The sequence below is a fragment of the Camelus dromedarius genome, chromosome 6, assembly GCF_036321535.1.
Source record: "Camelus dromedarius isolate mCamDro1 chromosome 6, mCamDro1.pat, whole genome shotgun sequence".
Lineage (NCBI taxonomy): Eukaryota > Metazoa > Chordata > Mammalia > Artiodactyla > Camelidae > Camelus > Camelus dromedarius.
In genome coordinates this window covers 7,680,294-7,824,472 of record NC_087441.1, presented here as the reverse complement: position 1 = coordinate 7,824,472, position 144,179 = coordinate 7,680,294, and the positions used below count along the sequence as shown (strand labels likewise).

The window sequence follows — 144,179 nt, the reverse complement described above, 5'->3', positions numbered from 1 at the left end:
GAGCTGGAGGAGGGTCTTTAGTTCTCACAGTAGGTACTGCCATCAGCACGAACACTGCTCCCCGACGCTGGCTCATTCTATCATGACTTTAGATAGAAGCAAAAGAGTGGAGAATTCCCAAGGGCTGGGGGTGCGATTGATGCAGGAAAATGGACGTGGGGTGTGAGGAGGGCTGTATCCCAGGTCTCGATTGAGCCCCTGGAATGTGCCCTGCCAAGTGTGGGTCCTTGGGTTCACACAGGAAAGAATTCAAGTGCAAGCCATTGTTGAATAAAGGTAGATTTATTTAGAGAGATACACACTGCATAGAGTGTAAGGCAAGAGAAAGGCAAAGAAAGAGGTGTGGGAATTGGGTGCTCAGGTTAAAGTAAAAGTCAATACACACTCCATAGACAGAGTGCAGGCCAACTCCCAAGAGGAGAGAACGAAAAAAGGCCACTAGGCATTGTGTTGCCAGTTTTTATGGTCTCAGTATCTTCACATGCCTACAGGGGGGGATCAATCCAACTGCCCTGGGGAAGGGGCTGGGATTCCCAGGGATTGGGCCACCACCCATTCTTTGGCCTTTGACAGTTAGCCTTGGGGCTGTCATGGCGCCTGCGGGCATCTTATTTGATCACGCTGTTACAATGAGCACATAATGAAGCTCAAGGTCTATTAGAAGTCAAACCTCTTAATCCTCAAGGCCAACTGGGAGTTGAATCTTCCACCATTTTGGGGTTCAATTGCTGTCATTCCTTGAGTGGCTGTGCCTTGCCCTCTTCCCTCCTGTCTCAAGATCTCTGAGACCAGTGAGAAGGAGAGCAATGCAGATGGGAAGGAGCCCCAGGAAACCTGTCTCTCCTTCCTGAGCACAAGGTGTGATGGGTGGACTCCAACAGTATGTACCAGGTCACCACATTTGGTTAGATCTCTGCTTAGGTTCTTATCTACTTTCCTCTCACTATTTGGCAGATAATGCTGAGAATCCTGGATGCTGGGGCTGGAAAAGATAGTTTAGTATACACCACCTCCTCATTTGTAAGTGAGGAAACTCCCCTAGCAGTGTTCCTTGTTCTTCATTCCTTTGCACTTGTTCTCTCAAACAAGGCTTAATGATGCTGGGTCATTAGAAAGCTAAGTGATAAATACACACTGTGTATTTATGTTTTAATGAAGTTGCAGAATGGTGTTAAGAACTGGTAATGACTTAATAATGTGTTTTTCCTTCTAGGGTCATTTACATTTTATAACAGAAAGTTCTTAAACACCCTTAAAAAAAAAACCCAAACAAACAAAAACCTATACCCAAAAGACAAAACAAGACAAAAACAGATGAAGGCATGCATGTTCCCAGGTGGACTGTATCAGATTAGAGCAGAAGAGGGTAGATGGGCTATCTGCAGAGGGAGTAGGAGCCTCTCAAATTTCACCTTCCAAACCCAGGTTGCTGCCTCCTTGGCCTTCTATGAATGCAGTTGACCCTGTACATACAAATTCTTCTCACATAGACCAAGCTGATGGATAGAAAGGGGCAGATGGGAGATAACAGTGATGAAGGCAAGAGGATGCCAAAAAACACAAGACATGAGTGATGATAATTCCTCACCCCTCTCTCCTAGTATTGGGATTTGAAATTATTTCACAAGCAGTGTAAGGAATGTAATGTCAGCTGCATGCCAGAGATTTAGATTGGTGATTTGGGGTCAGAATCCCTGGGAATCATCAAAAGACCAGCCTTCTATTCCCAGTGCTGACGATGATGAACTGGGACCTACCTCCCCGCAGCAGGTTGATTGTGTTCTCCAGTCCTCTGGCCTGATTTGCTTTCCAAACAGTGTACAAATGTCAGCACTGCAGAGGCCCAGCCAAAGGGTCAGAGAGGCTGAAATCTAGCTCGTGGTTGGTTGAGCCATGGGTCCTAAGTCATGACCAGGTCTACACAGTGGTGGCGAAGGTACGGAGCAACTGGAACTCTCAGACATGGCGACGGGAACACAAAACGGTCCTCTCTGGGAAACATTTTGGCAGATTTGTGTACCTTTAAACATATACTTTACAAATAATCCAACAACCCTCTCTTGGGTATTTAATCTAGAAAAGTGAAAATGTATGTTTACACAAAAACTTGTAACAAATGTTTATAGCAACACTAATTACACTTATTAAAAGTGGAAACAACCCCATTTTTTTTTTTTAAGTGACTAAACAGTGGTACATGCAGCAACATGGTTGAATCTCACAGGCATTATGCTGCGTGACAGAAGTCAGACTCAGAAGGCTACCCACCATACAATTCCATTTGTATAACATTTGGAAAAGGCAAACTATAGCCACAAAGAATAGATGAAAGGTTTCCAGAGGTTACAAGTAGGAGAAGGAAATGACTACAAAGGGACAGCACAGGAGATGTGGTGTGACGGGACTGTTCCGGGTCCTGACCATGGTGGTGGTCACACTCTCCGTGGGTCTTGCTCCCGTATGATGGTAGCGCTGTTTGGGGACAGGGAATGGGACACACTGACAGAAAGATTTTACTTTTTTATTCAGGTTTAACATACAGACAATAAAGTGCATAAAGAACACTCATCTTAAGTGCACAACTCAAAAAAATTTTACATTTGTGGGCACCTACATGACTATATCCCAGCTCCAGATATAAAATATTTCCAGCACCCTGGAAATTTTCCTTACGTTCTTTCCCAGTCAATATCCACTTTCCTTGCACCCCTACCGTTCCCCACACATGAAAGTAAACACCGTTTTGACTTCTGGCTCCTTTTGTTCAAAATGCTGTCTGTGAGATTCACCCATATTGTTAGTTAATATTTTGAAAATACTTTATCAACTTCTTATTTTACCAAAAATGGAATCCTCTTATGCACAGTTTATAACTGATATATTTTCATTTACTATATTTGACAACAGTTTCCCTTGTTATTTGCATTCTTTTACTATAGATTTTTAAACATCTGGATAATGTTCTATATTATGTATGTGCCATAATTTATTTGACCAGCCCTCAATTGTTCAACATGAGATAAGTTCCTTTTTAAAAAATAAGACAATAATTCGATAAACATTCTTGCAATTAAATCTTTGTGCACACCCTTAATTATTCCTTTAGAATAAAAACTCTCAGAAGTAGAACCACTAGGTCAAAGGTCATACACATTTTAAATGTTTTTTCGTCCAAAAAGTTTATAGTAATTTTATTTCAACAGCAGCAGTGAATGACAGTATCTCTGCTTCCTCAAATCTCTGCCATTACTTGGGCGTTATATTTTGAGTATTTGCTAATGTAATAGGTGAAAAGTATCTTTAAAAAAAAACAGTAAGAATTTTTTTGAACTGTTTCTTGTTTTTAGCTGCATTTCTTCAATTACAAACATGACTGATTCCTTTTTTTTTTAAATATGTTTCATCACTCCTTCTGTCTCCTGACGTTTGTGTCGGGCAGGGTTCAGTTGGAGATAACAGAAACCACTCTTCCTACTTTAAGGAGAAAGAGCGTTGACAAAGCAAATTAGCTTCTGACAAAATCACTGGAAGAGCTGGAGAAGCAAGACCTACGTGGGGTTTCCAAGAAGGGTTCTGAGAACAACACCGGAGCTGGCGCCTCCGGCGTGCTGCTGCTCTTGCCCCCGTCAGCCTCACTCCAGACTTTGGGCTACTGCTGCCCCAGCTGATGAGCTTGAGCCCTGCGACGTCTGCTAGAGCTTCACCAGCAAAAGCCACTGCCCTGTGCCCGGCTCCCAAGACACACCATGTTATCAGCTAGACTGGAACCCCTGCTAATTCTACCACCAGAACAAACAACAACAAAATCAAAACAACCCAAATACAAAATACCTAGAAATGCCAGGTTAAGGTAACAAATATCCTTTCAAATACTTAATTGAGGTCAGAAGAAGATCAAGGAAGTTCCCAGGGGTCACAAATGGAAAGGGAGCTGGAAATGGGAGTTGCTAAGCAAATGCCGAAGCTACTGCCATGCGGCGGGTATTTGCCAGTCTGGTAACCTGCACGCTTGGACGGCCGTGTGGGTGGCTTGGCAGACAATGCCCTGGGAGTGCATACAAACAGTGAGATGAAACAGAGAACTCCACATAGTTCCAAGACCCTCAAAGGGCTAAGACCCCTAGGAAAGAATAGACTGAGAAAAAAGAAAAAAAATCTGACTTTTAGCAAAGAGAAATAACAAGGAAATTTGTCTTTGCCCATGCTGAAAGTAGCTTCCAAGAATTTGTAACCACACATCTCCACTTGTACGTGTTTGGAATTTGAGGTTTGAATCAACATTGATTTTTTTACAGTGGAAAATTGGAAAGAAATGAAATGTCTATCATCAGGAGAATGGATAAAGAAAGTGTTATCTGTTCATTAAATAGCAATGAAAATGAATGAGCTGGAGCTACGGTGCTCAAATGGAGCAATCTCTCAGTGCTGAGTGGAAAACATGAATAGCAGAAGTGTACATACGGTAAACCCGCGCCAATCTTGGGCTGGGGCAAGTGGCACCCCTGTCCTGGGTCCTCCTGTCTAGGACCTGCACTTTGGAGCACCTTCCTTGATTGTTTACCACCTCCACCCCCCACCAGAGCCTGGGCCCAGCTCTCTGGGCAGGGCATTCTGAACTTGGACAGAGACCATGGATCTGTTCTTCCTCCCAATTTCCTGCGCACACGTAAGGTTGACCAGAAGCCCCGAGGCACTCTGGACTGTGACTTCTGGGACTGCAGGCAGATTGCTCCTGATGGCTGGTGCGCTTCTTAGAGCAAGGATGGCCTGCCAGCAGGGTGCTGACGCGCTATTTGGGCAACTCAAGGACCCTGCCCAAAATATTTGCCCAGGACCCTACACACCTTTGGGCAGCCCTGCAGTATCTCATTCAGATGAGGTTTTAAAATGTACAAAGTAATACCTAACTAGGGTTTGTAATACACACATGATCAGTAAAAGAGGAACACGGAGAGGAGGACACTCAATGCAAGATAGGAGTTGCTTCTTGAACGGAGAGAGAATTAGGGTTATACTGGGAACTGTTTGAAATGTTTTCTTTCTTAAGCTTGGTGGTGGAGAAAAAAGGTCTTGATTATATTACTTTTTATGTCTTTCTTTTCGTATGTTCGAAATATTTCATTAGAAAAAAAAAAGAAGAAAGGAAAGAAGCCACTCGAGCCCCCCTCTCCTTTGGGAGGAGCTGGTATGGGGGGGCGGGGGGGCTTCAGTGGTGACTGGAGGCAGTGGCACCATTGGAGGGATCAGCCATCCTAGTCTTGACCTTTTCTCCTGAGAAGATCCCCCCTCCTCTGCACTCTCCCTCCATCTCAGCGGCTTAGGGTGTAAACAGATTCTTGTGTGACTCACCAGTGCTTTTTGTTAGTTCTTTCACCAGCAAATACTTGTTAAACACTTAAATCTTGCAAATGGAAAGAAGATTCCACAGTACAGTTATGTATAAAAGTCATCCAGAATTCTGAAGCTTGGACAAGACTGGTGAAAAATAGTTCTACACTGAAGCTGAATATATTAAATTGAATCACAGGAAGCTTTTATTGCTTTGATAGGAATCTTAAACATTTAAATGTGAGAGTTTTCATTTGGTGATTGTTTCCAGTCTCCTGTGATACTGTTACGTGGATAGGGACAAAATCTCTAAAGATAAATAAACCACACAGGGAAATGGGCCCCTTGCTAAGTTCCCTTCTGGAAGTGATGCCTCCCCACACTGCAAACATTTTCTCCTCGGTGTGGTTTCAGTTCCAAGCCAAACCAGTTCTGCCACATGCTTTTGTACCTTTCCAGAGACTGATCTGAATCAGCTTGCCAGGGCTTTAAAATCCCTTTGCTTCTTTCATTACTTAAAAGCCTCTTTCTTTTGAAAGCCTTTGAGTGAGTCATCAAATTAACATCTAAAAAGACTTAGCAGTGATTGAGCCCAGGAAGGCTGGGGGCTTCTAAGCAACTACACCAAAACTGACCTTCTAAACAGCAGTTGGACTTGGGAGTGGGCTTTGCAGGTGGAAAAGGGGCAGTGTCTGGGAGGTGGAGGTAGGCTTAGGGGCAGTCGGACCCCTGGCCTGAGCCCCTAACTCCCGCCTCCCCCTTGGTTCCTTACTTCCCCTCATGTTCTCACAACCACTGATTAGAGAGCAGCCCTCCTCCTTTGTATTTAGTCCTTTCTCTGGCTCTGTTCTAAGCAGACATCAGCAAAGGTTTAACAAAAGAATGAGGGTAGCCTATTTTAGTTACTTTCACTTCTCTAAACGTTCGATGTCTTCCGTTAGGTGTAAGATGTTTTTGAATTTACTTTTTCGATTTGGTTTTACACATTCTATAAAATGTTAGGTGGTTGATATTTTCTTTTGTAATGAAAAAGAAAAGATTGATATTAGGATTCACACTCAAAATGTTTGACTAATCAGGACTTAGTTTAGCATTCAAGAACACTTCTGTGAGGTTTTCCATTTTAGATTTATTTTAAAAAATTTTAAAAATTTAATTATTTTTTAAATTTTATTTTTATTTTTAGATTTTTCTTTACCTTTTTTGTCTCCTGTATCTTTCCAGTTCTGTAGACTTCTTTGAGAAGAGGGCTACAAGGACTGAAGAAAGTCATTTTTCATGATCATGACTTCTGATTATTGAGTTTCTTCCATATTTAACTGTCAGGAAAAATTGAGCATACCTCTACCGTTAGAAATTCAGGTAATCCGGTGGGAGGGAAAAGAGGCAATCATGCTTCACCTTTCCCTGACCCTGTTTGTATCATGGTCTCTAGAGTGCTCATGCCAAAAATTGCAGCTTGTAATTTAGAAGTGGAGGAGTTGGAGAGAGATAAGCTAGTCTCTTGTGGGGGCTCTGGAAGGCAGGTAGCTAGCTATCTTTGTATGTGCATTTTGTCAAGAATGACTGCTTTCTAAAGACAAACACACTTTGGGTCAAGGGTCTGGGAGGCTGAATTTGTGAATGTGAAAGATGTTTCAAAGGCAAAAATGCACTGCTTACATGATGTGCTGAGTGTCTTCAGTGGGCAGGGGAGTCTTAGAAGCAATGCAGAGTGCTGGTTACTGCAGTTAGCAGCCCGCTTCTTCCACACCGGCCAGTAAAATGAACAACGCTGATTCTGGTTGTGCACTTAGCTCCATGTACAAAGGCACTGGGGCAAGCTCGCTTGCTGGGTGTACCTCTGGTGGCCTGGGTGCCCAGGAAAGGGGTCTGCTCCTATCTTAAGTCGTCCATGAGACTCAGACACATTAGAAAACTCACTCTAGGACTGTTTCATTCTGGTTAAGGGAATGAGATGGGAATTGGGAGGTTATCTAACAATCGTTTACTTTTATGTATTCTAATATTTGTCTGCAACGTGTGATACAGCTTCCTACCTTTAGTTGTGTTGTGAGATAAAGTGTGTGTGGGGCCTGCACCCTCAGTGGACAGCGCGGAGCTGAGATCCTGTCCCCATCACTTGCAGCCTGGCTCTCTTCTTTTTGCTGTTGGGATAAACCATTAATGCCATTGATCACTTCTAGTGCTGCCTTTCACCAACCGCACTCCCTGCTGTTTTGGGGATTTGCCTCCAAACACATTTTAGTCCTAGCTCCTTGAATTTCGGAAGAAGAGGCCAGCATTTTATAGATCTTGCCAGCCAGTGACAGTCCTTCTAGTGTCACTGGGAGAGAGCTGTCTATGAGGAGGGAGGTGGGACAAGGATTCTTTCCCTGATCAAACTCTAGCCAGGCTCTTCTGAGTTCCTTTTCCACTAGGTTGAGTCCTTGGGCAGGCCAGCCTTACATCATTCAGCCAGAACCCCGCCTTCCATATCTGATCACTCTTGATATCTGACCAAACGCCTCATCCCCCCCAACCCCCAGGCGACTGATATCTGATCACCTTGGCCTGCCTTCAGCAAGACTCCTGTTAGGTTGTTTTAGCCAGATGGATGGATTTTTTGCCAGGTTGGTGGCTCAGGGCCAAGACATATTTAATCGATTTAGAAAATAGAGACGCAAACACATGTTGGGAATCCATATGTGCCAGTGTGTGTGGGTTAACACCTCCTGTTTGGCACCCAGTTTGGAAGCCTGAGATCCTGGGTTTTACTGTGCAAAGATTTTCTCCTCCTGTTCAACTACCAGCAGTTATAGATTCCAGGGATTTGAGCTCCATATCACTTTCTCCACTTGAGGCAGAATTTAGGAAACGGCGCAGGTGCTTGGCTTCCCTGTACAAATTCGGTGCTGACTTACTTGCCTCTGAACCACTAAGTTTTTATTGCTCTGTTATTTATTTTAATACTTCCTCTTCCCGTCACTTCCCTTGCGTCTCTCCTTATGAACTTCGGTTGTTTAACATGGAATTTAGGGACTAAACTATTGTGCGTGCACCAGAAGTTGACACAACATTGTAAACTGACTATGCTTCAACAAAAATATATAATAAAAGAAACAACGTGGTATTTAGGGATGTTTTCATGCCAACTATTTTTTGTGATTTTGATTCTAGAACTTAGGAAGCAGGGGTGGTTTTGTTGTAAGGTTTTTATTCTTCTTAATTTCCTCTGCACGCTCGGAACCTTTCATGACAGAAATGAATTTGCTGTAACCTGTGTAAGTAGTAAATGCCAAACACCCGATTCTCAAAAAAGGCTGTTTATATGGAGAATAAACGAGGCCCAGAACACCGTGTCCGGTTGGTGAAATGAAATACACATTTCCCATCAGGAGACAGAGCCCTTAGTTTCAAAGGCTGAGTGGATGGTGCTTGAATGATAATTCCAGCTGTTTGAATTTAGGGCCCTGGAAAGAGTCACTGGAAAGGAATTTGCGGGCGTTGCCTCTTAGCGGTTGGTTTTGCTCTCCTCGGAGGTAGCAGTTAAACAAGGGCCAGGAATGCCCCACTTTGAGTGAATTCTGTGTTTCAGAGATTACCCTCATGTCCTTATGTTTAGTAACAGATCGCGCCAGGGATGCAATATTATACTGCACTGTGCCCTCAGCACTTGCTTTTGGCCTTCCTTTCTTGGTCACCCCATGGCGGCCTTGACCTTTCAGCTCAATTTTTAACTTTTTTGCCATAAAATACTGTCAGTGAGCCTAATGGAAAATTCCTCTACAGGGAAAATCATCTCCAATATGGGGCGGTTAACTATTCATTAAAGCTGGCACGTGCTCTCAGAGCGCCTTTCTTCAGTAACCCTGGTGGCAGATCAAGGTTGGCGCTGTGCACCTGGCGGAGGCCGCTTTCCCAGGCTTTCTCACTTCCCTTTGGGAAGGTCCTGGCCTCTTGCTCAATGTCTGTAGTGGGTGTCGTCCAAGTGAATCACTTCTTTCTCCTTCATGTTTATTTTTTATTGGGTGTTACCTCTTAGCGGTCCAAGTGCCAGACTGGCAGCTGAATACAGAGGTGATGGACTAAGGTCCCCACTCCCTCATGTGGACCACAGGGGTGACCCTGGGGCTCCAGGCAGGGGCACAGCAGCCACATGCCTTACCAAGATGCTACCTGGGGCTCTAACCGTGCAGAATGGATGGGAGGTGTGACATGACCCAGGGAATCAGAGAAGACGACCCCCTCCCCAGATAAAGGGTTTCAGGTTTGAGATTCCTCTTTCAGAAACCGATTCCTTTGGCTTGGCTTTCTCTCTTTGGAAGTTTTGTGGGTTTAAAATTTTTTTCTTTCTTCAGAAGTGCTAAGTATTCATTAACAAAAAAATTTTAAAAATTCATAGAGCCAATAAATCACTAAAATAATTAATAAAGTACCACACACATATGACTACTATTTATACTTGAGGTAGAAAAATGGATATATATATAGAGTTTTGTTTCACTTTTTTAATAAGTTACCCCTTTGTACAATATCCGCATTTTCACTAATTTAAATCAATTGATCCTGTAGCGAACACTTTTCCTTTTCAATAAACATGAATCTGTATCATCATTCTGTATGCCTGGCAAATTGTATTTATTTATTTATTTAAAATCTTTTTTTTTAAACTTTTTTTTATTGAGTTATATATTTATTTAAAATCTTTATATATTTTTTGTTGCCAGGGAGGTAATTAGGTCTATTTATTTAGTTTTTAATGGAGGTGCTGGGGATTGAACCCAGGACATTGTGCATGCTAGGCGTGCACTCTACTACTGAGCTATACCCTCCCCCACAAGTTATATTTAAATAAAGAAGTTGTCTAGAGAGCCCACAGCTTTCAGCTTGAGTGAATGTCTTTTTCTATAGCCTTATATAAGCTTTATAGGGTGTAGGTCTATAAATCCTTTTTCTGTCGACTTGCTTATTTCTTTTCGAATGTGCTAAGGATTCTTGGAGAGGCAGAACACCAAACCCATGTACTCCAAGGTCTGGTGACAGCTGATGGCCACTGGGCTCAAACCAGACCAAAGCCCCACTGCCCACCTTCCGTCATGGGGTTAGTACTGGCCCCCCGCCCCCAACCTCAACACTCCCTGGCTGGAAGGCCTGTTGTGCTCCTTTGCTTTGTCCCTTCACTTCCCTTTTAGTGCAGCCCTGATTTTAAGCACAGCTTCCTGTGTGAGAATGTCAGGTGGGGCACGGAGCCCATGCTTTGTGACTGTGCAGGGCCAGGCGGAGGACAGATGGGCTCCAGAGGACACAGTCCCTGCCTTCATGGCATCATTATCTGAGAAGTGGCCATAGAACAAAAACAGAATTTAGCAAAACAGACAGAACTTTGGTTCCTCCAACAGGGACTAAATCCCTGAGCCACAGCCCGGGGCAGTGATGACCTGTGATGGGGCCGGGAAAGCTTTTCTACTGGAGACTGAACAGTTGATCTATGTTAACCTTTTCTGTGGGGATTTTTTGGAGGAGAATTCTTGGCCATATTTTAGCTTTAATCAAGACAGTGCCTGGATTATAACTTGATGTGTGCAACTGATTCATCTCCACAGCACTGGGCTTCTGCAGGTAGGGTGGGAACGGCGAACGTTTTTGTAAGTTATTAGAGCTGCTGTCCTGCTGATCCTGTGGGGCTAGGAAGGAGTGAAGCCATTTGGATGTTTACTTAGGACGTCCTGGTCCATATTGCTAAAAGAATTCAACACTCCTCTCTCACCTAATAATTGTGTACAATTTCAGCAAATTCAAGGGATCCGGAAAAACACTACTAAACACGGCATCCACAGTACTTAGTAGGATGCACCAGGCTCTTTCCCATGTGCTTTTTGCCTATTGACTTACTTAATCCTCATAAAAATCCTGAGAAGAAGGTGCTGTCATTACACCCACACAGCTGCAGGGGACAGAGGCCTCTGAGCACACAGCTCCTAAGGGACAAAGCTAGGCCTGGCGCCCAGGCAGCTGGTCCAGCCACTCCCCTGCTTTTCTTTGTAGGGCCTGTTTGCAGTCATTCATTCACCTAAGCTTTGTGTTTTCAGAACTTGCAACCGCTCTGCACCACAAAAAATATTGGGTTGGTAAAAAAATAATGGCTTTCACCTCAGACTCAGAGTGAACCTTCTTATTCTGAATTTATCCATTTGTTTCAATAAATACACAGTGGGTATCTATTAAGTGCCAGGCACTGTTCTAGGCACTTGAAATATGTTGTATTCAAAAATGTATGGACAATACATAGAAGCAAACAGACTAAGATTCCTGCTCATGGAGCTTAGGTCCTGGAGGGTAATTCACCTGAGAGCTGAGAGGTGAGGGAACAGAGGAAACCCCATGGACTAGCAGGTACTAGGCCATCATATAAGAAACCAAGAGCTTTAGAGGGGCTCCTAGCCGGGGTGGACCCCTGAGTAATTGCCATGAAGAGGTTGTACTTCTGTCCCTCTGCCAAACTCTCTAATTTTTCACTGGATTCTCGCCGTCTGCTTTTCCTGCCTCCCAAGGGGCCCCTCTGTCTTCCTGAGTTACTCTGGCTCCTGGTCCCAGCACCGGGCACTGTCCTTCCATCCATTCATCCATCCAGTAAATTTCTTCTATCACTTTTCAATAACCTTTTACTGAGTTCCTACTTGGTGCCAGGTGCTGCCCTGGGTTCCAGAGACACACAGGTGAACAAGACGGTCTGTGAACCTCCGTGGGCGGGCAGCAGGACCCTCAGATGGTCACATTGTGCCTATGTGAAGCAGTCAGGAAAGTGTGATGACATATTCTGTAGGTGGATCTAAAGATAGAAATAAAACACCTGTTGACAAATGCCTTTAAAAAGAATGTCCCTGGAGAATTGTTTCTGGTTCTCCAAGTCTCTTCTGGTCAGATTGCAGCATGTCAGATCAGGAAGGGAATTTGCGAGGTCATCCAGTTCACCCCTGGTTGTTTTACAGAAACCTGAAGATGGTCTCAGACTGACAACCTTTCCTTAGATGTTTCAGAGACACAATCTATGTACTCGGCAGAGGGCTTCCTGTTGCCCAAATCAGCGTTTATAATCAGTGGGGTAGACCTCGTCTCTAACCAGCTCTTCTCCATTTCACCCCTATCACTTTAATGTAGGTAAAATGGTAGGAGCTCTGAAACACTCAGTTAGCCTTAAAATTTGTGGTTTTTTAGTGCTTAATTTTCTCTTTTTTTAAAAAATACTTGTCATCATTTTATTTATTTTTTTTTCAGAGGGGGAGGAGGGAGGCTATTAGGGTTTATTCAATTTATTTATTTATTTATTTTTGGAGGAGGTACTGGGGATTGAACCCAGGACTTCGTGCATGCTAAGTATGTGTTCTACCACTTGAACTATACCCTCATCCCTATAAAATTTGTTTCCAATTAGATTCTTGGTCCAAAGAAAGAAACAGAAGGGCAGGAGATGACTGGGTGTGCTCTGGAGGTCATCTGAAGTCTTTTCTCCTCCCTCCCCATCTCATTCTCTCTGTCTCCCTCCCCCAGGGCAGAGCGTGGCCAGGAGGTCTGGGCTGTGAAACTGCACATTACTTAGAAGCTGTATTATTGCCCAGGGAAAGCAGAACTTCTGCGGCTTGCCCACCAGACTTCTGATAAGTACATTCATCTTAGATCAGAGAGGTTAAAACAACTGGAGAGACTACCCTCTTCTAATTTTACTTTTCCTGTAGGAAACATGTGGGCATGGTTGGCTGTGACTGCTAGGGTAAGGACCAGTGCTAGAAAAAGCTTTAGAGCAGTTACGACTACTGTTTCATTGTGTTAGACCATTAAACAGCCGGGTCAAATTACCCATTTGAATTATGAACTGATCTTAGGTTCATTACGAGGGGCCCAGTAGTTACTGCATGATAGGTCAAGCAAAATCAGGTAAGGGCATTTTCATGTGATCTTTACCAGCTATTTCTTGATAAGAATCTCATAAAGCAAGATCTCACATCTCTGTCTCACACACACACACCCACTTTCTTTTCCCTTTAGGACATAAAGATGTTTTAGAAGAAATAACAATAGCTCAGCTTCACAGAGGACCAAAGAATCTCACACCTGAGCTTGGGGATCAGTGACGAACTCAAAGATGGCTCACGTGTTCCCAGAGAATGTTCCTCATGCAGAAACCTCCAGGCTGCTCAGTCCAGTTCTTGCTTTAGTGGAGGGAGTGTAGGATTATGCCACATTTGACATCAGCCCTAAGTATTGGCATGTTTCCCATCCCACATCCTAGGTGTGAGCATTCCTCCCACACCTTAGAGAAAATAAGCTGTAATTCCAATCTTGACTGGCTCATTTAACAGGAATAAGCAGTTCATGTCTCAAGTAAGGACTGGACAATGAGGCCATCAGCTGGTGTAGAGATAAACTGAGGTGGGGCCGTATGATGGAACAGTACTCACAAATAAAGGAGTGAACTTTTGCCTATGCAATAACATGGTGAATCCCAAAATAATTATGCTGTGTAAAAGAAGCCAGACCAAAAGTACATGTATACCATATGATTCAATTTCTTTAAAATTTTAGACAATGCAAATGTGTCTACAGTGACAGAAAGCCGATCAGTGGTTGCCTAAGGATGGGGGTATGTGTGGATTCACAAGAGCATGAGAAAGCTTTTGAGGATGGCGGATGTGGTGATGATCACGTGGGAATATGTATGTGTCCAAACTCATTATATTGTACACCTTAAATATGTGCTGTTTATTATATGTCAATGTACCTCGATAAAGATGTATAAACAAAAAAATCTAGAGTAATCAATAGTAATTTTTAATGATAGGAAATGACTATGAAAATCTTCTGTACCACGCAGATCCTCACTAGAAAAGTCTTTCAGAAGAGTTGCAGAAATTAAAGAGCAGTTAACACAATTTTCTTCTGTAAAAAGAGAGTGTTCCAAATTTGCTAATGCTTTCTGACATGGCAAGTTCCCGGTGGCTACTTTTGAAAATCAAAACAAAATATACTCAATGTTAAAATATTTCCTTTGTCCATGGAGCGTCATTTCTATGCTGTTTTGTTTTGTTTTGTTTTTTGTTTTGGAACTTTTTCTATCATTATGTGATTTTGTTACTGAGAATGATGTGTGTCACTTTAAAAATTCTTCATATTTTCCCACTTTAAAAGTTAGAAACAGAATTTTCTAACCTGCTTAAAATGTTCCAAGTCAAATTTCCAATCCTTCAAACCATTTATTAAAATTATAAAAATGGAACACCCTCTGATTAGTTTGCAAGAACAACTAACTGAGGGGTATCAAAGAGGATTTAAATTTGTTAGCTGAATTTCAGCAAAAAACTTTTGTGTTTTGGTGAATATGATGGATAAGTGAGTATTTAATTGAATAAACACAGTTAATAAGCACAGTTAATGATATCTTTCTTCAATCTGACTCTGCTCAAGAGATACCTTTTCCAGTTAATCAAGTAATGAAATAAAATGAGCTTAAAACCAGATCTTTAAATTAGTCTCATAAAGTATTAAACCAGTGCTTTAAAAAGGTATGCAAACATTTTAAATCATATTTTCTCTCTAAAAATATATTTTCTGAGGATAAAGCATTTTTTAGTACCATTAACAAATAAAATAAAACATTATTTCAGAAAATCCATTAACAGAGATACAAGATAAAAACTGTGGTGGCCTTTACTCTAAGGATGTTTTTGAACATGTTTTCATTCTTCAGACACTGTCCTCTGCTCCATGAGTGCTATCCTCTTCCCACAACGAGTGACTAGGATTCATGGGAACTGGCCTGGCTAAGTGCTTGGACAAAATTTTGTTCCAAAGTTAGTTATGGTTTTTAATATACAAATTTAATGTCTATCTTGGTTCTATTGGAGCAGTCTCAGGTCTAAAGAATCTTCAAAGCAGTCAGTAATCCACATGTTGGTGTTGTGTTAGAACATGTGGTTATGGTTTAGTTTAATAAAAATGACCTTCAAAAACAAAGTAACACTCATGATGACTGTAAATTATTAATCAAGTCAATGTGGGCTGGGGAGCACAGGTCCCAGAAGCAGCTGACCAGGCAAGTGTTACTACAGAGAATAGTACCCTAGCTGTCCTTGTGTCAAAAAAGCAGCTCTCAAAACCCTCTTCATGTGCTGATTCAAGGAGGCCAGAGTGATTGAGGGAATACTTTGCATCCAATAAGAACAAGAAGCCTAAACTTTATAAAAGTGAGAAACCAGAATAGAAACACTGTGATGTGTTTTAGACTGCTTCTCAACCTTGGCTGCACCTTCAGGTCACTTGGAGAGCTTGTTAAAAATACTCTGGGTCTCTAGTGCCAAAAAAAATCCCCAGGGTATTCCAGTTGCAGCCACAGCTGAGAACAACTGTTTTAGAACCAGAATCATCACAACATCTGCTGGACTTCTGCTTCTGGTTATTACAGAGATACTTGCGGTAGATTTGGTCTTCTCTTGAAAACAGCTATAAAAATGGACAGAATATATGAGTTAATGGAATAAGGCAGTACAGGACTGTGATCTTGAGATATGGGAAATTCACAAAATGAATCCCACATGACCCTGGCTTTTTGCCTGCTGCTGCACAAGGAGGTGGAACTCAAGTTGAACAGTGACCTTACCGAAATGAGGAGGCAAAGACTGGGCTTCTGGGCTGCTGAAGCAGCTGTTGTTTACAGAACAGGGCACCAATGAAGAAGGCTGCTGTGCAAGATACTGGGGACAGAAGTATCTCTGATTAAAGCAAAATAACATTATTTGTGGGGTGTACATATGTAAATGTAATATATATATGACAATAATAGCACAAAAAGATGGGGAAGGAAATTGAATTCTCCTCTGATAAGGTTTTTAGATTTCATATGAAGTGACAATATTAAGTCCAAGTGGACTGTTATAAGTATACATACTATAATCTCAGAATAACCACTAAATAAAGAGGTATAGCTAAAAAGACAAGAAAGGGATTAAAATGAAATACTAAAATATATCTGATTAACCCAAAAGAAGGCTGGAAAGGAGGAATGGAGGAACCAAAAAACCAAACCAAAACATAAGATGGATGGCACAACTAGGATACACATTGGAAGATGGTAGACTTAAACCCAGATGAATCAATAATTAGACTTACACCCAAGTATACAATAATTATGTTAAATATAAATGGATTAAAATGTCAGTTAAAATTTACAGATTGTCAGGTTGGAAAAAAAAGACTCAACAATATGTTGTATATAAGAGACAAACTTTAAATACATACAGACAAGTTCAAAGCAAAAGGACAGAAAAGTTATACTAGGCAATCAGTAAGTATAAAAGGCTGGTGTGATTATATTAATACCACACAAAGAAGACTTCAAGACAAGGAGTATCACCAAAGAAAAAGATGGAAATTTTATAATGATAAAGGATCAATTAATCAAAGCACACCTAAGAATCCTAAATGTATATATGACTAATGAAAAAGTTTCAAAATGCATGAAGCAAAAACTTACAAAACTAAAGAGAGAAATTAAAAAATCTCTAATTGGAGATTTCTAACACTCCTCTCTCAGTAAGTGATAGAACAAATAGATAATCAGTAAGCTATAGAAGATCAGACCAACACTATCAATCAGCTTGACCTGATACCTATTGAAACAACATCCAATAGCTGCACAATCACAGTTGTCAACATCAGCAGCTTCAGCAACAACAGAGAAGAAACAAACTACCATCAAATTCAGCTTTTCTGATAATAACAACTATCTAAGGTGGAGACGGGGCTCGACCCCAGACCCAATAAATTAGGATCACCTTGGGAGCTGTGCGATTAATAAGATAATTCTCACTATGGGGAAGTTTGGGAAGTGCTGGAATTCCTTTGAGGAGTGGCTCACCTCTGGTTGTCTTGGACAATAAGAGACAGTGTTTTCTCAATGTGACAAAATTTAAAACATTCTCTTAAAACAAATGATATTTGCTTTATTCTTTAATATATCAGAACTTGATGTGGCTGAATAGGCAGAATACTTGACCTGGCACAAATTTTATTTAGTAGGTGGGGATACAGTGGATGATAATTATTTAGACATCATTTATGAAAATCCAATACACTAAAGTTAACACACTTTTGACCAAATGTTCTAATCCTTGCTTCTTATCCAGTAAATGTAGCCAGGCATTTTAATAATGTGTAAACTCTTCCTTTTGTCAGAAGTGGAGAGAGATACATAACATTATAATTTTGTGACCCGCTGAACAACATAACAAGGGTTATATCTTCTTCTTGTTATTTATGTGAACCATAGAAGCCAAACTGTTATTACTAAGAAACAATTCCTTTAAAAATATAATCAGATTGTGCTAACACACAAACAATAAAATTATGATCAGCATAGGAGAATACATTTGAGCTAGATCTGGAGTACTCTTTCAACTCTCCAAAGGGAATCAGCAGAGAATTTCTATTTGAGAAGATAACGACAGAAGCAGAGAGAGAATCATTAAATGACTATAAACTATTATTACAACCGACCATTACATCACTCACCCCAGTAATTTCTGCATTCATTGCAATTCATGTCTTTTAGCTCCTTTGGAGTCATCTGCCTGTAATTGCTAAGGTTATTTGGGTTTCAAGTATTAGAAACCAACTCTTATCATTTTCAATGAAAAGGGAATTTATTGGGAAGAGGTCAGGAGATTTCAAAGGAATCTGATCAACTGTACTTCGAAAAGGGCACTGTCTTTAAGTGACTTATACTAGTGATTGCCACTCTCTTTTTCTCTCTGTTTCTTCAAAATTCCAGCTTTCAATGTGACAGAATGTGACATGTCTACTTTGGGTCACTTGTCTTCTTATGGACCAGTCAGCAAGGGAGGTGAGAGACAGAGCACAGGATCACACATTGACAACATGGTTGTTCAGGCTGCACCATCTCTGCTTCCTGCTCAAACTTCCAAGTAGGCTCATATGGCAGGAAGAGGGGCACATGAATAGAAACACTCAACTTTGACCAACTGTTCTTTCTTATTCTTTCCTGCCTTGACACCATGTAGGAATTTCACCCATAAATACATTAGCTTATGTCTTAAAGACAGTCTCCTATATAACTACAATGCAGTTATCAGATTCAAGAAATTTAATACAACTCAACATTCATTCTGATAAAAACTCTCAACAAAGTCAGTATAGAGGGAACGTACCTCAACACAATAAAGGCTATATATGACTAGCCCACAGCTAACATTATACACAATGGTGAAAAACTGACATCTTTCCCCCTAAGATCAGGAATGAAATAAGGATGCCCTCTCTTGCCACTTTTACTCAACATGGTATTGGATGTCCTAGCCACAGCAATTAGGCAAGAAAAAGAAATAAAATTCATCCAAATTGGAAATGAAGAGGTAAAACTGTCACTATTGGCAGATGACATATTATATTAAAAACCTTAGAGACTCCACAGAAAAATTGTTAGAGCTAATAAATGAATTTAGTAAAGTTGCAGGATACAAAATCAACATACAGAAATCAGCTGCATTTCTAGATGCTAATAACAAACTATCAGAAACAGAAATCAAGAAAACAATCTCACTTATAATTGTATCAAAAGGAATAAAACACTGAAGAATAAATTTAGCCAAGAAGGTGAAAGATGTGTACAATGAAAATCACAAGAGATTGATGAAAAAAACTGAAGAAGACACAAATAAATGGACAGATAAGTCATGTTCATGAGTTGAAAGAATTAATATTGTTAAAACATCCATACTACCTATCCAAAGCAATCTGTAAATTCAGTGCAAACCCTATCAAAATTCCAATGGCATTTTTCACAGAAATAGAACAAACCATCCTAATCTGTATGGAACCACAAAAGATCCCAAACAGCCAAAGCAATCTTGACAAAGAAGAATAAACATCATGCTCCTGATTTCAAACTATGTAATTTCAAAACTATAGCAATCAAAACAGTATGGTGCTGGCATAAAAACACAGAGATCAATGAAACAGAATAGAGAGCCCAGGAATAAACCCCTGCATATTTGGTTAATTATTTTATGACAAAGGAGCTAAGAACATACAATGGGAAAAGGACAGTCTCTTCAATAAATGATGGGGGGAAAGCTGGACGGCCACATGTAAAAGAATGAAATGGGATCACAATTTTACACCATGCACAAAAATTTACTCAAAGTGGATTAAAGAATTGAATATAAGACCTAATACTGTAAAACTAAAAGAGGGAGGCATTTATATAGGCAGTAAGCTTCTTGACATATGTCTTGGTGATAATTTTTTGGATTTGACACCAAAAGCAAAGGCAACAAAAGCAAAAATCAACAAGTGAGACTACATGAAACTAAAAAGTTTCTGCACAGCAAAGGAAACCAACAACGAAATAAAAAGGCAACCTACTGAATGGGAGAAAAAATTTGCAAATCATATAGCTGATAAGGGGTTTATATCCCAAATATAGAAAGAACTCATACAACTCAATAGTAAAACAAAAAACAATCCAATTAAAAAATGGGCAGAGGATCTGAATAGACATTTTTTTTGAAAGAAGACATACATATGGCCAATAGGTATATGAAGAGGTACTCAACGTCACTAATTATCAGGGAAATGCAAATCAAAACCATAATGAGATATCACCTCACACCCCTTACGTTGACTAGTATTTAAAAAAGACAGGAAATAACATTGGTGAGACTGTGGAGAAAAGGGAATCCTTGTGTACTGTCAGTGAGAATATAAATTGGTGCAGCCACTATGGAAAACAATAACGAGTTTCTTCAAAACATTAAAAAAAAAAAAAAAAAAAGAACTACCACGTGATCCAACAATTCCACTTCTGGGTATTTATCTTAAGAAAACAAAAACACTAACTTGAAAAGATACATGTTTATTGCAGCATTATTTACAATAGCCAAGGTATGGAACAATCTAAGTGTCCATCATGGATGAATGGATAAAGAAAATGTGGTACACACACACACACAGACACACACACAAAGTGGAATATTATTTAGCTGTAAAAAAGAACAAAATCTTGCCATGTGCAACAACATGGATAGAGCTTGAGGGCATTACGCTAAGTAAAATAAATCAGAGAAAGACAAATACCATATGATCTCTCTTATATGTGGAGTCTAAAAAAAAACAAAACCAAAAACCAAGCTCATAGATACAGAGAACAGATTAGTGGTTGCCAGGTGCAGGTGGAGAAGGGTGTTGGGCAAAATGAGTGAAGGGCATCAAAAGCTACAAACGTATACAGTTATAAAATAAATAAATACATTCATGAGGATGTAATGAACAACATGGTAACCATGGTTAATAATACTGTATTGCATATTTGAAGGTTGTTAGTAGAGAGTAGATCTAAAAAGTTGTCATCACAAGAAAAACAATTCTGTAAGTACGTGTGGTTGGACATTAACTAGAATTATTGTCTTGATCATTTCTCAATATATACAAATATTGAGTCATTAAGTTGTGAACCTGAAATTAATATAATGTCTGTCAATTATACATCAATAAAAAGAAACTTCATACTGATATGATACTTTTTTGTCTAAAAGACAATCTGTATTCAAATTTTCTTATTGATGCCCTTTGTTGAAATCTTTTATATTTTTTCCTTATCTCAGATCCATCTAGGGTCACATCTTGCATTTATAGTTGTCATATTTGTCTAGTTTTCATTAATCTGAAACATTTCCTTAGCCTTTCTTTGTTTTCATAACATTGACAATTTTGACAAGCATGAGTCAGTTTTCATAGTTTTCTCAATTTGGGTTAGATTGTTTGATTAGAATAAGGTTATGCTTATTTGTCAGAAGTACTGCATAACTAACCAATGTTGTGTTCTCCTTAGTGCATCACCATGGAGGCACAAAATATCAGAGAGCCCCACTTTTAATGATGTTTATCTTGATCACATGGTTAAAACAGAATTTGCCAGATTTCTCCTATGCTCTGGTTATTTCTGAATAAGTGCTAGATGTTATGTATAAAAATTTTAGAGACTGAATGATGTTATTTTCCCCCAGAGAATATTTGCTTTTGCTTTTGGCACTCGGCTGGGCTGGGGATAGATCACCTGATTTTTGTCAGAGATTGATATGATCCAGAGCTGAGCTCCAGTCTTTCTAGAGCTGGTCTACTTTTGGCTTATCCTTCTTAGGGTTCCTGACTAAAAACCTAGAGTGTTTGTAGGGGCCTTTCCTGCTGGGTAGACTCACAAGTTCAAGTTTAATCCCCCAGCCCTTCAAGTGATCAAAAACTCTGTTCAGCTTCTTAACCTGTCAGCTTGCTTTTATTTTCTGAAGGGTCAATCGCCCCAAGGAGAGAAGTGGTCCCAGATGTTGGGCTTACTTCTCTTGGCTTCCCACCTCTTTCTTATCTTAGCTCTGAAGGTGCTCATTGCCTTGGGAGATCTCTGATGCTATATTCTGTCCAGGTTTTCTAATTGTTCTTGGTAGGACTGCTGGTCCAAAAATAATCCAGTTTTGCCAGAAGTGGAGCTTTTACTATCATTTAAAAATGATTATTGATCTAACCTAAATTACATAGGCTGCGTGGGAAATCCAAGGTAAGTTTATCTTATGTAACAAATGCAATTAGAAAAGTAATAGAGAGTACAAAATGATGAAAAACTGGTCTACATATGGAAACTGAGCTTCTGAAACTTAAAATTTAAGTGAATTTCTCAGAGATAGCAAGCTCATTTTATTTGACTACTATTGTCTAATTAATAAATGTATATGAATCAATGATTTTGTCTGTATACTGGAATTGCACTTCACAAATGTGGACTGTTCTTTTACTTTTTTCATAAAGCAGAAAATCTGCAATTACTTTGTTATCAGTTAGGACTATTTTCTTCTTCTAAACTTTAATGGCATTAATTTAATTGTACATCAGGAGAGGAAAAAAAATACTCTTAGTTTTTTTGTGTTCTTTTAGGAGTACAGTGCCTCTACAGTATAAAATTCATAAAAGTTTAATTCAAATGTTGAGTAAAACTGTTGGATTTTCCAGGAAACTCCCCTTTTAAAATACTGTGTCCTATTGTGTGATAACCCAATGGAGAATGTGGTCATGGAAAGTACATAATCTTTTTTTTTTTTTTTTTTTTTTAGTTTTCCATCATCTGTTATTTTTAATTTATTTTTTAGTGTTTTTTTAAGTTAAAGTACAGTCAGTTACAATGTGTCCATTTCTGGGGTATAGCACTATGTCCCAGTCATGCATATATATACATATATTCTTTTTCATATTCTTCTGTCATCTATTATTATAGCTGATTATAGTCAATAACATTTCACATTAACAATTCAGAATGGGGGGAGGGTATCGCTCAGTGATAGAGCGCGTGTTTAACATGCATGAGGTCCCAGTTTCAATCCCCAGGACCTCCATTTAAAAAAAAAATCTAATTACTGTACCCCCACCCCTCAAACAATTTAGAACAACAAAATGTGATTTTCCATTAGGTACTCAAGAGTCCTCCAGCGCTCCGCTTACATCATTCCCCGGGAATGTACGTGGCCACAAATGGCAGGAGGAGGACAGGCAGTGGGGAGTGTTCAACTCTAAAGCATGGGCTGAAAACCTCACGTATATTTTTGCAATTTACTTTTGGTTTCAGTTAAGAATACAAGACCAGCAACTTTCTTCACCAACAATCTACTGACTATTTTTATTCAGTACCAGAAATAGCAAGAACTCAAACTTTTTTTTTTAATGCTACGTTTACAAAATTGCTATAAAACGAAGTTATGGATTACACTGTCTTGTTGGTAGATCAGTAAAACTGATTTTATTATTTTTAAATCTGTAGAAACTCAAGTATTTATCAGTGCTTGACTATGTAACTTCAGAATTTTTGGTCCCAAAGATTTAAATGGTAGCAGCAGGGGGCTCAGTTATCTGTGTTCAGTGTACTTCGTGCCCTAGGACCCTTTGGCTAGCATCCCTGGTGCTCTGCCTATGTTCTCTGTGATGGAGCAGGTAACTTACACGGGTTCTTTTGTTAACATTTCTCTGTAGATGAAATTGAATTCAACTGAATAAACCATCTGAGGCCTCTTTCCCAGAATCTCAGAGGCTATGAAAAGGGGTTCAGGGTTGAGTTAGCGTCAGCCTAACTGCCCTGCCTCCAGGCACTGCTGCGTTGACCTGATGAAGCCTCTCTGGTCTGAAAGAGTTAATGTGCTGACTTTAGTGCCCTGTTCCCAGGGTTCCAGGGAATGTTTGGTGCAGTCTTAAGTAAGTATCAGAATATTTCAGCAGGTGGTTTACAGTGTCTTTTAGCATTGGTTCTTCAGTCAGTGAACTCACCAAAGCTGATTGAAAGAACACAGGTGAAAAACGATGCCTCCTCACACTGGGCTCTGGGGAGGATCAGGTTGTGGGTAACGCCATCAACATCCACGATACTTCTAAACACCGTAATGAACCAGTTCCTACACCTGCTTATCTACCTAACAGTACAATGCCTCAGAGAACTAATCCCCCTTCCTAAGCGCAGTTATTTGTAAATGCTAGTTTTAGCTACTTAAACAGTGTAATTTGAATTTTACAAAAAGTCTTTCCATTTGTTTCCCTCTGGATGGACATACTTGAAGATTGCCACCAAGTTAAAATTCTCTCCATTATGACTTCAGTTCTCAGTGCTGGACATTGGCTAACTCCCCACCTGGGCTCCTGAGTCTGGTGTTCGTGGGCCCCCTGGCAAGCTCTGTCCCGCAGGAAAACAAATGGAAGTGGTCTTGGCACTGGAAAGGCAGGGACCCCGTCTGTCTTGTTCATTCTTGTATCTCGAAAACCTAGGAGCCTAATAAATATTTGCTGAAGGAATCAAAGAATGAATGAGTGAAGAAAAGGAATTTATTAGTGGTCTCTGGCAAATTTCAAACACATTATAGAAACATAAATGGTTTTTAAAAATTAAGACTTATGTTCTCCCCTTTGTTTGCCCAGGCAGCAATTTAAAATATATACTCAGTTTTCCTTAATTTGGAAGTTTTTCTGATAGAGATTCTGCTTTTAAAAGGACCATACTCTGTACTGAGTATGTCTTGGTACTTATGAAATAGTTTTAAGAGAACATGATACGAGGTTTTCAGTCAATAAGCTAAATGTCGGAATTGTCAGACCACTGCACACGCTTCCCACCCTATTAGGTTCATCACAGTTTATGTACATTATCACCTTAGAAACTCATAAACCACCTTTTGTTAAAATTACATTTTCAACTAAAGCAAGTTTTGGGACATAAAAGCATTACAAGAATTATATGTATATTACAATTCTCACACTAAAATACTGATCAATTAAAATAGATACTTTTTTCTCTTTTTTTCTTGAAGTATAGTTGATTTACACTGTATTAGTTTCTGGTGTACAACACAGTGATTCAGTTATACATATATATATATTTTTTCTATTTTTAGCATGGACTACTTCATTTTATTTTTTAACACCTTTATTGTGGTATATATTTTTTCATATTATTTTTCATTACAGGTTACTGCAAGCTACTAAATATAGTTCCCTGTGCTATACAATAGGACCTTGTTGTTTATCTGTTCTGTACACAGTAGTTTGTATCTGATAATCCCACACTCCCAATTTATCCCTCCCTCCCTCTTCTCCCCTGGTAACCGTAAGTTTGTTTTCTGTGTTTGTGAGCCTCTTTCTGTTTTGTAAATAAGTACACTTGTGTCAAAATAGATAAATCTTATTTAAACTTGAAACTTTAATACTTCATTGATTTCTTTTTATTGAAGTACATTCAGTTAAAATATGTCCATTTCTGGTGTACAGCACAATGTTCCAGTCATGCATATACATACATATATTCATCTTCATATTCTTGATTTTTATTACATATATGTAATACTATTTTAACATTGCAATAGTTGCTTTGGCCAATGGTACCTGAGAATAATTTCATGACTGAATTCTTAAAATCTAGATATCTCCTAAATTTTTGAATAAAAAGGAACAATAGATTGCTGTTTTTATATAATTTATTGTTTTTGCCATTCACCAAAGTAAATAAGATACAATTTGGCTGTAGTCTTTTTAATTGTAAGTAAGACAGATTTTTGGAGTTTTTCCCCAGTGGGCATGGACTCTTATCCATGCTTCTAACTGAACACTTTATGTTGCAGATGGGGTTAGTGATCACCAGATTCCCCTGGGTATCATGTTTATGGCCCATACTTCTGCCAGCCTCTGTTCTTTGGGGGTTGAGAGACTGACAGCGATGGATGGTTAGGGTCTGGTGGCAGCTCCTAATTCACTGGCTCCAAGTCTACTTTTTCTGTAACATTGGGAAGTATATTCTGGGTCAAATGAGAATAAAGAAACCACCATTTATAAAAGAACCCAGAGAAGAAACAATGCTTGGAGGTTTTCAACTTTTCCACTGTGTATATGGTGCACGTTCCACTAACTTGGGGAGTTTTAAAACAACACCCAGGCTCCAGCCCAGACCGGCTGAATCACAATTTATGTTCACTGAAAAAAGTGTTGTTTAAAAATGTATGTATAGGGAACTATATTGAATATCTTAATGTATAATGAAAAAGAATATGAAAAGGAATATATATATATGTATAGTTAAATCACTATCCTATACACCAGAAACTAACAAAACGTTGTAAATCGACTATACTTCAATTTAAAAAATATTAAAAGGACTTTAGGTGTATCTCATAATGATTATAATGGGGCTGATGGGGTTTGCTAATCAAGGAGGGGCAGAATTTTATTTGTTCGTTTCCAGGAAAAGCGAAAGTCACGGCAGCAACTTTATCTGATTGTTCACTATGTGTTCCTAGTCACAAAAAAAGAGCCTGAAACACAGTAGGTACTGAATAGATATTTGTTGAATAAATAAATGACACAGTATAAAGACTAACTCTGTTTTCTACCCGAGGTACAGCCGTGTACTCTGGGTTCTTCCTTCAAATGTGCAGCTGACGCCTCCCCAATCATTCTGCTAACAAACTGTCGTCTGTTTGACAGGCGATATTTGCCTTTACCACTGAATGCTATCTTTTTATGGTTTTTTTTTTTTTTTTTTTTTTGGTGAGAGGAAGGAGTAGATAGTGTTTTTCTGACTCACAAATGAAAACACAGTGTTTAAAAGGAAAGGGTTTTATGATCATCTATATTGAACAGATAAATCAACCACAAAATGGAAATCTTCACATTTTTGTTTATCCCTTCATCTTCTATCCAAAAAACGAAAACAGATGATTCAAAATGTTATGGTCAAAATATTCTTGATGCAAAGGGTGAAGAATGATCTTGGATAAAGATCTGTGAAATTACATATACACAATATATAAAAATATATAAAAATCACATTTAACTCAATGAGTTCTCTCATTGAAAAAATCCAGAGCCCTGACCAAACAATATGATTTTCTATGGGACTCATGTTTCAGGAACAGGAAGAACGACCCGGCTGAGGGAGGCTGGTGGAAATGTTAGCCTACATACCCTCAGTGGAAAGAGATGCATGATGACCTCTTTAAGAACTTACAGATCATTATTAAAGGAATGATTAATACCTTATACAGGAATAAAATTGAAGCAATTATAACACTGTAATCTCTAGATCTAAAATTATTGAATAATTTATATACGTATGCCATCTAAACATAGTTCACTTGTGACTTTGTGAGGAATTATTTTAGTAGTTACTGCACAAGAATGAAAAGTATTAGAACTAACAAATTTGTGTATTTATGAGTCCTTTGTATAGTTCATTCTTAAAGTGCTATAGATAGCTTTTATTTTATGTTAAATTTAAAAAATTTTTCCTAAATAGAAGAAGTGAGATTTTTTTTTAATAATCAGAAGTCCCTTCAGGGATATTCTGTTGCCTGTACTAATTGAAAAATGGGAACCTGAGCCTTTAGAAAACTTTAGATGATAACTTTTCATTAGACTTGGGGTCATATGGCTTGTTTACAAATACCTCTAGGAAAAAAATGGATGCATAGCAACTAAAAAAAAAAAAAGGAAGCAGCACATAATGCAGACATACAATCCAAACTAGTCTGTCTTGACTTCTGGGAAGACTACAACATTTCAGAGTCACGTAAACTGTTACTTCATTTATGTGGAACTAGCTCTATGATTAATGTAATCCTGTGTGCAAATGTGAATGCAGTCACTTTTTATTTTAAAGTGATGCAAACTTTCTGAGGTTCTGTATGGTCTAAGTATGACCAGAAAGGTAGCACCAGGGTTAATCAGAAAACCCAGATACATTTTTTTTTTTTAAAGCAGAATCAGGTCTCTCAAAAGTTAGCGAGTAAACAGAATTTCTGGCGACAAGCTTCCTATTTGCCGATTCACTTTGATGGTAATTGTGGGGCTGTCAGCGCCTAGCTGAATGGGAGGCAAGTGAGGGAGGGGCCTCTGGAGCCAGCCTGCTGAGTGCGAATCCTGGCCCTACCTCTGAATAGTTATGCGACCTTAGGACAAATTATTCAGCTTCAGTGGTCTTAGTTCCCCTATCAAGGGGGATAATGGCCGTGCTCACTACATCTGGGGCATCTGGGGGGCTGCAGCACTATACTGAATGCAGGGAGCTTAGCACAGCTCAAGTCTTACCTCCTTAGCTGTTACTCTCCACACTGACAAAGCCTCACGTGCTTTTGGCTTTTTTTTCCCTGGACGCTTGGCACCTCTAAAAGTTCTGTTACAAATGTCTCTGACTGCAGCAGTCTGGGGTCTTTTACATTTGATGCTGTGGCTGGAGTCCCATTGCACTGCTTGTCCATGTCCTGCAAAAACGGTTCCTTGGAGGGTGTTCAGGAGGCTTGAGGGAGATGACATTTATGCTGACTTTAAAAGTGGGCACTGGAGGGAAGGTCACAGATAAAAATGGTGGGGGATCCATCACTGGCTGGAGAAGGAAACAAGAGTGACCATGATGTTGTCATTCACAGTAACCAGGACTTTGGAAGAGACTTTGAACAGATTGTCTAGTCGAGGCCCTCAAAGGACAAATGAAGAAAGTGAAATGAGAGAACTGAGGGGCTTTCCCCTTCCACAGCCACTGGGCAGGGCCGAGGACAACAGCCCAGCGCTCCTGGCTGGGCCTCACACTGCTCATCTATTCAACAGATATCTGCTAAGCACCTACTGTGTGCAGGGCTGAGCTGACAACTCGGGGACAGCACGGGCACATCCACTGACTTGGTGCTTATGTCCAGTCCTTTTTACATTACAATGGGTCAAGTTCTTGCACAGTACTTGAACTTGGAAAAAGAAAAGGAGTCATATGAATCTGAACAAATATGAAAAAAAAAACCACAAGGGTTTCTAAGGTCACAAGTGCACAAAATTCTCCTGGGGTGGACCTGATGGTGGCAATCATTATGCCATCAAAAACAAGATGACAGGAGGCATGTCAATTATCAGCGCACTCCTGAGCGTAGGTTTGTTTTCTGTTGTCTGTTTTTGCTTGTTTTGCAAGTAATCACTGGAGTTTTAGGAATTGTGACAATTTACTCCTCTGGCTTTAAAGATCTCTCTTCCACAAAGAACGTTTATTGAATGTTTAGTTTCCTACCACTGCTGTAACAAATAACCACTTAGCGACTTTGGAATAACACGTTAATTAACTTACAGTTCTGGAGGTCAGAAGCCCGAAATTAGTTTCAGTCGGGTAAAACTGAGGTGTCAGCAGGGCTGGTTCCCTCTGGAGGCTCCACTTGGTTTTTCTAGCTTTTAGAGGCTGCCCACATTCCTTGGCTTGTGGCTGCACATCACTAACAACCTCTGTTTCCATTGTTACCTTACCGTCTCTGACTCTGATCCTCCTGCTTCCCTCTTATAAGGATCCTTGTGATTCCACTGGACTCACCTGGATAATCACCCCATCTCAAGATCCTTCACTTAATCACATCTACAAAGTCCCTGCTGCCAGGAAAGGTAACATCTTCACAGTTTCTAGGGATTAGAATGTGGACATCTTTGGGGAACCATTATTCAGGCTACCAGCACTTGGTTTTTAGGGGGAGGTGTGGCAGTAAAATTCTAACAGACAACTATTCCCTGAATGATGAAACGCGGTACTATGTTAAATAAATCATAGAAAGACCTGCTGAGAACTTTTTTCCAGAACTAATTAGTCACATTTTGATATTCATTTTAGAGAATCAAGTATTTTTAAGAACATTCTATTATGATTGAATATTATTCTTTGGTCCAAAAATGTGAAAAATTCAGGTATGATTTTCTTAGATGAAATTAGGTAATCCAGAGTCTGTACAAAATGTGATTTTTATAGGGTCAATTAATTTTAAATTTAAGATGCAAGCCTGCCTAAAGGAACTGTACAATGATTTTTTTAAAAGATAAATCCAACCTTCTATAGTATTGTGATATTTCTTCAGTTTTCCTCCAAGTTTTCTGATCATATCATCTGTTCGCTTCAGTGCCTCCTCTTCCTTCCTCCTGTCCATTGACTGCAATCTACAACTATCCACCTGTGAATTTCCCTCCTCTTTCAATCTCCAAGGTCTCATTCATTTTTCCACTTTCAGTAATCACCTTTGAGATGGTGCCCCCAAACCAATCCAGTTTTCCTGGCCCAAACTCTTCTTTGTCACTCCAGTCACTTATTTGCGTATCTCCAGGAGGATGCTTCCCCACAACTCAAACTGAAAAGGTTCCAAATCACAGACACCCTGCTCCTTCCCTGTAAACCAGCAGCTCCTTTGCATCCTGTTTCTATCACAAGCACCTCCACTGGCTTCTAGTCTTCCATTGTCTCTACTCAGAAGCAGTGTAGGTTTCCAAAGGCTGCTCCTATGTCTCTTGATAATAGAGTGGGAGCTTCATGAGGGCAGGGCTCTGGTCCATTTTGATCACTGCTGTAACCTCAGCGTCTAGAACAGGAGTGCTCTGTGCGTAGGAAGCAGGCAGTGTGTATATATTGCTCAAATGGCTGTCAGCTCCATCTGTTGGTGACATATTTTTGATTTGGCACACAGACTTTTAAAAAATCTATTTCAGGAGATAATAGCAGATATTTGTGGATTGTTTTTGAAACTACAAAACCATTTGACATTTACCTATTTTATTTTTTACAGAAATCTTGTGATGCGGCTGAGGGAGTATACTGTTAAATCTCCATTTTAGAAATATGAAAACTGAGACTCAGTGAGCAATTACTTAGTCCAGTTTCTTCATTTGAATTTGATTTCACCTCCTCTTCAATTCTTAATCTACAGACTTTGCTTCATCTGTAGTTTCTCAGTTTTTGTCTCTTACGACTGTCTCTAGCTTTCAGTTTCCACCCTCTCAATACATTATCATCTCTTGTCCGGACAAATGGAATTGTATCTTCCTGTTTCCAATCTCCCTGAAAACTTAAAGTTCTGCTAGAATTATCTTCAAAATACAAATCTGATGTTATTCCTTTCTTAAAAACTACTATTGCCCTCTCCTAATCCCCCAGAAGATTTTATCCTTGACGAGACAGAATAATACAGAAGCTAGAATGAAAGTTTCTACAATCCAGGTAGAAGAGTAAAGAAGAAATAATTTGGTATACACAACTTACAATTAGCCTTCATGAATTAGGTAGTATGGTTTCAATCTCTTGAAAGTACCATTGATATTTCGCCGCGTAATTCTTTAAAAGAGGCACACTTCAAATAGCATTCCCTTATATGTGTATAGCAGTATTAATGTAGCAACAGCAAATACATCTATCCGTAAGAGACAGTCAGTTTCGTCCTGGTGTGTCTGGCTAAAGGCAACAGTTCTTATCCAATAGTATTCTTATATTAAAAATTAACTCATCACATACACACACACGATGTGCTAGGATGGTCTTGGATGAGCCATTGGGTTGAGCCAGTCTACTAAGCAATATTGTCTAATTCCTAGACCTTGTGGAAATCAAACTCTAATGTTTTATTACTTTTATTACAGAGTCTGAGGTTAGGTTCTAGAGCAGCAGGCTAACAATAAGCAGTCACAGCCTTGCTTGACGTAACTACAGCAAAGCGATGCCAAGGTCTCGTGATGTTACTGCTGAAGCCAGCTTGGTGGCCTGTCCTGAGTTCATCGGGTTCAGCTGTCAAGGAACGCAAGCTTTATGGCAGAGCCTTTTATTTAGGTCTACTTTATATTTAAAAACTCCACTCTCATCTTCTGATAGATTTTAAAAAAACCGGATAACTGGATATAGTTCTTTGAAGATAAATATTGAGAACTCAGCTAAATTGATTCAGTTCAGCATTGTGCAAAATGCTATGGAATCCTGTCATTTTGGGAAACTTATAAACTTCTAAGGACTCTTCCTAAAACGAATTAGATTAGAAGATGAGAAGTCACTATGTGGTATTTTCTACTGATTCCAGTGGCTTCACTTGCAGTTCAGGTACCTATGGAAACCCTGTTGGCTGCCTAAGTATAAAATTTATGGAGGCAAGATGGAAACCTGGTCATATGTCTGCTTAGAAACTCAATGCTCTGTAAATGTGTGTGTTTGCATTCCCTTTGTGTTATGTTTAGAGAAAGAGAAATGATTGTGAGATAGAACAAAAGAATCTATGCAGGGTGGCAGTGTCTGAGACGTTGACCTCCAGGGCATCTAATAAATACATTTCACTCCCGCGCAGTGTAACTGGATTGTGGAGCAAGCCGACTGGAGAGGGGGCAGGCGGGACACAACTTTATTCTTCCCTCACTGGCTTGTTAATTCCACTCTGAGGACCTGTTTCTCCTTGCTTCTTGGATGAAATCTTAGGCAGATTCTAGGGCTTTTCTGGTCACTCTTAAGGTACTTAAGCCTCTAGTCTAATAATTGAGTGAGTCTAACACAGTGCAGTCATCAAAATCGACTCCAGTCCCCCTGGAAGCTCCTCCTCTCTGCGCTCGGCCACTTCAGGCTGGGTGGTCGGCAGTGGGGTGGCAGAGGGCTGGGGCGGTGTGAGGGGCTCTCCCTCATTTTTCCCCAGTCTCCCCAACTTGCTGGGATCTCCTGTTTCTCAGAGGCCAGGCCAGGGGAGGGAGGCTTCGCCAAGGCGGGCAGTGGTGCTCTGCCATTGGGGCCCTCTGGACGGTGGGGTTAAGATCTTGGCTTTTCCTCTCAAGAGAGCTTTGGGGAGCCCTCAAAGACCCTGTGAGGGAGGTGGTAGCGGTTCCTCTGAAGCCCACCACAGATTGGAGATGTGAGCTCCAACCTGAGTGGCCCGGGTTGGAGGTGCAGGTAGAGCGAGGCTGGGTGCTGGGCTGCAGCCGGCACTTTGGCCCACGAGAGGCTCAGGTCCCTGGGCTGTGGGTCAGTGGGGGTGGATGGGAACACGGGCAACCGGAGATCTTGCCCTAAGATGTCCTGAGGGGAGTCTGAATGCTCCTGTTCCAGCAGCTTGTCACTTATGACATGGTGTGTAAACCCGTTCTTTATTGCTTGGTGATACTTACCTTAAAGCTTGTTATAAACCCTTCAGTGGCAATTGACTCCAGCTCCAGGGATCGTAGGTCACACTCCTGAGTGGTCCCCTGGAAGCCCAGACCCTTCACAGCGCACCTGTCACCCCTGAAGGCGCCCCTCTCTGGAGTGCCTGACTCTCTGCAGCTCCTCTGTGGCTGCTCTGGACGCCTCCTGCCTGCTTCTCAGTGGCCTCAGCCTAATCCCGAGAGCGGAGTCCTGTTTACCATCCTGCTTCATGACTGTATTACAGAGAACAAAGAAACTCAACCAAGTAGCAGTTAATAAGTTTACCTTTAAAGCACCGAATACCTTAGTTTTATCCAACAAGGTAAATAACAGAAATGCAGCACTGATTAACTTAACTGCCAAAATTACTTTTCAAAGGAATTTTTTCAGGTGATGTTAGCATCTGAAATAGTGTATATTATTGATTTACCTTATAAAGAAAGTGATTGAATACCAGAAATTCAGAAAAAAACAAAATCATGGCTCAGGCATGAAAACTAAATTGACACAAAAATATTACTAGCTATCTGAAAAAGTAAACAAGGCGTTGGTCATCTGGGCAACCACTGTTCATACACTGAAATGTGACGTATGAGTTGAGGTGATTTATAAGAATGAGTACCTGCAAACCAAGCAGTCAGAAAAATACAGAAAACAATGACATGAAGTGAGCTTGATGTAATAGCTTTGTTAAAGTTTAAGCCGAGTGAATGTTCGCTAATCCTTCCTTGGTTCTGTTCATGCGGTGGACATTTGTTGATGCTCACAGCGTGGATACGGAAAATTCCAATGCAAAGCACATCTTGGTCCTCATAAGCTCACAGTCTAGTGGTAGAAACTGGCCGACGAACAGTGCTAACGCCATGTGATGGGGCCTAAATCTGAGGTAAGGTAACTGCCAGCAATGGAACACAGGCCCTGGGGCTGAGCAGGCCATGGTCAGTCTGCCAGGATGACAGGAATGTCACTGGAGGATGCCAGAGAGCAACGCTGCCGACTGGCGAGCCTCTTCCCATGGCATCACTGTGACCACTGCTGGGGAGAAGGCCCACTGACCAACTGATCCCTGTGACACACAGGGCACTGTCCAGGCAGCCATCCTCTGGCCCCAGGGTGAGTTTCTCAAGTGGCTTCCTTCTTGGTTGGGGGCAACTGAGCTAACAACGATACTAATCTGTTAGCATCTGTTAGCTATCATGGTCCAAGGGCCCATGAGACTTCCCACGCTACAGAGCTCCAGCAGATCTGCCTGCCTCCTTGGCCAGGGAGGTTCTAGATGGGAGCTTCTAGATGAGAGGGTCAGTCCTAACCCTGTTGGCTGGCCAAGGGTGTGTCTGCTGGCCTGATGGCCAACACATCGTGTTGAATATGGGTCAACACCAGTGGTGAGTCTGAACAATCAGTCTCCCACATACAGGACTGAGAAGAACGGTTGTTTATGACGTTCCAGTGAACACACTAGACAGGCTTGGCTTCATTAATTTGTGGGCTCAGTGCAAAGTAAACAGGTGGGGTCCCTATTCACAAAGTATTAAAAATTTCAAGATAGTGACCACAAAGCATTAAATCAAGCTCAGAGCCCCTAAAAGCAGTGGGACACAGGTGCCACAGCCATGATGCTCTGATCTTGTGACCTCTTTTCTTGGCTAGATCTGAATCTTTTGGCCTCTCGTCTGCTCTGCAATGCCTCTTTAGAGTATGTCAAGGACTGGCCTCTTAGTCCTCATGGCTGCAATGGTATGAGATGCTGATGGAACAAGGAATGTGGCAGCCTTTGGATTTAGGAAGGTGAGGGGTGAGGGTCAACTTGTCCAGGGCTCCTCCTCTGCAGAATTGGCCTTCCAGAGATGGAGTTGGCTTCCTGTGGAAGAGGACCACTGGGATCTGCAATCTGCTCCAAGGAAACTGGCTATAGCTGAGTGCTTAAGGCAGTGCAGTTCTGATAGAATACTGAGTGTCAGATCAGGGCTGGAAATCACAGCTCCACCACATTATAGAGCTGCAACTACAAGGCCTGGTTCCCAGACCCTGATCATGCTAGGGGAGGGCCTGGTACTTACCCTATTATGCAGCTGATCAGACGCAAGTAATCATGCAGGGCTGAGGTTTCTCTCCTGGAGTTTACTTACAGCTCTGCTCAAGCCCTGTTAGTCACCCCAGATTATGATGGGGAACGGGAAACGCTGCGCTATTACTACTCCTGTCTCTGTGTTCTCCTCCCATAAGTACTGTTCGGGCCTGGTACGTGTGCTGCCAGAACACTGGAAGTCCTAAGGGAGGCTTCATCAAGTCAGACACTTCAGCTGAGCATTTAAGGATAAGAAGTTTGCTAAGTGGGCAAATGGGTGTGTGTGTGTGTGTGCGCGCGCGCGCACGCGTTTCTGTGTGTTAGGAAACTGTTAGTAACTTCTCAGGAGAGTCACCACCCCAGGAACATCTGGGTTGGGTTTTACATACGAATAATATAAAATTTTATTGTGTTTAAGCCACTGAGATTTTTGGATTTACTTTCTAGGTATTTTTCCAGCTTTTAGTCTACACTGATGTACAGAAATTAGAAAAATCAATGGTGGGTAGTACCATTAATTCAATATAGTGAAGACAGAAAGGAGCCAATTCAGAAGGTGATGGTGAATTTGTTTAACTGTATCCTTTTTTTGGATGTGTGTGTATATATATGCATGTATATATACATATGTATTTACTGAAGTATAGTCAGTTTATAATGTGTCAATTTCTGGTGTACAGCATAATGCTTCGGCCATACATGAATATATATATATTCGTCTTCATATTCTTTTCCACCATAAGTTACTACCAGATATTGAATATAGTTCCCTGTGCTGTACAGTATAAACTTGTTGTTTATCTATTTTATATATATTAGTATCTGCAAATCTCGAACTCCCAATTTATCCCTTCCCACCCACTTCCCACTCCTGGTAACCATGACTTTGTTTTCTGTGTCTGAGTCTGTTTCTGTTGTGTAAATAAGTTTGTTTGTCTTTTTTTTAGATTCCACATATAAGTGACATGGCATTTTTCTTTCTCTTTCTGGCTTACTTCACTTAGAATGACAATCTCCAGGTCCATCCATGTTACTGCAAATGGCATTATTTTAATTAAACTTATAAGCTTTTTCACAGCAAAGGAAATCATAAGCAAAACAAAAAGAGAACCTATGGAATGGGAGAAAATATTTGCAAAAGATGAGACTAACACAGGGCTTAATTTCCAAAATATATACACAGCTCATACAACTTAATAGTAGTGAAAAAAAAACCAAACCCAATCCAAAAATGGGCAGAAGACCTAAATAAGAAGTTCTCCAATGAAGACATACAAATGGCCAATAGGCACATGAAAAAATGTTCAATATCGCTAATTATCAGAGAAATGCAAATGAAAACTACAATGAGGTATCACCTCACACCAGTCAGAATGGCCATCATTCAAAAGTCCACAAACAATAAATGCTGGAGAGGGTGTGGAGAAAAGGGAACCTTCCTACACTGCTGGTGGGAATGTAGGTTGGTGCAGCCATTACAGAAAACAGTATGGAGATTCCTCAAAAAACTAAAAGTAGACTTACTATGTGATCCAGCAATCCCACTCCTGGGCATATATCCAGAGACAATCTTAACTCAAAAAGATACATGCACCCCAATGTTCATAGAAGCACTATTTACAATAGCCAAGGCATGGAAACCACCTAAATGTCCATTGACAGATGACTGGGTAAAGAAGTTGTGGTATATTTATATAATGTTTAACTATATCTTGAATTTAAGAGCCAGGTGATAGCAAAATGGAACTTGTAAAGAAACAGTTCTCCATGAGTCTCCTGAGTTTCTGTGCATCTTGAGAGCAAGGCACAGACTGCCCTTTGTTTCAGACTATCTTTTCTAGGGTGTTTGTATAGCAAATGACTTTTGAAGAAAACTTGAATAACTCTTGAAGAAAAGGATAGTGTCTCCCTCTGGAGCAAAGAGCAGGGATGCCTTCTGCCCACTGGAAAAAATTTGAGTTCTCTAAGCTCAGGGTTCCTCTCCGTAAGGCCACGCACTGCCTGGGCAAGTTCCACCTGGCCCTGCTCACTGTGCCTTGTGGGAACTGGGGCTCCAGAACCAGCACAAAAATGCTGCTATTCTCGGCACTGCTATTGCTGGGAGCAAAACACATCACCCTGTGTCTCTGACTCAGGAGTCTGGTGTCTCTTACCGGCATCCATGAAACTCTGGCAGGCTAACTTTGATGACTTGAAGTAGATAAAATCTCCGATTACTCACTGTTCTGGACAGAGCTGTTGAGAGGTGGTTAGGGTATAGATTTGGAGCTTAGGACTGAGGCCTTATCAGAATATAGGTGCGGTGAAGTCATGGGTGCTGATGAGATTACCTAGGACCGGGGGAGTAGCAGTGCTAAGTGAGAGATGAGAAAGAAAGAAGAGAACCTTGAAGAACATTGACTACTATGAGGGAGAAAGAGAGAAGACCACAGGGAAGACCAAGACAGAGACACCTGAGAAATACCTTCACTTCAAATAGGAGGGTTAGGAATGTTAATTACTGTGAAAGTCAAAGAGATAAGCTAGTCTGGATCTGAAACTTGAGAAATCACTAGAGACAATAGGATGACCAATTCCAAGGGAGTGATGAAGACAACATCTAGGTTGCCATGGATTTGAAAACAGCAGGTAAGAATGGGAGGAAAAGGGCAGTTCATGTTTCAAGAAGTGGTGTGGCGGAAAGGAGGGAGCGTTATATTAGTGAGGTGTCTAGGGCTTTGAAAAGTGCTTCTTATATGACTACACACACACACACACACACACACACACACACACACACACACACACGTCTAGATCTTATCCTTGTACCCAAGCTTTTCTGGTCTGGCTCCAGTTTACTTCTCTAAACAAATTTCATACAGTTCCCACCATGAAATGTCAGGGTAAGTCTGATAGGTTTACTAACCCCATACTCTCTTCCCAAGTATTTTGCTTATTCCTATCTTAACGCCAATACAGACCCCAACTATTGTTCAGGGCCCTATTAAAACCTCTCCTTCTTCATTAAGGGTTTCCCTCTTACTCTGCAGTCCACATTGATCTCTCCTCCTGCTAACACGGCTGGCTCTCGTTGTCCATATCTGACTTCTGGCACTTCGTGAGGTATTTCCAGATGTGTCTCATACCCTGCAGTCCAAAGGGATGGTTCTTCCAGAGGCAGCACCATAAGGCAGTGGAGAGCCTGGGCTTGGGACCAGGCAGAACTGGAATCAGGTACTGGCTCTGCCGTGCATAAGCAGGGCAGCCATAGGCTAGTCACCTAAGTTCTTAAGGTCTCAATTTCCTCTAGTGTAAAATGGGATTCTCAGGGGGAGGGTATAGCTCAATTGATAGAGTGCCTACTTAGCATGCATGAGGTGCTGGGTTCAATCTCCAGTACCTCCGTTAAAAATAAATAAATAAATAAATAAATAAATAAATAAATAAATAAATAAATAAATAAATAAACTTAATTACCTCCCCCCCAAACAACAACAACAATAAACAAAAAAACCAAAAAAACTGAAGTTTAAAAAAAATTATTAAAAAAAAGAGAATTCTTATCTTACAGGATTATTGTGATAATTCAACTGGTACATGCAAAAAGCTTTGATACAGTGCCTAGCATATATTAAGTATGCAATTTTGTCCCCATAGGTACTCATAAATCTGCTGGGTAAACATGTAATTTTTTAATTATTGAGGATGATTTTTATGATTCTTGCTTTAGACAGCTATAAGACTTATACTGTATAAAGAATTTAAAAGTGGAAAAAGCAGAAAGAAGAAAATCACCTTTTGCATGTCTCCAGATATTTATTCTTTCTCATCCTCTTTATTATTTTTGGAGGATCCAACTTTCTCTCTGGTATCATTTCCCTTCACCCTGAAAAGCTTCCTTTAGCATTTCTTGAAATGTAGGTTTCTTGGTGATGCGTTCTCTTTGTCTTCTTTGATCTGGAAATGTCTTTATTTCATCTTCATTCATTTAAAAAATTTTTTGGGGGGAGGGGGGTAATTAAGTTTATTAATTAATTAATTTATTTAATGGTGGCACTGGGGATTGAACCCAGGACCTCGTGCATGCTAAGCAGGCACTCTGCCACTGAACTACACCCTCCCCATCACCTTCATTCCTGAATTTCAGGTTGATTGTTTCTTTCACACTTTAAAGATGTTGGTCCATTCTCTTCTGGCCTTAATTAATAGTTTCTGATCTGAACTCACTTGTTAATTAAACCATTCCCTCCCAGTATATAATGTGTCATTTTCCTCTTACAGCTTTCAAGATTTGTGATTTATTTTTGGCTTTCAACAGCTTAACTATGACACGCCCTGGTGTGAAAATTTCCCTATTTATTTTGCTTGATGTTCATTGACCATCTTATATTTTTCACTTTTTTCTCTGTTCTTCTCGCTGAATAATTTTTATTGACTTCTCTTGAAGTATGCTATTTACTTTGTTGTCTCCATTTGTCTGGTAAGTCTAGCCAGTAATTTAAAAATTTCAGAAATTATATTTTTCAGTTCTGGAATTTTACTTGGTTCTTTCTGTAATCATTTCTATCGTTCTCCTGATATTTCTTAGTTTTTACTTATTGAAAGCATATTTTATTTTACTTCACTGAAGAGGACAGCTACTTAAAAATCGCTGTCTGCCAGTCCCAGTATCTGGAACATCCTGGTGTTGGACTCAGTTGATTTTCTTTTACCTTGAGAATGTGTTCCATTCTCTTGCTTTTTTATATGACAAGTAGGTTTTGTTGTATCACAGTAATGATGAGTAGTAAACGGGAAATTCTAGATTCTGTTATTTTTCTCTCATGATTGTTAATTTTGTATAAGCAGGCAGTTATCTTGTCTGTGCTTGAATTGCAAAATCTATTTTTGGGGAGACAGCTCCAGTCCCAGTTCAGATATTCTGCCCTCAGATTAGCTGCTGAGTTTGGTTCACACACACATGGTTCAGGGCTCACTCAGAAATGTGAGCAGACATATTTGGTGAAACTATCTCTTGCTCCTTCCCTTCCAAGATTCCTCACTCTCTTTAGTGGCCACGATTCCCTCGTTGCACATTTCTCTGGCCAAAGAGACTGCTGTTTTCAGCTGGCACCTCCTCCAAAACCATGCACTCCTCATGGACTACATTTAGCCCCAGAATAGAAGCCATGAAAACAGGGAACTTACTTTGCACAGCTCCCTGTCTCTCCTCTTCTGAGCTTCTCCTTTCCACCAAATTCTGTCTGCTCTGTTCACTCTCCATCATTGAGGCAGTTGCTTTTTGTACTATGTCCAGGATTTATAGCTGTTTTCCACGGGCAGTCCTCCAGTCAGGTCTTACTCTGTCATTACTGGAGGTGGAAATTCCTACTTGTCTTTTAGCATAAAAGATGATTCATTTCAAGAAGGCAAAAATACAACATCCAATTCCACTGACCTTGATGGGAAGGTAAAAACCTAGTGCAATCTTTCTGGAAAGTAGTTAACATCAATATAAATTGAGAGTCTAAAATTCTTCAATGACTAACAGCAGGACATCATTAAACCAATAATTGCACTATAGGTACTGTTTGTAAAGAATACTGAATAATGTGTGAAATGCAAAAGAGATTAAATGATAAAAGCAGAAAATAAAACTATATTCAACACGATCCCAATTTGGTGTAATTATAAACAAACACATTCACATTAAAGAGGAAAACTGGAAGGAAATATTATAGGTAATAACCCTTATTAGCTTTTGGTGGTGAGATTATAGATGATCTTTTTTCTTTTTAATAATTTTAAATAACTTCTAAATAGTCTCAATGAAATAGAATAATGGAATAAACAACAATAAAATTATTTTTTAAAGTCTATAGATCATTGGACAACCTAGAAGAAATGCATAAATTTCTAGAAACATACAATCTTCCAAGACTGAGTCAGGAAGAAATAGATAACCTGAACAGACTGGTCACTAGTAGTGAAACTGAATTAGTAATAAAAAACAAAATGCCCAGCAAACAAAAGTCCAGGACTGGATGGATTCACAGGGGAATCCCACCAAACATATAAACAAGAGCTAAAACTGATCCTTCTCAAATTATGTCAAAAAACTGAAGAGAAGGGAACACTCTCAAATTTATTCAATGAGGTCACCAATACTCTGATATGAAAATCACAAAGATATTACAAAAAAGGAAAATTACAGGCAAATATCCGTGATGAATATAGACATAAAAATTCTCAACAAAATATTGGCAAATTGAATTCAGCAATATATAAAAAGGATCATATACCAAGATTAAGTGGGATTTAATTCCAGGATACAAGGATGGTTCAATGTCCGCAAATCAATCAATGTGATATAGCACATGAACACAAACCAAAGGATAAATACCACATGATCATCTCAATAGATGCAGAAAAAGCATTTGACAAAATTTAACACTCATTCATGATAAAAATTCTTATCAAAGTTGGTATAGAGGGAACATATATCAACATAATAAAGGCCATTTATGACAAACCCATAGTGAACATAATACTCAACAGTGAAAAGCTGAAAACTTTTCCTCTAAAATAAGAAACAAGACAAGGATGCCTACTTTTGCCACTTCTATTTGACAAAGTATTGGAAGTCTTAGCCACAGCAATCAGACAAGAAAAAGAAATAAATCATCCAAATTGGAAGGGAAGAAGTAAAATTATCATTATTTGCAGATGACATATTTTATATAGAAAACCCTAAAGTCTCCAAGTCTCCACAAAAAAACTATTAGAACTAATAAATGAATTCAGTAAAGTTACAGGACCCAAAATTAATATACAGAAATCTGTTGCATTTCTGTCCACTAATAATGAACTATCAGAAAGAGAAAGCAGTAAAACAATCCTGTTTAAAATAATATCAAAAAGAATAAAATACTTAAGGGTAAACTTAACCAAGGGGATGAAAGGCCTATACTCTGAAAACTATAAAACACTGATGAAGGAGATTGACAATGATACAAAGAAGTTAAAAGATATCCCATGTTCATACATTGTAAGAATTAATATTGTTAAAATGTCCCTACTACCTATCCAAAGCAATCTACAAATTTAATGCAATCCCTATCAAAATACTCTATTTCACAGAACTAGAACAAGTAATCCTAAAATTTATATGGAACCAGAAAAGATCCCAAATAGACAAAGCAATCTGGAGGAAAAAGAACAAAGCTGGAGGTATCACACTCCCTGACTTTATTCCACAAAGCTACAGTAATCAAAACAGTATGGTACTGGCACAAAACAGACACACAGATCAATGGAACAAAATAGAGAGCCCAGAAATAAACCCACAGTCTTATGGTCAATTAATCTATGACAAAAGAGGCAAGAATATGCAGTGGAGAAAAGACAGTCTCTTTAATAAGTGATGCTGGGAAAACTGGACAGCTACATGTGAAAGAATGAAATTACAACAATTATCTTACACCATATACAAAAATAAGCTCAAAGTGGGTTAAAAACCTATCTGTAAGACCTAAAGCCATAAAACTCCTAGAACAAAATACAGGCATAACACTCTAACGTAAATCATAGCAATGTTTTTCTGGATCGATCTCCTCAGGCAAAGGAAACAAAAACAAAAATAAATAAATGGGACCTAATTAAACTTAAAAGTTTTTGCACAACAAAGGAAACCACTGACAAAATGAAAAGACAACCTATGGAATGGGAAACAATACGAAAATATTTGCAAATGATATGACTGATAAGGAGTTAATATCCAAAATATATAAACAACTCATACAAATCAATATCAAAAAACAAACAACCCAATTAGAAAGTGGGCAGAAGACCTTAATAGACATTTTTTTCCAAAGAAGACATACAGATGGCCAACAGGCCCATGAAAAGATCCTCAGTATTACTAATTATAAGGGAAAAGCAAATCAAAACCACAATGAGCTATCAGCTCACACCTGTTAGAATGACTTTTGTCAAAAAGACTACAGAATACAAAAGTTGGCAAGGATGTGGAGAAGAGGGAACCCTAGAACACTGTTGATAGGAATGCAAACTGATGCAGTCATTACAGAAAACAGTACAGAGGTTCCTCAAGAAACTAAAAATAGAACAACCATAAGATCCAGCAATTCCACCCCTCGGTATATATCTGAAGAAAATGAAAGCACTAATTCAAAAAGATACATGCACACCAATGTTCATAGCAGCATTATTTACAATAGCTAAGATATGAAAGCAAATTAAGTGTCCATCAACAGATGACTGGATAAAGAAGATATGATATATATATTATGGAATATTATTCTGCCACAAAAAGAATGAAATTTTGCCATTTGCAACAACATTGATGGATTTGGAGGGTGTTAAGTCAGAGAAGGACAATACAGTGTGCTATCACTTCTACGTGGAATCTAAAAAAAAATAAAACAAATGAATGAAAATAAAACTGAAGCAGACTCACAGATATAGAGAAGAAACTAGTGGTTATCAGTGGGGAGAAGGATGAGTGGAAAGATGGGGTAGGGGATTAAGAGGTGCAAACTACTATGTATAAAATAAATAAGATACAAGGATATATTGTACAGCACAGGGAATATAGCCAATGTTTTATAATGACTTTAAATGGAGTATAATCTATACAAATACTGAATCATTATGCTGTGTACCTGAAACTAATATAATACTGTAAATCAACTATACTTCATTGAAAAAGTCTACAGGTCTTGAAAGTGGTACTAGAAAGATTTTCCACCCCTCCCTGCACTCCCAGTAAGAAGAATTTTTGCTAGCTTCATTTGTAGGACAGGAATTATTAGGAGTTATTAATGCATGTACCTTACTCAAGAGATGTGGGAGGAGTGGACAAATATTTCTACATTTTTGGATTCCACAGATTCATAACTTTTCAAAAACAAGTTTAAGAATGCACAAGTAGAGGGAAAAGTCCCAGGCAACCAACCACTCTGTTACCTGTATTTCAAGTTCTCACTTCACTCCCTTCCCAAATATAATCTCAGAATTAAAGAAAGGCCTTTAAATGGGGAAAGCTCACAGCATTGTTCTTATGTTTTGATGTTTGCCATGATTTTGTGGACTGAATTGAATTTTGAGATTCACAGGATTAGACAGCTTCTCAAATCTGTACTATGATTATATGGTCTTCAACTCATTTTTAGGGCCTGAAATCCATACACGATCAATGCCCTGTCATAAATCATTCATTAACTTTACTTGCTTGCTAAATTTTGGTGGCCATCAAAATTCTTTCAACTTGAAATGTAGGAATTTTCCTGGTGGACTCACAGTGAACTCACAGTAGAACAGGTTAGAGATCGTCATGTGGCAGGAAGGGTTGATTTGTAAAGAAATTAGTATTGTATCTCAATCACCTCAAATATGTCAAACTTTAAGTTTTTCTTTATTCTTTTGGAATTTTAATAATACTATTCTGACAGTTGGAATTTTCTAATGGATTTAAATATTTCCTAAATGACTACGATATAGTCATACATTCTGAGGCAGGAAAGAATATTTGCAAACAAGTAATTCTACTTGAAGAAAATAGAAAGCAGTATGTTTGCTGTATTTTTCCCTTATATACTTTGTTGTTTTAAAGGGCAGAGCCTTTCAGCTATTGGCTACTTATCAGGTGTTGGGAATCTCCCCTTTTGAAATCATTTCATGGCATCCTTTAGCCTGGGTTAGATGTGTTTTAAGGATCAGTAACTCCAAAAAGTCTGAGGATATGATGCTCCTTCTTTGTGGGACAGCAAAATTTAGTTTATCTATAGGAAGTTTCAATTACTGAACACTGGACTAACATTAATTTGGGTAGAAAAACAGTAACATTTCATCTATCCAGGAAGACTGAAGAATAAATTATTGTGGGTAGTAGCAAAACTGTGCAGTTGTCTGACCTTCAATTTTTTTCTATAAAGCATTACACACTAAGAATCTTTTATGGAATTTACTGAACATAATTTCACTAATTTTGATGCTTCAAGGTTATCTTTAAAAACATTAACTTTTTTATGACAGCTATATGGAGACATAACTTACACATAATAAAACTCACCCTTTTAGTAGAATACTTAAATAGACATTTCTTCAGTGAAGACATACAGATGGCCAATAGGTACATGAAAGGATGCTCAATATCACTAATTATTAGAGAAATGTAAATCAAAACTACAATGAGGTATCACATTACACCAGTCAGAATGGCCATCATTCAAATGTACACAAACAATAAACGCTAGAGAGGCTGTGGAGAAAAGGGAACCCTCCTACACTGCTGGTGGGAATGTAATTTGGTGTAGCCATTATAGAAAATAGTATGGATATTCCTCAAAAAACTAAAAATAGACTTACCATATGATACAGCAATCCCACTCCTGGGCATATATCCAGAGAGAACTATAATTCAAAAAGATACATGCACCCCAATGTTCATAGCAGCACTATTTACAATAGCCAAGACATGGAAGCAACCCAAATGTCCATAAACAGATGAATGGATAAAGAAGATGTGATATACATACACACACACACAATGTGTACATATATACATACAATGGAGTATTACTTAGAGATAAAAAAGAATGAAATAATGCCATTTGTAGCAACATGGATGGAACCAGATTATTATAGTAAGTGAGGCAAATCAGACAAAGACAAATATCGTATGATATCACTCATGTGTGGAATCTAAAAAATGAGAAAAATGAACTTATTTACAAAACAGAAACAGACTCACAGAGATGGAAAATAAAGGGGAAAGGGGGGAAGGATAAATTAGGAGTTTGGGATTAGCAGATACAAATTGCTATATACAGAACAGATAAACAACAAAGTCCTCTGTATGACTATTCAATAGCTTGTAATAACCTATAATGAAAACGAATATGAAAAATTATGCATATATATGTATAACTGAATCACTATGCTGTACACCAGAAACTAACACATTGTAAATCAAATGCTTCCCAAAAAAACCTCACCATTTTAAAGTGTACAATTCAGTGGTTTTTTAAAGCATATTCACAGAATTGTGCAAATATTACCACTATTTAATTTTAGAATATTTTCATTACTCAAAAAATGAATTCTGTACCTATTAGCAGACATTCCCCATTATCCCCTCTCCAGCCTTTGGCAGCCACTAATTCATTTTCTATCTCTAGGACTTGCTGGTATTTCACATAAACAGAATCATATAATGGGATCTTTATGATTGGCTTCTTTCCCATAGTATAATTATTTTCAAGGTTCATCCGTGTTACAGCATATAGTACTTCATTCTTTTTATTGTCAAGTCATATTGCATTGTTGGGATATACTACTTTTTGTTTACTTATTCATTAGTTGGTGGATATTTAGATTATTTCCATTTTTGGCTTTTATGAATAATGCTGCTATGGGCATTCATGTCCATATTTCTATGTGGACATGTTTTTATTTCTCCTGGTTGGAAAAACGGAGTACCTAGGAATGGAGTTACAGGGTCATATACAACTAGATGTTTAGCATTTTAAGAAACTGCCAAATTGGCTTACAAAGTGGCCGTACCACTGGTGATGAGCTTTCCAGTTTCTCCTTATCCTTACCACCTCTTGCTATTGTCTGGCTTTTTGATTTAGCCATCTTAGTGGGTATGAAGTAATACAGTGTGATTTTGATTTATATTTCCTTGATGACTAATGATGGTGAACACTTTCATGTGCTTATTGGCCATTTGTTTAAATTCTTTGGAAAAATGTCTCTTTGAATTCTTTGCCCATTTTTAAATTGGTTTGTCATTTTATTGTTGAGTTATAAGAGTTCTTTGTATATTCTGGGTAAAAAAAAGTATGGTTTGAAAATATTTGCTCTCATTTTGTGGTTTGTCTTTTTACTTTCCTATGGCTGCTGATTTTTTTTTTTTTTTTCTTTAAACAAATGCCCTGGTGTTGGGACTTCCCTCACTGAGCAAGCTCTGAGTCAGGTCAAAGATAAGTCTTGTAAAAGGACTTATCCACGGAGCTGCCAGCCAGGGCAAATACTGGCAGTCTTCCGGGGATGTGGCTTTTCTGGGGAGCTCTAGGCATGTTTTGCTCCCTCCAGTGGCCCATAAGCTGCTGGTTTTTTCAGTTACTATGGCTCTGAGTCTGTTGGTTTTCAAGGCTATTGTGGAGCTGGGAAGAACGAGATGGGAGTAGGGCAAGTTAAAATGCCACAAAGCTTACTCTTCCGAGATTCAGCCATTTCTCTTGAATAAATACTCTTCATTGTTGCAAGCCTTTGGTTAATTTCTGGAGTTCTGAAAATGTTAATTTTTGACAATTTTTGCCTATTCTCATTGCTTTTATGGAAGAGCTGATTTTCAGAGTTCTTACTCCACCATTCTAGAAGTGCTTCTTCCATAAACATCAGTTTCTGTACTGTGCTGTAATAACATCACGTATTCAAGACCTGCTGAGCAATATTCAATTTGGCCCCAGACTGCTGTGCCTTTTAAATTATCTATTTTTTTCCTGCTTTTCTGCTGCCTTTTTTCTTGTAAGTGTCAGCCCACGATCTTCCCATAGCAGTCCCCCTCTCCTTGTCAATATGCCACTGCTAATATGCTGTGGGGTTAATAATCAAACAGCCAAATTGGGTCTACACCAAGGTCTCTTCATGGTCATTTAAATTATCTATGAAGTTGGAGGCAAGTTAACTTTACCTTACGGATATACTGACACCTAGTGGTACGTGTAGATATCAACATAATCTAAAATGTTAGAAGACCATACATACAATCATTAAAAATAAAAATGTTTAAAAATAAAATGTATAATTTACAAAATTACAAATGCATATAGTGCTAAACATGAATTCCTGTTCTGAACTCTATTTTCAAAAAGAATTTAAAATTCTTTAAATGTTGTATTTTTATATTGAAGTTTTAACTCCAATATCTTGATTCATTTTATTTATAAGCAAAACTACAGTGCCATTACTGTATCTTTTAACTCATATATTTCATTTATGCTATTTTCATGGCTTATGGAAAACAGAAAAACATCACCTAAACAATCAATTTATTAAATTTTAATTTGTAAGTTGAAATCATGAAATCACAAAGGTAAATATGCTAATTCAAAGGGAGAACTATAAGACATCAATTCAATACCACTGACCGTTGTTTTTCATGACAGTGGTACCTGATTTGTAGCATTTTTGATTGGGTCTCTGACTGTGAACAAGCTTGGAGAAGGTTGGTTCTGGTTAGACCTAGGAGCTATGGCTGAAAAGATAGCAGGTACTGATCGGTCTGTGGGGAAATTAAACCCCTTCAGAATGTCTTTACACAAATATATTGAGATAAATGGCTATGGCTATTGAGCTACAGAAATATATAATAAAACCTTCTGTGATTCACATATAAACAAAAGAGAAAAGCAGAATGTATCAAAAATTTGCATAGTAAGTAAAATGCATGAAAATTAAAATTATAGATAAAAAATTTAGCTGGTGTGGTTGATATGCTTTAACAACATAATAAGAAAATTAAAGTTTTCTAGAATAGAAGAAATGGGTACCATTAACATTTTGACGGTTATGGTACCATAAAATTTTGATATGATAAAATGGCACTTCTCCCATACCCGTTACGACTTTTAAAGGAATCATCATCTTCAAATATTTTCTCCTTCTGCAAGACCTCCACTCTCCCACGTGTATTAAAATAAGCCACAAGTCTGAAAAAGTAGTTCTTTTTCCTCACTAAAGAGGCAAACCCCCTTTTAAGTGGTGAAGAACTTAAGACCAGGCAGTCTGGCTCTGGTGTCTACTTTTAGTCACCACTCTGTGCTGCTCTGAGTGACTTCCAGGCTACACCAATATTCCGCAGCTCAACAGAAGTCAGAATGGCTTAAACACCATGATGCCTACATTAGAGAAAATGACTCCTACTGCTCTGATCTATTTTAGTGATATGGGAATTTATGTCAGGGATGACAATCTCTATACATTTTTTATATATTATCTATTTTATTACTATTTAGCTATGTAGCCTGTTAGCTCAGTGTTAGTTGAAAATAGAAAGCACTAGAACTCATAAGAAGAGTAGTAGCAAATGTGGGCAGAGCCAATTTGAAGTTTCCGTTCAGCATTTTTTTTTCTACAGATAATTTATAACCTACTTCTCTAAATTTTCTCCCAGGACAGTGCCCTAATCTCTCAATTATTTTTGTTTCTCTCTAGGATGGAATAGGATGGCAGTTAAGCTTAACCGACTTTAGTAACCGACTACAGATTTAGACATATTTAATAAATTGAATTAATTTATAGAATTATAGAGCACAGAACTGGATGTTTAGCAAAGCATCTGTGAAGTGTTAATGGACTGGATTAGGATTACTGTAAATGAGGATTAAGACTGGAGAAGATAATCAACCTCAAGTCCATTTTGAAAGCATTCTTAAAATTGTAGGTATTTAAAAATCAATAATAATAGTGATCCTCAACAACAACCCCAAGTAAAAAACAATTTCTTGGTCTTATTACCAAAATCAGTATCTTGTAATGTTAGGATGATCATCAAGACTGTTTAACAAGATGGAACTAAGCCAGCAATGGACAGTGGGAGTGATTCCAATTTTTAAAATGCTGTTAATGCAATAACTTATTTGAAGTTATTCTCTGTACCTCATAAAGGTTCAAGATTGTTCAGAAGAAAGTACAGTAGATTATAAGGAAGGCTATATCTACCTAAGGCCTCAGAAGACTTCAGTAATTAAGATCAACATAACTACCATAAGATCGCCATAATATCTGTGATTTTTCAATAGTGCAGGTAAATTCACCAAACAAGTTCAGATTAAAAAGTCAAATGATAATTCCTTATAACAGTCCAACTAGGTAATATATTACCATAGTTTAAAAAGAGATTTATATGTATTAACATTGGAAGGTCTAAGATATGCTGTAAGATGAAAAATGCACATAATACAACACCTTTATCTCCAGGTGTTCAAACCTATATTTTCAAAATACAAATACTTCGAAAAAGGCCTGGGAGGTACACACCTGATGGATTGCAGGGGTTGTCTCTGAGGAGCGGAGGGGAGCTGCAAAAGGGCAAGGAGGGACTTTCAGCTTTCTTGGCATCGCTTGAAATTTTTTAATAGCAGGAATATGAAAAAACAGACGAGAGCATATTCCTAATTCATAGAATCCCCTGAGGTTTACTTGACTATTGAAGATGGAAGGGGTAACTATCTGTTTAATTTTATACAAATAAGGGTATATTTCTTGGTCTTTGCAAGGAGGGAGTACTATAGCTTTCAGTAATATGACATTTAGGGGTTCCTGCCTAGACTACGTTTAACAGTTTTCCTACAGAGAGGAAAAGCTCCATGGCTGACAGCACTGACATTCAGTACCATACTTACTAAAGAAAGAATGAAACCACAGTTAAGGAAAAATATATTAGCTATCTACTGTGGTAATGGAAGGACTAAGGAAAAATATATTAGTTAGTTGTATATAGTGGTAATGGGAAGTTTGTAATTTGACATAATTCTCATTAGAGTTACAATATACCTTCTAAATATTCTACTATAAATAAATGAAGTTTCATTTTAAAAATTAGTTTTATTATTTCAACGTATTGATTTGCCCAGTCCATCAGACAAGAAGGCATGCTGACTAAACACAACATAATTTCCATAACCTGAGGGGACTCACGCATCATTACCTGATTGCTTGCAATGCTGACTGGCTGTTGTTTGGCTCCATGGCTCTGAAGCTCCCCTCTACTGGGACAGTTCTTCCCTCCCGAAGGCGTTCCTTATTTCTGGTTGTTCATCCTCTTCCTCCATAAGCCTCCTTTCTTTAGATAACACTTTCTCCATGTACCTTCCATCGTAGGGTGTTCTTTGTGGGAAGTCTCTGTCTGGGAGTGGCCTCTGTGACTGTGATGCACCAGGACCCTGGAATCCATTACCCACCAGCGGATCTCTCATTCCTCCAGGACCACCAAGCCTGTCCTCAGGTTTCAGAGATGAGGGCTTGTCCTCCTTACGCTCATACAGACTCAGTCTTTTCTCAACCACCTCATGAATCAACACTGAAAAATTACATGTACAGAAATCACTGTAATTTTTCATATTTTAGTAGTTATGATGCTGACTTACAGATGAGGATGAAATACCTGCCAGCCTGCTCTTCCCTGTATCATGATTTTTTACATAATACTTACCACCTGTGCCACTTAATGCACTGAATATGAATTATATCCAATGTCTGTTTTAACAGAATATCATATACAAAGTAATGACAGAAGATGTCAATTCTGATCAAATTATGAAAGAACCCAAAATAATCTCGAGGTAAAGTATGTGTACCTTTGTTAATGTAACTGATACACTGAAAATCTAAGAACCAAAACTGTAAAATTAACATCTTTCTTCTATTTATTCTCTCTTCTGAAAAGTTTCAGAGATGACTTTGAAATAAAATAAAAGAACTTACTGTCAAGCACTGTTCTTCCCACCATGCTGTATTCCATGGCTTTGTCAACTTCATTCATTAGCCATGGGAAGAATCCCATCTCAATATCTGCAATAAAAAGGTTAATTTCATTAAGAGAATTTTTTTCATCAAATGATTTTTATAGATTGGAAGTCTGTGCTTTCCCCCTAATGTTACAGATACATCAACATTGTTTTCTTACTATAAAATGTCAAATAGACACAGCATCACTTTTGCCATATTTTCCGTTATTTGTTCTGGTCCATTTCCTTTCTAGGAGAGTAGAAACAGTATTTTCAAAACTATGAGGCCTTTCTTGGAGTCTAAGACTTTAGAGCTGACTTTACAGGTGCAATGTGAGATGAACCAAGGAGGCAGGGGCAGGGGGTGTGGCACTGGGAGCAGAACTCCAGTTCCAGTGCAATGCAAATCTGGGATTGAGCAATACTAGGCGCCCCCTACCTGAGGCCCAGGGCCTGACATGATAGTGGCTGATGGAGATTCAGAGGATAAGGGTCAGAGAGCACCTGAGAAGAAGGCCATGTAGAAATGGGTCAGAAACTAGGTGTTTCCACTAGTGATAAATTTGTTTAAACCGAAATGGAAATCTACTCTACACTGAAAGTCTTTTAAAAATATGGTCCATTACAATATACATTTTAATGTTTTAAAGTGGCTTTATATGGGGGGGGGGTAGGGTATAGCTCAGTGGTAGAGCGCATCCCTAACATGCATGAGGTCCTGGGTTCAATTACCAGTACCTCCATTTAAAATAGATAAAATCCCCCTCAATAAAATTAAAAAAAAAAGGCTTTTGGAGGGGCCAGCATCTAATTGTTACTTTCCAATGGGTGACAATAGAATAGTGTGATAGAATAACACATTTGCTATCATAAGTAACTTTAATCTGAGGCATGAATCTCTTTTGCAAGATTTTAAATGATCTATAACTGACTCTTTCCACAATTCATAAGGAAGGAGGGTGGCAGTGAGAAAATGGCAACTCTTACCCTTCGCTTGGCCAGACTAGCCAAGGAGCGGTGGGGGTGCCATGAGACAGCTAACAGGTACTGGTTCTATAAAGGCAGAGATCAAGACTTTTTTTTTTTTTTTTTAAATCTCCAACACTCAATACAGTGCCTGGGATAGTATAAATACCTAATTAAACAACCTCACTAGCTTCCCCCAGAGGGTTTTTGATTGGAACAGGAAGTCCACTGAGAAAAATTTAGCAACAAACTACTTACACACATACATTAAATACACAATTGACCCTTGAACGACACGAGTGTTAGGGTGCTGATCGCCTGCGCAGTCAGAAATCCCCGTATAATTTTACAGGCAGACCTCTGTATCTGCAGCTCTGCCTCTGCAGGTTCAACCATGGGTCCTATAGTACTGCAGTATGAATTTATTGAAAAAAATCTGTGTATACGTTTTATTTACATTATGACATTTAGCTCCTAAGTAATCCTCATTTCACATATGAGGAAACTGAAGGACATAAAGCTAGTTAATGATAGAACTGGGATTCAAACTCAAATTTTTTGACATCAAATCCATATTTCTTTCTACTGTCCAGTGTTGTTTTTCAATAAAAGCAAACATCCTAAAATCAAGATCTTTATAATACACCTCTTATTAGTAACAGTGCTTACTTAAAACAACTATAATTGATTTTTAAATCTGTTTCAGGGACAGAAAGATTCCAATTCAAAATAAAAATGGGCACAGGATAAAGTCGAACCATTAAGAGGATGCTTTTCGTAACAAGGTTCATCTAACAAAAACCTCCACAGACCTCTTTCAATGGGATCATAAAAGTAGCCGCCATCCCTGAGACTGTCAAACACGGAAGGGAGAAGGTCGGCCAGGTAGCGCTGCGCGAAGGCTCGGGCGGCGATCTTCTGTGAGGTCTCCTTATGCTTGTGTATGGTTTGCCACTGCTGTTGCTTACGACGTTCCTGCTCAGAGAAAAACACCATCACCGACAGTTACGCAGCTGTTATATTCTCCCCAAGTACTGACTCTAGTGAGTAGGGGAATTTGGACTTATATTTGTATCAAAAAATGGGCAGCAAGGTGTCTTTGTCTATTAACACTTCATATTTTTCATCAAGAGTTTGATGAATTTCAACAACTAGTAGGTACTGAGTTTAGAAGAGATGAAGCTTAAGGTAAAATTCATTTCCTGATCCATTTTCAAATAAAATAATTTCAAGATATATATGTTGGACTGTGCAGTTGATATCAAAGAATAATAGTTATATGTATTTTAATTAGTATTATCATAAAGTATTGCTGATATAAAAATTACAGTTAGACATCTTCAATTTAAAAACTTGAGCCAATAAATTGTCTCATTTGTACTAATTCTTTGAATTCATAAAGTTCTGAAAATTACAAAACCTCTTTTTGTTGTTGCTGCTTCTTGTAGATCACGCAAAATTTATAAAGCTAGGAAATATCGTCTCTCCTCCCATGCAGAAGTGGGAGCACTAATAGATTTTCTAATTAAGTCTATTTTCAAGGTTTAAGCAAATATAAATCTAGATGATTTGTATTCTTCATTTTTTCATATTTCCTAATAGTAAATAAACAAATTTAACTATTCTTTGATAAAGACTTCACCAATTATTTCAGCAAAGCTAATTTTGTCAGTGTTCATTTTATAATTGTGAACAAATAGTCATGCATTTGCAGTCTTTACCATACGCCCTATGCTCTTCACACAGTTAACTACTCACTTTGGAGGATGACTGAAAGTCCACTTGACTGGATTCTATTCTATTGAGTAGAATGTCCCAGCATCTAAGCTATTCAGTGTAGGAAGCTAGACTCTGTAGCCCTGTCAGGTGTTCAGGAACTCCTTGATCATTTATCCAGCCAGTGTTTAACACAAGGTGACAGCTACTGCCAGGCCCTTCAGAAAGACCCTTAAAGATTACTGAGCCTGTTGCTTCCTAACTAGAGGTTCTTGGTATATTTTAAAAACTAGATTCTAAAACACTTCTTACGAAAGGTTCTAAAAACCTATAACCTATGGAAATATTTGATACAGCAAGTAGTTCTGGTGTATCCCTAAGGGTGTAGAGAAGGGCTGGCCACTGAGAAAAAGATCCAGAATTCTCTCCAGATCCTCCGCTTCTCATCCCCCACCTGCCCCCAACATATTCCACTTTTTCCTTCTACCTTTTCTGCCACTGACTTATAGCAAACGGATGTGTTACTTCTTTCTCTAGGACTCTTGATATTTAAGAATGCCTTTCATTGGGACGTATGTCATATAAATGATTACATTTAGAAGCCCTTGGGAACTCTATTTAGATGCATTTATGTCAGCTGGAATTTTAAAAATGTTAATTCAGTCCCTGGAAGATCTATGATCTACATAAGAAGAGAGACCTGAGCAGCAAATACTACAGGTCTTTTCCAACGTGTTTCTGAAGATCTATTCATACTGCACGCGACTTTGAACATAATCTATTAAATAGCCAAAATCTGCCTAAGAGAGGAAACTAAAACTCTGTACTTTCTCCTCTCGGTGCCGTCTCTCTTGCTCTTCGAGTCGCTGAACTTCTGCAAGCTCGATGTTGCGTAACTCCTCGTGTGCGTACTGGCTGGCCCGCAGGTCAGCCAACTCTTCCTCTTCCATCACCTCCAGAAGGGACTGCTCAATGGTCTTTCCCACCAAAACTTCTAACATTGGTTTAACTTCAAGATCAAAGTCAAAGAGCTTGAACACACAAAACAAAGTAATCATGAACCATATGTTCAGTGAAAAAATTTCCAGAAGAGCAGCAATAACACAGTACTATATATTGTCTTCTGTGAATCAGACACTGTGCTGGTTCTTTATTTATGGTTTCTAACCCTCAAAATAGCCCTGAAATGCACATAGGCTGTTCACAGGCAAAAACTGATTGAGTCAAAAAAAAAAAGACCTATGCAAATCATCAGAATGAACTCAACAATTTTAAGATCAAACTCTGAAACCCAAGGGAAATATCCTTGTCTTATTCTCTGTATTTTCTGCTCAATTTTTAATGGTTGTTTTTGATAACAGTTTGAAAAACAAAGGAACAAGAATAAAGGATATTTTGGTGATTCATCTTTTGGATTCAGAGGGAAATATAACTTTCTACATAGCTTATGAAGACTTATTTTATTTCCCAATTTCAATGTCAGCTCTTTCAAGTTCCTTCGAGTCTTAAATCTCACTTAAGTCATTATGCACATAAGCACTGGCTTCTCTTCTTCAGTTTCATTAACTGGCCTATTTCTACAATCACTGACATGAAAATGTAGTTATTTTAGGATTTTTTTTTCTAACACAAAGAGAATATCTTCATAAAAGTTATATCATCTATAAGCAACTAGTAGTGGGATCTTTTATACCAGAGATATTATTTTTCTTTATTTGGTACAAACCTACTTTATACTCATTCATTAAGCAAGTATGCAAACACACAAAAATTAAATATATAAATATTCTAAAAACATTTCTAATAATTTTTATTTCTGAGCAGCAAAGAAGGGAAATCAGATCATGGTATTTAAAAAAACATTTCCGGGGAGGTCAGGATAAAACCATTATAGATAAAGTTGGAAAGAAATGAAGTAGAATCTTCCTGATTGTGAAGTGGTTTGTATTCATGTTAAACTTTTAACTAAACCTGATTTTAACCATTTATAAAGAAGACAGAGGGAAATCGGAGTAATGTACTATACCTCTCCTTCTAGTATTTGGGTGGCCACATCTTTGCCAGTTTTGGCAGGAATAAAGAGTGGTGTTGGTGGTCTGTCCAAAAATGCATCTGTCTGGCATTCCGTATCAACTTCTATTATGCGGTCAGCAATTTCTTCAAGGTATAACTCTAAGAGAACATCATACACATTGAGTTTGAAATTCTGGTCTATTTCAAGTATGTATGTGTACTTGAAACTACAGCTCCTTCAAAATAGAATTGAGTGGATCAGAAAATAAGTCTTAGAATAAAGTGCCCAAATGTGGGGTTTAATTCACATATTATACCACATATTTTGATATATTTGGAAGACCACAGAAACAGTCAGGCTAGAACACTTACCAAATGTTGAGAAAGCACTGAGCTTCGTATTTGAAAACTGAACTAAAGAAGAACATGAAATCACAGACGTATATAAGACGCAAACTGTAACATGGGATGGAAAGTCAATAAGCCATCTATTTAATTGAGTCCTAAGATAGTCAATGCATAAAGATTTGAAAATTCCTGGATATGTAAAAAAAATTATGCACCATGTCACTGTGTTACTTGATGTTCCCTCTAGCCTGTATATTATAAACAGACATATGCAAACAAATTTCACCTCAGGAATAATTTATATGAGGCAAGGGCAGTGTGGTATCATGCAAAGAACATGAGAACTGGAGCCAGATGTTGAACATAGGACCTAGCCACGTTATATCCTCTTTGGGCCTCAGAGTCTTTATCTATAAAAGGGAGCATAATGATGGGTCACATGAGTCTTTGTAATAATAGAGGAGATACATAAGTAAAGGATCTGGTATAGGAAAATACTCAACAAAAGTGGCTGCTGTTATATAAGTTAACATTCTGATAGTAACAACACTAAAATTTAGCTTTCCCAGAAATACAACTATGTTGGCTAATCAGAGACATACACACATCCTAGACTTGGCCTCAAGGTAGGGAAAAAGCGTGGAATGCTTCTCTTCCTTTGGTCCTTACTATTTAGACACATCTCTGATGAATCCACTCACCATCTTGGTAGGGTGCAAGGTGGATCTTGAGTAGTTACATTGGTCCAAGGAAAACACCAAGTACTGTCTGACTAACAGGATTGTGTCAACAACCCTGCTAGACACTGTAGGTCCAGGTAAGCCTTCACAGCTGACAACAGTCAGACAAGTAGGGAAAGCCTGGTGCTAGCCTAGAAGAGCCCGTGTGGCCCTGGGGAGTATGTGGATGGAGAACAAGAGGAGAGAACAGAAGAGGCCATGGTGAGAGAGGTGGGGGACTCAGATCTAAACAGGTTTACTCCTTTCAAAAGACAAAATACCAAAAACAAAACAAAACTATATTGCTCTCCTGTCCTGTCCAGTGATTTATGTTGGGCTAGAAAAAGTAAGAAATTACCCCAGTTTGAGAACAGAATACATGAAAAGGGCTGAGAGAGAATTAATTTGGGCATGAAATTCTTTTTTTTAAAGACCCCATCTCACACTTCTAGCCATACCCAATATAATAATAAAATATAGTCTATGAATTTGTTTAGTGAATGGACTTCTCCTACCATGTGACTGGGAAAGTATTAGATAGCATAACAGATACATAAATAATATAAAGGCCAAAGGAAATGACTTAGAAAACTGAGCACGCCCAGGAGCCACACGGCCAATGGCAGGCGTGCCCACATACCTGTTTGCACATCCACGTGCTTTCTGCCTTCCACGGGTTCAGGCGTTCGTGGTCTGAGCTGTTCTTGGGCTCGTTTTTTGGCAAGAGCCCTCCTCTTAGCCTGCTGTTTCCTCTGAATCTCTACAGGATCAGGCTGTCCAGGCTGAGGGACAGAAAAGGCTTCTAAAATTTAGAAAATATTTCTCAAAGTACATAGAACTGCTGTTCCCACAGTGATTCCCCGAGAATATGAAAGCACCTGCCATATGATGCTTCCTGATTATCAGTGATTGATGATTCAAAGTTTATTTGAACTTTGTCAGGTAATTACAAAGGTATCTGACAAAACATATAAAGTAACTTCAAAGTATGACTGTTAATTGGAATAAAATGGTGCAGAATCCCATCTAATAAACTGTTTTTCCTCATTCAAGGATTTTTTACCATGAATTCCTCTTGTGCCTAGTAAACAGATATAACCATTCAGTCACAATAAATTTTAGTGTGAAGTTAAGAAACTGAAAAGCGCTAGAACTTTTTTTTTTAAATCTGAGTTTCATTTGGGCAGAATTTCCTTAAAAAAAATTAGCTAACAAAGAAAACATCCATGGCCAAACAAAGCTTGTCCAAGGCCACAAAACAAAAGCTGACTAAGGGATTAAAAATAAAATTATTCACAGTAGTTCTGCAATATTTGGAGGTCTCTGATTTTGTATCTATATCTTATTTTGTAGCCCTTCTCTATAGCTAACCTGTCTTACCTCAAGGTAAGTATGAAAAGAAAAAGAGAAATATGAAAGCATTTTGCAGGAAAAATTTTAACATTTAAAATTAGAATTCTAAAAACATTTTCACTGAAATGACATTATAGTATTTTTAAAAAGAAAAAGAAAATTTCCTATAATCCCATATCTCTAACACAATGGCTACTGTTATTTAAAAGCATACAGCTTTTTGAAGTTGTGAAGATACTACACATTTTATACTTTTTTCTAACTTAACATCACCTATTGCAATGTTTACATGATACAGTGGGAAGAAGAGCATTGGCTCTGAAGCTCAAATTCCAACTCCTTAATTTCTTAATTACTATGATTAGTAAAGCTTAGACTAATAATACACATTTTCAGATATTCAGTTTTCTCATCTGTATAATGGGAATAACATCTAAGTTTTTGATTATAAGGAACAAATCAGATAATAATGTGCCAAGGCTAATACAATACCTGTCACAGAATAGCTCTTCCCCTACCTCGTTATCATTTCCTTCTATAATAAAATAACTACATAACCAAAAAGAAAAGAAATATCACCTACAGTTTCATTTTTCTAATACAATTACTAATATCATTTTGAGATTGTTTAATGGAGACTTTTTTCTTTGTAAATGTATATCTTCTAGATTATTATAAATATCATGCTTGAATTATTTCCATGTTTTAAAATGGAACAGAGTTATAAATGTCAGCCTTCAAAGATTTAGGGTAACAAAAATGCAACAAGTTCGTTTTAGAAATGCATTGCTCAAATTAAAGGATTGCTTTGGCAATCCTGGGTCTTTTATGGTTCCATATAAATTTTAGGATTATTTATTCCAGTTTTGTGAAAATGTTATGGGTAATTTGATAGGGATTGCATTAAATCTGTAGATTATTTTGGGTGGTATGGCCATTTTAACAAAATTATAAATCCTCCAATATTAATATTAAATATTAATATTCAAATTAATAGTAACAATATTAAACATTAATCTTCTAATGCAAGAGCATGGAGTATCTTTCCATTTATTCATATCAATTCAATTTTCTTTATCAATGTTTTATGGTTAAGTATAAATCTTTCACCTCCTTGGTCAGGTTTATTCCTAAGTATTTTTTTAATGTGATTTTTAAAGAGATTTTTTTTTTACTTTCCTTTTCTGATTTTTTTAATTAGCGTAAAGAAACACAACAGATTTCAATATATTAATCTTGTATCCTGCTACCTTCCTGATTTCGTTTATCAGCTCTGGTAGTTTTTGTGTGGAGTCTTTAGAGTTTTCTATATGTAGTATCATGCCATCTGCATATGACAATTTCACCTCTTCCCTTCCAATTTGGATACCTTTTATTTCTTTTTCTTGTCTGATTGTTGTGGCTAGGACTTCCAATACTATGTTGAGTAGAAGTGATGAGAATGGGCATCCTTGTCTTGTTCCAGATTTTAGTGGGAAAACTTTCAGCTTTTCACTGTTGAGTATTATGCTGGCTGTGGGTTTGTCATAAATAGCTTTTATTATGTTGAGATATGTTCCCCTTATACCCACTTTGGTAAGAGTTTTTATCATAAATAGGTGTTGAATTTTATCAGAAGTTTTTTCTGCATCTATTGAGATGATCATGTAGTTTTTGTCTTTTCTTTGTTGATGTGGTGTATCACACTGATTGATTTGCATATGTTGAACCATCCTTGTAACCCTGGGATGAATCCAACTTGATCGTGATGTATGATCTTTTTTATGTTGTTGGATTCAGTTCGCTAATATTTTGTTGTAAATATTTGCATAATATTCATCAAAGATATTGGCTTGTAATTTTCTTTTTTGATACTGTCTTTGGTTTTGGTATCAGGGTAATGGTGGCTTCACAGAATGACTTTGGGAGTGTTCCCTCCCTTTCAATCTTTTAGATTTTTGATTTCTGATATACAGTCCTGGAATTTTGTTTGCAGGAAGCTTTTTCAAATTACAGATTCTATTTCACTCCTAGTGATCTAATATTCAAATTACTTCTTCTTCATCAGTTTTGGTGGATAGTATGTTTCTAGAAAATTGTCTCTTTCTTTTAGGTTGTCCAATTTGTTGGCATATAATTATTTACAGTATTCTCTTATGGTTTTTGTTATTTCTGTAGTATTGGTTGTGATTTCTCCTTTTTCATTTCTAATTTTGTTCAGTTGGGTCCACTCTCTTTTCTTCTTGGTGAGAGGTTTGTTGATTTTGTTTACCCTTCAAAATAATCAGCTCTTGGTTTTAATTTTTTCTATTTTTTAATCTCTATTTTATTTATTTCCTCTCTGATCTTCATTATGATTTCCTTCCTTCTTGCTGCATTAAGGTTTTATTTATTCTTCTTTTTCTAATTCTTTCTGGTGGTTAGGTTAGGTTCTTTATTTGAGATCTTTCTTATTTTTTGAGGAAGGCCTGTATCACTATGAACTTCCTTCTTAGGACTGCTTTTGCTGGATCCCATAGATTTTGTATAGTTGTGTTTTCATCTCTGTATAGTTTCTTAAAAAATAGTTGCTCTAGGTATTACAATATACAATATGTACCTTCTTAAAGTCAACATTTAGTATCAACATTTTACCACTTCAAATGTAGATGGTTTATTTCCATTTAGATTCCCTGATTCTATTTTTACAATATAATCAAAATACAATCATCTTAAATATTTCATCTACATACATTAAGCATTATATCATGTGATGTGCTTCAGCCATCACATATAATTTTTAAAAACCATGAGAAAGACAGATGATTGTATTTATCCCTATTTTCACCCATTTCCTTGTTCTATCTTCCTTCCTGAATCCCCCAACTTCCTCTGTTATTTCCTTTCTATTCAGAGAACTTCATTCGGCCATTATTTAAGGGTAGGTGATATTATGTAAAGGCCGTCATTATTTAAGGGTAGACATTATTTAAGGGAAGGTGACTTTTTTAAGGGCTGGTGACAAATTCTCTTAGTTCTCCTTCATCCAAGAATGACTGAGTTTCTTGCTTTTTCCTGAAGGATATTTTCATTGGATTAGAATGTGATAGTCCTTTTCTTTCAGGGCTTGAGAAATTCTGTGCTACTTCTTTCTGGCCTCCGTGGCTCCAGAGGAGAAATCCACTGTTACTCAAGTAATTGTTTCCTTTCTGGTAACGGGTCATATTGCTATCGTTTGTTTCAAGATTTTTTTTGTTTTTTTTGCTTTCAAAGGTTTGATTTTGATATGTCTTAGTGTGAACTTTGTAGGTTTATGCCTCATGTCAAATTTGTGGAGTTTTCAGGCATTATTTCTTTGAATTTTTTTTCAATCCCACACTTTTTCCCCTCTCTTGGGACTTGATAAGATGAATTTAGATATTTTGTTATTGTTCCTCAGCAATCTGAGGCTTTTTTTTTTTGGGTGGGTGGGTGGGGGTCTATTTTCTAGATACCTGTTCTTCAGACCAGGTGATTCCGTTGATTTGTTTCTGTATTCACTAATTGTTTCATATGTCATCTCCAATGAATCCATCTGTGAGTGTTTTTTTATTTTGGTTATTCTATTTTTCAGTTCTACATTTGCCATTTGGTTTATTTTCATATCTTCTATTTTTTGCTAAGATTTTCTGTTTTTTCCATTTATTTCAAGAGTGGTCATAACTGTCCATTTTTGGTTGAAACAATTTTATGATTACTGCTTTAAAATCCTTGTCAGGGTACTCCTACATCTGAGTCATCCTAGTGCTGTCATCTCTTGATTGGTTTTTCTCACTCAGGTTTTGACTGTCCTGGTTCCTGGTATGATGTATGATTTTTTAATAGTATTCTGTATTTTGGGTATTATGTTGTGAGACGCTGGATCTCATTTAATTATTTAGCAGGAAGTCACTCCCTTTATTTTAGTGTGCTGGCAGTAATGAATCAGAGGACGGATTTGTATTATTGCTGCCACGTGGAGACTGAGGTCAAGCTCTCCATCTAAGCTTCACTGATGCCCTGGGGCAAGGCAAGGCAGTTTTTCCTTTAGTGTCTGGCTGGAGGAGTGAGGCAGCATGGTAAATGGTCCTGTCCTACTAGGCCACCCTCTATCTTTGGATAGAGGGAGCAGGCTTTTCTTAGGGTATGCCTGGTTCCCGGGTGTGTGTGGTTCCAGGTTGTAGGTTTCTCCAGCAATCTGGGATCTGTGAGAAGCAAAAAGAACACCTAGGGAACCCATCCTTGCCATGTCCTGAAGTCCCTTGCTATGTCCTGAGTTCCCTTGCCAGTCCAGTTTCTTCTTTTCACCTTTCAGAGTCTCCCTATATTTGCTGTGGTACTATGTGCAGGGCTTTTTAGTTGTAAGAGGAGGAGTAGGGACGAACTGGTGAATTCCTTCCTGTTTGTCTGGACTGGAAGTCTCAGTACAGACTTTGTTTTAATTGAAATATAGTCAGTTTACAATGTTGGGTTCATTTCTAGTTATACAGCACAATCTTCAGTCATAGAGGAACATACATATATTTGTTTTCATATTCTTTTTCACCATAGCTTACTACAAGATATTGAATACAGTTTCCTGTGCTATACAGTATAAACTTGTTTATCTATTTTATGTATATTAGTATCTGCAAATCTAGAGCTCCCAATTTATCCCTTCTCACTCCCTTCCCGCCTCAGTACAGACTTTTAAGGTAAGGTATTGATTAACTAATGAACTAAAAAAAAATCAAATTGCCACAATATTAACTTTAAAAAAAAAGCAGCAATTCATTACTACTCTTGTTCAAGGACTGCCAGTATTCACTGCTACTGCCACAAGAAAATGCTCCAGCACATGTCTATATCACATGTTTGAGCTATTGTTTCTAAATGCTGGTCCCTGAACTGGCTATCAGAATTGCCTAGAGAAGTTTATAAATGCTACATACCCTGTGTGCAACTTTGGAGGTTCTAATGCAGGAAATCCATGGTATAGGTGAAGCATATATATTTTTAATGAGTTTGTAGGTGATTTTGATGTATACTGATTCACAGTGTCTAACATCCCACACATCACCATGTGGTGTTAAGCATTTATATGTCATATAGTGTTTACAGGTTAACTGAACTGTATTTCATTTCTGCACCAAGAAATCATCACTCTTAATACTGCACTACATCTTATTCATCTCTGTAGCCCGGGAACCCAGCACAGGACTTAAAACTCAATAAACATTTGTTGAGTGAACTAAAGAAAAGAAGCATAATTAAGACTTTCTAACTTAATAATGATAATAGTATTGGAGTATGAGATAATTTAAACAAACCCTAATATTTTAGACCAGTGCTACTCGAAGTGTGGTCCCCAGACTCACGCTGTCTGTGAACAGTCTGAACTGGTCTGTAACAATGTAATGACAGAAGTTGAGAGTAAACGTTTGGAAACTTTCAGAACAGTTTCCCACAGTTCTGTTGACCTAATAAAAATTGGGGCTTGTATTTTTAAAATACTTTCAATTGTGGTAAAATACCCATAACATAAAATTTATCATCTTGACCATTTTTAAGTGCACAGTTGAGAGGCATTAACTACATTCACATTGTGCAACCATAGCCATCATTCACCTCCAGAGCTCTTTTCATCTTGCAAAACAGAAACTCTGTCCCTGTTAAATAATAACTCCCTATTCCCCAATCCCCTGGCAACCATCATCTGGTTTGCATTCGGCATGTCTTTTTGTTTTTTCATTTCATTTTTCTAGTAATCCATCTTTATTCTATTTTATACATGTTTTAGTCTGTAACAGATTAGAAATAAAAAGAAAGGAAAAAATTGGTCCTTCAGCACAGGTAGTTTGGAACGCTCTGTGTTAGACTATTCAAATTACACTCACCAGTGGTACTGTCTGCAGAGCGTAAGTGTTGCCTCGGATCACCCTTCGGTCATACATTATGTTTCCATGATGCACAGGTTCTTCAGCTCTGTAAAAAAGCAAGTTCTAAATAACGACTGTAATAGAGTGTTACTATCTATGAGGTTAACCCATTTTTAATAAAATTTAGGCTAGATGAAAATATTTTAAGAAAACAGACTTTTTTAAAGCACAGTCCATTAAATAAGGAGACAAATGGCTACCATTTATGGAATGCTTATATTATAATGCTGGACCCTTCACAGACATTATTTTACTTATTGCTCAAAATAAGCTTCAAGCTGGGAGCGATGGCTGCCATTTCACTGAAGAGGAAGTAGACTCAGAAAGGAATTGCCCAAGGTTACCTAGCTGGTAAGACGCAGTGCTGGATTTAGGCTGTAAATCTGTTAGACTACTTAACTAATGCGAAAACAGCCCAATTGAAAAGGGGCCTGCCCTAAAGGACTGAAAAAATTTTGATTCAAGAATTGAAAAGTTACATTAATAGAATCAGGCTTAAAAAATAAGTCAAATTTCTTATTGCTCTTTAATCTTAAAGATATTTTTAAAAAATACTGCTTTAAATGTTAATAAAATTTTAATTTCTGAGATCAGAATGATGAATAGTGAAAAATACACAGTTGGTATTTTCATTCAAAATTCTTTCAACGATACTCCATTTGTGGCTATAAAACCAAATAGCGACTTATACCAATAACAGTACTCTATCAGAAATGATTTTGTGAGGGGTGGTAAATTGCTTATTTATCATACATTGAAACAACTACTGGATAAGCCGACATTGTATTACTTAAAACCCAGACATGCTTCACTACTCCTCTTACTTGACCTCTGGGCAGCGTTCAGCTCAGTGGGCCACACCTGCACTGAGGCACTCTCTGTCCCAGGCCTCCATGATCCCACTATATTATTCTGAGTGCTTTTCTGCTTTTTCTCTGACTCCTCTCTTTCAACCTGTGTTTGCTAGCTCCCTGCAACTAGAGGATTTCCTTATGGTTCAGCCTCCTCTTGTCCTGAGTTGACCTCATCCATTCTTAAGGCTTCACTTAGATCCATATACCTAAAACTCTCAATTTTATCTTTAGTTCAGAACTCTCCTCTGAGCTCCAGGCTGTAGATCCAATTGACAAGCCAGATGACATCTCACTAAGATGTCTCAAAGGCAATCTCAAATTTGAGCTAATTATCATTCTCCTACTCCAATTTGTTATTTCTGTGGGGTTCTGTATTTGCATTTCATTAAGTGCTACCAGTAATCAGCCAGTTGGCTTAACCTAGAAGCCTGGGGGTCATCCAAGACTCTTCCCTCTTCCCCATTTTCTACAACTAGCAAATTCTATTGACTCTATCCCCAAAATCTTTCTGGCATCCATCCACTGCTCACTGCCACCACTATCTTTTATCTGGACTACTACAAAAGTCTCTTAGTCTCTTAACTATCTGTAATAGCATTTCTCCCTCAACCTATTCTATACATTGTAGTCAGGGATCTTTTAGAATGGAAAAAAATCCAAACATAATGCTTACTTGATTAAAGCATCCTAGTGCTAATTAAAAGTAATACTGAGGATAAATTTCATTTTTATGCTATCAAATGACAAAAAGAAAAAAATCTATAACACCTATTGCTGGAGACGATGTGAAAAAAAGGACATGTTTAAACATTCCTGGAGGAAAGATATTTTGTTCTATCTGTGTTAAAAATACACAACTTAACAATCCCACCCTGGGATTCCGCCTCATAGAAATAAAAAGGTCAGTACATAAGACTGTTTATCGAAACCTCCTTCTTTGTGGTAAAAACCTGAAGCAAACTGAGTATCTACCAATAGTGGAAAATTTTAATAATGTATGTATCAGGGGATATCACGCTGCTATGAAAAACAACTGGAGGAACTTCCACAAAGAATCAGATGAGAAAAGGAAGATGTTGAGAATTGTGTATAATATGTTACCATTGCTATGAAGGAGACAAAACCCTTGCAGATGTGTATCTGTATGTATATATTCATACATTTGTACATAAACATGTGAGTATAGAGAAAAGTATAAAAGTTTTCATTCAAAGTCATTAACATAGTTTGGGGGCTGGAGAAGGAGAGCAAGTTTGCAAGGGAAGGGGTTGGGGAATAAGGCTGTACTAAGAACACATACAAGCACGAATAGTATGAGTCCATTTATTAAATAAATGTATGTATATGTATATACATAAACTAGGGAAAAAAGGAATTAGAACTTATAAAATAGGGGAGGAGCCAAATGCAGATTAATATGTGTAGTACAATTCTATTTTGGAAATAAACCTAAACATACGTACGTATGCTCATATATGTGTGTACAAGCAACGAGGTGTGGAAGAATAACATAAGATTGTTAAATTTGGTTACAACAGGGAAGTAGGAGCAGAGGTAGGTGAAAGATAATTAACTTTGCCTCTATTCATCCTTATTTTATACTTTTCATTTGCTTCAACAAGCATATATTACTTTTATAAATTGAAAATCACCAATAAGGATAAATTTAGACTGAAAAATCAAATAGACACATATAAAAGAACTCCTTCCAAAGATCTGAATCGATGGATTACTTCAATATACCAATCAACTAACTCTTACAAAAATTGTTCCTAATGAATCAGCATTGATTCTTATTTCATGTTGGTCTGACTTAATAGGAATGATTTGTAAGTAAACACTTAAAGGCACCAGGAAATATTTCTAAAAGAAGTCCCTTTTTAAACTGAATCTTTTAATAATATAAATAGTTTAAATTTAAATTTTCTATTTTGGTTTTCTTAAAGTGATAGACATTTCTTATTTTAAAAAGTATATTGTCAAAATAAGGTAATTATGAATTTAGACTCAGAGTTTGAAATAAACATCAAGAATTACATTGCTAAACCCACAGCCAGCATAATATTCCACAGTTAAAAGTTGAAAGCTTTCCCACTAAAATATAGAACAAGACAAGGAAGCCCACTCTCACCACTTCTATTCAACATAGTATTGGAAGTCCTAGCCACAGCAATCAGACAAGAAAAAGAAATAAAAGGGATCCAAACAGGAAGAGAAGAGGTAAAACTGTCACGATATGTAGATGATATGATACTATATATAGAAAATCTTAAAGGCTCCACACAAAAACTACTAGAGCTGATAAAAGAATTCAGGAAGATAGCAGGATACAAGGTTAACATACAGAAATCAGCTGCATTTCTTTATATTAACAATGAAATATCAGAAAAAGAAGGTAAAGAAATAATCCCTTTTAAAATCACATCCAAAAAAAAAAGGAATAAAGCTGACCAAGGAGGTGAAAGCCTTACACGTGAAGAAATACAACACATTGGTTAAGGAAGTTAAAGGTGACTTAAAGAAATGTAAAGATGTCTCATGCTCTTGGATTGGAAGAATTATTGCTAAAATGGCCATACTACCCAAAGCAATCCACAGATTTAATGTGATCCCTATCAAATTACCCAGGACATTTTTCACAAAGCTAGAACAAATAATCCTAAAATTTATATGGAATCACAAAAGACCCAGAATTGCCAAAGCAATATTGAAGAAAAGGAACAAAGCTGGAGATATAGCCCTCCCAAACTTCAGACAATACTACAGAGCTACAGTAATCAAAACAGCATGACATTGGCACAAAAACAGACATGGATCAATGGAACCGAAGAGAGAGCTCACAAATAAACCCACAGACTTATGGTCAATTAATCTTTGACAAAGGAGGCAAGAATACACAGTGGAGAAAAGACAGTCTCTTTAGCAAATGGTGTTGGGAAAACTGGACTGCTGCATATAAATCAATGAAGTTAGAACACTCCCTCATACCATATGCAAAAATAAACTCAAACTGGCTTCAAGACTTAAATATAAGACAAGATACTATAAACTTCCTAGAAGAAAACATAGGCGAAACATTTTTGGACATAAATCTTAGCAATGTTCTCCTAGGGCAGTCTACCCAGGCAACAGAAATAAAAGCAAAAATAAACAAAAGGGACTTAATTAAATTTATAAGCTTTTGCATAGCAAAGGAAACCATAAGCAAAACAAAACAACAACCTACAGAATGGGAAAAAATATTTGCAAATGATATAACAGACAAAGGCTTAATTTCCAGAATATGTAACAGCTCATACAACTTAATAACTTTTCTTTTTAGTTTTTCTAACAACTCACCCAATTCAAAAATGGGCAGAAGACCTAAATGAGCAATTTTCCAATGAAGATATACAAATGGCCAATAGGCACATGAAAAAATGCTCAATATTGCTAATTATCAGAGAAATCCAAATCAAAACTACAGTAAAGTATCATCTCACACCAGTTAGAATGGCCATCATTAAAAAGTCCATAAACAATAAATGCTGGAGAGGGTGTAGAGAAAAGGGAACCCTTCTACTCTGTTGGTGGGAATGTAGTTTGGTGCAGCCATTTTGGAAAACAGTTACAGGGATTCCTCAAAAAACTAAAAACAGATTTACCATTTGATCCAGCAATCCTACTCCTGGTCATTTATCTGGCGGGAATTCTAATTTGAAAAGATACATGCACCCCAATGTTCCTAGCAGCACTGTATACAATAGCCAAGACAAGGAAACAACTTAAATGTCTATTGACAGATGATAAAGAAGCTGTGGTATATTTATACAATGGAATACTACTCAACTGTAAAAAGTAATAAAATAATGCCATTTGCAGCAACATGGATGGACCTGGAGATTGTCATTCTAAGTGAGGTAAGCCAGAAAGAGAAAGAAAAATACCATATGATATCACTCATATGTGGAATCTAAAAAAAGTAAAAAGAAGATACTAATGAGCTTATCTACAAAACAGAAACAGACTCACAGACATAGTAAACAAAGTTATGGTTACTGGGGGAATGGGGGTGGGAAGGGATAAATTGTGAAGCCTCAGGTTTACAAATATTAACTAGTATATATAAAACAGATAAACAACAAGTTTCTTCTGTATAGCACAGGAAACTATATATTCAGCATCTTGTAGTAACCTATAATGAAAAAGAATATGAAAACGAAAAACAAATACAATTTTAAGAAGTTACATTGCTGACATTCAATCATAAATTCAACAATTTGTGTAGAGTGCTAACTATGTGTCAGACACAATCTTAAGTGAACAAAAGCCACAAAGTTTCCTGCTTCCATGGAGCCTATATTCTCGGAAAGTTCTGATTCCAAAATTTGAGGCTTATGGAAAGAACTTTAAGAGAACCAAAACATTTAAGGTCCTTCCTAAATACAGATATTTGAATATTTGCAAATACTCATGCATGTAAAAGTACAATCTGGGGCCCAGGAAGGATGGATAACCTGATTCCTGCCTGAAGACTGCTGTGGAAACCGAAGACTGCTTTACTTGGCTCCCATTTTGGACATGCTATTGTGTGTGACACCTTTGTACCTCAGTTTCCTCATGTGCACTGAGGAGTTATAAAACCCACTTCACAGCACTGTGGACTAAATAAGAAAATATATGTAAATGCCCCTAGAAGGTACTTGGCACATGGTTAGTCAACAATAAACGTTATTTGCCTCAAGCTTAGTGAAATAAGTAGGTTCCATGGACGGTTATCAATCATGCTATTATCATTATCACTAAAAGTTCACTAATGCCCTGTCTTGCTTCATTCTTCTACACCACGGGAGAGTTCTTTAGAGAGGAAATTTTATTTCGCAGAGAAGGGAAGCAGCATAGGCAGGTTTTCCCAGGGCGAAGGGGCCAGGATCCCGCGGCCCGCGATAGTGGAGTGGGTGGAGAACACACTGGGGTTGCTTTGCTCACTCACGGCTGCAACAGGTTGTCCCGGTAACGGCGGCGCTGGCAGGGCAGGGCCCGGGGCCGGCTGGTGTAGGTGTAGGTGGCCATGGCCGGAGAGGTGCGGTCCGTCAACCTGGAGGCCACGTCCGGGTTCGGACCGCTTCGCTTTCGGTGACGCCTGGCTTCGAAGCAGGTGGGCACTAAAGCGTCGTGGAAGCCGGAGAGGTGCAAGTAGTGCCAAGGGCAGGGATTCCGCGACGCAAGGAGAGGCGGCGAGAAGGGAGGCGGGCGGGAAGGGAGGTTGCCAGGGCAGGAGGTGGGAGCTACACTCGGCTTGCTCCACTCAGCAGCGAGCCCGGCGCCGGCGCCCCCAGCGGTTGCCCAGCAACCCAGTGTTCCGTCTGGGGGCGGGACCTCCGGGCTGTTCCGGTTGTCGGGTTTTCTGGGATGGCCAGTGCTAAGAGCCACTTCCGGCCCTTGACTCCGCCCAACCGCCCCTCCGTTGTAGATGCGCCTGCGCGTGAAGAAGGCGGGCATGGCGGCGCAGGTTTGCGGTGGGACGGCAGTGGTCAGCAGTCCCGCTTTGGAGTCTGGCTTTGTGGGGCCAATGTCGGCGCTGTTCTCCCAGGCCCCGTTCCTTAGGGGCCGTCCTCAGCTGTTTCTCCCGCCGCTGCCGCCACGCCTCTACTCCGGACCGTCCACTTAACGAACGCACACGCGTGGCATCTGGGCTCCCAGCTCTGTTACGTGCCAGGGCCGGACAAGGGCTTCCCTGGTGTCTCCCAGCACCGCCACCTGTCCTGCGCCAGAGGCCTCCTGCCGCCGCCCTGAGCAGCAGGTCTGCATTTCCCGGCTTCCTTCTCTGCTACCGCTCTGTTTGTCCTTCAGGGGACTCTCGGGCGCCCGGAGCGTGAAGGGACGCCCGACAGACATCTAATTTTGGGAAAGCTTGGGCGCTTTGTTTTAGGCCCCCTATGACCTGAAGAATGAAGCAGCATGGGGAGGGTCTGCCCTTAGAAACGCAAATGCATTGGTTTTAGTATTAGTAATGTAAAAATACTGGTCTGTGTAAGTGAAGTGTTTTGTATCCCTGAGTGATCAGTTATTTGCATTTGCATTCTTCAGTTCAGCTAAGTGCTGCTTGGATTTAAATCCAGGTTCTGCAATGTGCTAGTCCCATCACCTCTGGCAGGTTAATGTTTTTGCGCTTCATCTTGTTGCTCTACAAAATGGGATTAATAGAATTTATCTTTTATTAGAGTTTGTCATATGAGGATTAAAAGCATTAATAAATGTAAAATACTTGGAACTGTGTCTGGTAAATGATAAGCCGTTCTATTAAGAGCTAGATCCCTCCTGTGCTTTGAAGCTTATGTTCTAAAGCAGATGTAGGCATTGTATAGACACTAACTTAAAGCGTATAGTAAATGCTAGAGGTAAAAATACTGCATGAAGATGTTAGGTCTGATCACTTAATGTTGAGGTAATTTCTAAAAGGGCTAAAGGAGAAAGTGACAGTTATATTGTGTTTGGTGTGTGTAGAAACAGATGGATTTGTAGTGGGGCACTAGAGAAAGAAAGGAGTCCAAATCACGTTAAGATTTTTGATTTTTGCGTAGGAAAAGTAGCAGAGAGGCTCTGGTTGATGTTCTCTTTCTTCAGAGGATTTAATTTTATTCAACTGGTGGTTGGAGTGGGAGCCTATGGCCTTGAATCAAAGATTCAGGCTTTGGGAGGCCTGATCTCTTTCTGGTTTTCTGGTTTGCCCTAATTAAAGAGCATAGGCCTTTAGGAATCTCAACAAAAAACCTGGAGTTTTAACAGGTCCCCATCTTTGGGGGAACTTGAACTTAATTTTTGTACTCCCAGCTCTGTGAGATTCTGGAAAGGTCTTAGCTTTTTAACCACTTAGCAGCTGCTTGGTATCTTGATTTCTAGTGCCCTTACAGCTGAGGATTCAGCAAATGTCTCAAGGATAAACGTCAAGCAAATGGTCAGACTACTCTGTGGTACCCATATCTCTGGTGTCTTGTCCCTTCAAGTCCTATCTAAAGTTCTCAGCTCTAATTTTTATCTTGCTAGATCTGAAAGACTCTTGACACTCTGAAGTCACTGCTTTCTTCTGCACTAAGTTCTCTGCTCAGAAACTCAGCAAATGCCTGAGGAGAAAAAGCAATGGAGAAGTTATGTATTACTATGTGTTCTCTTTCTCCCTGGGATCCCAGTCCCTTGTATCCTCACTGGCTTGGTTGCCCTCTAGTGCCTCCGTGTGGTTTTGTTTTATTTTGTTTCTTATTTTCATTTTTAGCTTTTCTTGGTTTTTGTTTTACTCTTATTTTTTGTTTTATTTTTCTTTTCAGCAACAGATAGTCCTGTCGAAGGGTTGGTCTGATTCAAGCTACTAAGTCATAGCTAGAAGCTGTGCCAAGAATGGAGTTTCCATTTACTGATACTGGGGAGGAGCAGATTTGGGGGGCAGCATTGGAAGCTCAGTTTTGGGCACATGAAGCTTGAGAGATATATTAACCGTATAAATGTAGAGATACTGAGTAGATAGTCGGGTATGGGAGTCTTATGGTTTCAGAGGCTTGGTCCTGAATAGAGAGACAGATTTTTCACTCAGTAGCATATAGATGGCATTTAAAGCCATGAGACTTGCTGAGATTATCAAGGGAGTGTACAGAGTAGAGAGATGAGCCCTTGTGCATATTTAGAGGTTAGAAAGGTAAGGAGTAAGCAAAGAAAACTAAAAAAGGTGGCCAGAGAAATGGAAGAAAATTGCAGAAAGTCTGGTCACCTGGGAGTCCAGTGATGAAAGTGTTTCAAGGAGAAAGGAGTCCTCAGCGATGTCTAACCCTATTCAGAGGTCAAGCAGGATGTGAGCATTGGCTCTAGCAACACAGACGTTGTTGGTGATCTGAAAGGCACATCTTCAGTCGCGTTATGGAGGACAAAGGTCAGTTATAATGGATTCTGAAGAGAATTGGAGGAGAGAAATTTGTGACTCAGGGAGGCTTGCTGCAAAGGAAAAGGAAGAACTAGGGTGGTAGCTAGAAGGAATTTGGGTGAAGAGAAGGTTTTCTGATTTTTAAGGGGAGAAGTAACTGTGTATGTATATGTTTAAAGGAGTGATTCAGCCAAGGGCAGAATGGGTAAGAGAGGGAGGAATTGATGTAATGATGTAGGTGAGAAGGGGGCTCTTGTGCGCAGGTAGAGGGAGTGGCCTTGCCTAGAAGTGTGGATGGTTTATCCATAGCAGTAGGAGAAAAGGCAGATATGTGATCACAGATTCAGGTAGATTGATAGTACAGATGGACCCCAACTACAGGGTTTGACTCATGAATTTTTGACTTTACAAGGGTGTGAAAGCATCCAGTAGAAACCTTGCTTCAAATTTTGAATTTAGATGTCTTCCCTGGCTAGCAGTATGTGATACTGTCCTCTCTCCGATGCCAGGCAGAGGCAGTGCCCACAGCTCCAGTCAGCCCCTCCATCAGAAGGGTCACCAACTGATACAGCCTTCTATATCCAGACAACTATTCTGTTTTTCACTTTCAGTACAGTATTCAACAAATTGCATAAGATGTGCAATAGTTTATTATAAAATAGGCTTTGTGTGAGATGATTTTGCCCAACTGTAAGCTAATGTGAGTGTTCTGAGCACCTTTAAGGTAGGCTGGCATAAAGTATGATGTTCTTTAAGTTATGTGTAGTAAATGCACTTTCAACTTAGGTCATTTTCAACTTATGATGGGTTTTTTGGACTATAACCCTCTTGTAAGTTGCGGAAGATCTGTAGTTTTAAAATCTCTTAATAATTAATTCATTGAGGTTTCTGATATAGCAGGTACTGTGCTAAGCCCTTTACACACACGATTTCATTTAGTTCTTCCAATGGCCCTTTTAGGTTGGTTCTTAGTGTTTCTGTTTAACTTACAAGGGAAGTGAAGCTTAAAGAAGTTCATGTGACCAAAGTCATACAGCAAGTAAGTGAGAGAACCAAGAGTTAAACCCTTATCTGTCTGATTCTAGAAGCTGTGCACTCAAGTATCAGCTTATGGTGCTTGTTATCTTCCCACTCTCCCCCTCTTCTGCTTAGTGTTTTTTTTTTCCCTCGCTCTCTGTATTCTTCCCACTCCATTCTCCCTCTCTTTCTCTCATCTCCATTTCCCAAATAATCACTAAGTCCTGCCCACTTCATCTCCTAGATGTTACTGACTCTGAGTCCTCTTCTTTGCATCCTTACTGTTCTTACCAGCCTTTGACCAGACCCGTCCAGCTTAAGTTGGGTCTTCTGTGCAACCACAGACTGGTCTAACCGAAGTGGAACTCTGGTCATGCTGGTTCCCTCCTCAGATATTTCGCCACTTTGTCCTAATGAGTTCAGGCTCTTTAAATGGACTGTGAGCCTCCACTGTCTGGTTACTGCCTGTCTTTCTAGTCTCAGATTTTGTTAGTTTCTACGTAGTCCTCAACCATATTTCTATCTTTGACTTATCAAATGGTATTTATAAGGATTTGTTAACATGTTTGCCTCCACAACTAGGCCACGAGTTCCTTGAGGGTAGATACTGTGTCCTGTTTGTGTTCATAGTCCTGCCACATAGCTTGATGTTATGCTCTAATAGGTTGTGAAGTGAATGGATGAATGGATGAATGAACAGCACAGGTGTATAGTTTATCCAAGGAAAAGAAAAGGAAGCAGCTTATCTTTTTAGAGTTTTTAAAAGGTGAGCGAATGGCTGTGCTTTCTGAAATACTTCTAAGCATAAGTATAAAAGGATGTAAGAGAGAACTTAGGACAGTTCATTATTTAACAGACATCAGGCACCTTCCTTGTACCAGGCACTTCAGTGAGACCTGGGGATAGAAAGAGCTTTCATTCTAGTGAAGGGAGGCGGATAACTGGTAAATTAACGAAAAAGAAAGAAAGAAGAAAATTTCAGAGAGTGATAAAAGCTATGATGAAGACAAATCAGGGTGTTATGATGAGTGCCTGAGCAGCTGCTTCCGATTAGTTCAAAGGTAAGGCCTAAGGAGGTGATAACTCTCCTTGAGACCTAGATGACTTAAGAAGGAACCAACCACATCAAGTTTGGGGCAGAGCAGCACAGGCAGAGGGGAGTAGATGGCGCCTGGCCCCGGAGGCAGGAGCAAGGGCAAGAGTGGTTGGAAATGAGGTCTCAGAGGTAGCTAGGAGTCAGTCGTGTGAAGCCTTGTACATCGGGGAGGACTTTGGAGTGTGGGGAGCCATTCAAAGGTTTTAAGGCGGGGGGATGACATGATCTGAGTTCTCTTTTCCAAAGATCACCCATTGCTGTGTGAAGAATGGAGCTCAAGGTAGGAGCGAGGAACCAGTCGGGGAAGAACTGCAGCTTGGAGAGACAGTGTGTCTTGAGTCAGGATGACAGTCAGGAAAATGGAGAAAAGGGTGCATTGGGGATATTTTGGAGAATGACTTTTTAGATCACTTACTGGTGGATTAGGTGAAAGGGAGGAATAAAGGATGACTGCTAATTTGGCTGGAGCAAAATGACATGATAATCATGTCATTGATTGAGATGCAGTTGACTGAGTGGGAGAAGTAGGTAATCAAGGATTCATTTTGGGCGTGCTCACTTTGAGATGCTTTGGGCATCAGATGGGTATGTCAAGCTGGCAGGTTAGAAATGTGAGTCTGGAGGTCAGTGGAAAGGTTCATCTTGAGATATAAATTTGGTACTCATGAGCATTTAGACAGCTTTAAAGACTTTAAAAAGGAAACCGTGTGGTCTTGCTGAAACCAAAAGTTTCAGGAGCCCTGGGGTCAACCTGGTCAAATATTACGAGAAGTTAGGTAAGATGAGAACTGAGAAATAACCAGGGGGTTTGCCAACGTGGAAGTCGTCTGTGAACTTGACAATCATAGCTGTTTCTGTGAAGCGGTAGGGACTGAGACCAAGCAGAGTAGGTGAGGACAGTTTTAGTTGTGGGAAGTAGAGTCTGTAAACATAGCTGATTCTTTCCAGAAGTTTTGCTGTTGTCTTAACTACTTAGTGAAGTACATAAGGCCTTTGGACAAGTCTATTAACTGAAAACGGGTGGTCATAGCTCATGAGTTAATACATTTTTGCCACAAGGTGTCACTAATGCTTTATTAGCTTTTGGTAAGTGAACTACTTCCAACAACAAGCATACCTTGTATTAAGGAAATACTGTTTTTTAAAAAATAACATTTACAAATAGACTGATTAGATGGTAGTTGTTTACATTGTGGGAAGATTTCCTTTCAAAAGCCAGACTCTCTAGAAGATTCAGCATATGTGCGTAGGCCTAAAGGGACATTGAGCACAAGGCAAGGATTCTGGATTTGAGCACTGGATTTGGAGTTAGAAGACTCAGGTTCAACTCCAGTTACGCACTCACTAGCTGTGTGACCTCAGGGAAAATTTAAATGATTCTCTGTTTTATTGACTCTTTGTCTTTCGTTATTACTTTGAAATAACCGAGTAGATGCCACTTTACTCATCCCACCCAGTTATTTTTACGTATCAAAAGAAATGTGTTTAACAGCGTTTAGAAAATTGTGGAGTGCAATATAAATACGAGATTGAAACTTTTTTTGTAAAAATTATTTACGCCTAACTTTATAGCAATATAGGCACTACGTTAAGCAGTTGTATTAGTGAAGACTGGTAGAAAGCCAGTTTGAACTTGCTTGGCAAGAAGGGAATTTTTAAAAATTTTATTGAATTATAGTCAGTTTATAATGTTGTGTCAATTTCTGGTGTACAGCACAATTTTTCAGTCGTACATGAATATACGTATATTCATTTCCATATTCTTTTTCACCGTGAGCTACTGTAAGATCTTGTATATATTTACCTGTGCTGTACAGTATAAACTTGTTTATTGTATATGTACCTGTCAGTATCTACAGATCTCAAACTCCCAGTCTATCCCTTCCCAACCACCTTCCCTCCCAGCAACCACAAGTTTGTATTCTATGTCTGTGAGTTTGTTTCTGTTTTACATTTAAGTTCATTTGTCTTCTTTTCTTTTTTTTTTAGATTCCACATATGAGTGATATCATATGGTATTTTTCTTTCTTTCTGGCTTACTTCACTTAGAATGACTTTCTCCAGGGACATCCATGTTGCTGCAAATGGTATTATGTTGTCATTTTTATGGCTGAATAGTATTCCATTGTATAAATATAGCACAACTTCTTTATCTAGTCATCTGTCGATGGACATTCAGGTTGTTTCCATGTGTTGGCTATTGTAAATAGTGCTGCTATGAACATTGGGGTGCTGGTGTCTTTTTGAATTAGGGTTCCTTCTGGATATATGCCCAAGAGTGGGATTACTGGGTCATATGGTAAGTCTATTTTTAGTCTTTTGAGGAATCTCCATACTGTTTTCCACAGTGGCTGCACCAAACTGCATTCCCACCAACAGTGTAGGAGGGTTCCCTCTTCTCTACGCCCTCTCAAGCATTTACTATTTGTGGACTTTTGAATGATGGCCATTCTGACTGCTGTGAGGTGATACCTCATTGTAGTTTTCATTTGCATTTCTCTGATAATTAGTGATATTGAGCATTTTTTTCATGTGCCTGTTGGTCATTCATATGTCTTCATTGGAGAATTGCTTATTTAGGTCTTGTGCCCATTTTTGGATTGGGTTGTTTGTTTTTTTCTTATTAAGTCATATGAGCTGTTTATATATTCTGGAGATCAAGCCTTTGTCAGTTTCATATTTTGCAAATATTTTCTCCCATTCCGCAGGTTGTCATTTTGTTTTACTTATGGTTTCCTTTGCTATGCAAAAGCTTATAAATTTAATTAGGTCCCATTTGTTTATTTTTGCTTTTATTTCTATTTCTTGGGTAGACTGCCATAGGAGAACATTGCTGAGATGTATGTGAGATAATGTTTTACCTATGTTTTCTTCTAGGAGGTTTATTGTATCTTGTCTTTTGTTCAAGTCTTTAATCCATTTTGAGTTGATTTTTGTATATGGTGTGAGGGAGTGTTCTAGCTTCACTGATTTACATACTGCTGTCCAGTTTTCCCAACACCATTTACTGAAGAGACTGTGTTTATTCCATTGTATGTTCTTGGTTCCTTTGTAGGAAGGCAATGTTTTGAAGGTTCAGGAATGCCAGCTTGGGGGATGGGAGGGCTTCAGGCATCACTGGAATCAGGGATTTGAGTGACAGCAATGTGCTGACCCCCTGCTTTCCTCTTTCCTTCTGCCTGATACAACCCAGCAGGACCCAAGGGGCCTTTCTAGGACAGACCCCCTCCTCCATCCTCTGCTTTAGCTCCTCTCTGAAGTACCTAGATAATATCTGATGCACATTTCCTGAGTTGTTTTACAGATGCTAAACCCCCACCAAATGGAGGAAGTTAACTGCTTGATGACCATGAGCATGTAGCCCCCAGACCTAGGGAGCCTTAGGATTGATGATGGTAACCCCTGTGACAACTCCTGTTACCTCACCATCAGCCAATCAGAGAATTAGGCACATGCTGATCACATACCCTGAGACTGCCCTCCCTCACCTGGACTTTAAAAATGCTTTGCTGAAACCCATCAGGGAGCTCGGACTTTTTGAGCACTAGCTGTCCCAGACTCCTTGTCTGGCACCAGACAATAAACACTGCACCTTCCTTCACTCGAGGTCTGCTGACACCGGGTTGTTCAGTAGATTGGCTTTACTGCACGGTGGGTGGGCAGACCCAAGTTTGGTAACATTTGATAACAATGTATTCTCTTTGGTTGCTTTCTCCACCTCATAGGGAACATCTTGCTAGGAAGTTTGAAGGGCGTCCCCATGACACATCCCATAGATTGAGAAGGTGAGAAGCCAGAGCTGAAGAAGTTGATGCTATAAATTACCTTGATTTTGGTGAAGAGAATATGAATTTCAAATTTATGACAGCCATTGTCAATTAATACTGACTTTCAACTTTTAAAAAAACCAAGTGTTCTGAAAAAAACAGACAGTCTTGCATTATTATTTTTTTTTCTTTAATAAGTTGATGTTATAAAGAGGATCCGGGAGCTCAGGCCGTATGAAATTGTAGGAGTTTGCCAGAAGAAGTGAGGGGGAAAAGAATACCGTGTGTGAAGCCCAAGCTGAGAGGATGCCTAGAATTGTGAGGAACTGAGAGCTTATTGTGAATTAGAATATGAGGTACAGAGAATCAAGAAATAAGTGATTAAAAGGAGATTAAAAATGTAGTAGCAGAATTCAAATCCACATTATGGAGAATGTTGTTCAAATCAGTGATTTAAAGAACCATCTTGAAAAATGTTCCCGGAACTAGAGGAAAGGATTAAAAATATTGACCCAGTGTGGGAGATGACAGGTATGTAGGAGAGCAGATAACAGGTCAACCTAAGTCTCATCTTCCTATGGGGAAACAAGTAACAACTAAAGACTTAATTTAACAGGTGTTTCCTGAGTTGAAAAAGTACTTGAGTACACAGATCAAGAGTGTTCACCACAATCCAAGGACAACTAATGGCAATATTTTTAGATTATAAGAATATAGAAAACAGATCCTATGAGCATTCAGGCAAAAGAAGCAAATTGCCTTGCAGGAATAAAAATCCCACTGTCCTTAGGCTTTTCTGCAACACCCAAGATCAGAGGACAATTAAACACATCTAATAGATTTTTCAGGGGAAAATGTTGGAAACAACCTCATACCTGCCTAAAATCCATTACCTTACAAGGCAATATTATTGACTTTCAGATTTGCAATGCCTTGCACCATGGACCATCCCGTCCCTCATTTAAAAAAAAAAATCAAAATGAAAAACTCAATAATGAGGAAATTAATGATCCACAAGGACTTATACGACCAACCGTATCCACTTTGCACCAAAATGCAGCTGTTGGGTTGACCTCCGTGTGGTATGGTCAGTTCTGCAGGCTGAGGGTGAGAACTTCCTAAGCTGTTCCTGCTGAAGCAAATCCCATTTCCCAGGAAGTGTATTTCATGTCCCACACGGTTTACCCCGTGTTTCGGAAGGAATGGCTTGTCTGATGACTGCTTAAAACTGATTTGGTTTCCAGCACCTGCCATTATTGGCTTAGCTGTTGAGATACAATGTTGAGAACTAAACACTCCCCTTTTCTCTGAACAAGAGCTGGGTAGTGCAGCTTATTGATCATTTTCATGTCCAAGAGCCTCACATATTTTCTGCATCTTTAAAATTCCGTTTGCCTGGCCAAAACTAGCAAACCGTGTATTAGCCACTGTTTAATCCTGAGGCTTCGCTTTATCTCTTCTTCCACCTGGAACCCATGAATGTCCCTGTGTTACCTATGGTTGGAAACAGCATGTTCATTATAGACATACGATGCTGATGTTTAGAAATGTAGCTTATCTGTTTTTCTATTTCTTAAAATCTCAGAATCAGATACACAATTTATCATTTCCTTTTGATCAAAGAAGTTAGTGACTCATTTCAGTAGGAGATGTAGTCTTAAAGGCACAGGAAAAAAAGACTGAGAATCGTATTTCTAGTTACCATTGCTGTGTAACTATTCCCCCCAGGAATGAGTGGCTTAAATAATAACCATTTTCTTATCCTCCCAGTTTTTGTGGGTCAGGATTTGGAGCAGAGTGCAGTGGGGATGGTTTGTCTCTCTTCCACAAGGTCTGGGACCACAGCTAGTAAAACTCAAACTGGGGATGACTTGATAGCTGGGGCTGGAAACATCTGCAAGCACTTCCACTCTCCTGTCTGGGTTGTGGTGCCTTGAATACTAGGACCGCTGAGCAGAGCAGTTTCTAACTTGCACAGACTCCAGGAAAGAGGACATAGATTCCACTTTCAGTGGGAGGAGTGTCAAAAAATTCGTGGCCCTATTTTAGAAACTACCTAATAATGAATTGTTAGCGTGAGTTTTCTTTGGCTCATTGGTTTTGGAATGGTGTTATAGGTTGAATTGTGTCCCTCCCACAAATTCATATGTTAAATTCCTGACCTTCAGCACCTTTGAAATAGGGTCTCTGCAGATATAATTAGTTTAATTAGAACAGTGCCATACTGGAATGGAGTGGGCTCCTAATCCAATATGATTGGTGTCCTTTTAAGAAGGAGAATTTGGACACAGACCCCCACACAGGGACAAAGCCCCGTGAGGATAAAGACAGATTGATGTGATGCTTCTACAAACCAAGGGATGCCAGAGACTCCCAGGGAGCTCCCAGAGGCCAGGGGACAGGCCCGGAATAGACTCCCTCACTGCCCCCAGGAGGAAGCAACCTAAGTCACTCCATGATCTTGGACTTCTAGCCTCCACAAACGTGGGAGAATAAATTCCTGGTGTTTAAGCCACCCAGTTTATGGGACTTTGTTATAGCAGCCCTAGAAAACTGATGTAGATTGTTTTTAGTTTCTTCATACTTTTCACTCTTTTCCGTATTTTTGACAAGGAACTTACGTTTCTTTGAGTAAAAATAGATTTATTTAATTTCAATTTCTAGGTTCCATAAAATGTGGGACTATACCAAAATCTTACTATAGTTTCACCTAGGTAACGCAACTATAGGTAATTTAAAAATATTCCTACTTCTCTATACTCTATTTTCTGTCATGAGTGGGTGTCACTTCTTATGGGAGGGAAGAATGCCTGTAGGAAGCAGCCATTGAAAGTAGAAAGAGTGAGGACTTCAGGGAGCTCTGCTACTTGGTAATTCTGAGCCTGTGACCTAACCTGAACGGGGAGCATTTCTCTGTGTTGCTGTGAGACACAGATGGAACAAATACACCTGAAATCACCTAACAACTGGTGTCTGGTATCTGTGCCTTGTAAGCTCCGCCTTCAGCCTCCACCATTTAGCTGGCAGCCTTGGTGACAGTGATGGGAGGGGGGTCGGGGAGGGATGAAAGACTGAAGTAACGTAAGAGCTCATGCATGTTTTTCCCTGATTGTTAATGGGAGACCAAGGGCATAAAAAGCTAAAAGCCCAGAGGTAGCTTTTACTGTGAAGCAAAGGCTGCTTGAGCCGGGAACCTCTGCTTACCCAGATCCCTCCTGAGGTTTTGGGAAGGGTCAAGGTCAAAAATGGATCCACGTGGTCATGCGGCTTTGTAAGATACGCAAAAGATATTTTTAACTACAGTCAGTTAAGACTGCTGTCTCTTTCCATTCTGACCCCCCTACCCACCTTAGATGGCTTTGGAGTGGCCATGGGGATCTGGGGACTAGGCTAAGGGAAAGCTGACTTAATTTGGGTTCAGTGAGATGTATTTACGTGGTTTGCAGTCACTTCCTTGAATGGGTAAGCTGTCCTGGGGTACAAGGGGCTCCCAGAGATTCCCACTGGCCAGTGTGCCCACTCACCCAACTTGTGACACGACTAAGAACACAGGAGAACATGTTTTACAGAGCCTAACACTGACAGTATGTGGGTAGTGGAGGAGAAACAAGGTTTGAGAAGGTAGCTTGTGGGAGAATTTTCCAGATTTTTCAGCTCCTGTATAAGAAACTTGAAAGAAATTTCTTCAGATTTGACAACAATCTTAAAAATTTGCATGACGTTACCAATAATGAGTTGAGAAGCTGAAATAAATTATTCTAAACTATTAAGGTTGATGAGAATCCCATTTTAATCAAACTAAAAATCCCAGATACAACTTTTATCTTTTTACAGAAAGTCTCATATTTATTTACAGGAGAAAGTGATTTAAAAGGGTATCCAAACAAAATCTTATTAAGAAGGGCATACAGCAAAAAGACCATTAATGAAATGTGTTAAGAAGTTGTTAATCAAAATATTATGTAATTTTGGGGAGGGATTTCGTTGTCAAACCACTGCTTCATTAAATTTATAACTTATTTCACGTGAACTTCATTAAATTTATAATTTGTGATTTGTTTCTCATTCTACATAAATATTTGTGTTCATTCTTAAATATATATTTGTAAGTTTACATCCTTTTTCTCCAAAATGATAGAAGGCATCTCAAAATCTGTGTCTGGCTTGAAAGAGCCCAAGATTCAGATTAATTCTTGTTCTTCTGCAAAGTTGTTCCTTGAATCTGATGCTAATATTTAGCATTGTAACTTCTCTGTTTTTCCATTTCCTACAGAAGAACTCAAAATCAGAGAAGCTATTTACCGATCACTTCCTTTTGATCTAAAAGGTTTCAGGGACTGTGTCTAGTAAGAGTCTGAGGATGCTAGCTGTTTACCCAGTCAGAGGAAAAGCATGACTCAGAGTGCAAGAAAGTGGCTCCCAGCTTCCCAGGAAGTTTTAAATATAAAAACACGCTGTACTTTTGAATAAAAAGTACGGTTCAAACCCAGCAGATGGAAATTTCTTTTAAAAAGATACCAAAACCCCCTCACTCTTCCTGTTCTTCAGAATGAGTTGTTTTTGCCAAAGGATCTGAGACCTGAATACATTTTTGGGAATGAATCTGGCAGGTGGTGATAAGGCCCCGAGTCCATGATTTCTTTCCATGGGGGCAGCCCCGTGACCACCCTCCTGCTCCCGCTGTGCTTGGGTGTCTTACAGTTTCAAAACACAGGGAAAAGGGACCTGCATAAGAAAATCACTTTTGCATGTATGTGGTTTTTATCTTAAAGTGAGGAACTACTCTGTGGTTTTAAAAATAGTTCAGGTCTGTGAAGCTCTATTACAGATTTATTTATAGCAGATTTATTCCAGAAAGAACATAAAACTAGTATCCAGCCTAGAGTATTTGCCCTTCAACCCCCCAGACTGGGATGGAGAAAAGTGTGTTTTCCGAATATTCATGTTCAAATGCCGACTTCATTCTTGTGCAAGTTACTTAATTTCCTCATCTATAAAACATAGATATTAATATTCACCTTATAAAGTTGTGAGAATTAAATGAGATAAAAGTAAAAATAAATAAATAAAAACCCTCTATCTAGTTATAGCACCTGGCACCAAGAAGGAGCTAAGTAAAGGCTTAAAGGAAAAGAAAAGCAATGCCTTAAATCTTACAAGGAGTTTGGAATCTAGAATATGGCGGGATAGAAGGGTCAAAGGGAAAGGATTAAATCGTGGAGCCCTTGAAATTGATGAATACTGAAGGAAGTCCTAGAAAGATGAGTGATTGTAGTTTGGAGAAATTCTAGTTTGGAGAAAGTTTTGTGTTAAGCTAAGGTGTAAGCAGATGCGTTCTGCGTAAGGAACCACTGTTATGTTTTCCTGGTTGAATTAAAGTGTTCATATTCATTTGTCTGTTCTTTCATGAACTCACCAAACACGTAAGGAACATTTAGCATATACCAGGAAGTGTTTTAGGACAGGGAGGACATAAATGCAATGCTGCTTTGTCCTCAGAGAAGTTACAATCTACTAGAGGGAGAGAAACATGAAAAAAAAAAAGGACATTAAAACGTGGGGTACAGAAGAGTAAGGGTCGGTTTTACATCAGAGAGCAGGTGGGCTCAGTGAATGCTCCATAGCAAAGATGACTCTTGAGATGAGAAGGGATCTGCGCTGCAGTGGAGGGGAGGAGCGCGGGCCAGGTAGAGAGTGGTAGTGGTGCTGGAATGAGCAAAGGCCGTGAGAATGAGCTCTGCATGTGCGTGGGATCTGCAGGTGCGGTAATGGCGTGTGGTCCAGGGGCACCTGGAGGGGCATCTGGAAGAGGCAGGGCCAGATGATGGAGGGCCTCACCTGCTATGCTTCACAGCAGGGCTATGAGGGGCCCCATCAGGGAGTAATGACAGTGGCGATGGAGGGGACTCCAAGAGCAAATAGACACCCTTTTAATGGGCCAGGCAGGAGAGTGGAATCTGAAGGGTTTGATAAACATGATGAAATGAGGTTTGGAGGATGAGGCTTCGGTTCATTGTGTGCTGTATCAGTTGCATGGGGAAGACAGTTGAGGCAAGGGTATTAATTAAGAAGACATTTTTAATTGCTTATATGTGGAATCTAAAAAAGAAAAAGGATGTAAATGAACTAATTATAACTTAGGTGATTGATTTCTTGAATATGTGTAAGCGTATTTGACTGTCCTTTATGATTGGATTACTGCATTCTGTTGATTCTTACTTTGTGGCTGGCTTTATTCTTTTGATAACTATGGAAGTTTGAAAAGCTAAAGCTCTAAACTGTTCTTAGAAACAATGAACAGTACATACATGTAAATTCTAAAATGGAAAAAAAAAGACATTTTTAAAGCCTGGGCATTTGATAATATGGGCTTGGACCAGTGGATTGTAATTTAATTTTTGCCTGTTTTCTAACTCTTTAATCGCTAGGAATGGCCAGGAAATTGGAAACATTCCTACCTCTGTTATGGGGATGGAGAATCAGACACCAATGTTCACAAATAAGATTTGAAACATGACTCAAACAATTTGTTTAAAAACTGATGTAACAGGAGGAATTGCACGCATGCAAATGAACACCTGTGAAAATTCTTAGGCAAGAACTGCTGAATTTAGCAACACCAGCTTAGCAGAGAGGAATCTCTTTTGGGGCCAAATGTCCCGTTTTACAGATTGCTTTGCTGCCTGGCTCTGCTGTAATGTTTGTCGAATAGAAAAACAATTCTATCTTTAAAGGAGTTATTGAACTTAAAAAATAAGCCTGTGGGAGAATAAAACTGCTTCTTACCCTGTTGAAAGACCAAAGACACAAAGATGCTTAAACACTCTCTAAAGATGACATTCACATGGTGTCATTAGGATCAGACTTTCTCAACCAGGACTATTTTCTCTTCCAATTAGATTATGCTGCTGTGCATGGAATTCAGGAATGAAGAAGAGGAAAAAACAGAAGGGAAACAAGTGTCCTGAGAATCAACATGTTGTAACCCAGGCCCTTAGTCTTGTCCCAACCAGTGCCATCAAAACGCTTCCCTACAGTATTTAAGACATATCTCATGTTCACCTGTGAAAAATTTTAATCTTTTAAAATAGCTTCCTTGTTTTCCTTTCTCTTCCCTAATTGTAACAGAGTTGATCTGAATTATATACGTTGAAATAGAAAGTTCAAATGACTTACACTGTATACCATTAGGGGATGTAATTAAGGCATTTTGGATGCGTGATTCCTATCAGTTTCTGAGATGACCAGGGAATGTCTTTTGGAAACTGCTTAAACTACATAAATGGATAAAAAAATATGTAAAAAATTTAGGGAGAAGCAGAAAATGCAGAGACTGTGCTGAGTTAATGTCTTTAGAATTAGCGTGTAAATTTGTCAATGTTACTTTTCAGCTTATTATTATTATATTTGTATATTATAATAGATTAAATTGTATTCACATTTTTTCTACTTTTTTATTGGGCTGAAAAACTAGTTCATTGTGTGATATTGTGATTTATGAGAAATATATATTTAGACATTCAGATGACCAAAATATATTTCTCATATATATTTGGTTTTCATTTACAGTTCCTGGTTCACAGCCCTCAAAACCCTTGGAATTTCCTAAGTGATAGAGGTGTCTTTGGTTATGTTAATGAGGTGACTTTTGGATCCCACCTAAGAATGGGGGCTGGTTGGCAGAAGAACCAACCAAGTGATTGGAAGGAGGGCTGGAGATGGAATCAATTACCAGTGGTCAGTTGGTTTAATTAATCATGCCTATGTGATGAAGCCTCCATAAAACCCCAAAAGGACAGGTTCAAAGAGCTTCCATGTTGATGAATATTGGAGATGCAGGGAGAATGGCACCTGGAGAGGACATGGAAGCTCCCTGCCCCTTCCCCATGCCTTGCCCTGTGCCTTTCTTCCATCTGGCTGTTCCTGACTTATATCTTTCTATGACACACCAGTGCTGTAGCAAGTGAAATATTTCTCTGAGTTCCGTGAGCTGCTCTAGCAAATTAATGAAACCCAAGGAGGGGGTCTTGGGAGCCTCTGATTTATAACCTGTCAGTCAGAAGCACAGGGAACAACCTGGACTTGGAACTGGCATCTGAATGCCACAGGGGTGGGGGTGGGGTGGGGGCTGTCTTGTAGGACTGAACCCTTAAACTGTGGAATCTGAGGTCCTCTCCAGATAGATAGCATTAGAATTGAGTTGAATTGTGGCATACCCAGCTGGTGTTCCAAGAATTGCTAGTTGGTGTGGGGCAACCTCTACACACACACGTTGGAATTGGGTCTAAGAACCCTTTTAATTGAAATGTGATATTTTTCTCTAAGAGGACATTTTACCATCTTGAAATTACTGACATGCAAAATTATTTTCACATTGTATATGACTATCATGTTAAAATTCCACTGTAAAAAAAGTGGAAGCTAACTCAAGGGACAAGACCTTACTCAAACATGAGCTCACCAGCATCTGTTACCTAAACAAAGTTAAATTATCAACTTTCATAATTTCTAAGACCTAACTATGTACATCGAGGGCTTGAACTGCCTCGGTTACATTTCTGAAAAGCATTTGTTGTTCTAATAGCAAAAAAAAAAAAAAAAATTGAGAAATTTAAAAATGTTCTTTGTGAGTCTGAATTTATATAGGGTTCTTTACTTGAGTTGATGGGAAACAAATAACATAACAAACAAGTTTATGAGAAGTAACCCACATTTTATGTTCACAGAGAAAACTAGCATTTATGGCACTAGATACATTTCAGGTATGGTAAAGTACATTACGCATATTATCTCATGAAGTCCGCCCATCAGCCCTATGGACTAGGTCGTATTGTCATCCCCATTTTGCAGATGGGAAAATGTAGGCACAGAGAGAGTAAGTAATTTGTCCGAGGTTAAATGGCAGGTGGTAGATTTCAAGATTTTAATTCAGGCATCCTGTCTGTGCAGACTACACCCTTTAAGCCATGGCTGTCCTCCCAGGATTGGAGTCGTCACTGTTCCCTGCAGACACCATGCTTATCCCCACCGCCACCCATCCCGTTCTGTCCTCCTGGAGTGCCCTCCTGCCTCTCTCCACTGACCATACGCTGTCCACGCTTCACTGTCTGGAAACGTTGTCGCTCTCCGTTCCCACGGCTGCTTCCCTGCCTGGTTTCCTATGGACCAAGCATGATTGCTTCCTAATGTTTGGGTCGTAACCTCTGAAAACAGCTGTTCTACCTCAAATTGCCCTGCCTCCAAGCCATCCTAGTAATCCTGACAGTTAATCACCTTAAACACACTTTCATCAAAGGCCTTGGGTGGCTCCCACTGTCTTACTTTGAATCCTAGTTTGGAGACCATTTAAGCACTAAGACCCTACAAAATCTATCTTTGACCTACTTTTCCAACTGTATCCAGATGGTGAAACACCAACCCCAGATGGTATTTCTCAGGTCATTTACACGTGCTTGGCATAAAATAAAGCCTTTAACGTTAGTTATTATTATATTGAATATATGAATAGGTAATATAGTTACATATTTCAAACACCAAAACCAGAAATGTATTATTGAAATGTCTTCTATTTATTCTTGGCCCCATCATCTCAGTTCTGATCCCCACCGGAAACATGTTAAACCACTATTATGCATTTCTTTTTTTTTCCAAGATAAATTATAGCGTACTACACACAGTGACCTGTTACATGTAGCTTTTTTTCCACTTGGTGTATCTTGGAGATCTTTCTGTGTCAATAGCTGAAAAGCTTTCTCATTTCTTTTTTATAGCTGCACAGGAATTTTTATAGCTGAATGGATGCACCATAATTTAATTAATCATAATTTAATTATTCTCTAACCATACACATTTGTGTCATTATAAGCAAGGCTAAAGCAGATATCCTCATTCACATATAATTTTGTGTGCCTGAGAACTTATTTGTAAAGTACATTCCTAGAAAAAGGATTGGTTAGAAAAATGACTTATGCATTTGTAATTTTAATAGGTATTGCCAAACTGTCCTCCAGGGTCATATCACTTTCCACTTTCAAAAAATGAATGAATCACTAGTTTCTCCACAGCCTCACCAACACGCTGTTATTAAAGTTTTAGATTTTTGCCTGTCTGATGGGAGAAATAGTGTCTTGGTGTAGTTTTAGTTTGCCTTTAAAAAATGAGTGAGTTTGAACATCTTTTCAAAAATTTAAAGGCCACTTGTTTTCCTATGTATTGGCTGACCACATCGTTTGCACATTTTAAATTGGGTTCCTCTTTTCTTTATCTATTTACAGGTACTGTATATATTATGGAAATTAGCCCTTTCTGTTATGTAAGATGCAAATACTTTCCCAAGTTTGTCATTTGTCTTTTGATTTTGTTTGTGGTGTTTTTTTCATACAGATGCTTTTTTTTTTTTTTTAATTCAAGTATAGTTGATTTACAATGTGTTGGTTTCTGGTGTACAGCATAGTGATTCAGTTATACACATTTTTTTTCATATTCTTTTTCATCATAGGTTATTACAAGCTATTGAATTTAGTTCTCTGTGCTATACAGTAGCATTCTTTTACTTTCCACATTTAAATCTTGGATCCATCTAGAATTTATCCTGGCATAGATTGTGAGATATGGTTCTACCTTTTTTCCCCCCCAGATGGCCACTCATTTATAACCGATGCCATATATTGAATTATCTTTAGATTCCCCACTGCGGTGAAATGCCACCTTCATACACTAAGGCCCCGTATGCATTCGCCTCTGCTTTTGGGCTTTCTATTCTGTTCTGTTGGTTTGCTGTCTAGTCCTGCTCCGGGACCCACCTGTTCCTATACAGAGCATGGTATAAAATCAGAGGGCTCGCCTTCTTCACTGCTCCTCTGTTCTATACTTCCCTTTCCTATTAGTTTACTGCTTTTTGAAATATGACTTTCAGATTCAGTTTGTTTAGTTCCAATAAGTAACAGCAACAACCAAAAAAAAAAAAAAAAACAAACTTCGAAAACCTCCTCTTGGTTCTTTTATTGTGAACACCTTAAGTTTATAAATTAACTTAGGAAAACTTGACATGTTTTATGACTTTGAAGCATGGAGCCCTATGTGACTGCACAGGTCACATGCCCACGAAGTGGCCTCGGGTGTGAAGGAACTGGGGCCGAGGGGGTCTGGGAGCTACCATGCCAGCCCTGGGCTGCCACCTGTTCCTTTAACAGAGAGAGAGCGCACGTCCCTGCTCTCTGTTTCCTGGAGTTTTTCTTACATGCATTCCACGACTGATGCCGTGTTATGATTATCCTCTATTTACAGGTGGAGAAGCTGATGCTTAGACAGCATGGCACCTGGTCCACGGTAGCACATCTGGGGTGTGGCCTCAGGCCCTGTGGATGTGGATCACACCCTCTTTCTTGTACCGACACATTAGCTTTCTTTTCCTACAGAGATGTTATCATTCTGTGTTTCCTTTTTCTGATGAGCTGTTGCATTCTGCAGGCGTGCTGGTCTCACCATGTGCCCTCTTTGTAGCCTATGGTAGGAGGAGGGTCCCACTTCACCCCACTGGTGGTTCCTCATTCACATTTGATTTGTACTCTGGAGTGGACACGACACAGGGCCATCAGTTCACATTTAAAATATTGCCAAAAAGTGATTCACTTTTGTCTCTAACAAAATGTTTATACTCTGATTCCTCAGTAATTCTCCCTTTGTAGATAAAGAGTTAAGATCTTACATAATTCAATTAAAAGAGAAACTCAAAATATGTGAGATCCCATCTGATGTGGGTTTCCATCCACTTGACCCTTTAGGAGGAAAGCATGTGCTGGTGGTCCTTCCACTGAGATCCCAATCAGGGAAATTCAGTTAGAATTTATTATTTTAATAGTGTGTTAGGATAAACAGTGCTGCTCACCCTTCAGATGTTCTCATGCAGGGCCCTTGGAAGATCCGTGGCCATTAACCATCATCTGTTTTATTAGTTTACAAGCCATGGCCGCCACTTCAGTGCTCTGGGACCCCAGGGTAACACAGGCATTATATTTGCTGAGTTTGAGCTCCAAAGGGATTGTGGTTTTGTTCAGCTCCAGGGCGAGTACCCAGGTTGGTTAACATCCACAGGTTCTGGACCAAGTCCTGGGTGGGGCTGAGGTGGAGGTGGGTACAGTGCATGATTGCAGGTAATCAGTGTACCGCGCGGGATGCTGGCAATGGCTTTCAGAAACCCACCCCTCCCCCTCTTTGTAGGAGGAGAGAAAATCTTGTACCTTCCCCAAGAGGGAGAAATTCCAGTCTGTTCAGTCAGATTCCAGGACAGTGAATGCTGGACATTCACCAATAGGCACTTAACTGTATGTGCTCCCCTGCCTCTTTCCTTGGTAAGAGGATCAGGATCCCTCCGAACCTAGGCCGGCCAGGGTAATGCATGGCTGCTGGGGGTGCCCAACGGCTTGGAAGCTGGGGATCAGACTTGGATTTTAGGTTGAAGCCCCTGCCTACGCCTTGACTTCCAACCTGGTTTTACCATACACCTTGCATTGGACTGTCAGGCCCACGGTGACTGTCCAATTTGTGACCGTGTGGCTCTTAAGAGGTCCGTGGAGAACAGAACTCTGTGTGAGCATCCTTGTCCATAGTATCATTTTTAATATTGCCCAGATCTCACTGCAAGCTTGGGCCCTCTGCCACCACCTTGATTTCAGTTCTAGGCTCTAGAACCATGAGATGGAACATTTCTGTTGCTACTCATTTGTGATACTTTGTTATGGCAGCACTAGCCGACTTGGGAACCAGGTTGGGTGAGCCTATTTTAAAAGGCTGGCCGACCACGTGGTTAGAAGTGGGAATACTGTGCCGTGCAGTGTCTGAAATCATTGCCCTGCCTTTTCCTCCACTGTTCAAAGGCAGTAGCGATAATGGCATTTGCTTGACTGCAAGAAACTCATAAACGTTTGTCAACAAACTGTACTATTTACGTGTAAGAGAAGACTTTCAGTCTCACTCCTACTTTGGTAAAATAAGGAAGCTTGGGGTAGGGTTTTCGTGATCTGAGTTGGGTCACATGGAGGTCAGGTCAGTGGTAACGTGGAATAGATTGGAGGCTTCCTAGCTTATGATCTTAGTCACTTTTTGATGAGAACTCTCTGATTCTCAATAAGAAGTTACTAAAGACATGAGGATTTTTTTCTTTCAATCCTGAAATACTGAGCACGATGCTTAGCACTGATAGGTGCTAAAAATCTGCAACTTTTACTATTGGTACCCAACTCTGGAAAAGAATTGTTTTTCTTAAGTTATCAGAGGGGTGGAGGGTGTCTGCCCCTTGAAATTTATGGATTATCCGTGGTTCTTACTAAAGTATTTTAGTGATATTATTGGGTCTGAAAATGCTGCCATGAGCAATCTGGGTTACAAGGTTTTAAGCTTTATACCACATTACTAATAGACCACCTCTGAAGAGAATCGGTCTTCGCTGTCTGGTAGCTTCCCACCACGAAAATACTTCACCACAAAAACATGCAGTGTTTTATGAAAGAACTTGATAAAGTAAGGAAAACTTAAGTCCAGTATATCCAAGACACTGGATAAATATCTTAATCATTGAGCGTTAAAATTCTAATATATGACATATTTCTACTACGTTTGCTAATAATCAAGCAAACTAATCATAAAAAGGTTTTTAAAAGTACCGAAAACTTAAATTCACTAAAAACCAGGAAATATTATATTTGCATACCAAATTTTCTGGTCTCTGAGTGATCATTTGCCCAAAAATTGGCTTGAAGAGGGTCCATCTTTATGGTGGTGTGAATTTCTGGACAACAGGGATTGTCTCTTCTTCCCAATCACAAGTCTCCATCTCACTATGCCTGTTAGTCCAGAATAATGAATATATGTTCAAGAAATGCTTGCTGGATGAATCAGTGTGTGAATGATTTCCTTGATGGGATTCTATGAACTGAGGGAGAGGAGGCAACATGTCAGTAAAGAAGGAACATTTTCACTTCGATATAAGGAAGGCAATTTATTGTAGTGAGATTATATGGAAGTTTTATATACGACTTTCAATGCATTATAAAGTCACTGCCTCCACACCATTGGAGCCGATGTCACTGAAGACAGAGAAACTCAAAGTGCTAGAAATCAGTTAATAATGCACAATGTAATGCATTTTCACTAACCTACCCAAATCTAAAATTAGATGACTAAAGATCACATTGAAGTCTTTTTCATACATTTTAACAACAGCCTTTTCTTTTCCTGGAGTTTGTAATGCCTTTGATAACTCCAAACACTGAACTCTATTTCTGGTCATCTGTTTCTTTCTGACTGTGGTGATTAGTTATTACAAGGCTGCTTATGAGAGTAAACTTCTAACAGAGACTTAAACATTTCCCCCTAAATGGAGTTTGTGGAAAATATGAAAATTGGCATGTTATTTGGGGCAACATAAGAAAAGAAAACATTATTTTTAAACACTAACCAATAGAAAAATGCCCCAGGAAGCGGAGGACAGCAATGCAGTTGACCGAAAGTTTACCAACAAATATATACACATATTTATGTAGAGCTTTGCACCCAATGCCATGTTTAGGCTGTGTTTTCTACGTCTGCTACACGTCACACACACGCAGGTGCGCGCAGACGCTGCCTAAGGCCCCGTGTGGTTGTGTGCTATCCTCTCTCAGGAGGCCTCTACCCAACTTTCTAAAGGAGCTTATTCATGACTTTTTGGAAAACAGAGTCCAAAAGCGGTTCACATGACACAGTCACGCACTCAGAGATGCCGGGAGCTGTGTCCTGGCGTCAGGCCCACCAGCCTAAACGTAGGATTCTTTAGCGTATCGGAGCTGCTCGGCCTCAAAGACGGGGTGATAACACCGTCGGAGCAGGGAGTCCTGCTCGCCCTGCTGGCGAGGCTCCAACACAGTTCTCGGCCGCTGCAGCTCTGGCCTCCCGGGGACAGTCACCTGTCCTCTCGTTTCTATAGAAGCGCAGACAGTCCCGCTCTCCGTCCAGCTCCCAGTCCTGGGCCACCGTCGGTGCCTGCCCAGCGGCTCTTGACTGCACGTGTTTCTTGCATCCCCTCCACGGTGGGAAGGGAGAGGAGGTGGCAAGCCTGAGTCCAGGCTGAGCATCCTGGCCCTCATGCTGCCCACCGTCTGGGCCCCGACGGCCGCAAGCTCCAAGGCCTGGTGCCGCATGGCCTCCTCGTAGGAGGGTGGGCTTCCTGGGCTCCTCTGAGGGAACACGTACTCCACCGAGAGGGCGCAGGACCCCGAGTGAAACTCTCCAGCTGTTTGGCCGTGGACTTCAGAGGCGTTCTCCTGGACAATTCGGCCAGCGAGCTGGCTTTCTTTTTTCAACCCTCTATTTGCTTGGTCCCTGGTGATGGCCTTGGCTCTCACAGCCTCAGAGCTGGGGGTTTTGGTCAGCACTCTTCTGTGAGAGGCAAAGGAGAACGACATGGAGTGCTTTTTGATTTCTCTGCTGGGCTTACTTTTCTCAGCCTTTGTGAAAGACTGGTGTCTGGTGAAGAAGAAGTTTCTTTTGGGACTGGAAGGAGAAGTCACGGGCGAGCCGTCGGGGGAAGTGTCCAGAGAGCCACTGGAGGCGGCCTGGGGCGCTGGTCTATGCGGTAACCCCAAAACCTGAGTCGAGTCCTGCACCCTCAGGTCCTGGGGCCTCTGGTTTTTGCCTTGAGCTGCAGGAAACACCTCCTCAGAAAATGGGTCCTCAGCTTCCTCGCTTGCAAAACAGGAGGCTGCCCGGGCCAGGGTGAAGTCATCCTCACTTCGCGTTAATTTTTGGTTTGTTTTCCAGCCCTCGAGATGCTTGGGGATGGATGCCATGCTGGGGTCCGAGTACCTCCGGTCCACCTGACTGAGGGAGCCCTTCAGTCTGGCCACCGTGCTGGCAATGGGCTCCCAGGTGTGCTGCCGGCCTCTGGGCTCCAGGCCGGCAGCCGGGTCCGAGGGCCCCGGGGGCCGCCTGCTGGGGGAGGAGTCCATGTCGGGGTCGGGATCGTTGCTGTCGTAGGCCGAGTCGTTCAGCAGGGTTGACATGTCTGGGGAAGTAAAGGGACAGCTGAGTTTTTGTTCCGTTACTTTTAGAAATAAGTTTTAGTACAGTCCACCCTGCTGGTGTCAAGTGAGGCGCTGGGTGATTAGGCGATGCTGCTTTGAGGCTTGCTGTGAAAGACACTGGCCACGTTAAACTTTTGTTTCCACAGCTAGTATTCTGAGGCGGAGAAGAGAAGTTGGAAAATGAAAGGAGAGAGGGAGAGAAAAGCGAGAAAGCAGTATTTCACTGAAAACGGACTGATCTGAAATGTTAAGACTGGTCCTTTCGATGGCTATTTAATTGAGTCTGCCCCTATTTTAATGGACCCATATTCCATCGTGTGGAAGCAGAAGTTTCTCACCCCAACCCTCTAGCTTAAGGTTACTTAGTAAAATCATCAGTTCTCATGATTTTACAGAAGGAAGGGTAAGTTCCTGGCTGAGGCTGAACAGGGATCTGCAGCCTGAGGTGATATTGCAGGAAAATTTGAGAGAAAAGTTTCCATGTTTAAGAGCTTCCCTCCAGACTGGAGTCTACCCTGACTTGGTGATTTGTGAAGGTAATTTCTGCTTCAGATACCAGAGATGCCTTCCACTACTGGCGTGGACTGGTAGACGGGCATGAACTTGACCCCACCGTCAAAATCAATCCACAGCACACTCTGTACCTGAACCGTCAGTGTGTTCCAGGGAATCATCAGAAGCAGTGCTGGAATGTGCTGGAATGGTCTCCCCAAATATTTCCAAGCAGTTATCGATGAGAAATTCCACCAGCATCTTAACCTGTGAGGAAAAATTAACAGGTCGTCAGCTTAAAGAGATCTTTTTTTTTAGAAGTGGGGGGTTGGTTAAGAATGGGGGCATAGTGGGGGTCATTAGGGAGGTGCCAAGTGAGCATAAGAGATCTTTATGTGTCTGAAAAGAGCATCCAGAAAATCAGCAACAATCATCTATATTAAAATTCTTTTTGAGATGTGCATTTTTAATTCGAGAATTAAAAAATATCTATTACGTTAAAGTAACTAACATTTTCATTTCAGTAAGAAGTTTCCCAAATTGGTATTGGACTGACAGAGTGTGATGCAAGAAACAGAAAAAAAAAAATGCACGGGCCTTTGCACCCGGGGGAACAGTCACGTGAGACGGGCAGCACTTGTCCTCTGTCTGGGAGGACAGAGGACAAAGGCCTCATTTTATTCAGTTTCGTCAAGTGCAGGCATCCAAGAGAGAACCATGATGAAAGCACTCGCATTGTGCACTTCCATGGTGGTCTTGAGTGCGTGTGAGAAAGTCAGAGGTGTTTTACTGCTTGGCTTTTGCAAACAGATAATGAGACCAGACATTGGGAATTTCTCAGAACTAGCCAGGAGCCAACCTTATTGTTCACGTCTCTCCGGGCTTCGAACGACAGGTGCTGGTCGTTGTCTGGGGTCAGCATGTTGGGTCCGATGCAGATGGCCAGGTTGCTGGCATCCATCCTGTTGACCTCAGAGTTCCTGCTGATCAGGTGGAGCACAGAGACCAGGTGCTTGAGCAGCAGGAGGTTGGGCCGCGGGAGCTTCGCTGCAACCCTGGAACGGGATTCGGGGGAGGCTCGTGTTAGAGGAAGCTCCTGGCCTGCTCGGCTTCAGTGTAGCAAGTTGAAAGTTTCTGCCTAACCCAGACTTCCTTCAAAATGAGGAAGGTGCATTTTCACAAGAAATGTTGCAAAATGTTCATTCAGACACTTCCAGTGGCCACTGACAGGGAACGAACAAGTTAACCACAAAACCTTCAAGCCCGCAGAAAATGGTCTTTATGATGAGGATGCCAGTAACATAGTCCTTTATTATTTATATAGATCTTAGATTATAAAGAATTAACTCCTGCGATAACCTCCATAGTTTAATACATTTTGAAAATTATCCTGTTGAATGATCATTTAGCCATGGAGAATGTCTCTGCTTCTAACACTGCAAGACTGATTTTTTAAGAACACAATCATTTGCTTTTTTTGTTTTAACGGAGGTGCTGGGGATTGAACCCAGGACCTCGTGCATGCTAAGCATGTGCTCTACCACTTAGATGTATGAATTTTTATGAATTGTGCTCATCAAACGAAAATGACACATTTTCTACACCATTTTGAGAAAACCTGATGGAAAATAAATTGGCTGTACGAGCAGGTTCAAAACCATGGTCAAGGGGCACTTACACGGCAACACTGGTACCACTACTAATAAATTAGGCTTGTAAAGCCTCACATTTTTAAAAAATGAAATGATGGCTCTTACATAAGAACCATTCATTTCTCATAAGAAGTTATTGTTATGAAAGAGCTTTTGTGTCTTTAAGTAGAAACTTATTGTGATAATCTTCAGATTTTCAGTTTGGGGACAGACACTCTAATGTCTTCAGTTCAACATATATTTCTTTGAAAATCCTTAGCAGCGTGAGACGATCATAATACACAGACTTTCACAGGATTTGGCAAAAGTGCTGAAATTTTAAAGTTAGGTGTTTAAGATTCTCTAGTCACTAACACGGCATGCTTTCATTTCCGTATGTAATTATGTTTTGCTCTCATTGGAATTTGTTTTTATATTGTTTTCATCTTCGTTAATTAGAGGAGTATGAAATGCCATGGAATTTAATGAACAGTCGATCCTAGATTGTTTGTTATGCTTTTAGGGATGTTTTATGGGAGAACCGTTGCTTTGCGTGACACCAGCATGTACAGGTTAAGGACACCCCAGATTCCCACACCTGGCTGGTTAGCCTGCTTTGAGGCTTTACCTATGACATATTTTTTGACTCCCCCACCTCTTGGAGTTTGTGAGCACCGAAGTTTGCTCTGCCTTTTGAAGAGGTGCTTCCTTTCGTTTGGCTAAAAGTACTTTCTAGAAACTTCCAGGGTACCTCTTGATTTTCCCTCTGGGAGTAGATGGACATTTCTTCTACTTCCCTACACACTGCAGTATTGGTACAACACTCTGACAGTTATGTGAAGAATCAAAGGAAGGGGACCGTGAACTTACTGCTTCAGGGCCTCAATCCTGTCCTCCTCACTCTGCTTCTCCAGGGCGCCCATCCACTCCTCAAACAGGTCACAGGACAGAAGCTTCAGCGGGATACTTCTGAGGAAGTCCTGGAGGATGGACAGGGATGGTTCGTGTTACATAACGTGCTGCCACCTTAACTTTCACCTTGTCTGTTGCATCTCAGGGACTCTGCTCATCCTCCCGCAGGCTGCGACCGCTTCCTTCCTGCATTCACTTAGTCAGGGGAATCTCTCTCACCTGCTTGTCTCTCAGCAACTTCCTAACTACAGGCCCAGTAAGGCCATCAGCCAAGGGGCCACCAGATTAAGGGGAATGGACTAGGCCATGGGACGGTCCAAGTGCCTTTTCTTATCACAATTTGGAGGAAATTTAATGCATCACTTTCTGTTGGAATCCGGGGTCACAGAAACAGAGATGCTGATGTAAATAAATAAATAACAAAGGGCTTAACTAAAAAAATTTAAGTCCAAGGTCAGCTTCCTTTGCTTTGCAGGGCAAAGAGCCCACCTCTTACTTCCTGAGAGCTGGTGTGTCAGAGCCCGTCAGCAGGTTATCTGGCACCAACGCCGGGAACTCACCTTGAAGACCACGGCCAGGAGGTGCACAGGGAGGCTTTTGAGGTCCACCGCGCCTCCAGAGTTGAGCTCCTCCTTGAGCTCCTTGCGGGCTTTCTCGTTGGCTGCTTTCCTGAATATCCCTTCAGTGGAAGGGCCTTTAAGGCACAGAATAGTGAGGATATCCTGAAGGGAAGGGGAGCAGAAACAGGAGATGGTTACCCTTGGTTTGAAGACACACTTTGCTGCTACTAATACAGGAGAAATCTATGTTTAGGTAGGACAAGGGGAATTAAGACAGCGGGCGTGACCGTGGCTGACTTTACTGTCATACAGTACAGTCCTCTTCATAACAGTGAGTTCTCCAGGATACTAAGACAGTCTTAACAAGAGGCTATTAACGCCAGTTTCCCCTTTCAGTCCAGTTGCTGTCAACTGTCTTCCTCTACCCTGCCATTCGTCTAAGAGGAGGTAAATTGTGAAAACTCGAATTTGCACATTCTAGAACTATTTCAGGCCTCCCTTTCAAGTCATGGCATATAAACATTGGATCTCTGATCAGAAACTCTGTAAGTCTCTGTCTGTTGACTTTTCAGAAGCTACACATTTTCAGCATTCCTAACTCTATGAAGTCAGAAGGATGGAGGGCCCATCACCCTGAGCTCACAGGCAAATACAACTGCTTTCCAGAATGTAAGTAGCCAGGTGTTCTCCCCACTGCACTCGTAAGTGGAAACACCATGTCCCAAAGTGGAAAAAACTCAAGAACGGCCCCAACAAGTCTGGCATGAGAGTGACATTCAGATTTCCCAAGGGTTTTCCCGGCTGGCGGAGGTGGGGCCACGAGTAACTGTGCGCCCACCTGGATGGGTCTGGGGAGCGTGTCGTTGTTGCTGCAGATGGCTGACAGGGGCTGGTCAAATAGCGACGCCTTCAACTCTGGCTCCGAAGCCCCAGGAAAGTCTGACGAAGAGGAAAGCCTTCTCATGAGAAAGAGCCAGGACAGCACCTTCTTTCTCTTCTTAATTTCTACAGCCGAGAAAACAAGGCAAAGAGAAATGAGGTTAAAATACTGACTGCACAGAAGGTCCGGATAAGACAACAGATACTGTCCTCTATGGTTTGCTGAGTGGGGGAAATAATTTTGAAAAACTGAGGAAGCAAAGGGTGTGAATCTTAATCTAGACAAACTGACCCGAAAAACAACCACATTGTTACCAGGGCAACCAGCCCCTCAGCATCAACACCAGGGTTCCTCAAAGTCTCCACCTTTCCTGTTTTCACTCTTCACCAGCTGTTTGCTACAGAAAATTAACAAAACCCAGCTAAACAGGTCATAAACAACCATCTTAACCTAAATAGCCACAGTGAACATTTCTCATGTGAAATAGAGTATTTTGATTTCCTCCTTTGATTAGTGAAGAAAATGAAACTTACACAGGGAGAGGAAGTGACTTGCTCAAGACCATTTTGAAGGCTCTGCTCTGGGCGGGCCCTTAAACCTCTGTGGCCACGCTAGCACGCGCCACTAGAGGGAGCTACACCTTCAGCCTGTCTGCAGCCACTGGCAGGGTTTTCCCGGGCAGGGCAGCCACAAATTCCTGCGGGAAGGTTTGAAACTAGACCCAGCAACTGGAAAATTGTCAGTAAAACTGTACCAAGATATCCTATCCTCGCAGAATCCTGAAGACGTGTGTGCAATGGGTAGAACATCTCACAAGTTTCCTTCTTTCTCTAGTTATAAAAAGCTGTATTTTCTAAATGCATTGCCACATGTTTCTATACATCTTATAGTGAAAGTGGAAGAGGAGGGACAGAGAACTGGATTGTTCTTATAGTTCAGGAGAACTGGGTCAGTGTGACATTATAATGCAATGACTTGTGGAAGAAATGAAGAGTGAACGGTGGGTTCTTTGGAATTTGCGATTAGCAACAATTGCTTCATGGGCTCTTAGAATCATTTTCTCCATTAGAGAAGGAAGAAAATGGAAAAGGCACTGTGTATTTTTCACACACATGCACACTTTAATTGTCAAGACGTAAATGGCTAGGAGGTCTGTAACCCCAGGAAGACCCCCTCCGGATTGCTGGGGCGTTGGCTTGGGGAGGAGTTTTTCTATCAGAGCACTTGCTCTCCAGTGAGCTGGAGCCTTCCTGCCATGTGAGTGTTAATGCTCTGCGGTCTTTAAAAGAACAATTCTAGAAAAGATTCCTAGTAAAGCACTGTGGTTTTGCAAACCAAGAGCATTTGCTGTTAGCATTTACATATAAGATCAGTATGCTTTCAAAACTCACCAATTAGGTGGCAAAGGCTGTCTTCACTCTGACATGATGCCAACAGAGGGTGTTCCTTGATATCACCCTAGAAATATTATTTATCTTAGTTAAAAGTAATGATTGAAGAAATCCGCCCAGTCTTCCCCACAAAATACACCTTCAACATTTTATTCATATTAAAGATTAGTCCATAGAGTCTATTAATTTATTCTAGCTTCTAGAAACAATATTACAGTCTGGCTTATCATATAGGATCTCAACAATATTAGTGCTTAATTTATACATTTATTATATTAACTTTCTAATCTGATAACTCAACAAGCGATAGTCAATTAAAACAAAGTGTTCCATCTTCTCACAGTGCAGATAAAAAGATTTAAAAATTGCTTTCTTACCTCTGAGTGACATTCAATTAATGTCTCCATATTAGTGGCATTTAGTGTTTTTGACTAAAAGAGAAAAAAATACATTGGGTAAACATCTTTGACTCCTGCCTTGAGAAAGCATGAATTTCTAAATATCGGGAGGGCACCTACAGCATTGCAGCTGCTGGTCAACTTCATCAGAGTTGGGGCTGACTGTCTGGTGATGAATTTTGCTCCCGTGTGGCCTTGGCTCTGTCTACAAGAAATCATATGGGAAAGCGTTAGGAGGGAGACACATAACGCACTGGCCAATTTCAGTGCCACTCTGACAAAACACACAGTTTGAAACTATGAGGTAGAAAAGTTTTCATTTAAAGTCAGTTACATATTACCAAATAGCTTATGCTATTAAGAGCAGCACCACAAAGCACACATTGCTAAATGTTTTAAGTCTCATATCTTCCTTATGCCAAACTTTGTTATTCATTTATTATATTCCTGTCAGGAGATAATTTGAAAACAATTTGAATTACAACTAACATTTTTTGGACAGCTCACTATGTATCAGGGTACTGTCTGTATTAAGTGCTTTGCATGGATTTTCCCATCTAACCCGAAAAGGAAAGAACTTATTCCTAGGATGCTGCTTACAGGAGACATAAAACAAAGATAACATTTACAGAATTCCTATACTCCCAAAGTGCAGGCTTCACGTTAAAGCAAAGCTCTCCGAGTTTGTTCTTTATAACACTATCTATTGCATGTTCCACGGTACAGCTGTTTTCTGTTGGATGTGATCTTAAAGCCCAGTGTCCCGCTAGAAAGCTTACTTTCTCGTCATGTTAATTTATGGTACTTACCCTCGGAGGGCCTCCAGCCAGAGATCTTTTACCTCCTGGGAACTGTGGAAAATGCGAGAAACAGCATGACACTCTGCTCAGACGAATTCACCGTTAGACAGAAGACTGAACCGCTCTAGCTTCACGTGTTCTGTGTTATAAGGGAGAGGGGGCGGGCAGGTGGAAATTCAGAATATTACCGAGACCGGAAAGAACATCACGGGCTGTCACACGGACACAGCCAGCCAGACGCTGGAGCGCTCTCACTTCCTCATTCCTTTTAGGGCAGCTCTGGTTCTTTTCTTTCTTTCTTTTTTTTTTTTCTTCTTCTTCCACTTCAAAGCAAACATCTGTAATCTACTAAGAGTGGAAAAGATGACATGTGGCCATAGGTGAGGGCTCTGGATCAATGTCACGGTGGGATGTGTGAGTAAGAGATTGTGTTAATCTGTACGTAAACATTGTTTTATATCTAAAGTGGTAATTTCAGGTGCCCCCCCTTTTTGGTATCCTGTTTGGGTGCTGTCTCCCTTCCCACTCACCACCTACTCTGTTCATAGGTCACCATAAAATTGTTTAGCACCCTTTGGGTGCAGGATATAGTCCCTCCAAAAAACCCAGGTCATGCTGCCTCTTTTGAAAAATAGTCACCATCAAAAACCTGGTCTGTTTCCTTTGGAATTAGGAAGACAGCCCACTAAGCGGGCTATCAGCCGCCTAATCTCTTCTTTCTCTAACTCAGTGCTTAAGTTGTAGATCAACTCCAATCCTGGCATGGGAGGAAAACAGAAATTCCTTTGATCAGATCATTTGAGAGTAGAAAGGAGATGGTGAATTTCATCTGTGGATCCCTCTTCCTGGAGAAGAGCAAATCTCTGGTCTTCTCTATGGCTCGAGGCTCTGCAGGACCCAAAGACCTCAACAGTAGGATGGATACATTAATGTGACATTTCCACACAGTGGAGTCTTGTGAGAATGTAGAGTCTCTAACTACATTCAACGATATGGTGGGGTCTCACAAAATAACGTGGAGTGAAGGAAGCCAGACGTAAAGAATGTATCTTGCGTGCAAAGACCCAAAACAGCAAAAGTAACCTGTGCTAGTAGAAGCCAGAATGGCAGTTTCCCTGGAGGGTGGGTAGTGGCTCCCAGGGGTCAGAGAGGGACTTTGTAACGGTCTCTCTCTTGATCTGGGTGCTTCTAGTCTTGTGTGCACCTTTCTGAATATATGTTATTCTTCAACAAAAACTCTGTACATACATCGTGACCTAATTCATTATCAGCACCTGTAATTCTAAGCCTTTTTCATAATGATAGAGCTATTGTTTTTATACTGAAAGGAGGTCATGACTGAGCACGTGCTGAGAAACTGACGCACAGCACTGTTAAAACTTGCCCCGTAGCTCAGTGTCTCAGTGGGTGATCTCAGGACAGATCCAGTGCCCAGGTCTCCAGCTGGAAGCGCCCTCTCTTAAAACTGCCCGACTTCCTGCAACATCCCTGCCTCATCTGTAGATGTTACTGCTCTTTTACCTTCCCTCTCCCCTAACAAACCTCCAAAATGAACTCTGATTTTGATTATTATGAAAAAGGGCGTTTAGGAGGCTTGCAGGAGGGCCCACGAGGTCAGACTATTTTACAACAATACTGAGATGCTGTTTGCCCTTGGGCCTTATTGTCTCAAGAGTATATAGTGGAGTTTTCCAGAGGCCACATGATGTGGGCTGTTCTGACGGCTATGAGACTGCAGGCTTGCATTTCTTGTGTTTTAAACATTTCTCAGTTCTAATTTCTCCTGAGATACATATTGGTAGATGTAACTTAGATAAATTAAAGCACTTTAGAGTTGTCAATAATTTTGTAAAGGGTTCCTGAGACCCCAAAATTTTGGAAACTGATGATCTACATCTTTGCAGGTGAAACAAATTCTACATACTTGTCTCATTTACACATTATACCCATTATCCTCACCCTACTTACGGCCACGGCCGTTCTCAATGCAAATCATTGCCAAGGTGCATTGTCTGACAGTCCGTCACTCCACACTGCACACTGTTTACTGATTGTTTTGATAGTCTTAGAGTGAAGAAGGGACTCTTCCCTGCTCCTTTAAATCTGCTGCAATGTGATTTTCCATGTTTTTCACGATGGCCCTGTGCCTGCAGCTGCCCCCAAGCGGTCCTCACCCTCTTTCCTCCACTTCTGAGCCTCATGTTCTTTATGGCGATCACTTCACTACAGTTCTTAGTCCTCCTAGTGACACAAACACCCCTCACTGTAAACTCAGCCATCAATACATGGCCATGGGGGCAAATGAGGAAGTTAGCTGGATATAAGGAAAGTGCCTCTGGACATGTCATTCTAAAACTTTTTGAACTTTAAAGTGAGATTTGGATTTTGCGGGGGACTATATATTTTTTTCATGTAGAGGATCATTTTAAACGATCTTTAACCCGTCTTTAAATTTATCATGAAATACAATAAGAAATAGACATATAAACATGTTCATTTCAGTAACAATTGTTTTGAAAAGCTGAATAAAGGGTTGAATGTTTGTTATTTATGTTGCAAGACATTTGGACTTTGTAACAGGAAGAAAATGCAAATGCTACAAGTTATATTGAATTAAAAATTCTCTCTAATCTCATTTATTTTCTTCTTCCTCTCCTTCTCTTCTTCTTTCTTTCTTTCTTTCTTCTTTTTTTTTTTTTTTTTTTTTTTTTTTGAGGCTGAAGTACAGGACTAGATGTGGCTATTCACTGGCATTGAATTTTAGGGCCAAATGGGTTTTAAGCAAGCAACTGATTTAACGTCCTGTCCATACCCTGATGTTTTTATCTCTGCAGCAACCCCTCACCTAATTTTCCGTTACAGATCGTCCTTGAAGTCCTCTCTTTCTGAGGGCATCACTACTACTAGTTAGCCATTCCCTAAGTCAGCAGAAGGCTCCTGGTTATGTCGAAGTGAAGCCTGTCTTGAAAAACTTTTCTGTTTTAAAGCCCATTCTGTTCTGGGAGATATGACTTTCAGCTCCTTCTACTCAACCCCTGCTGCGCCCCACCCCCCCAACCCCATAACAAACAAACAGAAACACTTCTAAGTAGGTAGTGTTCCTTTAAACACCATCCCCCTTCTTGGCATCCGTCACTAGCTCTGTATGCTAAGATTTCAAGGGTAAAGAGAGGGTGGTGAGACTGACTTACCTAATTGTCCCAGGCATTTTCAAACACTTCATTTCACGTCATTATCAGAACAACACCAAGTATGTCACTCTCCCTGTCTTACAGATGGCACAGCTGGGACTCCATGTGGCAGTTAATTTGCCCAAGGCCACTCTGCTGGGTTTGAACCTAGGTCTTTTAATACTAATTCCAGTGTTCTTTCCATGATTTCTCTTAAGGATAATCCCTTAAGTGATTTCATTTATAAAGGGAAACACGATGTTGGGACCTAGTACACCAATACGGGCCTGATGAGACCACGTGGATCCTTATGGGGAGCGCAGACCTAGTAGAGAGAGTCAGATTTGGGCAATTGTCCTGAAACTTCAAAATCTCTTTCTGTCAATTTCATTAATAATAATAAATAGAATACAAGTTACAGCATCTTTAAAAAATGCATAGCACGTAGTTCAGTGACTGGCAGAGACCTTTACATAGACAGAGTAGCACCTTTCATGTATCTATAATTCTTCCATCAACCTACTGTGCCCTACTTGAGCAAAGTTAGTAGTAAATATGGCAATAGAGAAGAGTGAATTAGGGCCCTGGCATCTTTTAAAGCAGTAATATCTTTTGGCTTTTCTTATAGACTGGACCACTGATGGAAGAACTGAGAGGGAAGAGCCATTTTTGATGCTCCTGGGAGATTCTGACAGGCATCATCTGATCAGTAGGTAAGTTTTGTAAGTGATGGAAAGCCTCCAGCTGCAGAACGGAGGGGACATTCTCCTAGCATTAGTGCTGCCCTGTTTGGCATGTGGTTCCCGCTGTGGAAATAGAGTAGCAGCGGACAGTTCCTGTACCTGATTCTGAAAAATCTCAGAGTAAACTGACTACAGTTTTCTGCACAATAGTAAAAACATTTGTGAGTGTGAAAGCAGCCATATCAAAAACCAGACACCAAGATGGAAAGATCGGTTTCTCTCTCTATGGTCTTGCCTCCTACAATTTCTTTTGCAAAGCAAGTTCCTACCCTGCATGACAAGGGATTTCAAAATGTGGAGAGGAACTTCAGTGGCTTTTGCTAGCAAACAGAACTAGATGAGACAGGGGGTCGGATGGAAGAAACACACACGCGCAAAGATGATTCCGTGCTAGGACATTTATGACTTAGCTCCTGGTCACAACCGATTTTTCTCCCAAGAGCTGGCTTTGTTTTTACTGTGCAGAGCGTCTCATGACAATAAACTCCGTGACAGGGTCTGTGATTTCTGTGCTGAGGGTGCCTTTCCATGGTGTTACTGAGAGCACTTGGGTTTCTTCCCGCCCCTCCAGGCTGGCTCAGGACACCCCCTTCACGAAGGCCCAGTGACCACCTCAGTCCTGACTGCTGTAAACCAGACTGGTAAGTCATTCAGCATCTTTCCCAGATAGACTGTGTTGTGCCACCCTGCCAGCCTGTAGGAACACCGACTCAAGAACCGTCTTTCCTTTCCAAGCTCACCTTACCTTTCTCCCTCTTGGACTGCTCAGTGACCCAGGGCCCTAAGTTCCTTAATTAGAGTGATATTAACCACTTCCTGCAGAGAGGATTGCTTTCCCAGAGAGGTCACAATGTCCTCGAGGACTTCTGCCTCACCCCAGTGCCTGGCTACCTGATGATAGATGGATACAGTGATCTAGAAAGTTCTTCAAGTTTCAAATAAAAAAATATTGAAAAGGAATCCAGCCTTTTCTCTGATTATGACTCTCCTCCCCTCCAACTTGGTCCTGTTTTAGCCACAAATTCTATTGTCCTTCCCTAAACGTGTCTCCATGGCTGTGATGAAGGCCGTTCACCACGACATCGGCCTTTCAGAACCTTACCTTCCCTCCCTCTGAGTCCAGCTCCGGCCCCAGCTCCTCTAAGAGGCATCCCCAGATGCTTCCAGAATAAATCAAGCTCCTTCCTTGGTTCTGCATTGCAGCTCACCCTACGCCTCCAGAAAGCAGAGAACAATTTTCACGGTGTGTCCATACGAGGGCCCTGCATAGTGCTTGGCACAGAATAGGTGTTTGCTGCACTCCGTTGTTTTCCACAGTAAAATTCTGTTATTAAATGAAAGCACTTAAATCTGACTGTGCTTCTCGGTGTGGAAATGTGTTACGTGGCCTCACCGTCTCCACTTCGTTGAGAAGGCTCTTCTCTCTGTTGGGACACGACAGTGGCCTCCATGGGGGCCCATGACGTTGGTCGTGACGTGTCATCAGCCCTCTCGCTGTCATCCACAGGCTCACCTGACGCCAGTGTGCTAGAACTAGGCCCCTGATCTTTCCAGTTTTGCCTGAAGTAAGGCGGCGTCACCTGCGGTAGGCTCGAGACGACACGGAGCCCGGGATGCCAGCTCTCGGTGAACTCGGAGGGCCCAAGGCTGTCTCCTCACCTCCCGCCTTCTGCCCACCAAAGCCTCACCCCCTCCCGGAGCGGGAAAGCCCCTGATGTTTCACCCTGGACCCTCTAGCTTCATCTTCCCCAGGTGAAGGGAGGCCAGATGGCCCCTGGGCCATGTTCCATGCTGTGCATGGCCTGAGATGGCCTGGATACCAGGGTGTGGAATAAAGGACCGGGGGACAGTGGAGTCAGCGATGGTCTGAGGCTCGGCCTCTCTCTGCTGTGAACCCTCTGCTGCCCTGAGTCCTCCAGCCAGACTGGACTCGGTTCTCACCTTTACATGACGGCATGGGCTCCACTAACTGACAAAGCACTCAGCTCCGCTAAATTCCTTTTATTCGGTGACAGGGGTGATAGTGAATTAGCAGTAAAAATCTCCTTGCCTGCCTCTCCCCTAAGGAACTTCGAGGCAAGTCTGACGGGGCTGGAAGAAACACCCCAACCTCCCCCAGCCCAGCGGCCCGCGAAGGCCGCCTGAGGCGGAGGGCGGGTGGGGACTCGGTCTGGGCTAGAGGAAATCCAGTCCATGTCCTTCAAGGTCATTTTTTTTCCTGGCAGGAAAAGGGCTGTCCTCCAGCCAAATTTTAACTCATGCTACTACACGAGGGTTACCTGACCGTCTCCAATGTTTGCTGGGGCCACACCATCCCTCAATATTGTGAGTGTCATGGTGTCTTGCAGAAAAAACACCTGCGTTTCTGTGTTACATTTTAAACATGGATAAAATAAAAATATTTTAAATTCGCCTCTCAGTTCTTTGTGATAATTAATTTGTCTTTGTATTGGAATATAAAATAGCCCCAGCATAAAATAATATTTGAAGAATTCTGTGTTTTCAGAAAGCTGGCTTGAAAAATAAGAAAAGCCAGAACAAAATGTTCTTTTTAAACTGCCTTCTCCACTTACTGAGATCAAGATAAAGAATTAGAAATAAAATATCCTGAGATTAGGAGATTGGACTCTGTGAATTGCTAATGATATAACTACCACGGTGTCACAGGCAAGCCAAGGGTCCAGTTTACTCGCATCTATCACTATAAGAACTAAGATCCTTCCTTCCTGATCATATTTTGGCCTGAAAAACTGTACAAAGAAAACTCGATGTCAGCAACCCTGAACATCACTTAACTGTAGCATAATTCAGCAGACTTTTAGGGGGAGAAAAAGAAAATTATGAAAACTGAGGTTCTTTATTAGTAGCCTATGAAATTCATGTGTGGCTTTAAAAAAAATTCTGAGCAAAAAAAGTAGAAACTATGGAAAAATGTTTAGTTAGCGCATGCTTCCAAAATGCCTTTTAAAGAGATATTTACTCTAGTTTCCTTTGACTTTTTTTTAAACTTAATGCTTTTTTCATTTGTCATATGAAAAAGATTATCCAGGGCTTTTACCTCCCTGTTTAAATTTGTAAAAAGAAAAGTATTTGTCATTTTGAATGTGTGTGGTCCCCTTCTCAGCTATTGTGCCTTATTTGGTGTCGCCTGAGAAAGTCTCCTGGGAATGGCCTCTGAAAGCGGCACTGGCTCCCAGGGCTGGGCGTTCAGGGTGGTGTGGCCGTGGGTGAGGCAGTGTGGCCAGCATCCCTGCAGCTCCCACCCGGGGAGGAGGGGCGGGGGGGTCTCCATCCAAACTCCAACCTGGCTTGAACGAGCTTCTCTGTGATTAGGGTTCTGGGCCCAGTGGGTGGCTGGGTCTTCTCGTGTTCAGGGCAGCTATCAACCACTTAACACGACGTCCCTTACCCCTTAGAGGTGCTTCCTTTTCTTGGTAATGGGAGTCTTTCTGATGCTCTAGTCCAGACCGGTTCTGATTTAGATCCTGGGGTACTGCATAGAGTTCCTGTGAAGAGTCTTTGAAAAGAGGGGTCAAGGTGAGTCCACGATGGTTCTGGTGAGCCTGATATTACCTCCCACAGAGAAAAGGGGATGAGAAAACGGACCGAGAGAATGAGAACAAAGTTACACCAGGCCATGGGAGAAGGTCTGGTCGTGTGTACACATAGTTGATAGTCATGATAGCTCAGCCCTCCTTTTCTGGGGTGGGTGGAAGGGACCAGGCCCCTGTTCTGTTCTTTGTAGCCCACTGTTCCTGGGCTCTTCCTACAGAAAAAAGAACCACAAGGTTTTGCTTCCTGCCTTTAGTTACACAAAACGCTAGGAATCATGAGACATATTTTTAAAAAATTCTTGTATCTTTCCTAAATTTTACATATGTTGATCATGAAACTTGCCCAAATGCCATTTCTCTGAGCTGTATCTTTTGTGAGAAGTTCAGTAGATCTCAAAGGGCATCCATTTTCCAAATCTGCCGTTTGTGGTGCTCAGACTTGAGTACATGTCAGCATCACCTTGAGGGCTCACTGAACACAGACTATGGGCCTCACACCAGAGCTGCTGATTCCGTGGGTCTGGAGAGAGGCCTGAGACCGGGCTACCTGTTCCCAGGCGATGCAGAGGCTGCTGGTATGGGAAGCCTCCTGGTGAAGTGTCATGAAAAAATAAAAAGCAGACACACTTTAGTCCTGCTTCCTGGGCGCCGGGCTGGTTTACTTAATGACACTGTTACCCTCACTAGGTTATCCCGTGAGTCTCGCACTTTGCTGACTTTCCTGCATTTGTCTCGCCCCTGAAGTGAGCCTGCAGGCCCTCATGAGGGAGAAACTCATTCCAACACCCCGAGCCAGCCCTGTAGGCCTGTAGGGCCCCGTAGGAAGCGCACCAATGCCCACTGTTTAAGGATGAGTAAAATGACAACTCCCCGAGACAGAAGTTATACTTCTGCTTTTATCAGATGTTTGAATGCATCTCTGCTCCTGGTTGCTATGCTCAGTGCTGTTTTTCCAAATAAAAAATGTGGGGGCTACTCCAAAGGCATTGTGCAACGTCCGTATTCAGAATAATCCTAAGACCATTTTAATAGGCAGCTATAGAGATAAGGCAGGTACTGCTTGACTCAGCATCCCAGGATCTATCAGAAGTTTTGCTCATTTTATTTTTTATTTTTCAGATAAATGTGGTAATCACCTGTTGGTGACTCACCTCCAGTGGCTCTGGGTTAAGGAAACCAAACGGACCACAAGTTACACTGGCCTTTTCTGAACCTTGGAGTCGGCGCTTTGCCCACAGGGTGCCTGTTTCTCACTGGGAAAGCTCATCTGTCTAGAAAACACCCTTCTGGTTTGACTTGAAGGCAAGTTTCCTTTGTTATCACCCACCAGAACATGCCGTGCGTGTGTGTGCGCGTGTGTGCGCGTGTGCGTGTGAGCACGTAACACCATCCCTTTCGCTTACACATCACAAATAACCAGGCAGACAGAATAAATAAGTGTTAGTTGAATCTTTCTTGCCAAATGAGAAAAGGCAGTTTCAAGTTTAAAAAGCAGTCCTTTGCACACTTAGCTGCACACTAGAATCCCCTGGGGAGCTTTTAAAATCCCTAGTACCCAAGCCACACCTTATAACAGTGAAATTGTAATTTCTCAAGACAGGGTCCAGACATCAGTACTTTAAAAAAACTCTGCAGAGAATTATGCTTTGCAGCCAAACTTGAGAACCAGGGACCTCAGCAACAGCTTTCTGGGTAAATGGAGCTGTTCACTCTGAACGGGATCCTTTTCTGCAGCCATAGGCGCCGGACAAGCTTAGAAACAGCAGGTGCACTCCCAGCCCAGGGGGAGCTGGTCTCAGTGTCCCTCCTCAGAAGAACACTGGTGCAGGGGAACCACTTCCCTGGCTTCCCCCTTTTGCTCACAGAGGGAGAGAGTTTGGTGACTTTGGATCTGCTGCAATCTTTTGGTTGACTAAATGTAGCCACAAACTCTTTGCAGCTGCTCCCATCAAGAGGTGGCATCTACTTCCCCACTCCTCGACGCTGGGCTGGTTTCATGACTTGCTTTGACCAGTAGAATGTAGCAGAAGGGATGTTGTGTGAGTTCTGGAGCATGGGCCTCCAGTCGCCAGGAAGCTCCCAGACGGTGTGGGCAGCCAGCCCAGCCTCCCGGAGGGTGAGTGGCCACATGGAGGAGCAGCCAGGCACCCCACCCAGCCAGCACCCACTTGCAGAACTCAGGGACTCTCCGGTTGAATCTGAGTGAGCTCATGTGAAACCAGCAGAAGGAGCGGCCCCGCCAGTAGGAAAATCAGAAATTGCTGTTGTTTTAAGAGCCTGCGTTTTGGGGTGGCTGTCACTCAAGAACAAATGCCTGAAACCAGCAGTGGCTCCACCAGCTGTTCTCATGACGTTGGCACACGGGCCTGAGGACAGCTTTGCATGGCCCTGCCAGTGCTGACTCCAAAGGCACTGATTTAATCTCTTTCTCAGCCAGAGTTTTTATTTTAAAGTAGCTTCATGCTGTTTCTCACAGTGAGCATCTGATGCATTTTTTTTCATGATAATAAAGTTAAAAGTAGACTGTAGAGATGTAAAATAAAAATCAATCAGTGGAAGATGCCAAAAAAAAAATCAGTGCCTATGGATACAAATTATACATACGAAAGTTTTCAGCTGCAAAATTGAAGGCTAAAGTATCCAAAACTTTGAATAATACATTTACAAATTCCAGAAGAGAATGACTTTCTCCTTCTCCCAGGGCTCAGGGAGCTGAACTGGGGTACTTCCGTAATTTTAGTTCTGGTATTACCTGTACTCGTTCAGTCAATGAACATGTTCTGGGTCCCTACAATGGGCGAAGTGCTTTACAGAGTGTTGACAAGACTGGAAAGGGACATGGTTCCCAAACTCAAGGGACAGGCATCATGCTCCTATCCCATCATTCCAGTTTTCCAAGTTATTAGCTGCTGACAACATATGTATCTCAATCCTGATGGTTGGAACTCAAATCCAGCTCTTGTGGAAGCGTCCTGTGGTTCTTCAAGGTGAAGGAGGGGAGCCAGTGTTCCATGGGGGTTCTGTGGATGGGAGAGCGGAGCTGGGAGAAGTGAACTTCTCATCCAGCAACCCTGAAAGGGGATTCTACTGGGCAACACATTTGTGGGACTCAGCATCTACAATTAATTAAACGAGAAGGCTCTGCCTTGCAACTAACCACTCACATGTTATTACCTCCTTATATTACACGCATGTGTGTGTACACTCACACACACACACACACACACACACACACACACACACACACACACAGACACACACATGCAACAGAATAGTTTGAGAGGGCTTCCAAACATAATCCTGTAGACTGGGCAGCCTAAACCAGAGAAGTTTATTTCTCGCAGCTCTGGGGGCTGGAAGTCCAAGATGATGGCGTCTGCAGGGTTGGTTTCTCCCGAGGCCTCTGTCCTTGGCTTGCAGACGGCCGCCCTCTCACCATCCTCACATGGACTTTCCTGTGTGTGTGTGCACATCCCTGGCATTGCTCTGTGTATCCTAATCTCCTCTTCTTATAAGGACACCAGTCCTTATTGGATTACAGCCCATCCTGATGGCCTCCTTTTAACTTAACCACCCCTTACAAGGCCTCAAAATACAGTCACGATCTAAGGTAATTCGCTCGAGTTAGGGTTTCAACATATTAATTTATGTGTGTGTGGAGGGATATGTATTCAGCGTATATATGTATTTTCATTGACAGGGAGTGTGCCTGCATTTGTTTCTCTGTCACTGGGTTAGTATCAGCTCTCTGTCTTATGTTAAAACCTACAGATAAAGGCAAAAGGAAGAGGAAAGCAGGTGGTTCTGAAGCAGCAGATACTCAAGAATGAATCACTGAAGGGGGGACCAGGAAAGCGGCAGGAAGTCTGGAGGGCCCTGGCTCTCAGGAGAAACATTAATATATGCCCCTCTGAGCAAGTTCATTGGGATAAAAACCCCACCTTGTTGGGTGAGATTGTGCAAGTTCCTATTCAGAAATAACCGTCAAAGAGGAAATTACATTTTTTGGCGGCTCTTTTCTTCCTTCTCATTTTTAAACTCTCCTTAATGTGACAGACAGTTGGGACTTCCTTAAATGAAAGTCACTTAGTTCCCATTTTCTCTCATTGGAGGCATTTCACATAACAAGCCAGGCTGTCTGATAGATAAGGGAAACATTTCCTAACTGAAGGGGAACTCTGCAGAGAACTAGGAAATCTGAAAGCAGGACTGAGGCTGTTTGCCTAAGTCCAGCATCATGTATTGCTTTACAAACTCAACAGATTGTGTTATACAATCTATTCAATACTCACGCCTGAGGGACCTTTTCCCAAACTAGTCTAACAGACCTTTGCTCACCTTCCATGGTGGATGCTTTTGAAGCCAGCCAAAGGGGGCTTCCCACAGCCTTGCCCAAGAGGGGCTGGAGCCATCGCCGTGGGAGGAGCCGCCCTCCTGCTGGCGGCGGGAGGAGGAAAGACAGGGTTTCGAAAAAGAAATACGAAAAGCCTACCCAGGAACAGACAGTGAGACAATGTTACATTGAAATCCTAAAACTGGAATTGTCAACAAAAATGCCCGGATGAAAACATCAGATCCTGTAGACAGCGAATCCCACAGGCAGAAGTCAACACGAGCGGAACGCTGCACTGCCCCACAAGGGTCCCGAACGGGGCATCTTCCTGTGGGTTTTAATTCTGTAGTTAGTTTACCTTCCGGCACACTTTCGTTTGTTGGCTGGGTTTGTTTTAGTCTTGATGGGGTTGAAAAACATTAAAGAAGGAAGCCTCGGAGAGCTTGCACAACAATGAGCCCTGGGCACAGAGGTGTATACATTTCACTCAGGGCTCATTAAATGAGTAAAACATATAAATATTTCCTGTACTGCTTCTTCTCAATAGAGGGACTACTTTTTCCCCCAAAAAAGAGCCATGTCTGGGAATCACTCGGGAACCCCGAGTCTCCTCTGACGCAATGCAGGGACGTGTGTGGCATGTCAAACAGCAGAAGGTCTTCAAATGCCTTCCCAGAGAGCCTGCCTGGTGTCCCACAACTGGTCTCCAGGGGTCTGTGGCTAAATGGAAGAACGGTGGTCTCTTGCTGATTCACAGACTTGAAGCTGAGAGAGAAAACTTGCTTCGTTTTAAGTTGTCCTGCCATATTTGTTGTGAATTTGCCACCAACACTTGTCTCTCTCGTTAACCTACTCCGTGATGCTATTTGATTTGGTACAAAATTATGTAGCTATTCTAAATCAACAGATAAACACTTCATGGTGATCAAAACCCTTCCTTATGGCTTTCAGGTGCCCTGACGCTCCAACAAGGCTGAAGAGGAGGCCCCGGGGACGGCTCAAGCAGTGGTTTGCCTCTGTCTCTCTGTGAGGGCAGGGGCTGTGTCTTATAAAAACCAACATTCTCTCCACATTTCCCGACATGAAGGGGCAACCAATTAAGGCTTGTTGAAGAAAGGAATTCCAGTAGGGACCATCTGTGAGCACACAGTCCGCGTGGCCATGATTCTGCAGCTAAGGGAGACAGACTGTCCTCAAACGGAGGCAGAATCATTAGTTGGGCTCATCCAAGTGTTGGCCCAGAATACGGAGGCAGGGGAAGCAGGGCCATGGTCCCGCTGTGGGCGCTTTATGGGAAGGGAGAAGACTAGTGTTGAGTCTGGTTCCTACGTGGTACTGAGTCTGGTTTTCTCTGTGGTCTGTCTTGGAAGTCACACAAATAGTGTGACCGGTAGAGAGACGTCTATCCCAGCTGCCCCAGCAGAGGCACTGTATAGAAAACATTTACAAGTGCTCAGGAAGAGGCCCTGAATGATGGGAGAAGGTGGCACAGAGCGAGGAAAACCTCTGGCTAGTGCCAGAGGTTTGTTCTCTCTTGTTCACGGATGCCCACATGCACGGAGAGAAGTCCCTCGTCTGAAGCCGGATGGAGGATTCCTCACTACTAGTGTTAGTGATGAGCCGGTCACTCCTGGAGCCACAGAAAGTGATGAGCTGTGCCCATGATTGTTGGTGACACTTGGGGGATATAAAGGCTTTCGAGTTAAAGTTCCTTCGCATCTTTCTCAGAGCTGTGTGCTTCACTTAGTGTAACTATTTTTTTTCTTAACAGGAAGAAAACTACCCCCATTAATAATTGATTTTCCCTTCTGAAATCACCAGGCCTCTGCATCTTTTTCTGAGGCTGGGTACTGGAGTGGTTGTGTCCTAGGACAGCAGTGCTCATCGCTGTCTGGGTGTCAGAGCCACCGGGAGGCTCTGAATGCTCCCAGGGCCCTGGCTGGACCCAGGCCAATTTTTCTGGAATCTTTGGACTCAGGTAGTTGCATTTTAAAAAGCCCCTCAAGCAGTTCCAAAGAGAAGCCAATGTTGAGAACCATTGCTTAGAGTCTACAATAGTCCTCAGATGTAAAAGTTTTGATTGTAAAAAAGGCCAAAGATTTCTTTTAATTGGAAAAAGTATATTTTTTCATATTCTCATAATTCGAAAGCTACCAAAGGGATTTTTTCCCCCTCTGAACTTTCCATTAATAAAAAACAAAACAAATTTACACTGAAAACAATAATGAGAAAATTCAGCCCAAGGTAGAATTTTCCAGAAAGTTATAGGCAAGTGAAAAAAAAAAAAAAAAAAGAAAGAAAAGACTATCATTGAAAAAAAAGCTTTTACAGGAATTTCCTTTTAAATCTGCTTGCAGTGAATGTCTCATTTCAAAGATGGATAAACATCATTTGCCAAAAAGTCCCGCCTCCGGCTGTTGCTAAGAAGCTCATGTCAAGTGATGGAAATGCCCAGGGCAGAGTTAACTCAGTCTGACTCAATGTGGGTTTTAAAGAAGAAATTAACAAATTCTGAACAGTAAGAGCACAAGTGGGTAACAAAATGACTAGCAGCTAAATGACTAGTTGAAAAGGATCATCTTGACTGCTAGGACTGCTGGCTCCTCTCGCAAACACAGCTTTCTAAAGACTGTACCAGCCCTATCTCTGGTTATGTCTCCAGGTAGTTAGATAGTCCTGTGTTCTGCCTAGTCCTGAACAACCCTTAACCGAGATGAACGAGGGGCATGTGCTGTGACCATTACTGACACTGCCTGCACGCATCACGTAATTGCTAACCTTTTGCTTTGCTTGAACCTGGCACAAAATGTCAACCTCACTGATTTTTAAGGCAACAGCTTCCCCTTTGCTGGAGGATAAAGCAGCAATCCCTCAGGCTGACAGCTAAGCCCGTTCATGACGCGGTCACGCGGTGCCCTTCCACCTGGCACCACACTCTGCCCCTTATCGGGCCAGTGTTCCTAAGACCTTTCTAGGGAACAGACTCATGGACAAATGAGAGTCCAAGACAGTCTTCCAGGCCCCTCTGGTCGTTGCTTTCCTCCCATCCCAGGCTCCTCCTGTAGGCTTCCTACCGGTACGCATTTTACAGACTCCCTGATAAGCACCTTATCACAATTACCAGGTGGGGGTTACTACTCTCTTTCTCCTTAAAAGCTCATGGAACTTTTGTAGGCTTCTCCTTCAGGCACCAGGGTTTATTTTCATAACAAAAATGACACCTTTTCACTCTCAGAGTCCCTAGTAAAGTCGAGGTGCAGGAGATGCTTATTTTCTGGGTCACCCTGGTTTCTGTGGATACTTTTGACTGAGCCCTAATGTTTGTAAAGGAATTGGAGCAAAGCAACTCTGGGCTGGGCCAAGCTGGAATCACTCTGTGGGAATGAGGTGGGTATTCCTTGCTCAACATTTCTGTCACGTGGTTGAACTCAGTGCTGGGTCGTGACACTGGCAGTGGTCGTGACAGAGGGAACTTAACGGAACAGCGAGGAAGAGACAGTCAGATGCCAAATCCAGCCCACCCCTCCTCTGACATGGTGCTCTTCTGTATGGGACGGTGCTTTTGTGCCTCTGAGCCTTCCTCCTCTTGTCCCTTTCTTGCAATGCCCTTCCCCCTCCTCTCTAAGCTTCCACCTGCCTCTCCCTGCAAGGCCCAGCTCAGACGCCGCCAGCTCCCCTACCCCAAATCCGGTTTCTCCCAACTTGGTTAACTGCCTGTAGTGGGTTGAACTGTGCCCCCCCCACCCCAAATATGTCCAAGTCCTAGCCCCCGTTACCTGTGAAGGTGCCCTCATTTGGAAATAGTCTTTGCAAACGTATTTGACGTAAGGATTTTGAAATGAGATCACCCCAGATTGGAGGGGGAGCCTGAGTCCAGTGAAGGGTATCCTCGTCAGAGGTGTGAGCCACACAGAGACATGGAAGGGAGGCCATGTGAGGATGGAGGCAGAGGCTGAAGCGATGCCTCCACAGCCAGGAGCACCAAGGACGGCCAGGGTCACCAGCAGTCAGCAGAGCAGCTGTAACAGGCCCTCCTCTGAGCCTGTAGAGGTGAATCAACCCTGCGACCCGCAGTCCTGGACTTCTGGCCTCCAGAACTCTGATAGGATAAATGCCAGCTGTTTCAAGACACCAAGTTTGTGGCGATTTGTTACTACAGCCTCAGGGAAGCAAGATCCTGCCTTTCTCTGGACCCACCTGACATCCCAGCTGATTTCCTGAGACGCATCGATTCTGACTCCATTTTTCACTTCTCACCTCCACGTCTGCCATCTCCTACCAGATCTGGCCTCACTCCCCTCCCGGTGTCTGGGGACGCCTTCCGCAGAGCTGGCGCCGTGAGCGGGGCGGGAGCACAGAGCAGTTCACGCTCCTGAGAGCCGGGCACGACTCGGAGGAAGGCCTGGCCGCGGTGGCCGCCCTCCCCTCCATGGAGAGGACCAGCCCAGTCCCGCCCAGCCCTGAGGTCTCTCTGTTGCCTCAGGACTTTGGGGGGTCCCCACCCAACCTCTCTGGTCCATGCCAGGCAGCGCTGGGGGAGGGGCTTCCTCTGTGCCCCCTCCTTTATCGCTGGCACACTTGGCCCACTGCTTAGATGATCTCTACCCAAGCTCTGTCTTCACCAGACCTGTGGCTCCTTAAGGTCAGAGGCCACACCTTATCTGCCTTTGAATTTCCTTGGCCCAGGACTGATGACATGCTGATGTTCAGGGACTACCATTTAACGCCCTTGAGGACCTGCCCCCCGCTAGCTCCTCAGGACCATCTTGTCTTTTCTGTTTTCTGGCCTCCCCTCCCCCGCCAGCTCTCCCATTCCAATCCAGTGACCAGCCTCTTGGTTACAGGTTGAATTGCTCCCCCTCCCCCACCCCCCTCAAACTTGTATGTTGGTGTCCTCATCCCCAGGACCTCAGATTGTGGCCTTTGTTGAAGACAGTATATTTACAGGGATAATCAAGTTAAAATGAGGTCATTCGGATGGACCCTAATCCAATATGCCTGGTGATCTCATAAACAAGGGGAAATCTAGACACAGAGATGTGCACAGAGGGAAGGGGCTGTGAGGACACTGGGGGAAGAGGGCCATCTACAGACCGAGGAGAGAGACCTGGAACAGCTCTTCCCTCAGTCCTCAGAAGGAACCACCCTGCCGACACCTCGATCTTGGACTTCAAGCCTCTAGATGTGCGAGAGAATAAATCTCTGTTGTTTGAACCCCCCAGACTGTGGTACTTTGTTATGCAGCCTGAGCTGATCAATATACTCTTGGAGTTCTCAGTTCACCCAGCCTTTCGCTCAAGCCTTTGCATATGCTGTTTCCTTTGGCTGGAATGTCCTTCCATTTTACTGGTGTGAAAAATCTGACTTTTGTTGAGCACCATGTGCAGCAGGCTCCATGCTAGGAGGTTTACACACATTTCTTCATTTAATTCTCGTAATGACATGGTACTCCAAAGTTCCTTTTTATGAAAAGAAGCACTGTTTATGCTGGTTGGCCCATACGGATAATGTAGATGGAATTCATCTGGGCGAATCAAAAAGAACAGAATAAGATTTTATGACATCCCAGTGAGGACACTGCAGGAACTAGTCAAGGGCACAGCCATCCACAGGCACCACAGCCTAGTCCAGTGTGACACAAGGCATCTCTTGGTCACCTGATAGTGGACGGGGTGGGGCTTCCAATATTAGTAAAAGAAACAATTTTTTGTATGACTTAGAGGAAGCTCTAAAAATCCGATTGTGACACTCAGTTCGAATGAAAGACTCTTACCTCACGTGAGACTAGGGCATCTGTGACAGAAGGGAAGTGGATGATTGATTGTGTGTGAAGCGCTTAGAATAGCGTGGGGCACGTGGGACGCACCACGGAACTGCTGGCTGCTACTGTCAGTGTTACTCTGAGACTCCTCCCCGGGGAGTGTGTCACAAACGTTAATTTTGGCTCCTACCTTATATATGTGAGTTGATCCTATAAAGTTCAGAGGACCACAGTTGTCTACTGCAAGGATAAACTAGAAACTGATTTTCTAGAACACTGTAGCAAGCAAAGGAAGGCGACATGATACCCGCCATTCCTGCCCAGGTCCCAAGTCGGCAGCTACAAACCTGGCAGGACCCAGTTTCCTTGCAGTGATGCCCAGTGACATCTCAGCCCTTACGTGTGCCTCCAAACTCCTCAGGTGTAGACTGAACCCTCCCCTTGGCCCCTCTGCAGGCGTGTGTATCTGCTCTACACCACAAGACTGTTTTCCACACTTTGCCACGAAGTGGTCTGCCAGAACAAGCCGAAGCAAGTGGAGAGGTTGCTGGAAAGTTCCCAAAGTCACCCCGAGGGACTGAGATCAGAAACTCTGAGGGACAATTCTAATCTTGTCAGTCACCTTGGCGATGAAGCCCAGCTTTGCTGACCTGGATTCTCCCCACCAAGAAAAAACAACTGGCAACCGGCATTTGTACCACGGACCTGCTAAGTGCTCGGAATTTCACGTAAGCTGCCTTGTTTCTCAATCCACAGGTCTATGTGTGCCAGCAACTCCTTTATCCCTCCTCAACATTTTGTGCAGCCGATACAGCCATTTCCCTGCCAGGTGAGGAAACGGAGGCAGGGAGGTGTGGGGGAACTGGCCCATGGGAAACAGACAAGGAAAGGCAGGTCTGGGTGTCTGATGTAGGTCTCCTTGGCTTCAGATTCTAGGCCATGCCCAAGTCCCCTCAGGGCTTCTCAGCAGGGAGAGCCTGAGTCAGTGTGGACCGTCCGGACAGGAAGGACTAGGCTGATGACACGCACCGAGAGGGTCCCAGACACAAGTTGTCTCCCGGGGTATCTGGAATTCCTTAGTCAGAATCTCTGTTACCGGCTACGGCGTACACACAGGGTGACCCTCAGACCTCAAGTACCCGATGTGGGAGGCAATGCAGGAGCGCTGCTCACGAGGGTCTCTAAGCCACATGGCTCCTGCTGGCCGGCCCTCCGAGAGCACAGGTGAGTGCGGGTGGCGAGGGCAGGTGAAGAAGGCATCAGAGGACCTGCCAGGAAAGAGCAGGGAGATTCAGTTTGCTTCGACACACATCTTTTGAGGGCTCTTATACCCAGGCTCTGGGCCAACAGTGAGTTGCGGGTTGGAGCTAGCTGGCTCTGCATGAGGTGTGGATGGAAGGACACCCCGCACTGCGCGTGGGCTGGGTAGGTCAACGGGGCAAAGAATGTGGAAGACACAGTGGACATGACCTTCCTGCCCACGTGGAAGGAACAAGGCGTGCCCTTTCTGAGGCTTCCGTCCCTTTGACAGAGCTCACAAGGACAACCACTCCCAAAGCAAAGAAGGAGTAAGTGTAAGTGTAAGTGCTCCAGTTGGTGTCAGCATCCCACAGCACGTTTACACAGATTAGAATCTGTGATCCGTAAAGCGCCCTCCAGGGCGCGATGCGTAACAAAGAAATCAACACCCCCATCAGCCCTGCTGTTCCCAGGAGCCTGCGCGTGCTCGGAATCCTCTCAGGAGAGCCTCGCTCCTGAGCCAGACTTCCTCAGTGATACACCAGCTCCCGGGGTTACAAGCTCACAAATGTGCTTTCAAGAAAAGAAGTACCATTGGTTGTGCAATAAACCCTTTACAGGGAAATAAAACTAGCAAACAGGTAGCCCCGGTCCTGGGATCGGTAGTGAATTACCCCAAATTCAGCTGTTTCTCTTCCTCTCTTATCTTTGCTCACAACCTACTTCTTGTATTTCTTTAAAAATAACTAATCTGGATGAAATGCGGGAAATGACTCTGAGGTAGCCTTCTGCTAGTCATAATGCAGGACCCCCCCCCCTTGTTGATTCTGGGGGAGACATTTTCACATTCTGTTTGTTGTAAGAGCAGTGAGTTAATGAAAGGACCCTCCTGAGGATCTTAGTCTTGCAAACCCGCATTGGACTTGGCGGCACTCACGGAAACTCGGTGACACAAGGGTCGGAGGCCACGATGAAGAGGACGGCGCTTCCTCGACTGACGGCAAGATCACCATCCTCGTCCTTGTCCCGTGCCTCCTCGGGGTCACAGGAGACTACCCCTAAGTCAGAGACAGGCAGCTTCTGCTTGACTCTGTAGCTCTCAGAAGACCTGGATAAAAGAGAAGGAGAATTTGGTTTGACTCTCCAGCGCTACAGTGGAAATGCTCCCAGAGAAGCCAGCCGCCTCGTGAGACCCCGGGCAGCCCCCACTTGGAGGCCTGGCCCCCTGCCTTCTTTTCTATCCGTAGCTGTCATTTGCTTAGCTTTCTATCCAGTGTCCAGATGGTATCCAGGAAGAAAGAATGAGCACCAGCAAACTTTTCTAGATCTGTAGGTGCGAGGCATGTGAGGAAGCAGCCATCAGTGGATCTGACTGGGTACCATCACCCGCGCCAGCACAGATGCCTTGAGATTTCCCCCAAGTCCCTGGTTCCAAGAGGGGAATGGACGTGCATCTGAGGTTTGGCACAGCACCAGGGACGCAGCGTCTTTCGTAGAGACGAGTGGGAACCACCCAGCCCCCTGCTTATGCGATGACGTTCCCAGTGGCCAAATGTTTTGATAATAAAATCAATAATAACAGGTGAGGGGTTTTGTCTCCTCCATTACTTCTTGTTGAAAGTATCCAAAGTCAGCAAAAGGACGTTTCCTCCCGCCTCATTTTAGGAGCAGCCCAGCTTTGCTGTAGGTATAAATGAAAGGCACCCTATGATAGATCAAGAAGAGAAGCATAAGGCTGGGCAGATAGCAGGCACTTAATGATGAAAAGAATTACGGAAGAATCGGAATTTAGTGGGCACTTTGAAGGATGAATAAAGTCTCATGAGTACATACATGTGTTGAAACATTCCTTCTTGACAAGAACAAACTTGAAAGTCTCCCTTTCAATCTTAGCGGCCACCACGGTGTACCATAACTTAATTGTTGTAAGGCAGGGGACAAACAAATTCTGAACACACAGGAAACATTCACCCTAAAAGCAAGCTATTTCTAGACTTTTGGACTCTCATCAAGCTCTTTTTTTTCTATGAAGCTCCTAACTTCAATTTACCAGGAGAATTGTGGGCAGAAAACAACCGTGGCTTTGGCAGGGAGTGATGAAGTTGAGAGCCAAGGGTAGGGGGGTGGTCCCCATCGTCCCCTGATTTAGGAGAAGGGTCACTTTATCTTGATGAGTAGATCTGAACTGAATAAGAAGAATTGAATAAACAGCGAGCGCAAAACAAGGGACCCATAAATATCATTAACCTCAGGATGTTTTCCAAACATTTCAACCATCCCTGAAGCACATGGCAGCTCTAACACATAACAGCAAACTGTGAGGATGCCAGGGCATCAGGAGGACCCCTAGTTGGTGGGGAGGGAGAGGTTGATGGCAGAAGAGGGGGAAGGGACCAATCAGTGTGATAATTCTCTCATTTTTCCAAAGATTAACAAAAGGCATTGTGCTGGCCATCTGGACAAAGTCCAGTTACTCTGCAGGGCAGGCTGACCTGCCAGTCCAAAATATGTATATTTGCAGCAACAATTTTCTGCTTGAAATAATAAACAAGAACTCTGGTTGCATTTAGTTCTCCTCTCTCACATCTTCAGCAGGGCCCCTCAGGTTATTGGGACACCGAGATTTAGGGCAGGAGGCTGGTGGTATCCTCAGTGTAGGCACCAATGAAGATGCTGCCATGCATTTTTGATGCTTCTTATCATTGTGTAAATTCATTCTCCTTAAAGATGTCCCCCTCACCGTGAGTTCAAAGACTGACTTTTGGAAGTAAACAGACACCTAAGTCTTCTTCCAAAACCTCTTTTTGTGAGAACTGGAGCACATTAAGGACCAGACCTGACCCGCTATAACCACTGTCTTCAGCGCCTTCTCCCCCAGCAAGTTTTCGTTGTTTTGGCCCGATCTTCGCAAGAAACACATCTCTCCCTCACTGCATGGCCGTCAAGAGCAATAAGAGACACTGCGTGTTTCTCAACGCAAACTCCAGGGACAGCCTTATCCTTTGACAATTAGAAATTTTAGAAGACAGGCTGTCAATACTCAATGGTTGCTCTCTCTTCGCCCTTCCAGCCCCTGCCGATACCAGCGCGTTTTCTCACTCCCTTCATGACCTTCTCAAGGGGGCCGCAGTCTGGGTCACTTTGCGTTATTTTGGCTTGCCTCTAGGTGGCTGTGCAAACTATAAGCCAAATAAGTGATTTCTCCCTTTTCTTCAAACTCAGGTAATAGCAGGACAAAAGGATACTTCAACCCAGCAAGATGTTATGTTTTTTGTTCAGGCAAAGGGAAAAGAAAATCAAGAAATGGTTAATGGTTTTTCTCCTGGGAGATGAGGTGAGTGTTTATCCACTTGAATCAGCTCTTGGCTTTTGTTTTGTTTTTATTTTTGCCAAGACAGAGATGAAAACATAAGCTGTGAAATGTGATTACAAAGTAGTGACGTGGGAGGGGGACGGCACAACTCAGTGGCAGGGTGCATGCCTAGCATGTATGAGGTCCTGGGTTCAATCCCCAGTACCTCCATTAAAAATAAATAAATAAATCTAATTACCACTCCCCCCCCCAAAAAAAAACCCCTGAAAAACAAAACCAAAAATAAACCAAGTAGTGACGTGGGAGCCAGAAGTGACATGGGAAACTGTCTTCTTGTTTGTAGCTACATGTCAGACGTGCTCATTCGTCCATGGAGCAAATGGGAGAAGCACGAGGGGCTAGAGCAGCGGGAGGCGCGGAGTCGGGCCTGTGACATGCGCGTGATGTGCGGTGTGGTGGAGCTCTCTGAGGTGCCCGACGTCTTGCTTCACTCCGCGAGGGTTATGAAATCACGGAGACTTGACTCAATATGATGCATCTTCAATGACAAGCAGCTCAGAGCATCAGGAGGGCTGCTTTCACAGACTCCTGGAAAGTACTGGATCGCTGTTCTTTATCCCCAGGAGTAGGGGCCTGTCCAGTGGGGGTGTCTTCTCTCTGCCAAGACAAGATGGCAGCTGGATGGCTGTGCTGTCTTGGGAAAGGTTAAGAAATTCAGAGAGGCCAAGGCTAGCAGTCCCTCAGACTAGAGAGGTATAATTTAAAAGGTGGATTATTTGGAAGCTTTCACTAGGCGAGGCTGATTTTAAATGACTCAGGGAATGCCTATGGAGCCGGCGAGGAAAATAGGTAAAAATGAACTGGATTCACCTTCCCCAGTGAATGGCTGTGACGGTGCTAGTCCACTGGCTTTCATCAAGTACTGCTGGTCCTGTCTTAGCTGGTGCTCATGGCTCAGGCATCTCACCGTTACATTTGATAACACACATCTAGAATTTTTGCTTCTTCCTGTTGTCTCAAATTTAAGGTCTTCTAGGAGCTTTTGTCTTACAAGGAAGGAATGCTTCCCCAGGGCACCCAACAGTGGTTCCATTGAATTGGCAGTTGAGGCTGCCATCTGACTAGCTGGGGCTCCATGTGCCCCAGAACCAAAAGAAAAAGAAGGGGGATTACCTGTGAAACAGTAGAAAATACACATCTTGGTCTCTGTCCCCCATTCCAGACAAAGAGCTCCTGAAATCTTTGTAATGTCCTAAGTGATAAGAGAACTTAGGAGAATATTTTATTTTAATTTTTGGTCTTTGATCCTGGCTCCTGACACAGAGTTCCTGGAATTTCCTGGGTGATAGGAGTGCCTTTTGTTCTAATGAAGCAACTCTTGGCGGACTCCTGGATAGCTTCAGGATGGAGGCTGGTCCCTGGGAAGACCAAGCCATGATTAGAAACATGGACCTTTCAGGCTCACCCCTCACCCTCTGGGATGGGGAGGGGTAGAGAGACTGAGTTAATGATTGATCATGCTATGTGATGAAGACGCCACAAAAATCTCAAAAATATGGGGTCTGGATAGTTTACAGGTTGGGGACCATACTTACAAGCTGGGAGGATGGTGCACTCCAGTTCCACAGAGACAGAGCTTCTGTGCTCAGGGCTCTCCTGGACGTCACCATATGTACCTCTTGATCTGGCTGCTCATCTGTATCCTTTCTCATTTCCTTTTCTAAGTAATAAGCCGGTGAATGTAAGTGTTTCGCTGAGTCCTGTGAGCTGAAAGGGGGTTGTTGGAATCCGATTTATAGCACAGGTGACAACCTGGGCCTTGCGATTGGCATCTGAAGTGGGGGCAGCCTTGTAGGACTGAGCCCTTAATCTGTGGAGTCAGCACTAACTCCAGTTAGTGTCAGAATTGGACTGAATTGTAGGTACCCAGCCGGTGTCACAGAGTTGTCTGGTGTGTGGGAAAAATACCCACACGTCTGAAGCCAGAAGTATTGTGTGGAGCAGTGTGAGAGGAAAGGAGAGGGGTGCTTTTCCCTGCCATTCCTTCTGCCGTGGGGGGTGGATCATCCAGTCACCAGGAGGAAAGCTGGTTGTCCAACACAACGGGGGCCAGGCGGGCTACCTCTGGAACCCAGCGGATTCTCTGAGTTGTCCCTTAGTACTTCCACGTCCAGTGGAAAACTAGAGCAACTTGGAAAAAAAGGGAGGGCCACTGAAGATTCAGACCTCTTGAGAATGAAGGGTTGAGTGACCGCATCAGATAGAGAACTTCAACAAGCTGAAGCCTCGGCTGGGGACAAAGGAAGCACAGAATGAGTTGTGGAGGAAGGAAGTCACACAAATCAGCCGGTTAGAGAGCAGAGGACCGTGGAAGCTCTGTATATTTTTGCCCATACTCTGTGTGTGCGTATGAGTGTGTGCATGTGTTAACCTATTTCTTCTTCCCTTTCCTCCTCCACTTTAAGACTTTGAACAGTATTGTTGGAAATCAACTTACAATTTAGTTTTTAGGCAACATGATATTTGGGTGGACTGTGACTGGATGAGAGGAGCAATCACCTGTCTCTTGTCTGCATCTTTTAGCTTTGTTTCTTTTTCCCCTCCCTTCTGGGCTCCTGTTGAATCAATCAATTTTTCTTTTACCTCCTCATTTCCTTGTCTACTTGTTTGGAAAGCATGCCCTCTGCTTTAATCATTTTAGAAGTCATCCATTAGTATTTTTGAAATTAAAGTTAACATGCATAACTTGACCTTACATTTTCCTAACAAAATCGAGAGGTGGTTTATATTACTAGTCTCTTCTTGAACAAGTTAAGAATGGTTGAACTTCTGAACTTCTCTTCCATCTTTTATGGTATTGTCAACTATTAGATCAGCTCCATCCTGATTTTAGTTCCATGTACTCGGTTAGCTATTAGCATTATCTGTACCAGTCATAACTGTTTAGACTCAGCAGCACATTTTACTGATTTCTCTGGCCACCACTGTCTTTTGGCTCTTCATCTTTCCTTTTGGATTCACTATCCTTCTTGCTGAAGTGTGCCTTTCAGTAATTTTTGTCAGCAAGACTCTGTGGGTGCTCAACTCTTAGTTGTATGTCTGAAATTGTCTTTATTTATCTTTTAATTCTGAATGATAATTTAGCTAAAATTTAGGTTTCTGTGATGACAGCTGCTTTCCCCTGAGTATTTAAAAGATACTATTCATAGTCCCTGGCATCTATTATCAGAAGTTCATTGTCAGTTTAATTATTACTCCCTGTAGCTCATCTGTTTTGTTTTCCTTTAAGATAATGTTCAGAGTTTTCTCTTTCTCTTTACCTTTGATACTCTGTAGTTTTACTACTATGGGTCTAGTGTTTAATAACATTGCCCTAAATTCAGTCCACTTACACAATTTGAAGACTCGTGTTTTTCCTTTCTTCTGGAAAGAATCTCAGACATTATCTCTTGACCACTGCCTCTCCATCTTTCTCCTTTATCTTCCTGAGAGCCCTGATTAGATGGGTTAGGCGCTCTCCTTGTGCCCTTGTGTCCCTTGCACTTCACAGTTCATCTTTCTGAACCCCGTTCTAAGGGATTTCCTTAGTCCCATATTCTAATTCACTGGTCTTCTCTTCAACTGCATGCAACTTTCTATTAAGCCCACCTTTCGAGACTACACTGCCATGCTTTTTGCTTAATCTGTATAATTTCTGTTTGAGTTTTTGGGGAGAGGTTATTCTATCTTTTCCCTCCACACTCTTCCCTTATATTTTAAATATATTTAGATGCTCTTCAGATTGTTTTATTGTCTCCAGTTCTTGACATGAAAATATTCCTATTTATATTTGCTAACTGACCCTTTTGGTAGTTTGTTCCCTAACGTGATTTGGATTCTGAATTCAGATTTAGAAAGGGTTGTTTTCCATGACATGACTTTGCTTATGGGAATACTCCTATGGAGCAGTTTGGTATTTCCCAGAAACTTCTGGTAAAGCATCTAGAGACATCTAGATGTTAAGACATCTTTAACCAGATGCCTCACCTGGCATCTCATTAACCAGAATGGAGTCACATGTCTACGTGTCTGTTCCAGGGCCAGTCAATCGCAAAAAGGAGAGAATATCTTTAGATCAATCAAGTCCACCCCAATCAAAGTGAGGGTGGTCCAGCTTCCTCTTCGAAGTGCGGGCTGAGTGGGAGGAGTAGAAACCTGGACAAAACCAGGGTTCTGGTAGAAAGAAGACATGTGATATGGACACTTAAAACCGTAACACTCTCAGAGATTTCAAATTTGCAAAGACTCACTTAAAACTTAAGAATCCAGTACAGAAATTCCTCAAGGGTTGCGGAAGGTGAAGAGAGAATAGTTAAAAACAAAAACAAACAGGGTAAGGGCAAATTTTGGTCAGACATATTTTGGTGGAGTATCCTTTATTATCTTCTCCATAAATGCCTCACATTTTCATGAAAGGCAAATTTGGGTTTGTTGCCAGGTATGGAGTAGCTCTAACATCCCACTGCCTGCTTTTCCTTTGTCTTTTTGCCCTTCAATTTACAGGAGGAAAAATGGGAATAAAAACAATTTAACGAAGAAAATGTAAATAAAATTTCAGATGACAAAAAAATTTAGTATTAACAATAATTCTGATTAATCTGTGAGTACACTGTGATCTTTGGAAGAGTTCAAAGTCATCCGAAGAAAGGAAAAGCTGTATTCACATTATTGATGCAGGGCTCTGCTTGGCCCCTGGTCACACACACCGCAGTTAAGTAACATGATAGGGAACACAGTGTCTGGCTCCTGGTTCTAACACTCGCACCAGCCACGCAACTTCGGCATCAGCTCTTCTGTGATTTGTCAAAGACGGGACAGCAGTAACAGGAGCAACCAGGTCGGGCCAAAGCTCTGCGAAGTTTTGCTAAGGTCTACTTTCCTCTGTTCAGTCGATTTTTGATACGTGCCTGTTATGCGTCAGGAAATAGAGTAAATATTGACATGTTAGGGAATACACAAAATCTTTACCTTCATTGGAGCTTACTGGAGATAAAAACATTGTATCAGACTTTATATATTTTTAAAATCTATGAGTATTTGAATTCATCATTATTCGTGAGATATTTGCCACTTTGTTGACAAGCAAAAGCAATACTGATCACAGTAGTAGGTGCTAAAGTTTCTGAAATTCAGCATTCCAGATACCAGGCTCTCCATCTGCTTGTGCAACTTCTTCCTGCCAAACCATCGGGTGTTCCCTGTCCCCATCTTCTGCTTGGGAAGGCTGGCTTTCTCCCTGGCCTTTCTCTTACTTGTGCCCTCTTTTGACTACTTCTCCCTCACATTCTTTCCTCCCTTTGCCTCACATCTTTTCTATCTTCTTATCATTTCAGCCTTGAACTTTAAGTCTGCCTGGAATTTAGTTGTTTTCTGGCTAGAATGTTATTGTTCAAACCTTGAGATCTATGGAGTCTGTGAACATGCTTGAAATCACTGCTGGTTTTCCTGTAAACCAACTTTGAAACATGATACCATAAACTCCTAACAATCTCGTATATAAACGCTATGAAAGAATCAGCCTTTGTCCAAAGTGAGTTTGTAAGGTGGGCTTTGCACATATTATCTCATTTAATCCCAGCCCCAACCTGTCCGTCGAGGAGACATTCTCATGAGGAAACCAAGGATGCAAGGACTTTACTAAAATCTAAGAGCTAATACATAGTTGCGCTGAGGCAGACACCCAGGACTTCTGACTCCAAATCACTCCTTTGCCTTTTGCACAGATAATACCATTGCCCTGGATAAACACCACAGTTTTAATTTTAATAACTACAGGATAGCTTACGTAAAGCTTACACTGAGTAGGACTCAGGGTCCTAGTTGATTTTTGAGACTGGAACTCTTTATTTACTTAGATCAATTACCCTTCCAGGTGCTGTGGACAGAACAGATATAACAACTCAATTTTATCTCCCATCCAGTAGAATTAGGGCCATTTCTATTTGTTCAGCTTTTGGTTCAGTTGCTTCTCTGGACTTTCTAAATCAGGAATTGACAAACTTTTTCTGTAAAGGGCCAGATAGTAAATGTTTTTGGTTTTGTGCCACTGCTCAACCCTGCCACTGTAGCATGAAAGCAGCCATAGACAAGGTCCAAATAAATGAGTGGGACTATTTCAATAAACATTTATTCCTCATAGCAGTTAGGGTTGGTTTCAACAATGAGTAACAGAGATCTCAGATAACAGTGATCAAAACAAGAAGAATGTTTCTTTCTCTTTCATAAAATGCCCAGAGAGGGTCCTTGGCTGTTATGGCAGCTCTGTTCTGGGAAGTCCTCTGGGGTCCAGAGGCCTCGAAGCTCACCACTCACCATCCCTAGGGTTTGGCCTCATTCTTAGGTCTGAGATGGCAGCAGCCACTTCCAGACAGCAGGTAGAAGACAGGGGAGATGGGAGAAGGGCACACAATGACTAACCCTTAAGGAAAGTTCCCAGAAGATATCACATGACACTTCCTCTTTCATGCTATTGGCCAGACTTAGTCACATGGCCACTGGTTTAGCTACAAGAAAGTCTGGGGAATGAGACTTTTTTCTGGATGGTCATGTGCCTGGCTCAAAGTTTTATTACAACGGAAGAAGGGGAAAATGGGTATTAGGAAAGTTCATCCTTGCCGCATACTTTGTTTTGTAGCTGGATTTCATTTGCGTTATTACTGACGACATTGAACAGTGGTTACCCTTACCTTGTTTGACTTTAATAGGAATGCTGCTAATGTTTCACTCTCAAGTGTGATTATAGTAGATTTCTGGTAGAGATCCCTTATCAACTTAAGGGAGTTTTCTTCTATTTTTAGCTTGCTGATTTTTTTTTAACTTTTTTTTATTGAGTTATAGTCATTTTACAATGTTGTGTCAAATTCCAGTGTAGAGCACAATTTTTCAGTTATACATGAACATACATATATTCATTGTCACATTTTTTTTCACTGTGAGCTACCACAAGATCTTGTATATATTTCCCTGTGCTATACAGTATAATCTTGTTTATCTACTCTGCATATGCCTGTCAATGTCTACAAATTTTGAAATCCCATTCTGTCCCTTCCCATGCCCCTCCCCCTTGGCAACCACAAGTTTGTATTCTATGTCTATGAGTCTGTTTCTCTTTTATATTTATGTTCTTCTTCTTCTTTTTAAGATTCCACATATGAGCGATCTCATATAGTATTTTTCTTTCTTTTTCTGGCTTACTTCACTTAGAATGATGATCTCCAAGTCCATCCATGTTGCTGCAAATGGCATTATGTTGTCGGTTTTTATGGCTGAGTAGTGTTCCATTGTATAAATATACCACATCTTCTTTATCCAGTCACCTGTTGATGGACATTTAGGCTGTTTGCATGTCTTGGCTATTGTAAATAGTGCTGCTGTGAACATTGGGGTGTCATTTTGAAGTAGGGTTCCTTCTGGATATATGCCCAGGAGCAGGATTCCTGGATCACAGGGTAAGTCTATTCCTAGTCTTTTGAGGAATCTCCATACTGTTTTCCACAGTGGCTGCACCAAACTGCATTCCCACCAGCAGTGTAGGAGGGTTCCCTTTTCTCCACAGCCTCTCCAGTATTTGTTATTTGTTATTTGTGTTATTTGTTATTTTGAATGATGGCCATTCTGACTGGTGTGAGGTGATGCCTCATTGTAGTTTTGATTTGCATTTCTCTGATAATTACTGATTTGCTGATTATGTTTTAATCAGGATTGAATAAACCTTAGATCTTCTGATAAGACAGGCCAGGCTGTCATACCTCTTCGTAGAGTTCACAACGGTAACCTTAAGGCCATCTGAACTGTAAAGTACAGGGTTCCCTGTGTATATGAGCTGGGACTTCTTGACCCTCCAGGGAAGCTAGCCATGTGGTCATCGAGTCCACCCCAGTGATTTCCCCTAGGGGAAGCCAAAGCTGCCTCTATATGGAATCCCCTTTGTGGGTCTCTGCAGACAGAGCCCCTGCTCTGTCAGACTTGTCTGGGGCTGGGGTACGATGACAATTTCCATCCTCTGGTATGATAACCTCGAAACTATCCCACTGAGAACACTGGGTGTTCCCGCTCCCTGTCTGTACAGGCTTCTCTCAGCAGATGAGGGGATAATTTATTGCTCGTATAAGCATAAAACCTGACTTCATACTCCTTGTTGAAATCAGAGTCCCCCAGTCCCTATGCATAAGGACTCCCAAATTCCCAGTGGAGAGTCTTTTGGAAATCGCCTTTGGGAATGGCCCCTTCCTCTCTGACTTAGCCAACCTCCCTGCCTCTGGATTTGACCTGGACTCATTTCACCTGCCTTCTCCTCCCTACATTGATGACATCTGGATTCATTTATTTTCAGGGACAAAAGTACCTACTCGCCCCTTAAAAAAAAAACAAAAAAACTGCTGCCCTTGATCTTGTCTTGATGCTGGTGTCTGGCATTCCAGGCCAGCTCTGTCCTGTGGGCCGCTCACATCCAGGTGAAATATCCCCTCTGCTCCTGGGCTGCCATGAAGCACAGATTACTGTTAACTCAAGCTATGAGCCACACCACACATGCGTGCACCATGTCTCTTCACCCTTAACATAATGCACCTCAGTGTCCGTAACAGAGCCTGCCCCGTGAGCCTGTGTCCTGGGGTGAAGATCTGATGCTGAGTCGTGGCTGAGCAGCACAAGCAAGGACTCATGGTCTCAAGTCACTGAGACGTTTGAGCCATTTGTTACCCACAGCATAACCTAGCCTGCGCTGACTGATACAGAAAGTTAAACAAATTCTTTATTGCAAGACTTTCCAGGCCCTCTAAAAGACTGCTGTGCTGTGTGAGTCTCCACAATGGGAACGAGGTTACTGCTTTTCCCAGTCTTGATGCCAATGCTCTCCAACTGAAGCGTCTGCTGGGACTTGGACTGCTGTCCCCAAGAGGACAAATGGGTAAATGGTTGTTCATGTTTTCCCAATTAGATTGAAAGCCCCTCAGTGTACACCCGGGACCAGCATAGCATCTGGCACCAGGTTAAGTTTAACAAAAGCTTGTTGATAATAAAAAACAGGAATCCATTCCTACCACCTCCATGCCTGGCCACGAGAAAGATTTATGTATGTATTTGCAATAGCAGTTTCTTGTTTTGGGAACCAAGTTGAGTATTTTATGTTTCAGCTTAAGTCAAATAAGATCCTGTCCAGCCGGTGGAACTGTCACTGACCTCTGCGGGCGCTCCTTTCTGGGGCCACTGGGAAGGCAGAGAGCAGCGGGACGAGCTGATCTCCAAGGGAGTGGAGGAAGGAAATGAGTACGATTCTAACGCCGAAGCTGGTCGGGAATCACTGCACAGCAGAGGCGCAGTCTGAAGGCCTGTGCTAAAAGGAAACATTTCCCAGATCTATGGCTCTTAGAATGCTCTCCGAAGCTCTTCAAAGTAAGAATGATGATAGCTTCTTAAAAGATGCAGTTGTTGGGGGATATGATCCTGCCACGGGATCTTTTTCTCAAAAGCACTTGTAGACTCGATCCCTGGGTTCAGAGGAGGAGGGAGTGGGTAACGGGAACCCTCTGGGCCTCCAGTGAATGCTAATGCCAGGGCCCCAGGGGACCTGGCGGAGGTGCTGAGGCCTGCGAGGGAAGTGGCCCCTGAGCACCAGCAGCGCGGCCCACTCTGCAGCGAGTGGGAGGGCAGGAAAAGTCAAACCGCAGAGTGGGCTCCTCAGCTGCGGGCGCAGCGGCCTCTGTCCTTTCACTTCGGGGGGCTCGGGCGGCTGGGGGAGGAAGGGAAGGCTGAGTGTTAACCCGAAGGTCCTGTCATGGTTTCCGTGGTAAACCTTGGGCTTTCCAGGCCTCTAGCACCCAGGGCCCACCCCGCCGTGGCCGCCCACCCTCCAACCCCCCTGACCGAACACAGGCCTCTCTAGCACTGGCCGATTTCACTGAGGAAGTGGGCACCTGGCCCCTTCCCACTGAAAAGGGAAAGCACTTCTCCAGCGGGATTTTGATTTGCGAGAGGCCAAGGGAATATAAAGAGAGAAAACGAGAGCTTCACGGATGCAGACGTCTTCCACATCGTGCCTGGCACTGGGTCACCATCTTCCCGTCTGTACCTCCCCGACCTTCCCCCCGACACGATGCGGCAGCTCCGCCACTCCATGTTCCACAGAGGAGAAGATCACAGCCCCCAGGGCAGAGAAGGGGCTGAGCTCAGGCCCAGCCTCTGCCCTTGACCAGGTGCTGCCCGGGCCGCCATCGTGAAATGTTCTGGCTGAAATGGGTTTCGTGGGAACGAAATACTCCTACGGGGTCAGCATTTCTCCATTTCTCCAGGGAAGTTTTGTCAAGCTCCTGCTTTGCGGGAGTACGGGAAGATTAAGGCTCACCCTATCCAGGAGGTCCTGTGACCTATAGCAATCATAGGAGGGCAAGGGGATTCCTGGAGGAGGAGTCAGCCAGGATAAAGGCCCTGAAATGGGAGTCGCAGCGTGTCTGGAAACTGTAAGCACTCCCGGGCACACCGGGGTGGGCGATGGGCAGGAGATGTACCTCAGAGCAGAGAGCGGAGTGTTCTCAATGCCATACAAAGCTGCTGGGCTTCCTGCAGGAGGGTGTGATGTGACTGACAGTTCAACTGAGCTGATGTTTCACCCTGAGGACTGGAAGTGATGGGAGAGAGGTGAGGTGGGGTGGCTTGAGAGGGTCAGAGTCTTCAAACGAAGGGGCCAGGCAGGTAGCGAGACCAGGCAGGGGTTAGTTACATGGTTTTGATCACAATGGACCTGGAGGGGAAGGCGGGGAAGGAGGACATTCTGGCTTATGACTGAGCCACACTGTTCAGTCCCTCACCAAAGAGGACTCTGTGTCTTGAATTTATATGTACACATCCCTGAAGTGAGTTTTCAGGAGAGGCATGATCTAAATGGAGGACAAAGGGGTGTAAGTTCCTCTGTTTGTCTCGTTTGCTCATTTCTGTTATTCGTCTCTCTAGAACAAATTTGCAAGTGGGACTGGCCCTGTGAACACGGTGGTAGAGGAAGTCGAAGGCACAGGGAAGACGATGGGACTCAGCTGGCAGAGGTGGCGTCGCCTCCTTTCTGTCTTTCCCCTGTTCCCGGCCTCCCTCTGTGTCTGCCCTGGGTTACGGAGCAGAGCACTCCGGGGCTCAGAGCTGGGCAGAAAAGACTCGGCACCTAGTAAAAATAAACGGCGACCCACAACGAGGAAATGCGAACCGAGGGCAAGTCAAAGGTAAAATCTCTCCTAGGATGTTTGAATTGCCAAATATTAAATGATATAATGAGGGAACAAGTGGGCTCTGAAATGAGGAGGAGAGGGAAGGGGAATTCAGATGACCGCTCTAGTCAGGTTCCCTGGGTCAAACTGGGTTACAGCCTCCTGTAACCAATCGTTTATTTTATAATTTTCCCTTAAATTTGGTTTTGCATTTTTTCCCTTACTATAGCAACAAACTCTGGTCTAAATTAACTAATAACACACCTGGGCCCAGACCTTCAAGGCCCCCATGGAATAGTCTAAAAAAGGCTTGGATGTGGGGCAAATCCCAGTTCAAATCCTGGCTTCACTGCTTACCTGTGCTGTGAGCCCAGGCAAGGACGTGACCCAAGCATTGGTTTCCCCATCCTCAAAGTGAGAATACACACACCAGGGATGGGTTGCTGCATGGATCAAATTATGCAAATAATACAAAAACGTTGGCACAGGGCCTGGCACATAATCAAAGCAGAATAAAATGTTAGCTCTTACTGTATCATTCAATCCAAACTCATGTATCCTGGCATCTAGACACCAGTAGGCACATACATTTCATGGCCCAGCAGAGATTCATCTCCGCAAAAAGAGTTTCTCTGTTTTAGTTTTTCTCTGGAGACAGAGGTGGGCTGTGGATGTTCATTGTGTGAATGAAACAGAGACTGGACCACGGCTGATGCAGCACAGAGCTGGACACCCGGCGGGTCCATTCAGGTTATGCCTTAACAGGACACCTGAGCGACACCAAGCCTTTAAGAAACATGGGAAGACATATTCAATATCTTGTAGTAACTTAAGGTGAAAAAGAATATGAAAACGAATATATGGATGTTCCTGTATGACTGAAGAATTGTGCTGTACACCAGAAATTGACACTACATTGTAAACTTACTGTACTTCAATAAAAACATACTAAAAAAACCCTTAGTATAATCTATAGACACCCCCCCCCCCCCAACCTCCCCTGTCTCAGCTCTGGGCCTGTCCCACCCGGGGCGCCGGCAGGAGGTAGTCCCTGTGTTGACGCTGGGCTACGCGACTGGCCACATCCGCTGGGGGAAAGGTGGCCTTGGGGGCCAGGTCACGGGGGAGCCCCCCTGCACAGAGGGCTGTGGGCTCACACACTGAAAAAGGAACACTCTCTCTTCCCTTCTCTCCTTGCTCAAGAGTTAGTCTAATAATCTCCATCAAAAAGAAGACATAGTCTCAAGGGTATTGCCTTTCTTTCTTCTTTTAAACACAACCCTCAGTCCTGTCGCTGCTCCCTGGGTGCGTTGCCCACAGCACCCCAGAGACTCGAGGAAGAGAGAGAGAAGGGGGGGCAGCCTCAGCGCTGACCCAGCCCCTGGCCCCTCGCCTGGTCCACGCTCTGTGATTGGGGTGTCCATCCTCTGATCAACTTTCCCTCATGTTTACATCCAGAAGTTCCTGTGAAAAACAGGCCTGGAACAAGGGAATCCATGACTTAAAAAAAAAGGAAAAAAGAACTTACAAGAATTCAGAAGTACTTAAGCCTTCCACATACTGTTCTAAAAATTCATTTCATTTGTTTAAAATCAATATTTAAGGAAAATAACGTCTGTTAGCACCAAGGACTTGACACGTTAGCATTACATCTTTAGTAAGAGTCTACCAGGGAGCTTGACTCCCTCCCCTTGCAGGTGAGGGAACACATACATGCCCAGGAGTACAGAGCCCAGAAATGACCAGAGAGGGATTGAAACTGACCGACTCCAAAGCTCACAGTGACTTCCAAACTCCATGCTGCCCAGCACTGAACTAACAGCCTCAACCAAGGGAGACGTCCAGCACTGCTTGGTCAGCACCCATCCCCCGAGGAAAGAAGATACAGAGAATGACTCTGGGTAATGACCCCGCTGTATCCCAGCGCCAGGCCGGAAGAAGACGGGGCTCCTGTAGGTGTCAGGACAATGAAGAAAGCCACAGCAAAGTGGCAGAAAACACCCTACTTTTACTGTACTAGTTGCATGCAAAACAAAAAGGGGTTTGACATTCCAATTAACATTTAAAAACAAAATTTGTAAAGGATAGGATTTGTAATAAAACAGATTTCATTTGGATTTATTGTAACTGGCACAATTCAGCAAAAGTTTATTTTTGTGAAAATGGTAAAATTGGAATCTACTGATAGCAAATGTATGCATATCTATCTATGGCTGGCATTCTGGTCTGTGATGATGCAAAACACTGCTAGGTAACTTGTAGAAATGTAACCTTTGTGACTAGGTCTCTTGCAAATTCTCTACTGCAAATTCAGCTTGCTGAATCATACCACAATGTGGTCCACCTGTCAGCTCTGCCACAGTGCTGATGTTTCTAGGTCTGGAAATCACTTGAAGCGCCCCCAGTTCCTCTTCCACCTCTGCTTTGTTCCTGCAGTCACTGGATATGTTTATTCTAGATATGTTCTTTTCCACAATGCCACTATCCAAAGCCATCTGTTCTAATTTCAACCACTTTATATTTTGTTCTGGTAGATGGTAGAGCCTGTCTTCTCTCTTTTTCTTGACAGACTTCTCTTGGCTGTTTTTGCACATCTCAGAATTTAAGAGTCAGCTCTAGTAAAAAAATCCTCTGGGGATTTCGATTAGTGCAACAATTACACAGTAATTTAGGGGAGAAATAACTTCAAAATTGAGCCTTCCCATCAATAAATATAGTACAGCGCTCCAACATTCAAGTCTTCTTTTACTTCAAATTGCAAACAATTTGAAATGGCAGAAAAATATAAAGAAAATAAACTTTTGGATCACTAGTGGAATTTTGGAAAGATTTTGGTAGTAACATCTATTTGGGAGTATAAACTTGCCAATTTAATTAAAGCTTTCTCTATAAGGATCTTGAGCATTTTTCTTACATTTATTCTTATATTTTAATGATTTTGTTTGCTACTGCAAACTAGATATTTTCATATTTTTATATTTATATTTAAAAACTTTTGTTTATTTTATACTTAATTTTTTAAAATTTTACTACTCATTTGAATGTATTTAAATTTTGCTTTTCTAAACAGTCTCTTCAGCAAGTCGTGTTGGGAAAGCTGGACAGTCACATGTGAATCAACGAAGTTAGAACACTCCCTCACACCATACACAGAAATAAACTCAAAATGGCTTAGAGACTTAAATATAAGACATGATACCATAAAACTCCTAGAAGAGAACATAGGCAAAATATTCTCTAACATAATTTGTAGCTATGTTTTCTTAGATTAGTCTCCCAAAGCAATAGAAATAAAAGCAAAAATAAACAAATAGGACCTAATCAAGCTTATAAGCTTTTACAAAGCAAAGGACACCATAAACAAAATGAAAAGACAACTTACAGGTTGGGAGGAAGTATTTGCAAACCATGTGACCAACCAAAGCTTAATTTCCAAAATATATAAATAGCTCATACAACTCAGTAACAAAAATCCAAACAACCCAATCAAAAAATGGACAGAGAACCTAAATAGACATTCCTCCAAAGAAGACGTACAGATGGTCAAAAAGCACAGGAACAGATGTTCAACACTGCTAATTATTAGAGAAATATAAATCACACAGGTCAGAATAGCCATCATCAAAAAGTCTACAAATAATAAATGCTGGAGAGGGTGAGGAGAAAAAGGAACCCTTTTACATTGTTGCTGGGAATGTAAATTGGTGCAGCCACTATGGAAAACAGTGTGGAGGTTCCTTAAAAAACTAAAAATAGAATTACCATATGATCCAGTAATCCCACTGGGCATATATCCAGAAAAGATGAAAGCTTTAATTTGAAAAGATACATACACCCCAATGTTCATAGCAGTGATATTTACAATAGCCAAGACAACCTAATTGTCCATCAACAGATGAACAGATTATGAAGTTGTGGTATACATATACAATGGTGGTATACATATACAATGGAATATTACTCAGCAATAAAAAAGACTGAAATAATGCCATTTGCAGCAGTATGGATGGACCTAGAGATTATCATACTAAGTGAAGTAAGCCAGACAGAGAAAGACAAATATCATATGATATCACTTATATGTGGAACCTAAAAATATTTTTTACAAATGAACTTATTTATGAAAGAGAAAACAGAATTACAAAGAAAACAAACTTATGGTTACCAAAGGAAGAGGGGAAGGTAGGGATAAATTGGGAGTATGGGATTAACAGATGCATACTACCACATTTAAAATGGATAAACAATAAGAATTTACTGTATAGCATGGGGAACTATATTCAGTATCTTGTAATAAACTGTAATGGAAAAGAATTTTAAAAATATAGATATATACATATATATGTACAATCAAACCATTTTTCTGTACACCTGAAACACAATATTGTAAATCAACCATACTTCAATTAAAAAATAAGGAACAAAAATATTGCTAGAGTAACTTAAAAATTTTTTGCTTTTCTATATTTTTCACCTAAATGATTGATGTATTGTGACCATTATTTTCTAATAATTGCATTTAAGATGTAAACTGTTATATAACATAGGCTAGATTTAAAATTTTATATCTAGTAGTAAAACAAGAAATCCCATTTTTAAGTAGTAAATTTACTTTAATAATATGGTTGGACGTTTTAGTATAGTTAAAAGATTTAGAAAACCAAGGTAAAATACACACATGCAATTATCTGCAGCTGAATAGAAGTTAAAGCAAAAGTTTCACAATGAACCAGGATGGTATATACCAATTGTGCAATGACATCAGTTATGAGAATCCTTTTTGTTTCTATGAAAATAGTAGTGTTACATCAGCTACGTGTTAAGTAATTACAATTTGTATCTATTTTGGGGTTAAAACAAGATCATCATTTCTCCTTTGATGGTATTTACTTTGACTCATTGTTTCATAATACGTAAGCCTACTATAATTTGATTTGGTCAGAAATAAGAAACCAATTGATAGAAGAAGAAAACTGATTGTATTTCACTGAAATTTTAAGAAATATCACCCAAATTGGAAACATTTTGCAATAACAAAATCAAAATGTTAAACATTTTAAATGTAAAAACTCTTCTCATCAATCTTTACGTTTTTGTTATAAGCACTTAAGGTACAGTTATTAAACATTAAAAATAAGTTATATTGAATTTATTACGTTTTCATCCATCACATACAAAATTGGTTACAATAGTGGGAAATAATTTTTGAAGTAACTGAACTTTATTCCTGTCTTAGACATAAGAATGGGGTAGATTTTTAGGTTCTTGTCAAAATTCTCAAAATTTAAATTCAATATTTGGAAGAGGAAACTTTTGGGGAATTCCACGAATTAAAAATACATATACTTTAAAATATGTTTAAATATAATCAAAGTGTAACAGAAAAGCTTCCCGTGAACCAGTTCTCAAGTGGTGGGAAGGTACTACAGTTACATTTTAGAACAATTTTTACATTTATCTACCTACCTATCTATCTATAAAGTTGTATTTTTTTTTAACTCACTACATAACACTTGAAATGACAGAAACATATAAAGAGAATCAACTTTTGGATAACTACTGAAATTCTGAAAAGATTCTGGGAGTAACTTCCTTAGTTGAGGGTATAAACTTGCCAAATTATGATTCCACCCTTGGTTTACAGGACATGCCCTCTGCAAGCCTGTGGGTGCGTGACCGGTAGAGGTACGAGATCAGCACGGGAAGGACCCTCTTAGGCTGGTCCTGGCCTGCTCCTTCCCACTGTGACTAACCTTTAACGAGTCTTCCTGGTCCTCGGGAGCTTATGCCTGATCCCCGTTGATCTGTCCTGCATCGTAGTTTGGGTTCTGGGGCCTGTCTGCCTGAGTTTAAACGTCAGCATCTCTACTTAACACCAGCGGGACACTGAGCAAGTCTTCTGACCTCTCCTGACGTCCTCATCTCTGAGTGTAGTCACAGCACCCGTGCTGGATTTAGTCAGTGGTCCCAGTCTTCACACTCCCGTAGCAGTCTAGCACGCCCACACCCCTGTCGTGGCCTCCTGGTGGGCACAGCATCTGTCCCTGACTCTTGACTTTGGACTTGGCCATTGGGTTTGTTTGGACAGATTGTTAGTGTACATGAGGCAAGCAAAGGCCTGAAGCATGCCTGTGAGGCTGGGTGTGCCCTCTTGCACCTCTGTGTCACCATTAGAAGTACAGGCCCTGAGTGTCCCGGAAGAATAAAAGTCACCGGGGAACGCGGGAGCTCAGCCTGTGGTGGGCACCCACGCCCTGCTGAGCCCAGTACATCAGTCAGATGCGAGATTACTGACAGGTATATGAGCAAGGGGTAAATGCATGTTTTTGTAAGCTATTGTGTTTTGAGATGATGTGTCATCTCTGTGACATTAGCTGACTCACATAACACCTGGTGTATAGGGCGATTATAAAGATAAAATTACATACTGTATGTATGGGCTTCAGAGTTCATTGTGCCGTAACTGCCCAGTGAGTGTCGGGTATCTGGTCTGTTTCCATCCCTGTGTCATGCCCTGGCTCCCTCCCTGCCTCCCCGCAGTGGGCTGATTTTTCCAGCTTGGGACTCATGAGAGGCACCCAGCTGCCCACAGTGGTCATGAACCCAGGCCATTTCCTCAGACAGAGCCCCCCAATCAGAGATGGAGACCATCTGGCAGGATTCTCTATGGATACAATCATTTCAGTTTCTGAGCATTAAAATGAGAACACTACGCATGTCAGAAACACTTCAATTTTATAAATACTTTTCATTTCTACCATCTTTTCCCTCACCAGTGTTCACCTGAACTGTCAGGATAATCTCCTTCCTGTGGATGGAGACCCTTTTTCAATGAAGCCAAGGGCCCCAAGAAAAAAATTATTTGAGACCAAATAAGTAAAATGAAACCTAATGTCACTTTCCATTTGCTAAAACTGCCAAAAATGAGCCAGAGCTTATTTTCCAACAAGGCTACTAATTCACCTAAGTCATCTTTCACTTGACAAGTCGTCACTGTGAGGAAGTACTCTGACTCTGTGACTTGAGTGAATCGGAGGGTGCAAGGCACGGACCACACACGTTCACAGAGCTGTGGTAGGTGACTGAACATATCAAGATGGGCAAAGAGATATAAATGTTGTCTGGGCCATAGTAAGGGCCAAGGAAATGACAGGCGTTAAATTCGGCACAGGCTAAGTGGAGATGGGCGCGATGGTGGGGGTGTGGGGTTATGCCTTCAGAAGTAGCCAGCAGGGAAGGTAAGAGCAGGGGCAGCCTGGGAGCTGGGGAACAAGGCCTAACTAGAGTCTTTGCACATTTTATCAACTAAAAAGCATTCCATGAATAGTTATGAATAAATGTAAATCCTGGGGTGTCTGTTTCTACTTAATACTTGGATCATGTTGATGATGCTCTTTTTGCCTGCTGGTCAAATTACTTCGTTTCAACAACAAGAAGAGCCTATCAATTCTGTAGCATTATAATAGTAACAATTGTTTTCCAGATCATTAGTTCATAAAGTGAGTTTGGATTAAGGCTGTATTTAAACTTTAGTGTAACCTGTGATTACGTCAAATCATGACTGAGAAGAGTCAAAATTTAGTGAGTTAACTGCATTTGTGATTTTTAAAATCTTACTTCAATTTGGTATGTTATTTCATGTTCTATTTATGCTAATGATGGTTAATATTTTACTTAGCTCTTTAATAATTTTGAATAGAAAAAAAATCTTTTGAATGAAAAGGATGCTGATATATCTCACAGCAAATCACTAGTCAGATGATCTCCTCAGGGTACCAACAACCTCTCCATTTCCAATCCAATTCCCAAATCTCAGTGGCCATATTACTTGACTTATGTAAGATGTCCATATAGTTCATTGTCAAACGAGGCTGCTTTTTAGAAGGGAAGGTGGGTAGTACTATTAGTAATAACATCAGGATGAAACCAGGAGTGAGCTGGGCCTGTCTTGGGAAAACAGGATAATGGTTACCCTACCCACACCTGGCAGAGCTGACTGCTCTCTTCCCTGATGCACTTTCCTCTTTTAGTTCTCCTGGTTCTCTTCTCACTTCACAAGCCGCTCATTCTTGACCTCCTTGGATGGTTCTTCAACTTCTCCCCAGTCTTTTCATGTGGATACATCCCAGGGCTCAGTCTTTGGTCCCCTTTTCTTTTTTGGTGATCTTATCCAATCTCATGGTGTTAAGTATAATTTGTATGTCAATGTGATGGTTTTAAAAATATGACCACAAATCCTTTTGTATACCTTTCCTTAAGAGGCAGAGCTTGATTTCACTCACTTGGCATGTGACTCAAACTTCCTGATTGGCTTCTACTAAATAGATTGTGGTAGAAGGAATCCAATATCATTTCCAAGATTGGGTTACACAAAGACCATGGTTTCTGTTTTGGATAATCCTGCACTCTCTTGGACCACTTGCACTGCAGTAATGCCATGTTGTGAGGCAACCCTTTCTTCTGCCCCAGCATCCTCCCTGACCAAAGAGTATTTTCAGCAAAGCAGCCAGTGTGATCCTTTTAAAACTTAAGGGAGATATTACTGCTCTGCTACAATCCTTGCAATGGCTTCCATCTCACTCAGCAGAGAAAGAAAAGCCAGAGCCCTCCCTTCTATGAGCCCACGGGCCCCATTTGACCCAGCACTTGTTACCTGCTGGCTGCATCTCCCATCCTCCTGCCCTCACTCTC

At 41.2% G+C, this 144,179-nt stretch overlaps 2 protein-coding genes and 2 long non-coding RNA genes across 5 annotated transcripts; 2 read left to right on the top strand and 2 right to left on the bottom strand.

The window, feature by feature from the left end:
* Window positions 1-50,466: 50,466 nt before the first annotated feature.
* RSPH3 (radial spoke head 3) lies at window positions 50,467-71,128 on the bottom strand. The gene is given in 10 exon segments (XM_010996652.3): window positions 50,467-50,961; window positions 51,366-51,452; window positions 53,167-53,329; window positions 54,898-55,101; window positions 56,097-56,242; window positions 57,791-57,932; window positions 64,356-64,443; window positions 70,224-70,753; window positions 70,755-70,879; window positions 71,065-71,128. Coding segments are annotated over 10 exon segments (1,863 nt in total). The 3' UTR covers window positions 50,467-50,647.
* An 18,413-nt stretch (window positions 71,129-89,541) lies between these two features.
* On the bottom strand, window positions 89,542-102,305 carry TAGAP (T cell activation RhoGTPase activating protein). Of its 2 annotated transcripts, XR_010381201.1 has the most exons (12): window positions 102,154-102,305; window positions 101,465-101,549; window positions 101,324-101,377; window positions 100,947-101,013; window positions 99,514-99,680; window positions 98,676-98,837; window positions 98,074-98,183; window positions 96,432-96,627; window positions 95,725-95,839; window positions 93,478-95,061; window positions 92,731-92,952; window positions 89,542-90,590 (listed from the first exon to the last, which is right to left on the bottom strand). XR_010381201.1 is itself a non-coding variant. In XM_031456627.2 (10 exons), exons 2-10 carry the CDS (start codon window positions 101,489-101,491, stop codon window positions 93,815-93,817), a joined length of 2,145 nt encoding a protein of 714 aa, XP_031312487.1. In that variant the 5' UTR covers window positions 101,492-101,549; window positions 102,154-102,305; the 3' UTR covers window positions 93,004-93,814. The 2 variants fall into 2 exon arrangements, 1 of the variants encoding a protein (XP_031312487.1); XM_031456627.2 differs by lacking the exons at window positions 89,542-90,590; window positions 92,731-92,952 and having other exon boundaries at window positions 93,004-95,061.
* A 61-nt stretch (window positions 102,306-102,366) lies between these two features.
* On the top strand, window positions 102,367-115,651 carry LOC105103126 (uncharacterized). The gene is made up of 5 exons (XR_010381202.1): window positions 102,367-102,524; window positions 105,943-106,027; window positions 106,629-106,698; window positions 110,731-110,913; window positions 114,896-115,651. It is a non-coding gene; the product is annotated as an uncharacterized LOC105103126 (long non-coding RNA).
* A 3,898-nt stretch (window positions 115,652-119,549) lies between these two features.
* On the top strand, window positions 119,550-124,764 carry LOC135321471 (uncharacterized). Its single transcript, XR_010381200.1, has 3 exons — window positions 119,550-120,433; window positions 124,167-124,278; window positions 124,601-124,764. It is a non-coding gene; the product is annotated as an uncharacterized LOC135321471 (long non-coding RNA).
* The last annotated feature ends 19,415 nt before the right edge of the window (window positions 124,765-144,179 follow it).

Bases quoted from the DNA above. Each gene is read 5' to 3' on its own strand.
- TAGAP (XM_031456627.2), bottom strand. From the start codon at position 101,491: ATGAAGTTGACCAGCAGCTGCAATGCT. The intron at 99,681-100,946 runs GTGAGTTTTGAA...TCTCGGCTGTAG, and splicing joins CAGCCTTTGCCACCTAATTG to AAATTAAGAAGAGAAAGAAG. The intron at 98,184-98,675 runs GTGAGTTCCCGG...TCCATCCTCCAG, and splicing joins TCCTGGCCGTGGTCTTCAAG to GACTTCCTCAGAAGTATCCC.